This window comes from Schistocerca serialis, chromosome 1 (assembly GCF_023864345.2).
Source record: "Schistocerca serialis cubense isolate TAMUIC-IGC-003099 chromosome 1, iqSchSeri2.2, whole genome shotgun sequence".
NCBI lineage: Eukaryota > Metazoa > Arthropoda > Insecta > Orthoptera > Acrididae > Schistocerca > Schistocerca serialis.
The window spans coordinates 615,444,934-615,589,112 of NC_064638.1; the positions used below are offsets into that span (position 1 = coordinate 615,444,934).

Here is a 144,179-nt window from a genome sequence, read left to right on the forward strand (position 1 = left end):
TGGGAACGGACCACAGGAATAGCATTAGGTTAACCCACCACCGCCAGGCACAGCTATATTAGAGGAAGAGACGCCCCTTTCAGGGCACGGTAGGAGACGAGGTTTTTGTGAAGAACTGTGCCAGTCGGTAAAGGGGTGGTCGCAAGCTCTTGAAGTTCACTCCTCGTTTCATAGTTCCATACTCTGTCATCAACATTCTGGGTTTAGTTAACTTGCTGGTCAGGCATCTGGCCACTGGTAAGGTCCTCAGGGTGCACCATTTACGTAAGTCCATTAATTAAACTTCCACTCCATCTTCTGTAGGCTGGAAAGGGGTTCATTGGTTTAAGGGGGAGAGGTTGAACCGTGGCCACTAAGGTCTTTACTCGAGGCTGTTGATAGGCGACGAGGCGTATTGTGGCATGGCGAGTTGGGGTGCGGTAACGGAGCGAGGAGGGCGGTATGAGAGGTCCGCTCGGCGATTAAGAAGAGCAGGTGCACAAGCGCGTTGGGCATGGAGTCCGGCGAGTTTTAACTGGGGGCATATTTGTGGGCCAATTTCAATCCGTGACTGACTTCGGGTGTCATCTTTGTGCGTATCCAGGCCAGCCAGCTCTTTGACGCGGCACAACTGTGAGAGAGTTAAGGCCAGTTTCACTGTGCTGAATTCTGGGCCCCCTTGGGAGAAGGCAAGCTACTGCTTCGATTCATTAACTTCAGTTACGTTTTGCATTTTGAGGTCTTAACTGTTAATCCCTATAGGTCTGTTGCCATCATTGCGGTTTCTTAGCTGATCTGTTTAACCACCAGTTGGTTCCTTGAATAATTGTGGCTGTTGTTTGCTTTTCCTGGCCTTGGTTGTTCGTTAACCGGATATCTTAAACTGTGTGACTGATGGTGTATCCTTAAGTGCAGCGATATCGTGTTTCTTCTATGTAGTGGACTGGACGCCCCCCCCCCCCCCCCAACCGTCGTCATGTCGTACCTGGCTCTTTGGCTGCTTGCGTTCTAGCCTACCTCGCTGCCAAACATCGTCGAGCACCAGATAAGTACCTTTCTCTTGTAATGCAGCCGGGTACCGGTTTCGAGATACCTTGGGGCTTTACAGACGTTATCGCTCTGTTAATTATATTTACCTAGGAGGTGCCGGCGTCTCAAACCTTCCAAATGCAAAGGCTATGTAATTGTGCTTGGAAGCCTAGTTTCCTTTCGGACTTTTTGCCGTCGTTTTAGAGACAGTATCTTGCACTGACGCGGGTATACCGTTCGGCTAGTTGTTGTTGCTTTCACGTAATTAACCTTGCTGCGTTAATATTTCCTTTGCCGGTCTGTTCCCAACGAAAATGATTTGGAAAGCTGGTCCTCTCGTTATAACCTTCCTTGGTCTTCCAATATGGTGTAGTCTTGTGCTCCTTGCGTATAAGCCTTCTGGTGCACCCCTTGTGAGGAGGCAACTCAAACTCTGGCTACTTAACTGAAGCTGTTACCACTGGAGGCCTGCCTGTTCTCTATTTGGTAATCTTACTTAACTAAAGCTGCTATTACTGAAGGCCTCATACCTGCTTTCTATTTGGTACTTTTAGTAACTGAATCTGTTGTTAAAGAAGGCCTGCTTGTTTTATATTTGGTAATTTTGTTTTAACTGAGTCTGTTATTAATGAAGGCCTGCCTGTTTTCTGTTTGGTAATTTTACTTGACTGAAGCCATTATTAAAGAAGACCTGCTTATTTTCTATTCGGTAATCTTGCTTAAATGAAGCTATTATTATTGAAGGCCTGCCTGCTCCCTTTTAATTAAATTAAGACCTACTTCAAGTTGTGGGTTAGTTGAACCTCATATTAACCAAGACCTACCCGTTTTTATTGCCCTATTATTGTGATCAGTTATCTTACTCAATCTTTGCTAAAAGTAATTGAAACTGTGATTGAGAAAGGCCTTTTTGTTTCAGAAGTATTTATGTCAATAAGGTAATAACAGGAAATGAAGCACTATGGTACATGGGCCCTAACCTCTCGCCTTACATCCTTTTATCCACAATTATACGTTTCTCTGTAATTGGTTGATTAGTAAATAAGACATATTGGTTTCAGGTTGTTGTGAATAGTCCATAAAAGCAGTATTTAGATTGCCTTCACTTTTTATTCTGTCAATCTTTTATCAACTAGGAATATATGTATGTTTCGTTTTTAAGGGAATTCGATATATCAAGGTGCTTTCTCGTGATCGTGGCCATTTTTTCGAGCTTTCATGGCAAAATCGTAGTTTGAAATGCGGCCGCTGCAAGGCAAGCAGTTTTCATAAATCCCGCAACCTTGAACTATTTATTAAGTCACAGACGCTTGGTATAGCTTTAAGTACATCGAGCAGGAGTGATTTAGACTCTTATCTAGTGTACGTGATATGGGCGCATCTGACCAAGGTCTTTCAGCACAAAGGTGAGACGGCAGCAAGCTGTTAGCAATGGGGCTATAGCCACGTAATTAGAAATCACGAGTGTATTGGAATTATGTAAATACGCATCTTTTCCGAGTTGGATTTTGTATTCGGAGATGCCGCAAAAAAAAAAAAAAAAAAAAAAAAAAAGGATGCCTTTGTTCTCCTTCTTGATGTCAGAACAAGGGGTGATCAGTATCTGTTTCTGGCCTAACCATCCATAAATTGAAGCGACTTACAGATTCTCACTAACAAGGTCATTTCTAAATGTTTGTAAATTTATTTAGGTGTTTCTTGTGCCATTGGTGTTCTGATGGGATGTTGAACGATCTAATCCCATGTTCGTATTTATCCATGACTTAACTTTGTATACCTTTCGTGCTTATGCGTTATGCTGTAGTTATACATTTTATCTTCATGAATTAGTTATCCTACGGCTTTTGCTTTGTTCACCAAGTGTAACCTACCCCAGTGTGTCAATACAGGGTTATTACAAATGACTGAAGCGATTTCACAGCTCTACAATAACTTTATTATTTGAGATATTTTCACAATGCTTTGCACACACATAGAAAAACTCAAAAAGTTTTTTTTAGGCATTCACAAATGTTCGATATGTGCCCCTTTCGTGATTCGGCAGACATCAATCCGATAATCAAGTTCCTCCCACTCTCTGCGCAGCATGTCCCCATCAATGAGTTCGAAAGCATCGTTGATGCGAGCTCGCAGTTCTGGCACGTTTCTTGGTAGAGGAGTTTTAAACACTGAATCTTTCACATAACCCCACAGAAAGAAATCGCATGGGATTAAGTCGGGAGAGCGTGGAGGCCATGACATGAATTGCTGATCATGATCTCCACCACGACTGATCCATCGGTTTTCCAATCTCCTGTTTAAGAAATGCCGAACATCATGATGGAAGTGCGGTGGAGCACCATCCTGTTGAAAGATGAAGTCGGCGCTGTCGGTCTCCAGTTGTGGCATGAGCCAATTTTCCAGCATGTCAAGATACACGTGTCCTGTAACGTTTTTTTCGCAGAAGAAAAAGGAGCCGTAAACTTTAAACCGTGAGATTGCACAAAACACGTTAACTTTTGGTGAATTGCGAATTTGCTGCACGAATGCGTGAGGATTCTCTACCGCCCAGATTCGCACATTGTGTCTGTTCACTTCACCATTAAGGAAAAATGTTGCTTCATCACTGAAAACAAGTTTCGCACTGAACGCATCCTCTTCCATGAGCTGTTGCAACCGCGCCGAAAATTCAAAGCGTTTGACTTTGTCATTGGGTGTCAGGGCTTGTAGCAATTGTAAACAGTAAGGCTTCTGCTTTAGCCTTTTCCGTTTAGCTCCCTGCTTGCTTTATTCGTCGACTTCCGCGGGCTACGCGTGAAACTTGCCCGCACGCGTTCAACCGTTTCTTCGCTCACTGCAGGCCGACCCGTTGATTTCCCCTTACAGAGGCATCCAGAAGCTTTAAACTGCGCATACCATCGCCGAATGGAGTTAGCAGTTGGTAGATCTTTGTGGAACTTCGTCCTGAAGTGTCGTTGCACTGTTATGACTGACTGATGTGAGTGCATTTCAAGCACGACATACGCTTTCTCGGCTCCTGTCGCCATTTTGTCTCACTGCGCTCTCGAGCGCTCTGGCGGCAGAAACCTGAAGTGCGGCTTCAGCCGAACAAAACTTTATGAGTTTTTCTACGTATCTGTAGTATGTCGTGGCCATATGTCAATGAATGGAGCTACAGTGAATTTATGAAATCGCTTCAATCATCTGTAATAGCCCTGTACTTAAGACCTGCATAATACAAAACGTTTTACATTCAGTTGTATTGCTATTTGCCCAAGAGTGGCGATATATATGGCACTTCCGTAAGAACTTTTGAGCAATTCAGAAAGAAGATTACAGTCTAACGCACCGTCAATGGCGCGGAATGAGACACTGATCCTGAAAAGACGGGGAAGTAAATTGTCCGTACAATTTTCATCGCGGTATTTGCCTGCAGTGATTTAGGGAAATCGCAGAAAATTTAAATCTGGGTGGTTCGACGACAATGCGAACCGTCGTCCTCCCGCATGCGAGTGCAGTGTGCTAACCGCCGTTCCATCTCCCTTGGTTTTCAGCAACTCAGATACGCCTCAAATGCTGACGGCATGTACGGCGGTAGGGACGGTGTCATCGTAAATTATTGCTCTCACCACACTAGCTCTCTGTTTTCAGGATGTCCGGTAGTACAGCCCACAAATAAGCACACTAGTACTCCACAAGTTGAGCCCTTATGGCCCATTTTTAACAATCAGTGTTGTAATTCAAAACTCAGTTCGTTACTTCCGGCGCAGTTGTGTTCTTTCGGAGTAACCCCGCCCTCGTCTCCTTCTTCTTGCGCTTTGCGTAGTTTCTGCCATCACCGAAAAATAGCTTTTGTAACCAGGCTGCTAGGTTAATGAATCATATTCAGTGTCTGTGGGTATATTGCAGGACGGAAGCCAGGTTCATAATCTTAAGCCTTTTTTACACCACGACACTATGTTGCACGCACATGCAATTGCGCAAACGGCCACTGGGCATGTGCGGCGTGCGTTTGCGCAACTCGATGGCGCAACTAAACTCTGGCTACGCAGACAAACTAAAAGTATCTAACCAAAATTGTATCCTTCTTTGTGAAAGCATCATTGATAAGATTGTTCTAAATTCATTATTCAGCAAACCTGCATCTGGCTGCGTCTGTGAACTTGTTTCTTGCACTCCTCCATTTTTCCAGAAATGCAACATGTATTTGACTCAGCAATCAAGTTTAAGAGAATAATGCCGTTTGTGCAATGGAATTAAGATGGTACTGGTAAATTAACTTTTGGCCCTGATGTTTACTTGGTTCTTTCATTGGTGGGTAACTTTACTTTACTACTGAATTTCATATTCAATACAGACAAAGGATGTGGATTATGATTCAGGCTGTTAGATTTAAACACAATGTTGATCTGAATATATATATATATATATATATATATATATATATATATATATATATATATATACATAAATATATATATGTATTTATATATATTGCTAAAATTTTAAGTCATTCACCAAACCTACAATTCCCAACATTTTTGTAGCACGAATAACTCTTACAAAAAATTTTACCACGCTTACTGTGTCAAACCTTGGACATACAAATCCCAATTCTGAACATTATCTAACGAAACCAATTTGAAACCGTTGTATATCTTATCTCACTTAGGTGCTTAAGTTTGGTCAGGGGCAGCAAGCGCGACCTACCTTAAAGGTGTCACCACACGTCTGCTTCCTCCAGGCAACTAGCTGCGACTCCCCGGTGTTTTACTACGCGCGCCCGGTTCTCTTAACCGTCAAAGAACCTCCTACTCAAAGATATTATACTCGTTCCACCTTGCGGTTGGCAACTACCGACTTTATTTTCTGGAGCTACCCTGATCAGGCCTTAGCACATACCTTTCAAAACTAGTTACACATTTTAGGCTTGTTCCAACTTTGCCGACACTTGTTGCATTAGCTTTGTGTCATGTTAATACGAATGTTAATGTTAATGAACCTATATGTTGACAGAACGTAAACAAACTGAACTATGAAGTAGGAAACAGAGAATATGGTTCACTTTTTCGATACCTATGATTTTCTTAGGTGTTTGTGAGATTTCAATAATGCTGATTACAAAAACAACCAGTGACGTGTTATAGCATTTGAGATGGTCATACACAGTCTGAATATACACTGAGGTAAAAGAAGTCAGTGGACAGCGATACCCACATATATAGACTGCAGTAGTATTATGTACACAAGGCATAAAAATGTAGTTCATTATCAGGTGATTTGCATGAAAAGGTGATATGGGAATTGACAGACTTTAAGGTGGAATGATAGTTGTAGCTAGACGCATAGGACACTCCATTTCGCAAATCGTCAGGGAATTCAGTATCCGAGATCTAGAATGTCAAGAGTTTTCCGAGAATGCGAAATTTCAGTCATTATCTGTCACCACGGACAAGCAGTTTCCGACGACGTTCACTTAACGACCGAGAGCAACAGCATTTCGCAGAGTTGTCAGTGCGAACAGACAAGCAACATTGTTTGAAATAACCCCAGAAATTAATGTGGGGTTTAAGATAAACGTATCCCTTAGGACAGTGCGGCGAAATTCGGCATTAATGGATTACGACAGCAGATGACCGACGCGAGTGGCTTTGCTTACAGCCTGCAGCACCCTCTCTTAAGGTCGTGACCATATTGACTGGACCTGTGATTACTGGAAAACCGTGGCCTCGTCACATGAGTCACGGTTTCTGATGGTAGGTCTCTAGCGTGACCCGACGAAGCCGTGGATTCAAGGCACTGTGCAAACTGGTGGGGGCTCAATAATTGTGTGGGCTGTGCTTACGTGGAACGGACTTGGTCGTCCGGTCCAACTGAACCGATCATTTACTGGAAATGCATGTGTTTGGCTATCTGCAGCCATTCATGGGTTTCATAAACCCAAAAAACAATGGCATTTTCACGGGTGACAAAGCACCATGCGACTGGGTCACAATTATTGGCGATTGGCTTGAAGAACATTCTGGACAATCCGAGCGAATGATTTGACTATTCAGATCGCCCGACATGAGACATAATTATAGGTCAGTTCGTGCACCGGAACTATTCGCAACTACAGAGGCAGCATGACTCAGTACTCCTACAGGGGACTTTCAGCGACTTGCGGAGTCCATGGCATGTCAAATTGCTGCAGTATTCCTTGCAAAAGGAGGTCCGACACGACATAAGAAGGTGTCTCGTAACTTTTGTCGCCTCGTTGTAGATGGGTTGACAATATCTGCACTGAAGGGCAACATTCGTTAAACTAGTACACTTTCCAATGAATTAAGAAAAATACTAGTAAGCAAAACACCTTGCTATGGAACAGCCAACACTTACAAGTCTAAAAATCCCAAGGTTCGAGTTGCCCGCTTCTTTCTTCAAGAAACACTGCTGACAAGAGGAAAAGATACAAAACTCCTGAAATTTGAATTCCTTAATCATTATTCATTTATTTAAAACGTCACAGCGACGGTTCCCATTCACAAATTGTAGTACATATCATTAAATTTTGAAATGTTGACACGGTACAGTTCCATATTCAAGAAAGTACACTAATTTTCAAAAAGTAAAGGACATCTTAAACGACTACATAAGATGGCAAGAACTATGCCCCTTACATGAAGTCACTAAAGATCACCTAACTCATGTTGAGCGAACAGTAGGGCTGAACAAAAATGACTGACAAGCCACAATGCATCTTGAAGAGGGTACAGTATGGATGTATTGGAATAATTAATGTAGGATGATGGTTTTAAAGTAATTCACACAACATGAAAACTCTGTGGAAATGCGTCGATTTACTGGAGGCTAGTTTACCCCAGGGAAGTATTCGAGTTGACCACAGCGCGTGGCTGGGGAGTGGTGAAGGGAAGCAACAATAGGCAGCTTAGGGTGGCTCAAAGCCTTGAGATAGTGGTAACAGGGCGCGTTCCAGCTGCCTTAAGATGAGTGACAGTGAGGGGGGGGGGGGGGTTGATCCCATGCTGGTGTACCAGGAAGCAGACGGAGAACTTGTACGCCTGTTGATAAATGTCCATCATCCCATTTTCAGTGAAACATGCGAGTAAGCCACGCAAAGCTACAGTGAAACGGTCAACAGAGGCCAAAATATGCGTGTTTGTGAGTATAGCAACTTGACGCTGAATTCACAGTCCATAGAGTCTGAAGTAAATCAGGTGAAGACCGACAGAATGAAACACGCCGACCTCCAATGGGAACATAGGACCAAGGAATTTGAAGTACTCTCCTGGGAGGCAGAATTCCGGAAAAATTGGTGTTTTGTGCAGGCGCTAACCTTGATGGGTGGCCTGGGAGGAGCTAAATAGCAGAAGTTGAGAGGAAGAGAAATTTTGTGGGAATTTGTTCACTTCCCAGAGCAGGCATTGGTTGGTTCTGGGAAGTGACGCATAATTACTGTGACTTGCGCTGCAATTGGCATAAGTGATTTTGCTGGAGGGGAAACCGAGGCGAAGCGCGGAGTGGGAGAAGTCTCCATAGTGGTCTTCCATTTCCAGCTTGCTTAGAGTGCGGACGTGGCGTTCTTTACTCAGCTTGCCTGAGAGAGAGTGAGCATCTCTACAGTTTAGGACAGCAAACGGAACGATTGATCTTGGAGTTTTCGTTCAGCTATGAACTGAGCAAGATAGCTAGAAGTGAATAGACGAGCGCAGCCTTGCAGCACTACAAGGTCAGCCGACGTCCACATAACAACGCCGCGCCGCCACGCTGAATTTGGTGATATTGCGCCCGCTCCGGCCACTGATTAATTTGTTGGATCACGTCGGCAAAGTTTCCACGAGGGTTTTATGGGCCTTGTATTGTAGAATTCTTCTCGCACTTCGCATTATGCCTGGGTCAGTCTATAAGAATTACTTTTGATTTATCACGCTTTACTCCACGTAAACGCAATTTATTACCACTGGCTGTTAGGAGAGTCATGTAATGTGCTGATTGAAGGTCGTTAGTTAAAATAAATCTGTGCTAATCGACTGCATCTGTTTTCAATCAAGTATTTGAAATCCCAAGTCACTTTCTTAAGTAATTTTATGTTCAACATTTGCATCTGGTGTTCAATAGCTGAATATAACATCAATGTGCACCCCTTTTTAATTAAAAGGGATCAATTCTGAATCAATTAATGTCAACACTACCACCCCAGTTCAATCAGGAGTCACAGGGCCTTATTACTCTGCGTTACCCGACATTGCGGCACTTTTGCACTCTATGTTGATCTGTTAGTCGATTATGGGTTCAACACACACCAAAACCAGATAAGTGACGGGTGCGGTGTTACAACAAAAACTGGACTTTCATATTCACAGGACCTGTACATTAGTACGTCGTGCTGAAATTATTAGCGTGTCAGTCACCTCGGGTTCGCATGTGTCCTGTTGCCTAGTAGGCACATGATCTGCCATGGGTCCTATTTACTTGTTCCACGCATGATAGCATCGACGCGTAAAAGGCGTGAATGGCGTCCTATGATATAGCAGATCATACTGCATTCATCTGGTTCCAAAGTTCATCTGTCATGGTTTTCTTTGGGTCACAGCGCTAGAGCCGTCATTTCACAATGCTGTTGTTGCTGTTGTCTTCAGTCCTGAGACTGGTTTGATGCAGCTCTCCATGCTACTCTATCCTGTGCAAGCGTCTTCATCCCCCAGTACTTACTGCAACCTACATCCTTCTGAATCTGTTTAGTGTATTCATCTCTTGGTCTCCCTCTACGATTTTTACCCTCCACGCTGCCCTCCAATGCTAAATTTGTGATCCCTTGATGCCTCAGAACATGTCCTACCAACTTGTCCCTCCTTCTTGTCAAGTTGTGCCACAAACTCCTCCCCAATTCTATTCCATACCTCCTCAATAGTTATGTGATCTACCCATCTAATCTTCAGCATTCTTCTGTAGCACCACATTTCGAAAGCTTCTATTCTCTTCTTGTCCAAACTATTTGTTGTCCATGTTTCACTTCCATACATGGCTACACTCCATACAAATACTTTCAGAAACGTCTTCCTGACGCTTAAATCTATACCCGATGTTAAAAAATTTCTCTTCTTCAGAAACGCTTTCCTTGCCATTGCCAGTCTACATTTTATATCCTCTCTACTTCGACCATCATCAGTTATTTTGCTCCCCAAATAGCAAAACTGGTTTATTACTTTAAGTGTCTCATTTCATAATCGAATTCCCTCAGCATCACCCGACTTAATTCGACTACATTCCATTATCCTCGTTTTGCTTTTCTTGATGTTCATCTTATATCCTCCTTTCAAGACACTGTCCATTCCGTTCAACTGCTCTTCCAAGTCCTTTGCAGTCTCCGACAGTATTACAATGTCATCGGCGAATCTCAACGTTTTTATTTCTTCTCCATGGACTTTAATACCTACTCCGAATTTTTCTTTTGTTTCCTTTACTGATTGCTCAGTATACAGATTGAATAACATCGGGGACAGGCTACAACCCTGTCTCACTCCCTTCCCAACTGCTGCTTCCCTTTCATGCCCCTCGACTCTTATAACTGCCATCTGGTTTCTGTACAAATTGTAAATAGTCTTTCGCTCCCTGTATTTTACCCCTGCCACCTTCAGAATTTGAAAGAGAGTATTCCAGTCAACATTGTCAAAAGCTTTCTCTACGTCTGCAAATGCTAGAAATGTAGGTTTGCCTTTTGTTAATCTATTTTCTAAGATAAGTCGTAGGGTCAGTATTGCCTCACGTATACCCACATTTCTACGGAATCCAAACTGATCTTCGCCGAGGTCGGCTTCCACCAGCTTTCCATTCGTGTGTAAAGAATTCGCGTTAGTATCTTGCAGCTGTGACTTATTAAAGTGATAGTTCGGTAATTTTCACATCTGTCAGCACCTGCTTTCTTTGGGATTGGAATTATTATATTCTTCTTGAAATCCCACACATATTCGATGGGCAGCAAGTCTGGTGATCTGACGGGCCAGGGCAAAAGGCTGAGATCCTGTGATACCATGAAGGCATGTGTTCGTGCACCAACTTGCAGTCGTGCATTGTTTTGCTGAAAAATGGCAGCTGGTGTGTTGTGCAGAAAGACTATGGCTACGGATCGCAGGATGTCAATTACGTAGATCACACTTTTCTTTGGACACCCACGAACTGTGATTCGTGATTGTACCCAACAGCACCCCATACCATAAAGACTTGGCCCAGAATGCCTTGTACGAATGCAGCCACCATTTTCAAGCAAACAGAATCTGGATTCGTCCTAAAACACTATTTGATGCCATTCCAGTGCTCAATGACAACTTTTCGTACACCGTTATCGTCTAACAAGTTTCTGTATATTCGTCAAAGGAAGGCGGAGAAGCAGCGACGGACTGACACCCCTGATAGTGTATGATGTGTCACACTGTTCCACTGTTGCGCCAAAGCTGACGAGGATACAGGTCTGTCGTGCAATGCCATTTTGTAAAGGGTGTCGATTTTTCGGGAGGGCGGTCTGGGTGGTACGACCTGCTTCTTCTTCTCGTGTTCTACGGCCTTCCGTGAACGATTCTGAACACAACCGTTGCACTACCGAAACATTTCCTCCCACACGAGCAGCAATTTCCCGGACGGATGCATCACATTCTATTCCAATAATGCGCCCCCTTTCAAACTCACTGATTCGACGGTATGGTTCGAGCATTCGTCTGTGAGGCATCCTGCATGCCTGCTCAAATCACACTGATCCACTACATTTGCTTTATAGCGACAACGAGAGCCGCAGGCACATTTTACCGGTAGGTGGTGTCAGGCCCGGATCAAGGGATAGGGAAAACCAGTGTATCGTCCCAGAGGAGCAATTTCAAGGGCACCAAATTCATATTCTTGAACAAAATCTCCTTGTTTCATGAGCCCCTAGCGTCCAGCACACGTTGCATATCGATTCTTCGTGTGATTTTGAAACGCATCCCTGGTTGTTTTTAAACGTTTTTGAATACATTCTAAGTTTATATATGAACGAATCGTTTCTTTTTGAATGTGTACATGGTGTACGAGGGCAGTTCAATAAGTAATGTAACACATTTTTTTTCTGAAACTGGGGTTGTTTTATTCAGCATTGAAATACACCAGGTTATTCCCCAATCTTTTAGCTACACAACACTATTTTTCAACGTAATCTCCATTCAATGCTACGGCCTTACGCCACCTTGAAATGAGGGCCTGTATGTCTGCACGGTACCATTCCACTGGTCGATGTCGGAGCCAACGTCGTACTGCATCAATAACTTCTTCATCATCCGCGTAGTGCCTCCCACGGATTGCGTCCTTCATTGGGCCAAACATATGGAAATTCGACGGTGCGAGATCGGGGCTGTAGGGTGCATGAGGAAGAACAGTCCACTGAAGTTTTGTGAGCTCCCCTCGGGTGCGAAGACTTGTGTGAGGTCTTGCGTTGTCACGAAGAAGGAGAAGTTCGTTCAGATTTTTGTGCCTACGAACACGCTGAAGTGGTTTCTTCAATTTCTGAAGAGTAGCACGATACACTTCAGAGTTGATCGTTTGACCATGGGGAAGGACATCGAACAGAATAACCCCTTCAGCGTCTCAGAAGACTGTAACCATGACTTTACCGGATGAGGGTATGGCTTTAAACTTTTTCTCGGTAGGGGAGTGGGTGTGGCGCCACTCCATTGATTGCCGTTTTGTTTCAGGTTCGAAGTGATGAACCCATGTTTCATCGCCTGTAACAATCTTTGACAAGAAATTGTCACCCTCAGCCACATGACGAGCAAGCAATTCCGCACAGATGGTTCTCCTTTGCTCTTTATGGTGTTCGGTTAGACAACGAGGGACCCAGCGGGAACAAACCTTTGAATATCCCAACTGGTGAACAATTGTGACAGCACTACCAACAGAGATGTCAAGTTGAGCACTGAGTTGTTTGATGGTGATCCGTCGATCATCTCGAACGAGTGTGTTCGCACGCTCCGCCATTTCAGGAGTCACAGCTGTGCACGGCCGGCCCGCACGCGGGAGATCAGACAGTCTTGCTTGACCTTGCGGCGATGATGACACACGCTTTGCCCAACGACTCACCGTGCTTTTGTCCACTGCCAGATCACCGTAGACATTCTGCAAGCGCCTATGAATATCTGAGATGCCCTGGTTTTCCGCCAAAAGAAACTCGATCACTGCCCGTTGTTTGCAACGCACATCCGTTACAGACGCCATTTTAACAGCTCCGTACAGCGCTGCCACCCGTCGGAAGTCAATGAAACTATGTGAGACGAAGCGGGAATGTTTGAAAATATTCCACAAGAAATTTCCGGTTTTTTCAACCAAAATTGGCCGAGAAAAGAAATGTGTTGCATTACTTATTGAACTGCCCTCGTACATAACGTCTCTTCCAGGGAAATCCCCATCGCGTCTAGAAATAAATACTTTCCCTCAGACAAAAGAGGACGGGGCTATCCGAGCTGGGCCAAATAAACCTGAAGGGGTGAATGCCAATCGCTGTTTGTTTATGTAGTTGGCTGGGTGTGCGAATGATATGCGATGCTATAATTACTAGCGAAATCCATAGACTCAGTCTACCAGAGTGGAAATAAACGACTAACAGGAATACCAGGTAAGAAAGAGCACATAGCTTCTCGTTGTATCAAAGAAAATGATATCTGGTAGAAAATTTTTGCCAGATCACCTCACTACTAAAGGCCAGTTGTATTGTCCCCTGTTAACTGCTGATTAATTCTAATCTCGGAATAGTGCGGAAAACGCGTTGTACGAACACGTAGTAACGCCTAACCGGAGAATATAAGCGAGAAAACGAAACCGGTGATTCTGGCAGGCTTAGTCAAGTTAACTGGAGAATAAGGCTTGGCAATAGCATGAGCAGTTGCAGAATTAGTGATGACAAGATCGTTTGTAAGGAAATATTGTAGATCCGGGGCTAGGTGGCGTTGTGCAGCGATATGGATGTTGACATTGAACCCGCTGGCCAACATTGTTCATATGCTAATCGTTTCTGCTGAACATACTAATGTACACGTCCTGTGAATATTAACGTCCTTTTCTAGTCGTTCAAGATGTTCTGCTTTTTTTTTGTACACTAGTATATATTACAAAGAATTATTTCCTTAACGCAGCATGCTTCGATGATTACTGATGTCGGATTGCAGCTTTGCATTCACATATCTGTGTACTGCGATCTGTTAGCTGTGATTGTGCGTATTTCTGGGGATCTGTTTTCTCTGTGAATTTTAAATGTAGCTCTGACAATTTCATTAACTAGGCGTGTAAGTCGGTCTACTGTTAATGCCTTTTCATAGAGGCGTAAACTGGAAACCAGAATTACAAACTCATTTTTCACAACATAGCGAGCTGTATTCTTTCTGCGAAACACAGTGGACCGAGCTTTTCGTTTTTCGCGACATACCGAGCTATATTCTTTCTGTGAAACACAGTAGACAGAGCTTTAAAAAAGGGCTTAATTAAATATGGCGTTAGCGCAAATGCGTCATCATCAGTTAAAACTGCATATTATAGCAGGCTGAGAGTTCTGGACTATACTGGTCGCAGTGTAATTAGTAATTTTAATTCTGGCGACAATGATTCACGCATTACAGTCTGTTCCTTCCTTATTGCATTATTAACTCTTTTTAGATTTGGAAGAAACATGAACTGCTCTGGTGACATTCTAAGATGAATATAATAACTTCTAGTTTCACCCACTGCAAGTACTTTCAGCAAGGTAGCTAAGCAACCGAACTAACGTCTGTTCTTTCTCCAGTCGCGAACACAAATGCGTTTCTTATTTCTTTCGTTATGCAATGCTCTCAGGCAAACTAGCATTAAGGTGGCCACAGCTCGTACAGCTGCAGAAACTTTCATTTCAGAAACGACTCCAGCAACGACGAAGCTGAAATGTATAGTGGTGTCCCCATTTCTAAGGTCGTATATGAAGCCTGAAGCGGTAGGGAGTTCGTTGGGAAATGGTAAGGTACTGTGACAACAAAATGATGTATGCTTGAACAGCAGTTTTTTCGGAAAAACTAAACCCTTTGGAAGGAGGAAAATACAATTACCTACAATCCATGGAATACATGAGGGTAAACCGACAATTTAAAAAAAAAAAGAAGGAAAACAATACAAAGTTCGACCCACGTTGCCAGGCCAAAATAAAATTATTAAAACAATTCCAAGTTTTAAGCAGTTTCAACATAATTATTAATTGCCACACGGCGTTGCTCGTAATTGACAATTACAGATCAAGAACTGATCAGGCACTTGACTATACTTCACAATGCACAAATCACTGAGAGCTCAATGATAAATGTCTACCACAGCAAAGCCATACTAAGTTAAATTATTAAATAGCTCTATAAAAGTTATTAACAGACTATCACAGGTCAAATACCAGCAAGTGATCAAGCAAATCACTATACTCAACAAGTGCTCACACGGTTTAAGGCCCAATGATGAAAGTCTTCTACGGTAAGCTAGTTCACGTAAAATAATGTTATGTAGAAATTTTGTTCAGGATCACAATACGTCGGCCATAAACATCAGTTTAGGACAACACTGACCTGTCTTAAGTGTACACAATTCCACTTCAAGGAACTTCTACAGCATTTAAGACAGATGCAATATAACTGAATTAACGGCCGGTGGCAGTGCTAACAGACTTTACAATCGGTGAAGGTGTTTCAGAATTTACATGAAAAATTGGTTAAAATACAAGACATCCATTAGTAATTATTTGGAAGGTTGCTAAACTTACGTCTGAACGTGCCTCCATGTACCGGCATGTTATCAGCCTTATAAAAACAGTGTGTTTTATTGCGCAGTGGTCGACCAAAACATCAAGTTAGATTTACACTAAAATCGACCTCTACATAATGTTGCTTAGAATTACGTAAGCGGGCTTTAGAGAGAGTCAGTTGCAATAAGTCATATACAACTGAAATATAAAACGCTGAAGCAAGGCAAACGCTTAATTACAGAGGTTTTAGGAAAGCAAACAGCGGCAATAGCCGACAAAATGTCAGTCGGAATCAACTAAGCCAGATGGGCCGAGACAACAGACGAACATACCACAAGATAACTATTACACTGGCGGCTAGTTCGGACAACAGCTAATGATAAGTAATGTGGATTTACTAGATTCAGTTGCCCAGCTGTCTTAACAAAACAGATACTTTGTAACAATTGTTTGACGAATTTACAAAATGATGTGGTGAACGCCACAAAACCAGCCAAAGCATACAGTGAGATCCCTTTCAGCGTTTCACTCTGGATGCGAAGTATAAGCATCAAATAATGGCTAAGTGTGGGATCCTGCTCATTTATGTAATATATCGTGACTAGGAAGCTGTTCTCGGATAGCTAGACAACATAAAAGCAAATTGTATTAATGGAGTTTATTACAGTAATTGAAATGACAATACTTAACTTTCGTATGTACAATATGGTATCGGAAGCAGTTGGCGACATGCAGATAATAATGCCCTGCGTTACATGAAATTTCCATGCAAGCAGTTAATGTAAGACACAAGTCTCAACTAAACAGTTAGGATGACGGCTCGTCTTATAGTGCGTATTCTAGTGCGGCCGAGGCTGGCAGGAATGGCGCTTATATTCTCTTCGGATGGAGGCCGTCGTCTCATAGCCTTCTCTGCGGCTACGTTCCATTACGACGTGCCCTCCATTGACATTACGCTGGAACACTAAGCTATCCTGTAACACGCATATATAAGCAAATTTAAACAGTTTTCTAATAATACGTAAAAACCGAGTAACTGAACTAGTTTGGCAAGCACTGAAAGGGTTAAACACTGTTCTAAGGAAATACAAAACACTAATGAACAAAACAAGTTTGGCAAGTACTGAAAGGTGAAACAGTATCATAATAAAATACGTACACATGTGAAGATAATAAGGCCAGTAAGCAATGAATACAAGTAGGTTACGGTTAACGTTAACAGTAAGTGCATTAAACGCTGCTCTAGTAAAATACAAGATACACCAGTTAAAGAGGCTACCAATCACTGAGTAAATAATACGCCGCACGTAACTTACAGAAAGACTTGACAAAGAGCACGGGGTTGTCTACACAAACTACCCAGATATGCTACACAACAACGCGGCGTGTACCAAATCGAAGTAGAGTCCAAGTCCACCGCAAATTGCGAATGTATGTCCGGAAAATTGCCTAAACATAGCCCGGTAGAAAAATACAATCGACCGCCTTCGGCTCATAACAGAAAATTGAAGGCACGGCCACAAATACCAGTTAAACACAAAACGAACAAGGATATCAGTCGCTCATACATCAGTCAATAACAAGAGTATTTACCGTTACAAAACGCCTTACAGTACAGTCCACAAGATGGCCAAGCCACTGTCCCCGAGCAGGATTGCTTCCCCTAACGGCCGGCCGGGGTGGCCGAGCGGTTCTAGGCGCTACAGTTTGGAACCGCGCGACCGCTCCGGTCGCAGGTTCGAATCCTGCCTCGGGCATGGACGTGTGTGATGTCCTTAGGTTAGTTAGGTTTCAGTAGTTCTAAGTTCTAGGGGACTGATGACCTCAGAAGTTAAGTCCCATAGTGCTCAGAGCCATTTGAACGATTTTTTTCTTTTTTTCTTTTTTTTCCTAACGATAGAGTAGAATTCAGTTAAATTCAAACCGGATTGATGGTGCCAGTAACCTCCACAGGCCAGGCCACCACCTTTCAGGTATGTTCGGCCCAACACAACGCTCGCACGTCGTTGGTTAACCCGGACCTCCAACTGTCCTCTCTGATGCCAGCACCATTACTTGCTAGACACGCCCCTATATTCCCATCCACCGCTGCTTGTGTGGTCTCTTGCGAGCAGGTGTCCTCGGTAAACCAGCAATGGGCCAGAGACAAACACGCAGTAGATACAGGCTGTCAGACACGCTTTCCACAAAACTTTTTGCGTGCAACTTGTTCCTCACAACGATTGGCGCAACCTGTCGTAGCGTAAACTAGACTCAAGTCCAATTGCAGAGGGAGTCCAATTGCAGGGCTACAGGCTCTTATCTTTCTCTTTAGGACTGGCACCAACGTTACATGGGTAGTTGTGGTGTGACGAGCAGGTTACTGCAGGTATGACAATTGCCACTGCAGCTCACGAAAGGGTTTTATCTTACAAAGCTGAGGATCAATATATTTGCATACTATCTCATTAGATTCCAGAGACACTGTAAACGAGTACAGTACTTCAGCCACAGATTAATCAGAGCACAGCGATTACATGGCATCTTCTTATACTTTACCATTACTCGCCGTCTCGTGCCTCTTGCAGTTCCGCTTATGATTTTCTACAACATGTGATCAAAAATATCCAGACACATACCTGAAATGGACTTACAACTTCGTGGCGCCCTCCATTGGTAACGCTGAAAATAATTATGGTGTTGCCCACTCTTAGCATTGATGATAGCTCCACTCTGGCAGGCATACGTTCAATCAGGTGCTGGAAGGTTTCTTGGGGAATGGCAGCCCATTCTTCACGGAGTGCTGCACGGAGGAAAGGTATCGATGTCGGTCGGTGAGGCCTGGCACAAAGTCGGCATTCCACAACATTCCAAAGGTGTTGTATAGGATTCAGGTCAGCACTGTGCAGGCCAGTCCATTACAGGGATGTTATTGTCGTGTAACCACTCCGTCACAGCCCGTGCATTATGAACAGGTGCTCGATCGTGTTGAAAGATGCAATCACCATCCTCGAATTGCTCTTCAACACTGGGAAGCAAGAAGGTGCTTAAAATATCAATGTAGGCCTGTACTGTGATAGTGCCAAGCAAAACAGTAAGGGGTGAAAGCCCGCTCCATGAAAAGACGAACACACCATAACGTCACCGTCTCCGAATTTTGCTGTAGGCACTATGCACTGTGGCAGATGACTTTCACCTGGCATTCGCCACACCGTCACCCTACCATCGGATTGCCACATTGTGTACCGTGATTCGTCACTCCAGACAACGTTTTTCCACTGTTCAATCGTCCAATGTTTACGCTCCTTACACGAAGCAAGGCGTCGTTTGGCATTTACCCGCGTGATGTGTGGCTTATGAGCAGTCGCTCGACCATTTTCTCACCTCCCGCGTAACTGTCGCAGTACTTGCAGTAGATCCTGATGTAGTTTGGAATTCCTGTGTAATGATCTGGATAGATGTCTGCCTGTTACACATTTCGACGCTCTTCAAATGTCAGCGGTCTCTGTCAGTCAACAGACGAGATCGGTCTGTACACTTTTGTGATGTACGTGTACCTTCGTTTTTCCACTACACTATCAAATCGGAAACAGTGGACCTAGCGATGCCTAGGAGTGTGGAAATTTCGCGTACAGACGTACGACACAAGTGACACCCAATCCCCTGACCTCGTTCGATGTCCATGACTTCTGCTGAGCGCCCATTTCTGCTCTCTCGCGAAGTCTAATGACTAGTGAGGTCAATGTTACGGAGTACCTGGCAGTAGGTGGCAGCACAATGAACCTACTATAAAAAACGTAGACAGGACGCCGTGGTCCAGAGATAGCGTCTTTGATTCATAAACAAATTGTTTTAGGTCCCGGGTTCACATCGCGACGTTGCTTATATTTTGATTAATAATCAGCGTTGGCTGCCGAAGAGTTCTGGCATAATAAGTCACTCTCATTCTGCCAAGAGCCTTGTCAAAAAGAGCGGAGGAGAGGACAAAAGTTCAGGGCACCTTCTTGTCCCAGGTGTGGGAAACTGCCCCTAAAGGCGGAAGAATCAGCAATGACCAGCGGCATGAGGAGGCAGAAGCCAATGAAAACCCTTGCAGTAAATACACGTAACTTGTATCCACAGGACATATGGTCTGTAACTGATCTCTCCATTGATAAACGATTCCGGAGTAGTCCTCCATACGGACCTCCAGGAGGGGACTGACAAGGGGGAGGTTATTGTGTATTATGAGAAAAAGATTCAATTATCAACGAAGGGGTAATGTTCTACGAGTCGGGGCGTGGAATGTCAGAAGCTCGAGTATGGTAGGGAAACTAGAAAACCTGAAAAGCGCAATGCAAAGGCTCAATCTAGGTCTAATACGGACCAGTGGAGTGAAGTAGAAAATCAAGGATTTCTGGTCAGGTGAGTATAGGGTATATCAACAGCAGCAGAAAATGATATAACGGGAGTAGGATCGTTATGAATAGGAAGGTAGGGCAGAGGGTGTGTTACTGTGAACAGTTCAGTGACATGGTCGTTCTTATCAGAATCGACATTAAACCAAAACCGACAATGGTAGTTTAGGTATGCATGCCGACGTCGCAAGCTGAAGATGAAGAGATAGAGTGTATGAGGATGTTGAAAGAATAATAACGTAAAGGGGAATGAAAATCTAATAATCGTGAGGGACTGGAATGCAGTCGTAGGGGAAGGAGTAGAAGAAAAGTTTACAGGAGAATATGTGCTTGGGGCAAGGAATGAGAGAGGAGAAATACTAATTGAGTTCAGTAACAAGTTTCAGCTGATAATAGCGGATAATTTGTTCAAGTATCACAAGAGGAGGGGGTATACTTGGAAAAAAAAGCCGGGTTATTAGAGATGATTTCATTTAGATTACATCGTGCTCAGAGAGAGATTCCGAAATCAGATACTGGATTGTAAGGCGTACCCAGGAGCAGATATAGACTCAGATCACAATAGGATAATGCTAAAGAATATGGTGCAATTTAAGACATTAGTCAGGAAGAATCAATACAAAGAAGTGGGATACGGAAGTACAAAGGAATGACATACGGTTGAAGTTCTCTACGGCTATAGATACAGCAATAAGAAACAGCTGAGTAGGCAGTAAATTTGAAGAGGAATTGACATTTCTAAAAAGGGCCATCACAGAAGTTGGGAAGGAAAACATTGGTATCTGCGAAGAAACCATGGGAAACAAGAAATAATTGAACTGATCGATGAAATGAGGAAGTACAAAAATGTTCCGAAAAACTCAGGTCTACAGAAATACAAGTCGCTGAGGAATGAAAAAAAAGGGAAGTGCAGGGAAACTAAGACGAAATTTCTGCAGGAAAAATGTGAAGACATCGAGAAAGAAATGACTATCGGAAGGACTGTCTTAGCATACAGAAAGTCAAAACAACATTGGGTGACATTAAAAGCAAGAGTGATAACAATAAGAGTGGAACGGGAATTCCACTGTTAAATGCAGATGAGAGCGCGGATGGATGTAAAGAATACATTGAAAGCATCTACGAGAGGCTGATCTGATAGAAGGAGAAACAGGAGTCGATTTAGAAACGGTAGGGGATCCAGTAATTTTTTCAGAATTTGAAAGAGCTTTGGAGGAATTAAGAACAAATAAGGAAGAAGGGATCGATATCATCCCATCAGAATTTCTAAAATCATTGGGGGAAGAGGGAGAAAACGACTGTTCATGTTGGTGTATAGAATGTATGAGTCTGGTGACGTACGATCTGACTTTCGGAAAAGTATCATCCACCCAGTTCCGAAGACGGCAACAGCTGACAAATGCGAGAATTATCGCACAATCAGATTAACAGCTCATGGATCCAAGTTGCTTACAAGTATAATATTCAGAAGAATGGAAAACAAAATTGAGGATATGCTAGATGACGATCAGTTTCGCTTTAGGAAAGGTAAAGGCACGAGAGAGGCAATTCTGACGTTGCGGTTAATAATGGAAGCAAGACTAAAGAAAAATCAAGATACGTTCGTAGGATTTGTCGACCCGGAAAAAGAGTTCGACAATGTAAAATAGTGTAAGACGTTCGAAATTCTGAAAAATGTTGGGGTAAGCTCTAGGGAGAGACAGGTAATATACAATATTTACAATAGCCGAGAGGGAATAATAAGAATGCATGACCAAGAACGAAGTGCTCATATTAAAAAGGGTATTAGAAAAGGATGTAGCATTTCGCCCCTACTGTTAAATCTGTACGTCGAGGAAGGAAAAATGGAAATAAAAGAAAAGTTTCAGGATGGGAATTAAAATACAAGGTGAAAGTATATCAATGATACGATTCGCTGAAGACATCACTATCTTGAGTGAAAGTGAAGAAGAATTACTTGATCTGCTGAACCGAATGAACAGTCTAATGAGTACAGAGTATAGTTTGAGAGTATATCGAAGGAAGACGAAGGTAATGAGAAGTAGTATAAATGAGGAGTATTAGAAATGAGAACAGGGAGAAACTTAACATCAGGATTGATGGTTACGAAGTAGATGAAGTTAAGTAATCCTGCTACCTAGGTATTAAAATAAGCAATGGAGGACATCAGGAGCAGACTAGCTATGGCAAAAAAGGCATTCCTGATCAAGAGAAGTCTACTAATATCAAATATGGGCCTTAATTTGAGGAAGAAATTTCTGAAAATATACGTCTGTAACACAGCATTGTATGGTAGTGAAACATGGACTGTGGGAAAACCGGAACGGAAGAGAATCGAAGCGTTTGAGATTTGGTAGTACTGACGAATGTTGAAAATTAGGTGGACCAATAAGGTAAGATATGAGAAGGTAAGGTATGAGAAGGTTCTACGTAGAATCGGAGAGGAAAGGAATATGTGGACATTTGTTAAGACATGAGAGATTGACGTCCATGGTACTAGAGGGAGCTATAGAGAGCGAAAGGTGTAGAGGAAGACAGAGATTGGAATATATCCAGCAAATAATTGAGGACGTAGGTTGCAAGTGCTCCTCTGAGATGACGTAGTTAGCACAGGAGAGGAATTCGTCGCGGGCCGCATCAAACCAGTCAGAAGACTGGGAAAAAGAAATATGTCTCTGAATAAAGAAAGGAGATCAGATTCGGTTCCAGTTACCAATATGTGTCTGTGAATGACTAGCGAGATTCTAGTTTCCCATCGTAACGGTGACTCGGGTTACGACTCACACGCCTATAAGGAGACCGCAAATCCTACCAGTGCTAGGAGAAGAACACAATATCGCATTACCGCTAGGAGGTTCACATAGGGCGCTGCAACCCGCACTGTGCCAGGGTGCTCTAAAGGATGTGGCCAGCACTGACCGTGCAGCTTAAATTCGAAACTTCTAGCAACCTGTGGCATCACCTGACAGATGGAGTACATCTGCCGTAACATGTGAACAAGGATTGTTACTGGACTGCTCCTTTGAAAGAAGTGGTTAACAGTTATAACGATATGGCTTTGGATTCGTGCACTTTCTGTTTGAACTATCTTGTTCTCTTTTGGTTATTAGTTCACACTGCCTCTGCACAGAGTGGTTACAAACTATTTCACTTCTTAACTGTTTGTGTTTCATTTTGACAATGAAACTTCAGAGACGTTCTTCATAGAGAATGTAGCCTATTCTTTTGACAATTTTGTTTCACCTACAATTTTTGCGACGTCGTCTTTGCTATACTTTGCGTGTCACTGCTTTATGCAGCTTCCGATAATCGCAGTAAGCTGTTTGAGCAACTTCTTCGTGTGGCCACTGTGCATCATAATTATGAGGTCAGTGTGGCTGTCAGCCAATTGGAAGCTTTCACAGCTTAGAAGCCACGAGGTGTTCGTTGTTCGATCGTGTTTCCGCCATTACGCTAGTAATTTTTTCCGAGCTCGGTTCTATTCGTGCTAGAAGGTAATCTGGCTTCGACTGGATGGTTCGAGCTGCATCGGAGGTTCTGCAGCGAGACGAAAGCGGGTGAGATCATTTCAAGAACTTCCCGTTGTGCAGAAACGTTTGGATCTGTAGATTATAATCGAGGGTAAACGATTGTTTGAATGACAGATACATTACGTAAAACAGACTTCTTAAAATTTTCGCACCTCAGCAAATAACACCTGTGTGTTCTATAGAACAACTGCCTTTCATCATCAATATCTGGTAAGATAAACTATTATGCCGACACATGACAATTGTTAAAACAACTAAGAGCTTAAGATTATTAAAATGGATTAAAAATCAACTGAACTCAGTAAACAGTTACTCACAATAGAATCAGGTATACTGGATGAACTGAAATTATATTACAAATAACAGTCCCAATCTTTAAGTAATGTATCCGTACAGCTGATAATTCTACTATCGTTGCTTTTTTAAACGCAAAACTACATCATAAACGTAGGTAATGGTACCACAATGAAGGTTTTTAACCATCAGTATCTTGCACCAGCGGTGAGCACTGCCTACTTCATCTGGCAGCCAGATCAAAATTTTAAATCATTACTATTAACCAAAATTATTAGAAATGATTTTTTCTCTTCGGAATATTCCTTTAGTTTCCAGGTGCCCTTCGTTATATGCTAATACTCTTCTGATCGGTTTCCGAGTTCTTCATACGGTATACAGATATCACATAGCACACCTGAAACAACGTAGTATAGAAAAAGCACTGCAATATTTCGCTAACGTGTGCGCCAAGGGCACGCTCACCATTAATCACCAGAAACAGTAAATACGTTATAAATGTTTTTATGCTCTATCGGCAATGGCTACCACTGAAAAAAAAATCAGGGAAAAAGTTCTACAATAATGAAGGTGAGCCTAACGGCACATGGACAGAAAAGCAGTGCTGCGACACGAATACGTACAGGCGTGGATTTGGGATACCGTTGTAAATCTCGCGCATCTATGGCTCGAAGGCAGCAGTTATGGCACTGATAGGAACATCGGACGGCAGGAGAGGACGATGTTGATATTTTGCAAACGATTCTGCGTGGCAGGTTTACGGAACCCCGATACGAAAGCACGCCCCGGTGGGTACTGTATACAAATGTGAAATAATCAGGGCAACAAAGGGCACCTACAGGGTGTTTCAAAAATGACCGGTATATTTGAAACGGCAATAAAAATTAAACGAGCAGCAATAGAAATACACCGGTTGTTGCAATATGCTTGGGAAAACAGTACATTTTCAGGCAGACAAACTTTCGAAATTACAGTAGTTACAATTTTCAACAACAGATGGCGCTGCTGTGTGGGAAACTCTATAGTACGATATTTTCCACATATCCACCATGCGTAGCAATAATATGGCGTAGTCTCTGAATGAAATTACCCGAAACCTTTGCAACGTGTCTGGCGGAATGGCTTCACATGCAGATGAGATGTACTGCTTCAGCTGTTCAATTGTTTCTGGATTCTGGCGTTACACCTGGTCTTTCAAGTGTCCCCACAGAAAGAAGTCACAGGGGTTCATGTCTGGCGAATAGGGAGGCCAATCCACGCCGCCTCCTGTATGTTTCGGATAGCCCAAAGCAATCACACGATCATCGAAATATTCATTCAGGAAATTAAAAGCGTCGGCCGTGCGATGTGGCCGGGCACCATCTTGCATAAACCACGAGGTGTTCGCAGTGTCGTCTAAGGCAGTTTGTACCGCCACAAATTCACGAAGAATGTCCAGATAGCGTGATGCAGTAATCGTTTCGGATCTGAAAAATGGGCCAATGATTCCTTTGGAAGAAATGGCGGCCCAGACCAGTACTTTTTGAGGATGCAGGGACGATGGGACTGCAACGTGGGGCTTTTGGTTCCCAATATGCGCCAGTTCTGTTTATTGACGAAGCCGTCCAGGTAAAAATAAACTTCGTCAGTAAACCAAATGCTGCCCACATGCATATCGCCGTCATCAATCCTGTGCACTATATCGTTAGCGAATGTCTCTCGTGCAGCAATGGTAGTGGCGCTGAGGGGTTGCCGCGTTTGAATTTTGTATGGATAGAGGTGTAAACTCTGGCGCATGAGACGATACGTGGACGTTGGCGTCATTTGGACCGCAGCTGCAACACGGCGAACGGAAACCCGAGACCGCTGTTGGATCACCTGCTGCACTAGCTGCGCGTTGCCCTCTGTGGTTGCCGTACGCGGTCGCCCTACCTTTCCAGCACGTTCATCCGTCACGTTCCCAGTCCGTTGAAATTTTTCAAACAGATCCTTTATTGTATCGCTTTTCGGTCCTTTGGTTACATTAAACCTCCGTTGAAAACTTCGTCTTGTTGCAACAACACTGTGATCTAGGCGGTGGAATTCCAACACCAGAAAAATCCTCTGTTCTAAGGAATAAATCATGTTGTCTACAGCACACTTGCTATTTGTGAACAGCACACGCTTACAGCAGAAAGACGACGTACAGAATGGCGCACCCACAGACTGCGTTGTCTTCTATATCTTTCACATCACTTGCAGCGCCATGTGTTGTTGAAAATTGTAACTACTGTAATTTCGAAAGTTTGTCCGCCTGAAAATGTACTGTTGTCCCAAGCATATTGCAACAAACGGTGTATTTCTATCGCTGCTCGTTTAGTTATTATTGCCGTTTCAAATATACCTGTCATTTTTGAAACACCCTGAATGTACTGTGAAGAATCGATACGTTCACTTACAACAGCGCTTGCTGACTTGTGGTAAAGTGGCCCAAGAGGGCTGAGGAAACCTGGAGTAATTATCAAAAAGCACTCCACCTGTCACTTCCTCTGGAAGAGGCGTACGGAAGAGACGTATAAGTAAGCGATCCCGGAGGCTCAAACTGACACTCGTGTCGCCATTTTGTCCACATCTAGAACCGGCGAGAACGACGATTGCTTAGATTGCAGGACAAACACGACGACCGTCTGGCGAAGGATCACTAAAGCTACCTCCAATCTCCACTGCACGGACGTGTCTTTGCTGTGGCGTGGCGCGTCGCACCCCGGAACTACACCAGCGCAAGGAGGGAGAGGGCTGCTAGCGTCAGCTCTTTGGGCGGCATCGTCCGGCGGACCCCACCGGCCGCGAACTCGCAGTCCTCGGGGTGGAGAGCTGTCTGCGGGAACTGATCGAGCTGTCCTGGACAGAAAGCGGGAGCTGCTGAGGCTCGCTACAACGATGGCAGTCGGCTGTTGTCCTTCGGCGCTCTACATGCGGCTCACGAATTGCACTTGAGGGAGCAGTCAGCCGTGTTCCGGCCACGGGCACAGTTAACGCACACTGGTAACTTAGCCATGGGGCGAGTTGAATCGCTACATCCGCAAAGATGGGTGACCGGACGCCGAAACTGCAGATTCCAGTATTCGCGATGAGCTCATCCACGCGCTGCGCCATCTCTGAGTTCAGCGCAAGATGGGCTGTGTATCCTCGTTGTAATTTAGTCAATGACACTTTCAACTCAATAACGACAAGGCAATAATTACCAATCAAACACAAACTGTGGCTTGAAATTTCCAACAGATTTTATTTAACAATTGCATAACAACAGCAAGCTGTTGTTACCCCAGAATAACATACATATTTGTACATGAAGATAGTAACTGTTCTCCAAAGATCAGATACCGTTGATGACCGTGCAGCTTTTTTAGAATAAATGATGATTAATTGAAACCCTCAGCTGCCGACAGATGTTGCTGCTATACCTCAATAGGGACAGCTGAAAATATGTGCCCCGACCGGGACTCGTACCGGGACCTCCTGTTTATGTGGCAGACGTTCTATCTATCTGAGCCACCGAGGGCACAGATGAATAGCGCCACTGCAGGGACTTATCCCTTGCACGGTTCCCGTGAGACCCACATTCCCGACTATCCACAATCTACATACGTAATGTTCCTAATAGATATTTGCACGTCCACTCGTTACTCGCGCACACTAAGGGCAGCTGAGGGTTTCAATTAATTATCATTTATTCTAGAGAAGCTGCACGGTCATCAATGGTATACGTTCTTTCGAGAACAGTTACTATCTTCAAATATAGTTAAATGGCTACCCGGCCATTGACCCTCGTCTGTGCGAATGCACACAGGTTGCGGGAATCGTCACCTTAGTGTGCGCGGGTAATGAGTGGATGGGCAAATATCTATTAGGAACATTACGTATGTAGATTGTGGACAGTTGGGAATGTGGGTCTCACGGGAGGCGTGCAAGGGATAAGTTCCTGCAGTGGCGCTATTCATCTGTACCCTCGGTGGCTCAGATAGATAGAACGTCTGCCACATAAGCAGGAGGACCCGGGTACGAGTCCCGGTCGGGGCACACACTTTCAGCTGTCACCGTCGAGGTATATCAACAACACCTGTTGGCAGCTGAGGGTTTCAATTAATTATCATTCATACGTAATTGCCCTAGACTTTGAAATATTAGTAAAGAGACAAAAGCCGGCCGGAGTGGCCGAGCGGTTAAAGGCGCTACAGTCTGGAACCGCACGACCGCTACGGTCGCAGGTTAGAATCCTGCCTCGGGCATGGATGTGTGTGATGTCCTTAGGTTAGTTAGGTTTAAGTAGTTCTAAGTTCTAGGGGACTTATGACCACAGCAGTTGAGTCCCGTAGTGCTCAGAGCCATTTGAACCATTTGAAAGAGACAAAATATCTACGGGCGTCAAAGCCCAGCCCGAACGAGAAATAATTTTGAAACCCTCTTTACATAAATCTTAAGAACCATATGAACAATAAATCGTTTTCTGTGAAAATCTTCCACAATAGCAGGACGTCTTTTAAGATATAACAGCAGAAACATCTCACAATTTCTCTTCTGAATACGATATTAAATGCCCAGTACAATGAGAGGCATCTTTCACGTATTACAATATTTCAGTGATAAGTAATGGCACAGAAGAGGTGCTCGGATATTACAACTCAGAACGAGCTCGAGTGAAAGTTGAAAGGAACGGTGAAGAATGAAAGACGATCGCCGCGGCGTTATCAGGAGCAAATAATAAAATACTCAACTTAAATTCGCCTAAGAACTGGAATCTACTGATAAACACAGCGACTGCGCTGTCGGTTCCAATTCAAACTGACCGCCGACAAGGCGTCGTCCCCCAGTTAAACGAGCAGCCACAATGGACGACGCGCACAGCTGATTATACCACTGAAACCAAAACATAAAACCACACAGTAACTGGGCAGTATCCAGAGTAACATAATCCTTAAATCATTAGAATAATTTCGAAACAGGAATACGTCTACAATTGACCCATAAGCCCTTCACATTCAGAACTAACCACTTTAAATATCTCCACTACTTTGTCATCAGTAATATGTGCAGACAGGCTTATTACTTCCAGAGCAGGAAGTAATAATATACTCAAATATATAAGAGATTGGTCATAGTGCTAAATCACGCTCTCAAAACGTAACTGAAAACCTAACCGTAGAGCCGATCAATTATATTATATACATTCCATAAACACGCACTCAATAATTACAATACGACAGGACTCTAGCACATAACAAATTTTTCATCATTAAGCCCCTGCTTGTTTACCTCTGAACACACTACCTAATACCAGCAGACAGCCAGAAAACCGAACTTATTGTTATTTTGGTGTGTACAGACAAGCATTTAGATATTCGCTCCTTGCCCATATCACAAGTGCGTCCAAACCAGGCAAACGTCATTCACACAGGTCAATAAGCTGTCCACCAGTAGGTCAATACGAAACAAATAACATGGGCGTCCAAACACTGGGAGAGCTGGTAACTGCAAACAGCACGAAATTCAATATACATATATGCAGCACCTGCAGAACCTGAATAATTCCCACCGTCTGATTCTGCAGCGTATCCGGTTGCAGGATGATACATTCCAAAGCCACTTTCACGTGTTCACATCGCTTAGCAGCACAGACGAGGCGATCGCCCTCTCATTAGACGCAGTACACACTCCCGACTGCACACACATCTCCGTCCGCAGCTCCACTGCCCACGTGACACAAAGAGGCAGAGTATGCCCAAAGAGCGACCGCCGACAAACCAGACTGCACACCGGAGCGCCAACCAGCCGATCTAAACCATTCCTCTGCCCACTGCGTCGTGCACTTAAACAATCGAAAAGTGACCAAAGAGTAACACCGCGGCCAGACGATACAGAGTCGACCGCAGAGGTCTTCAATAAAAACAGAGAAACGACTGGCGCCAAAGGTACCACCTATCACACACGCTTGCCTGTGTTTCTCTGCACGCTTCGTTGTGAGTCGTCCTTCTATCCCAAACCATACCTCTCGGTAGTTCTGACGTTTTACGACTCCTGAGCTCGGGGGGTTGCTACAATTTGATGTCAAGATGTGCGTCGGAAAGAGTCCATCGTGAGACATTTGGTTCTGGCGAGTGGTGAGTGAGGCGCTGACAAATGACGTAGGTACCAGCTCGACACAATGTGGTGCGGTGAGTCTATTTTATTTCTGTTACTTAAAATGCGAAAATTACAAGTTAAGCTTTTGCTTGATTTTTATTGACATTAGATGAAACAACAAGTTTACTGTCAGCAGTCATCACAAAATGACACAACCTGTACATCCATCTGTATATTTTAAAGCATTAACCAATGTATTACCCGAACATTTAGGCAGTTATTACATGTAACACATATAATCTTAAGAACCCTGCTTTGGAAAGTTTGCACTCGTCCAGTCACTCCTTCGATTCTCTCGCTCTACATACAGCCCTTTATTTCTGTCCGTGAATCCAGAGCAAAATTGTTAATTGTGTATAATTTTACCACTGTAGTGAACATAATTATCGTACCTAAGAGTTGCATCATATTACCTTGTTGTATAAACGAGTATGAAGTTTAAACTACATTAACTTGACAGAATCGGATTTATATACCAACTGAAACATTTCTTCCAATGCATTTATTCAACACCTCAAAAGAAATATCACCAGAATCCTTTAAAATTTATTCTGCAATATTACTGATACGATGAATATTCATTCTTTGAACTCTGTGATAATGTTTCTCTTCTGCTATGTGATTCATTCACCTAATAGTTTCCCGGCGCTACATTTGTTTCCAAAATACGACATTACAGATGTGATGTGTTACGGCGGTGAAAGGAACCTGTGATCACTGAAGATAGTGCCACAAGTTCCTCCAAAAATCACACACACATACATGTCATACTAACAAATGTAAATTCACGTAACGGTGGAGAGTTAAACCTTTGTAACGCGTCGTGGAGATAGATAATCAGCGACTGGTAACATTAAATTTGTTCTCTCGTTCTCTGACTTAGTTGTGTGAGCTATGCTACAAGATGCTTAGAGGTACTTCTGTGAAACAACAGGAATCCATGGACGTATCTTTGTTTAGAGGTAACATTGGATGTTATAACTTAGTGGCAGCGAGATGACCATTTTGCAATTTGTCTAGGCGCGAGTTGCCGTGAACCAGAGCTGTAGCAGCTTTTTGTTCTGTATGTAGGAGTACTGGTCATCGGTCTAGTAGCTGGAGATAGGCGACGATTCACCGTAGGAATTAATTTTTGTTTGCATTTCTTTGAGCAGAGTTGAATAGACGTCGGTGTTTTGTCTTGTTTTAAGAAAACAGATTGCACAAAGGTGGAGGTAGAGTACGCAAAATGGTGAAATATTTACTATCGCCGCACATGCAGTTTCTGCCGTAACACTGCAATTGCAAGCGTTAACAGTGGAGTTTGAGAGCATGAAGGACAGAAATTTCGAACTTAATCGTGAGTTAGTTGCTCGTAAAGACAGCCATGATCAGTCGCAATCGGAGTCTCGGAAAGTATGTCTGGATTGAAGGTACCTTCTGTTCTATATGGCCTGGCGAACGTCGCACTGATTAATCCCTTCTCGGACAAGGCAACGGAGGACGTGACAGTTTTTGTTAAGGATGTAGGGGCGTTGCGGTAGCACATAGGTGGTCAGACGAAATAGCCCTGTTTTCTATCGTGAGTCATAGATCTTCTGACTGGCTTGATGCAGCTCTCCACAAATAACTATCCTCTGCCAACCTCTTCAACTCAGAGGAGCACTTGCAACCTACGTCCTCAATTGTATGCCGGATGTACTCGAATCTCTGTCTTCCTCTTCAGTTTTTGCCCTCTACTACTCCCTCTAGCACCATGGAAGTCATTCCCTGATATATTCACAAATGTCCTGTCATCTTGTCCCTTCTCCTTGTCAGTGTTTTCGACATATTCCTTTCCTCTCCGAATCTGCGTAGAACCCCTCATTCCTTACCTTATCGGTCCACCTGATTTTCAACATTCGCCTGTAGCATCACAACTCAAATGCTTCGATTCTTTTCTTCCGGTTTTCCAGCAGTCCATGTTTAACTAATGTACAATACTGTGCTCCAAACGTACATTCTTGGAATTTTCTCCCTCACATTAAGGCCTACATTTAATATTAGTAGCCAGTATCTACAATGACGTCATCTAGTAAGACAGTGCACGGTGCCTTCCGTCTACAGTCAAAAATACGTTGTCTGCGCTGACCGTGCCTCCCCCTTCGAGATGCGCACTTGTTCCTTACTTGCTGTCACTGTACCGAGTCACTCATATCCTTCTATCGCTACGCTGGCACATATAAAGCCTCACTTTAGTCAGAGAGGTCACCGTATCTGTAGTGCCGAGTACGGCACACCGTGAGGAATGCTACCCGACTGATTAGGTTATTTAGGGACTGCATTCTAAATTTCTGTACTATTTATTCGTGATTACTCCACGCTTAGGCTGGGCGAAATATCCAAGCACCTATCGAAATGGAACCTCACTGGTTCCTCAATTTTGGTTAAATGAAAGCTGATTGTAGGAGTGAATGTTATCTTTTCTGTACGTGGTACTATAGGTTCAAAGTTATCATCCTTCCCTGAATTATTAAACAGTCGTTACCTTGTTTCAGTTTGTGTACTGAGAACATACTCTTACCTTTACGATTTGTGAAATACACTTTTGTGTACTCGGAGGTCCCACTTTGACTAGTAAATTAACTGTATTTTTTGGGAATTATATATATATATATATATATATATATATATATATATATATATATATATATATTTCAATGAGATTCATTTCTGAATTATTTTCGTCTAAACTAAGTCACACTTTTTTTTACTGTATGTGATGCAGTGGCACACTGTCACGCCGTCACATTGCTGTTACTCATTGATGGCAACTGCCACGCGTGAATATTGTTATGCATCTGAGGCAGCCCACTGAATTATAAAATTGCCATTTCAAAATATTGGCAGTAAAGAATTTCTCTTTGCATGAAATTAGGTTCCAGTTGCAGAAAGGAAAATTCGACGCCTGCCGTTACGGACGAGCTCCGCTGACAATTCGCTTGGTGGAACACAGACTAGCGAGGGGCTTATTAACTCTTAACCGGTATATGTATTCAGAATTTGTACGGTGGTTTTAATATTTCAGTTACTTTGCGCGCCTGGACTCGGTGATTACATTTTTCAAGGAACGGCCTCATCTGTACTGCTGGACGCTAAAAGTTTCGTGATGAAGCATTTATCATCTTATACTTGAACAAACCTACGCAATACTTGAATAAACCTATGCAAAATCTATTTCCTTTCCAAAGAAGGTATGTAAGCATGTGTGTATATGTGTTATTCTGTTGAACCCGAGAACCAATCGCATTTCCAAGTTGTTTTGTGGGAAATAAAATTTGAAACCTGCTGCATATCTTAAAATTTAAGCGCTTTACTTTTACTGCTCATACAAGTAGATCAGTTTTCTAATAGAGGCACATCTTATAATTTGTTCCCAGTGCTGCATGTGTACACCGGTTTCCTGCCACCCTACGTCTCTTGTGGGAAATATTTCTCCCTGATTGGCCAGATACCTCAGAATTCTCTGATGTACTTTAATTCTTAAAAAATTTTAATTCTTTTTTCCATGGGCTTTCTTGGAAATATCCTCTGATTTCCCATGGTGCCATTATCCAAAACGTCTAACGAAGCTAAGTTGGTACTGATTAGACTATTCTAACTCTGTCTAAACGCATCGTCGCTCTATACCCGTTCTGGAGTTAAATTGGTTAGGGACCTGCTAGTGTATCCTGTACCACAATTTATTGTAACAGTAGGATGCATTCCTCTTGAGCATAGAGATTAAAACTTTTACTTACCCATACCCAGTGAAAGATGGGAGGGGGGGGGGGGCGTGGGCAAGCGGCCTTTCTCACCAATAACTCTTTATTTTATTTTATGTTTGATGAACGTGAGTGTAGAACATACTAGAGAGAAGGCAGAACGGAGCAGCGCTAACATTATTATTATTATTATTATTCTTTATGTATCAAAATTACTGACTACCTGTAGGATCTGCCATACAAGACGTAACCAAGTAAAATCATACAACAGATAGGGAACCAACGCCGCTTGCTGGGTCAAGAATGGATCTGAGGGCTCAATCCTAACCATCAGAAAAACTGGAGGTGAAGTAGAAAATAAAAAATGAACATAGCACCTATGCTACTTAGATGTGGGCCAGATGTGTGTCACATATATACTCCTAAAAATACCTAACCTTAGATATCTTTCTAAATATATGCCACACTCAGAGCCTGTTATGTTTAAGAAATATTGACTGGGTTTCATAGAAGTGCTGCACTTAACATTTAAATATTTGTTGCCATAAAATAACCTACTTACAAAATATGAGTTAACAAGCGTATATTAGGTACCATATTGTATATTCAAAAAAGTTAAAACACAGTTTTGCTCAAAGAGATTAAAACAAGGATAACATGAAGAACATAGATACATACTTAAAACTTACATTAAGTAGTGGAGTCTAGTAAGAGAAGTCCCAATATCCAAACATCTGTGATTACAGTGGAAAACGGATCCAATTTGCAATTACAAAACCTACTGATCTAAAAACGCAATTTTATAGTTTTGTTCTTTTTTCAGTTTTTTTAGAACTGGAGGTTTCATTAGTCAATCATGAAGTTCACTTTAATATTATTTATGTAAAATTTAGAGATTGCTTTATATTTATCATGAGTCTTGTAATTTCTTTTAATATAAACCACTCTCAAGCCTTTGGGACTGATCGTCTCTTGTGTGCACCTTTATTGAACGTAGGCCTTTATGTACACATAAATGCATGTCTGTTATTACTAGAAATTATCATGCACATTTTTATAAATTCTAGGCTTTTATAATTATTTTTCATTATCTTAAATGCATTGCTCTCTATTAGTGATGCCTCCCCTTTCTAAAATATCCAAAAGAATGACAATGCGAATATAAAGTTAATTTAGGTCAACTTGTAGATTCTTCTGTAATACTGTAATATGGCCTCTAAGGTATCAAACCAGTTTTGATGTCGTCTATTCCTTGTAAAGGTTTTATAATTACAGATAGGTTGGATAATTTCTTGTAATCATGGAGACGTTTTGATAACAGGGCTTCTCTTATTGGCCCCCCTACCGAATCCATGTTTTCACTCATTGAGCCGTAAGGGTAAGGGTAAGGGTCAGCTTTCCGGCGTTGTGCGCAGGGCGTGCACTGGCGCCACCTAACGGGCCGATGGGGAGCGAGAGGAAAAGCCGAGGAAGAGGGAGTGATTTTGCTTTTGGACGCCGAGCAGTAACAGTGTTTTGGGAACTGAGGTCCGGTACGGTGTCAGCCAGCAAGTAGGGCACGTCTAAAAGGGGCAAATATCGCGGGCGTGGAAAGAGACGTAACTTGGAAGCCGTTGGTGTTTTATTTCCGATTGCTTCATGTCTCCTGGCATTGGGATCTGCAGCGACTGGTATCGTCAAACAAGCAAGAGGGTAAGGGCTTTGCTTGTCCGATAAATTGTGGTCGGAATCCACTACTGCGATGTGTGCCGTTGACTGTGTTTTCTCGGGCCTTCAATGTGTTGGGTTTAATTAGTTTAATATGTAATGTTTTAAGGTGTATGTGGTGTGATCATTAACATTTATGAGGGGCTGGAGTGCTGAGATATTCCGTTGTAGACCCCTACTGTCAATGTTTAACCGCCATTCAAAGCAGTTTGCTGGCCTTTGTTTAAGTACCGCCTGGTTACTGTGTTTATATCACACCACGGAGTTAAGAAGGCCAGTAGCTATTGGTATACATATAGATAAAATATTTACCTGGATATATTTATCTCTGAATTGTAGTAACATTACTGTTACATTTCTTTTTGAACTAATAGTGTGTCTGAGAGACACGTGTATAATATTGAAATCAGTAGTTTCCTAAATTCTTACCAGTTATTGAGAGGCTAGTTGTTATTGTGTGTTTAATAGCCTGAAACTGATTCTATTGATGGAGGTACTAGAATTTCTTCGATGACAGTAGATCGGTATTGTAATTAATTTGACTGATGATGTGTTGTAATGAGTTATTGTGTTTCCAGTTATTTAAGGCAGTTGTCAGTCTGTTGTAGATACCCACTAGTCCTGGGATATTCTCGTGCTCATTCGTGACCATTGCTGCTCCCGTCGGGGGGTCCATGTCGAGCCTGTATTGGAAACAGCTGAGCGGGCGAGCGTCCGAGTTGTTGAATCTAACGAGCTTGTTTGCTCACATGAAATTTTATATTTTATATGCTAAATTATGTGGTGCCTACCATTTAAGAAACCTGTTGTGTGCCTTGGTATCTGATTGACGTCTGAACTCTGAATTATTTTGGTAATAACAATCACCGTCGTAATGAAAGAGTACGTTACAAAAATGTTAGTAAATTTTTCATCAGCTTCATTACAATTTAGAGTATATAAAATTTAACTCATTTCAGTAAATTGTAATAGGCCATAAGTGCCGCGTTTCTATGAATGTATGAGACTGAAGTTACTTATTTCCACCTGAAAGGTATTTTTTAAAGATGTGTGGTAGTTTCAAACATGTGATGGTTTTATTTGTCAAGTTCTCTTGTTTAAAGGTACCAAATAAAATGTTCGGTGCAACTAGCGATGTTGATTGCCTGATGTGTTACTTTGGTCCAGTCCTACCACCCTACAGCCTATTGTGCTGAGTTTGTGTCGCTGCATAAAGGGTGGAATTACATGTTGTCTCAACACTTCATTCATGCTACCCTTCTTTTATGTCTTTGAGGAAAACTGTTTTCACTTTTTAGATTATACAATATGGTTTCTAATATAGGTCTGTTAAGTAATTTTTCGGAAATAGAATATTTCCTGGTAACAAATATAGAAATGTCAAATGCAACATTTTCATGAATTTTTGTCAATATTATTTTTCGATTTATTTCTTAAATGTAACAGATCCTGCTTCCGCTATGTTGTTTCGATAGATGTCTAAAGTTATGTATTGTCAGGTGTGTGTATGAGACACACATCTGGTCCACATGTGACTCAGTAGGATAGGTAATTTTTTATCTTCTACTTCATATCCAGTTTTTCTGATGGTTGGGCATGAGCCTTCAGATCCATTTACAACCCAGCACAGCGCATTGGCACTTTATCCCTTGAATGGTTTTATTTCCTTACATCTTGGATGGCAGATACTAGAGGTGGTCTGTAATTTTGATATATAAGTAACAATAATAATAATAATAAACCCCGTGGAGGCCCGGGAAAAGAATAGGCCTCCAGTATGTTCTGCCAGTCGTAAAAGGCGACGAAAAGAACAAACCACTAATAGGGCTAACCCCCCTTTTAGTGTGCTTAGTTAGTTCAGGACAGAACTAATGAAGCCTCAGACAAGCACTGTCATGGTCGGGGATGACGCTTGAACCCTATGCCCGTCCACAATGTTAACGGCACTGCTAGCCACACGGAAAATGATTTAAATGCAAATGAGGTGTTTTGCAGGATCCTGTAACCACTCTAGAAGGAAAACAAAGACAGAGGATGAGATGGTCAGATGAAGTTAACTGACACCTCATGTTCTGTTATTACCAAGCAACAAACTTAGAAACCAACAGAAATGGATACAGATCACAAGTATACGCAACATTTATTACCAGATACCCAGAATTAAAATTTTTAACAGAACAACGACTAGATGATCAGATCCGTGTAGTAATCAAAAATAACAGGATACCCCAGTCAGAATTAGAAAACATCAAACAACAAGTACAACAAATACTGGAACAAAATATTGTACAATCAGAACAAGAAGAGAATACAGTAATGGACTCAAACATCCCAGAACAAACAAACAAAGAACAACAAGCATCAATTAAACAATCAGAGAAAAACGAAATCTTAAGACAGCCACCAGAGCAAGCACAAACAGAACACAAAGTGACACACATGTTAGATATAGAAGAAAAATTTCAGCTGACACATATAGAATACAAAGACACAAATACAGACATTAGACCATTCTTGCATAGACCACCAAATAACTCACAAGTCGAAAGAACAATAACAACAATCAACACATTCATACACAACAAAATAAATGAAAATACAACTATGCAAGAGTTACAACTACTGGTTTATATAGGAGCACTCACTACACTAAATATACACACTAGGCAGAGATCAGATCCAACCAACACACAGAAGAAACCCACAAAACCAGCATGGTTCAAACGGTTCAAATGGCTCTCAGGTCATCAGTCCCCTAGAACTTAGAACTACTTAAACCTAACTAACCTAAGGACACCACGCACATCCATGCCCGAGGCACGATTCGAACCTGCGACCGTAGCGGTCGCGCGGTTCCAGACTGTAGTGCCTAGAACCGCTTGGCCACGCCGGCCGGCAAAACCAGCATGGCAACACTGGCTACATATCAGAATAGAAAAACTGAGAAAAGACATCGGACAGCTAACACAATTTATAAGAAATGAAATATCAGACAAAAAACGAGAAAGAGTATGTAAAATCTCACAACAAGAAGCGATAAAGCAATTAGATGAAAAGAAGCAGAAATTACAAGCATTGGCAAAACGACTTAGAAGATACCAAAAAAAGGGGAAATAGAAGGAAACAAAACCAAACACTCAACACAAACCAAAAGAAATTTTACCAGACAATAGATAACACACACATTAAAATAGACAATCCACCAAACATAACAGACATGAACACTTCTGGAGCAACATATGGTCAAACCTGGTACAACATAACAGACATGCACGGTGGATACAAGTAGAAACAGGCACATACAAGATGATACCACAAATGCGTGAAGTGATAATTTTGCAACATGAAGTCACCCAAGCAATTAATTCTATGTACAATTGGAAAGCCCCTGGAAAAGATAAAATAGCAAATTTCTGGCTAAAGAAGTTCTCCTCAACACATTGACATCTAACTAAATTATATAACAGTTACATTGCAGACCCATACACAGTCCTTGAGACACTTACACAAGGAATAACTTATCTGAAACTTAAAGATCAAGCAGACACAGCAAACCCAGCAAAATATCGCCCCATAACATGCCTACCAACAATATACAAAACATTAACTTTAGTTATTACACAGAAATTAATGAACACAGAACAAAATTATAAATGAAGAACAAAAAGGCTGTTCCAAAGGAGCATGATGATGTAAAGAGCAACTGATAGTAGATGCAGAGGTAACTTAGCTCGCTACACTACGCACACATTGATTATCAAAAAGCTTTTGATAGTGTACCCCACTCATGGTTACTACAAATATTGGAAATATACAGAGTAGATCCTAAATTGATACAGTTCCTCAGCACAGTAATGAAACATTGGAAAACAACACTTAATATCCACACAAATTCAAATAATATCACATCACTGCCAATACAGATTAAGAATGGAATATATCAGGGAGACTCATTAAGTCCTTCCAGGTTCTGTCTTGCTCTGAACCACTATCCAACATGCTAAATAATACAAATTATGGATATAATATTACTGGAACATACCCACACAAAATCACACATTTGCTATTCATGGATGATCTAAAACTACTGGCAGCAACAAATAAACAACTCAACCCATTACTAAAGATAACAGAAGTATTCAGCAATTATATAAATATGGCTTTTGAAACAGACAAATGTAAGAAAAATAGCATAGTCAAGGGAAAACGCACTAAACAAGAAGATTACATATTGGATAACCACAGCGACTGCATAGTAGCGATGGAAAAAACAGATGCCTATAAATATCTAGGATACAGACAAAAAATAGAAATAGATAATACAAATATTAAAGAAGAACTAAAAGAAAAATACAGACAAAGACTAAAAAAGAAATACTGAAAACGGAATTGACAGCAAGAAACAAGACAAAAGCTATAAATACTTAAGTTATACCAATACTGACCTACTGATTTGGAGTAGTGAAATGGAGTAACACAGATCTAGAAGCACTCAATACACTTACACGATCACAATGTCACAAATATAGAATACATCACATACATTCAGCAACAGAAAGATTCACATTAAGCAGAAAGGAAGGAGGAAGCGAGTTTATCGACATAAAAAACCTACATTATGGACAGGTAAACAATTTAAGAAAATTCTTTATAGAACGAATAGAAACTAGCAAAATACACAAAGCCGTCACTCATATAAATACATCGGCTACACCATTGCAATTTCATAACCACTTCTAAAGCCCTTTAGATCACATAACATCAACACATACGAAGAAAGTAAATTGGAAAAACATGGCAAGCACCCGTATCATCTAACACGGCCACACATCGATCAAGACGCATCCAACACATGGCTAAGAAAAGGCAACATATACAGTGAGATGGAAGGATTCATGATTGCAATACAGGATCAAACAATTAACACCAGATATGACAGCAAGCATATTATTAAAGATCTCAATACCACAACAGATAAATGCAGACTTTGCAAATAACAAATAGAAACAGTAGATCACATCACAAGCGGATGTACAATACTAGTAAATACAGAATGCACCAGAAGACATGACAATGTAGCAAAAATAATACATCAACAACTTGCCATACAACATAAACCAATAAAACAACACGTTCCCACATACAAGTATGCACCACAAAATGTACTGGAGAATGATTAATACAAATTATACTGGAACTTTTGTGGCGGCGTTCGTAGCGACAAGCAATTTGCTGTAGAAACGGCTTACGAAGTCACCGCCACACTTTTAATAGCGGGCCGACCGGTCCGCTGGAACAGTGAACAGAAAGATGAAAACCCAAACACTGATTAAATAAAAGTCGGTACTTATCTTTATTAACGAAGATACAGCAACACAGTAGTGAACTCGGTGTCTACAGAAATCTGTCTAGTTCGAGTCGGGGCGGCGAGGTCAGCGTCGGCTGACGACAAACAACAACTCTGCTGCGATGAACACACAACTGACTAGCAAGTACACAATTCGGTGGCGAGTATCCAACTGAGCGGCGAATACAGAATTGTCCTAGCGCTCGCGACTCCAGCGCTTAAGAAACCAGAAGCCAGCGGTGGCGCGCGCAGACTTGCGGGGATTTCCTGTCTCGCTGGCGCTGCTTATGCAGACGGCGTCCGGACTTTGATGCTGCCAACCTTTTGGCAGCGGGCTCAGGTGGCATTACTGGCTAGGATATAACACTCCTCCCCCCCAAATCGCCGCACCGTCGTTGAATAATGACGTGGCGAGCGTCGACGGCGGGGGAGGGGTCTCGCCGCAGGCGTAGCAGAAGAGACCGGGGCGGAGACTGTTGTCGGTGGCAGTCCCCGGTCCGCACCCCAGCATTGGCTGCGCGGAGCCTCGGGAAACACCGACTGAAAACCGAGGTCAGGGTGCACGCCTGTGACCACGGGCGCAGCTTCTGGTACTGGACGCGACGGGGCGTCGGGACCCACGAAGAGAGGCAGCGTCTCCTGACGCTGCGTCGACGGCTGCTGAGTGTGCGCCGGACAAGGTGCTGCGGTGTCAGACTCCTTGGGGGTGCCCAAGGAAAGCGGCTGCAGGACAGGCTGCACAGCCACCGCTTGGGAAGACGGCCCGGCTGAGGGGTCGACGTCCATCAGCTCCGAAGGCGGTGGCGACTGAAGAGGGACCGCAGGCGCCGGAGCGACCACCTGGGGCGCTCCCGGATGAAGCTGCGCGGGAGGCATCAACGGGACGGGCTGTCGGCGTGGTAGTGGCGACGGCTGCTGCTGCTGCCCTGGGGGCGGCAGCGAAGTCGGAAGGCGCGGCTGGAACCCGCCGCGGACCAAATCTGTGGACAAAGAACGAGCGGCAGAATCCGGGCGGCCAGCGCGGCGCAACTGGTTCTGATGCCTCCTGTGCACCCCAGTAGCACCTTGAACAGTATAAAAAACCGCGACCCTGGACACTTATCACGGTACCACGTTCCCAACGACGGCGACCGTGATAAACTCTGAAAAAAACGGTGTCGTTGCGCTGAAAACGCGTGCGATGCTCAGAAGCGGCGGGTCGATCCGGGGGGTGCAACAACCGTAGTACGGTGCGATGACGACGGCCGTGGAGAAGCTCCGCAGGCGAAGGGCCGTCGCGTGGCGTGGTCCGGTACGACGACAGGAACGTGATGAGGGCCTGCTGACGAGAGTGCGTAGCACGAAGGCGGTCCATATGATCCTTGAATGTGCGTACAAAACGTTCCGCTGCACCATTCGATTGAGGGTGGAACGGCGGAGTAAGAACATGGCGGATGCCATTGGCAGAACAAAAACTTTCAAATTCAGCAGAGTAAATTGTGGACCATTGTCAGACACTAAAACTTCTGGAAGACCCTCAATACAAAAAATTGAAGTCAACGCCTGTATAGTTTGTGCAGACGTTGTAGACTGCATGGGCACAACAAACGGAAAATTGCTAAATGCATCTATCACGATGAGCCAACGAGAATTCCAATATGTACCAGCGAAATCAATATGTACCCGCTGCCAGGGACCGGCAGGGCGTGCCCACTCAAAATAGCGTTGAGGCGGAGCAGATTGGTGTTCGGCACACGTCGAACAATCTGTAGACATCTGCGTAATCTGCTTATCAATGCCGATCCATGTACAATGACGGCGGGCAAGCTGCTTGGTGCGGACCACTCCCCAATGACCTTGATGCAACAAGTCGAGGACCTTGGATTGGAGCACTTGGGGAACCACTACACGAAGCTCGTCATTCTCGGTGCGTAACAGCAAAACTCCGTGCGAAACAGACAACAGATGACGTTGCGGATAATAGCGACGAACCACAGGATCCGATATGTCCTTTGCCTTGGACGGCCAACCACGTTGAACAAAACGTAATAGTAAACTCAGATGAGGATCCGTAGCTGTCTCACGTGCCACCTGACGATAATCAATCGGAAAATCCCGGAGGGATTGATGCTCATCGGCGTCAATCTGATGGCAAGAGTCGTCAGAGGAATCGAAGACATCATCCGCAGCAATCGGCAATCTAGAAAGCGCGTCAGCGTTTGCATGCTGAGCTGTAGGGCGATACAGTATCTCATACTGGTATTGTGATAAAAAAAGAGCCCAACGTTGTAGTCTCTGAGCTGTCCGCTGAGGAACTGGTTTAGACGGATGAACCAGTGACGTCAGGGGCTTGTGATCAGTTACTAAATAGAATGGTCTACCATAGAGGTAGTGATGGAATTTTGTGACACCGAACACAATAGCCAACGCTTCCTTGTCCAATTGGCTATAATTACACTGAGCTTTGTTTAGCAATTTAGATGCGAACGCAATTGGACGTTCGGTGTTACCGACTCGGTGAGACAACACAGCACCGAGGCCGAAAGAAGAGGCATCACAAGCTAACACCAGAGGCTTGTTAGGGTCGTAATGGACCAGACAACGATCATTCAATAAAGCCTCTTTAAGCTGCTGAAAGGCTGATTGGCAATCAGCTGACCACACAAACGGAACATTCTTACGGCGGAGACGATGCAACGGTGCAGCAATCTGTGATGCATTAGGTATAAACCTAATATAATATGTCAATTGGCCAAGAACTGCTTGCAATTCATGCAGATTGCGAGGGGCGGGAAAATCACGAATAGCTGCTAAATGTGACTGGGAGGGATGAATGCCTTGAGCATTAATAACATGTCCCAGATACTCCAGCTCCGTAAGGAAAAATGAACATTTATCGATGTTGCAACGTAGGCCTGCCTGAGACAACACTTTAAACAAACACTCCAAATTACGGAAATGTTCAGCAGGCGTCCGACCGGACACAACAATATCATCTAAATAGTTGCAACACGATGGCACATTAGCCAGAAGTTGTGACAAAAAACGCTGAAAAACAGCTGGAGCTGACGCACAACCAAAAGGCAAACGCAGAAAACGGAACATCCCCAACGACGTGTTTATGACAAAATACTGTTGTGATTGCTCGTCGAGGGGCAATTGCAAATATGCTTCACGGAGATCAATTTTGGAAAAGAAACGAGCTTCCCCTAACTTATCCATCAGCTCGTCCGGTCTAGGCAAAGGAAAAGAATCAATGACAGTCTAAGGATTAACTGTCGACTTAAAATCAGCACACAAACGTAACTTGCCAGACGGTTTCTTTATAATAACTAAGGGAGAAGCCCAATGGCTCGCTGAAACGGGTTGAATAACACCGTTGTTTTGCCAACGACGAAGTTCATCTTCTACAGGTGCCCGGAGGGCGTGAGGCACTGGACGAGCACGAAAAAATCGAGGCTGAGCATTATCTTTTAACGTAATATGAGCGGCAAAGTTCACAGCACAACCTAGTTCGTCTTTAAATATGTCACTGTATTGTTTACACAAATCGGTTATGCTGTCTTGAGGAACAACAACAGAATTAATTTGCAACACATTGTCTTGGATAGACAGGCCAAACAAGTCAAAACAGTCTAATCCGAAAATGTTTACACTGTCTGTAGCGCGGAGCACTGTGAATGAAACTGTTTTTGTATTGCCACGGAATGTGGCTGGCACGCTACAAACACCTAACACAGGAATTTGTTCTCCACTATAAGTAGCCAAAGAATGTTTTGCCGCTGAAAGTTTAGGGCGGCCGATAGCCGCATACGTAGCACTATTTATGAGAGTCACAGACGCACCAGTGTCTAATTGAAAATTAAAGGTCTTATCCTGGATGCGTAGCTTCACAAATAGTTTATTACACTGTCTCTGGATCGGTGCAGTGGAGGCGGAAGACACAAAATCAGCGCGTTTAGCGCGTGTTCGCTGCTTACGACAACTCATGGGTTGGGCGGGTGGAACAACAACTCCCGCTTCACTTGCAGTCTGTACATTACGTTTTACAGCGTTTGAATTACGCTTGGGTCGCATAGCAGAGGGCTGGGTGGGTGGTTTATTGCGAACAAGTTTATTACCCACACGAACCGTGGAAGAGTCTTTAAACGCGACCTGCTGGGCGGGCTGGCTTTGAAGAACATGAATATCCATGGGCTGGGCAGCACTAGAATTGTTCTTGCGTTTACGCAAACAAACAGTCTGGATGTGTCCTTTCCTTTGACAAAAGTGACAAACCGCGTTTCTTAACGGGCAACGTTCACGAGGATGAGCAAGAACACACTTAGGGCAAGACTTAACTCCACCATTTTGCACACGCGGCTGACGAATGTGTTTAACATGACGCGGCCGGCTAGTGTTTACAGTCTGACTCTGCCGGTGGGGCCGCGGGCGTGACATAACTTGCTTTGCACAGGCAATTTGAGAAATACATGGCTGATCTAACTCACACTCAGCATAGTCAAAAGTACCTTGGGCTTCAGTGATGTTCATCACAGTCTCTAATGACGGGTCAGGCAACTTTAAGATAGCAGCACGAATACGAGAATCTGCAATGTTTTGAGTAATAGCGTCTCGTAACATGACATCACTGTAGGAAGCTCCACACACACAATTAAATCGGCACTGACGGGTGAGGCCCCGTAAATCTGTTAACCACTGTTTATTAGATTGATGTGGCAGTTTCTTTAATCTGAAGAACTTGAATCTGGCTGCTGCCACATGAACTCGCGACTCGAAATACTCAACAAGCTTGTTAACAACAACGTCATAGTCTAAAGCTTCTGGCTCGGATTCCGGGAACAACTTACAAAGTAGTCGATAGACTTCCACGCCTGCAGTGGAAATTAAATAAAGCTGCCGCTCAGTACCCGTGTTTTTGTAGACTGTCATGTGCGCCTGCAACTGCGCGAAATATTCTCGCCATTCTTCTCTTGATGCATCAAAAGCACGGAAAGGTGGTGCTGCCTGTGCTTGTTCCTTTTGTGTTGGAGGATTAGCCGCTTGTTTGGCGATTGCTTCCACCAGACTTTGTATTTGCTGACTCTGTAACAAGATCAACTGTTGTAATTCGGCAGACATAGTGAACACAAATTAAACCAGCCCTCAAAATTGTATCGAAATAATGAGTATAACCAGAAACAAGTTGAACCAGCCCTGCACACGAGTTCGGAAGCCCTCGTCGCCAGTTTTGTGGCGGCGTTCGTAGCGACAAGCAATTTGCTGTAGAAACGGCTTACGAAGTAACCGCCACACTTTTAATAGCGGGCCGACCGGTCCGCTGTAACAGTGAACAGAAAGATGAAAACCCAAACACTGATTAAATAAAAGTCGGTACTTATCTTTATTAACGAAGATACAGCAACACAGTAGTGAACTCGTTGTCTACAGAAATCTGTCTAGTTCGAGTCGGAGCGGCTAGGTCAGCGTCGGCTGACGACAAACAATAACTCTGCTGCGATGAACACACAACTGACTAGCAAGTACACAATTCGGTGGCGAGTATCCAACTGAGCGGCGAATACAGAACTGTCCTAGTGCTCGCGACTCCAGCGCTTAAGAAACCAGAAGCCAGCGGTGGCGCGCGCAGACTTGCGGGGATTTCCTGTCTCACTGGCGCTGCTTATGCGGACGGCGTCCGGACTTTGATGCTGCCAACCTTTCGGCAGCGGGCTCGGGTGGCATTACTGGCTAGGATATAACAGGAACAGAACGATTATAACAGATAAACAAGACCACATAACAAACCTGACATCATACTCACCAATAAAAAGGAGAAATTAACGCTACTAATCGAAATATCCATACCCAATACAACAAATATACGGAAGACAACAGGAGAAAAAATTGAAAAATACATCCAACTGGCTGAGGAAGTCAACGACATGTGGCATCAAGATGAAGTTGACATTATACCAATTATACTATCACCTACAGGAGTCATATCACACAATATCCACCAGTACATCAACGCTATACAGCTACATCCAAACGTATATATACAACCACAGAAATCTGTAATTGTTGATACATGTTCAATTACCCGAAAGTTCCTAAATGCAATGTAACATATACTGTACAGTTAAAAGGAAGTCACGCTTGATCAAGGTCTGCATCACTTTCCATTTTTCACCAGACATAACGTCTGAGAAAGGAAAGAAATAATAATAATGTTAGCACTGCTCCCTTCTGCTCTCTAGGTTCTATACCGACATTGACCAAATAATAAAATAAAATAACATAAAATAAAAAGTTACTGTTTAGAAAGGTCACCCCCCACTTCTCTCATCGGGTATCACGAAGTAAAAGTGAGATAAACTTTTAATCTTTATGTTCAACACCGAATGCATGCTGTTGTTATAATACACTTTGGTATAGGAAACTGCATGAGGCTTGTGTTTTTGTTACACACTATACATGATATTTTACGACAGATAATTTTGTGAGCTAATGTTTACTTGCTAGTGTATGCTATTTTTGTTTTTATCTGTTAACATGTTGAGTAGTTCCGATATATTTTAGATTACACAGGTCGCCAGTATAGCATCTCCATCTACATCTACATTGATACTCCGCAAGCCACCCAACGGTGTGTGGCGGAGGGCACTTTACGTGCCACTGACATTACCACCCTTTCCTGTTCCAGTCGCGTATGGTTCGCGGGAAGAACGACTGTCTGAAAGCCTCCGTGCGCGCTCTAATCTCTCTAATTTTACATTCGTGATCTCCTCGGGAGGTATAAGTTGGGGGAAGCAATATATTCGATACCTCATCCAGAAACGCACCCTCTCGAAACCTGGCGAGCAAGCTACACAGCGATGCAGAGCGCCTCTCTTGCAGAGTCTGCCACTTGAGTTTATTAAACATCTCCGTAACGCTATCACGGTTACCAAATAACCCTGTGACGAAACGCGCCGCTCTTCTTTGGATCTTCTCTATCTCCTCCGTCAGACCGATTTGGTACGGATCCCACACTGATGAGCAATACTCAAGTATAGGTCGAACGAGTGTTTTGTAAGCCACCTCCTTTGTTGATGGACTACATTTTCTAAGCACTCTCCCTGCCGCCGTTGGATAAGCAGCTGCAGCAGCAAGTCGTATACTCCTAGCTCACTCATTTGTTACATAGTTTAATTCTTAATTTCTTTGCGTGTTTTTGGTACTTGCATTGTGTAATTCATAAATTTCGGGCGTATTATAGTATTTGAGAGTTGTAGCATCGCGTTTTAGTACCTGAATAGTGTAAATTCGCGTAGTCGTTTGTCTACTGTTTTGTTTTGAACGGCCAGTGTCGGTTGGTCGCAGTCAGTGTGCTCCCTGCCGCCGTTGGATAAGCAGCTGCAGCAGCAAGTCGTATACTCCTAGCTCACTCATTTGTTACATAGTTTAATTCTTAATTTCTTTGCGTGTTTTTGGTACTTGCATTGTGTAATTCATAAATTTCGGGCGTATTATAGTATTTGAGAGTTGTAGCATCGCGTTTTAGTACCTGAATAGTGTAAATTCGCGTAGTCGTTTGTCTACTGTTTTGTTTTGAACGGCCAGTGTCGGTTGGTCGCAGTCAGTGTGCTCCCTGCCGCCGTTGGATAAGCAGCTGCAGCAGCAAGTCGTATACTCCTAGCTCACTCATTTGTTACATAGTTTAATTCTTAATTTCTTTGCGTGTTTTTGGTACTTGCATTGTGTAATTCATAAATTTCGGGCGTATTATAGTATTTGAGAGTTGTAGCATCGCGTTTTAGTACCTGAATAGTGTAAATTCGCGTAGTCGTTTGTCTACTGTTTTGTTTTGAACGGACAGTGTCGGTTGGTCGCAGTCAGTGTGCTCCCTGCCGCCGTTGGATAAGCAGCTGAGCAGCAAGTCGTATACTCCTAGCTCACTCATTTGTTACATAGTTTAACTCTTAATTTCTTTGCGTGTTTTTGGTTCTTGCATTGTTTAATTCATAAATTTCGGGCGTATTATAGTATTTGAGAGTGTAGCATCGTGTTTTAGTACCTGAATAGTGTAATTTCGCTTAGTCTCCTTCCGCCGCCGAGCAGTGTCAGCAGTGCGCAAGTAGCAGCATTACTGCATTTACTAGGCAATCTTGTATTTTAATAACCGTTTAAATTTTGTCGATTTGTTTGCGCTCTCTGTAGATTAGTTCAGACGTTCTTAGCAAAACAGTTTTTAGCATGGATAGGGACTGCAACTGCTGTGTTCGGATGCAGGCTGAGTTGGCATCCCTTCGCTCCCAGCTTCAGGCAGTGTTGGCTTCGGTCACACAGCTTGAGGCTGTTGCCAATGGGCATCACTGTGGGGGTCGGGATGGGGGTTTGTCGGGGACGGCCAGCTCGTCCCACGCATCCCCTGATCGGACTACGACTGTGGTTGCCCGGGATACTGTCCGCATTGAGGCTGATCCCTCACCTGTGGTAGAGTGGGAGGTCGTTTCAAGGTGTGGCAGGGGGCGAAAGACATTCCGGAGGGCTGAACGGAAAGCCTCTCCAGTTTGTCTGACGAACCGGTTTCAGGCTCTGTCTCAGGCTGATACTGATCTTCGGCCTGACATGGCTGCTTGTCCTGTTCCAGAGGTTGCCCCTCAGTCTGCAAGATCCGGGCAGTCGCAGAGGGTGGGCTTACTGGTAGTTGGGAGCTCCAACGTCAGGCGCGTAATGGGGCCCCTTAGGGAAATGGCAGCAAGAGAGGGGAAGAAATCCAATGTGCACTCCGTGTGCATACCGGGGGGAGTCATTCCAGATGTGGAAAGGGTCCTTCCGGATGCCATGAAGGGTACAGGGTGCACCCATCTGCAGGTGGTCGCTCATGTCGGCACCAATGATGTGTGTCGCTATGGATCGGAGGAAATCCTCTCTGGCTTCTGGCGGCTATCTGATTTGGTGAAGACTGCCAGTCTCGCTAGTGGGATGAAAGCAGAGCTCACCATCTGCAGCATCGTCGACAGGACTGACTGCGGACCTTTGGTACAGAGCCGAGTGGAGGGTCTGAATCAGAGGCTGAGACGGTTCTGCGACCGTGTGGGCTGCAGATTCCTCGACTTGCGCCATAGGGTGGTGGGGTTTCGGGTTCCGTTGGATAGGTCAGGAGTCCACTACACGCAACAAGCGGCTACACGGGTAGCAGGGGTTGTGTGGCGTGGGCTGGGCGGTTTTTTAGGTTAGATGGCCTTGGGCAAGTACAGAAAGGGCAACAGCCTCAACGGGTGCGGGGCAAAGTCAGGACATGCGGGGACCAAGCAGCAATCGGTATTGTAATTGTCAACTGTCGAAGCTGCGTTGGTAAAGTACCGGAACTTCAAGCGCTGATAGAAAGCACCGAAGCTGAATTCGTTATAGGTACAGAAAGCTGGCTTAAGCCAGAGATAAATTCTGCCGAAATTTTTACAAAGGTACACACGGTGTTTAGAAAGGATAGATTGCATGCAACCGGTGGTGGAGTGTTCATCGCTGTTAGTAGTAGTTTATCCTGTAGTGAAGTAGAAGTGGATAGTTCCTGTGAATTATTATGGGTGGAGGTTACACTAAACAACCGAACTAGGTTAATAATTGGCTCCTTTTACCGACCTCCCGACTCAGCAGCATTAGTGGCAGAACAACTGAGAGAAAATTTGGAATACATTTCACATAAATTTTCTCAGCATGTTATAGTCTTAGGTGGAGATTTCAATTTACCAGATATAGACTGGGACACTCAGATGTTTAGGACGGGTGGTAGGGACAGAGCATCGAGTGACATTATACTGAGTGCACTATCCGAAAATTACCTCGAGCAATTAAACAGAGAACCGACTCGTGGAGATAACATCTTGGACCTACTGATAACAAACAGACCCGAACTTTTCGAATCTGTATGTACAGAACAGGGAATCAGTGATCATAAGGCCGTTGCAGCATCCCTGAATATGGAAGTTAATAGGAATATAAAAAAAGGGAGGAAGGTTTATCTGTTTAGCAAGAGTAATAGAAGGCAGATTTCAGACTACCTAACAGATCAAAACGAAAATTTCTGTTCCGACACTGACAATGTTGAGTGTTTATGGAGAAAGTTCAAGGCAATCGTAAAATGCGTTTTAGACAGGTACGTGCCGAGTAAAACTGTGAGGGACGGGAAAAACCCACCGTGGTACAACAACAAAGTTAGGAAACTACTGCGAAAGCAAAGAGAGCTTCACTGCAAGTTTAAACGCAGCCAAAACCTCTCAGACAAACTGAAGCTAAACGATGTCAAAGTTAGCGTAAGGAGGGCTATGCGTGAAGCGTTCATTGAATTCGAAAGTAAAATTCTATGTACCGACTTGACAGAAAATCCTAGGAAGTTCTGGTCTTACGTTAAATCAGTAAGTGGCTCGAAACAGCATATCCAGACACTACGGGATGATGATGGCATTGAAACAGAGGATGACACGCGTAAAGCTGAAATACTAAACACCTTTTTCCAAAGCTGTTTCACAGAGGAAGACCGCACTGCAGTTCCTTCTCTAAATCCTCGCACAAACGAAAAAATGGCTGACATCGAAATAAGTGTCCAAGGAATAGAAAAGCAACTGGAATCACTCAACAGAGGAAAGTCCACTGGACCTGACGGGATACCAATTCGATTCTACACAGAGTACGCGAAAGAACTTGCCCCCCTTCTAACAGCCGTGTACCGCAAGTCTCTAGAGGAACGGAGGGTTCCAAATGATTGGAAAAGAGCACAGATAGTCCCAGTCTTCAAGAAGGGTCGTCGAGCAGATGCGCTAAACTATAGAGCTATATCTCTTACGTCGATCTCTTGTAGAATTTTAGAACATGTTTTTTGCTCGCGTATCATGTCATTTCTGGAAACCCAGAATCTACTATGTAGGAATCAACATGGATTCCGGAAACAGCGATCGTGTGAGACCCAACTCGCCTTATTTGTTCATGAGACCCAGAAAATGTTAGATACAGGCTCCCAGGTAGATGCTATTTTTCTTGACTTCCGGAAGGCGTTCGATACAGTTCCGCACTGTCGCCTGATAAACAAAGTAAGAGCCTACGGAATATCAGACCAGCTGTGTGGCTGGATTGAAGAGTTTTTAGCAAACAGAACACAGCATGTTGTTATCAATGGAGAGACGTCTACAGACGTTAAAGTAACCTCTGGCGTCCCACAGGGGAGTGTTATGGGACCATTGCTTTTCACAATATATATAAATGACTTAGTAGATAGTGTCGGAAGTTCCATGCGGCTTTTCGCGGATGATGCTGTAGTATACAGAGAAGTTGCTGCTTTAGAAAATTGTAGCGAAATACAGGAAGATCTGCAGCGGATAGGCACTTGGTGCAGGGAGTGGCAACTGACCCTTAACATAGACAAATGTAATGTATTGCGAATACATAGAAAGAAGGATCCTTTATTGTATGATTATATGATAGCGGAACAAACACTGGTAGCAGTTACTTCTGTAAAATATCTGGGACTATGCGTACGGAACGATTTGAAGTGGAATGATCATATAAAACTAATTGTTGGTAAGGCGGGTACCAGGTTGAGATTCATTGGGAGAGTGCTTAGAAAATGTAGTCCATCAACAAAGGAGGTGGCTTACAAAACACTCGTTCGACCTATACTTGAGTATTGCTCATCAGTGTGGGATCCGTACCTGGTCGGGTTGACGGAGGAGATAGAGAAGATCCAAAGAAGAGCGGCGCGTTTCGTCACTGGGTTATTTGGTAACCGTGATAGCGTTACGGAGATGTTTAATAAACTCAAGTGGCAGACTCTGCAAGAGAGGCGCTCTGCATCGCGGTGTAGCTTGCTCGCCAGGTTTCGAGAGGGTGCGTTTCTGGATGAGGTATCGAATATATTGCTTCCCCCTACTTATACTTCCCGAGGAGATCACGAATGTAAAATTAGAGAGATTAGAGCGCGCACGGAGGCTTTCAGACAGTCGTTCTTCCCGCGAACCATACGCGACTGGAACAGGAAAGGGAGGTAATGACAGTGGCACGTAAAGTGCCCTCCGCCACACACCGTTGGGTGGCTTGCGGAGTATCAATGTAGATGTAGATAGAACCTGGTACCCGCCTTACCAACAATTAATTTTATATGATCATTCCACTTCAAATCGTTCCGCACGCATACTCCCAGATATTTTACAGAAGTAACTGCTACCAGTGTTTGTCCCGCTATCATATAATCATACAATAAAGGATCCTTCTTTCTATGTATTCGCAACACATTACATTTGTCTATGTTAAGGGTCAGTTGCCACTCCCTGCACCAAGTGCCTATCCGCTGCAGATCTTCCAGCATTTCGCTACAATTTTCTAATGCTGCAACTTCTCTGTATACTACAGCATCATCCGCGAAAATCCGCATGGAACTTCCGACACTATCTACTAAGTCATTTATATATATTGTGAAAAGCAATGGTCCCATAACACTCCCCTGTGGCACGCCAGAGGTTACTTTAACGCCTGTAGACGTCTCTCCATTGATAACAACATGCTGTGTTCTGTTTGATAAAAACTCTTCAATCCAGCCACACAGCTGGTCTGATATTCCGTAGGCTCTTACTTTGTTTATCAGGCGACAGTGCGGAACTGTATCGAACGCCTTCCGGAAGTCAAGAAAAATAGCATCTACCTGGGAGCCTGTATCTAATATTTCCTGGGTCTCATGAACAAATAAGGCGAGTTGGGTCTGACACGATCGCTGTTTCCGGAATCCATGTTGATTCCAACATAGTAGATTCTGGGTTTCCAGAAATGACATGATACGCGAGCAAAAAACATGTTCTAAAATTCTACAAGAGATCGACGTAAGAGATATAGGTCTATAGTTTAGCGCATCTGCTCGACGACCCTTCTTGAAGACTGGGACTATCTGTGCTATTTTCCAATCATTTGGAACCCTCCGTTTCTCTAGAGACTTGCGGTACACGGCTGTTAGCAGGGGGGCAAGTTCTTTCGCGTACTCTGTGTAGAATCGAATTGGTATCCCGTCAGGTCCAGTGGACTTTCCTCTATTGAGTGATTCCAGTTGCTTTTCTATTCCTTGGACACTTATTTCGATGTCAGCCATTTTTTCGTTTGTGCGAGGATTTAGAGAAGGAACTGCAGTGCGGTCTTCCTCTGTGAAACAGCTTTGGAAAAAGGTGTTTAGTATTTCAGCTTTACGCGTGTCATCCTCTGTTTCAATGCCATCACCATCCCGTAGTGTCTGGATATGCTGTTTCGAGCCACTTACTGATTTAACGTAAGACCAGAACTTCCTAGGATTTTCTGTCAAGTCGGTACATAGAATTTTACTTTCGAATTCAATGAACGCTTCACGCATAGCCCTCCTTACGCTAACTTTGACATCGTTTAGCTTCTGTTTGTCTGAGAGGTTTTGGCTGCGTTTAAACTTGGAGTGGAGCTCTCTTTGCTTTCGCAGTAGTTTCCTAACTTTGTTGTTGTACCACGGTGGGTTTTTCCCGTCCCTCACAGTTTTACTCGGCACGTACCTGTCTAAAACGCATTTTACGATTGCCTTGAACTTTTTCCATAAACACTCAACATTGTCAGTGTCGGAACAGAAATTTTCGTTTTGATCTGTTAGGTAGTCTGAAATCGGCCTTCTATTACTCTTGCTAGACAGATAAACCTTCCTCCCTATTTTTTATATTCCTATTAACTTCCATATTCAGGAATGCTGCAACGGCCTTATGATCACTGATTCCCTGTTCTGTACATAAAGAGTCTTAAAGTTCGGGTCTGTTTGTTATCAGTAGGTCCAAGATGTTATCTCCACGAGTCGGTTCTCTGTTTAATTGCTCGAGGTAATTTTCGGATAGTGCACTCAGTATAATGTCACTCGATGCTATGTCCCTACCACCCGTCCGAAACATCTGAGTGTCCCAGTCTATATCTGGTAAATTGAAATCTCCACCTAAGACTATAACACGCTGAGAAAATTTATGTGAAATGTATTCCAAATTTTCTCTCAGTTGTTCTGCAACCAACGCAGCTTCGACAGTTGACAATTACAATACCGATTGCTGCTTGGTCCCCGCATGTCCTGACTTTGCCCCGCACCCGTTGAGGCTGTTGCCCTTTCTGTACTTTCCCAAGGCCATCTAACCTAAAAAAACGCCCAGCCCACGGCTCACAACCCCTGCTACCCGTGTAGCCACATGTTGCGTGTAGTGGACTCCTGACCTATCCAGCGGAACCCGAAACCCCACCACCCTACGGCGCAAGTCGAGGAATCTGCAGCCCACACGGTCGCAGAACCGTCTCAGCCTCTGATTCAGACCCTCCACTCGGCTCTGTACCAAAGGTCCGCAGTCAGTCCTGTCGACGATGCTGCAGATGGTGAGCTCTGCTTTCATCCCGCTAGCGAGACTGGCAGTCTTCACCAAATCAGATAGCCGCCGGAAACCAGAGAGGATTTCCTCCGATCCATAGCGACACACATCATTGGTGCCGACATGAGCGACCACCTGCAGATGGGTGCACCCTGTACCCTTCATGGCATCCGGAAGGACCCTTTCCACATCTGGAATGACTCCCCCCGGTATGCAAACGGAGTGCACATTGGTTTTCTTCCCCTCTCTTGCTGCCATTTCCCTAAGGGGCCCCATTACACGCCTGACGTTGGAACTCCCAACTACCAGTAAGCCCACCCTCTGCGACTGCCCGGATCTTGCAGACTGAGGGGCAACCTCTGGAACAGGACAAGCAGCCATGTCAGGTCGAAGATCAGTATCAGCCTGAGACAGAGCCTGAAACTGGTTCGTCAGACGAACTGGAGAGGCTTTCCGTTCAGCCCTCCGGAATGTCTTTCGCCCCCTGCCACACCTTGAAACGACCTCCCACTCTACCACAGGTGAGGGATCAGCCTCAATGCGGGCAGTATCCCGGGCAACCACAGTCGTAGTCCGATCAGGGGATGCGTGGGACGAGCTGGCCGTCCCAGACAAACCCCCATCCGGACCCCCACAGTGATGCCCATTGGCATTGCTAGAATGTACTATTGTTTTTATACCTGACATGGCCTTGTCTACGTCTCTATCCTTCACTGTTTGGACGATTTACATCTGTTACTAGCTGTCGATGTGGACTTGGGCTTGCTTTTTTATGGAAACCGATGTACACAATTACTTATGTGAAAATATTTTACGTATTATGGTGGACTCAAAGGAGAAAAGTCCTTTTGTTCAAATTAATATATAACATTCATGCCGTTTATGCCAGCAAGTGATGTACTATTTAATCTTGTATTACTCTGTAAACTGTGTAACCACTAATTATTTGATATATTCGCTAAGCTTACAAATGTTCACTGACCAAAACTAGTATCGAATTGTGCAAAATGAAGGATAGCTGAAGTTTCAACCACGAATTTTACGAACGTATGGAGGTAGCCTAATCGTGTGTCACATTGTTCACTTAATGTCACAGTACAGAATGTCTTTCATTCCTTTAAAAGCACACATTGGTCGCTTTGGATCGTTATATATGACGTAGAACAAATATCGTGAGATGACCACTGATGCAAGTCATGTCAATGAAGTGGTTTGTTGCTACTAGTCGGTTGTTTGGAATCTGCGTATTGAGATGTATACTTCTGGAGACTTGAAAGAATTGCAGAATTGACCTACGCCGAAGAGCCAAAGAAATTGTTGCACCTGCGTAATAAGATGGGTGGGGCCCCGACAGCACTCATTAGTGCCACAAAACGACGTGGCGAGGACTCGACTACAGTCTGAAGTAGTGTTGGAGGGAAATGGCACCATGAATCCAGCTGGGCTGTCCATGTATCCGTACGAGGGGTTGGAGATCTCTTCTAAACAGCACGTTACAAGGTATCCCAGTTATGCACAATAATGTTCATGTCTGGGGAGTTTGGTGGCCAGCGGAAATGTTTAATGTCAGAAGAGTGTTTCTGAAGCCACTCTGTGAGGGGTGCCGCATTGTCCTGCTGGAATTTCCAAAATCCGCCAGAATGCAGAATTGGCATGAATGGATTCAGCTGATCAGACGTACTGCTTACGTGCGAATCACCAGTCAGAGTCGTATTTAGACGTATGAGGGGTCCCATATCACTCCAACTGCACAGGTCTCACATCATTACAGAGCTTGCACTAACTTCAAAAGTCACCTGCTGACATGCAGGTTCCATCGATACATCAGGTTGTCTAGATAACCGCAGACATCCGTCTGCTCCATATAATTTGTAACTAGACTCGTCCGGCCAGGAAACATGTTTGTAGTTATCAACACTGCAATGTCGGTGTTGACGGGCCCAGGCGAGGCGTAAAGCTTTCTGTCGTGCAGTCATGAAGGGTACACAAGCAGGCCTCTGGTTCCGAAAGCCCATATAGATGATGTTTCGTTGAATGGTTCGCACGCTGACACTTGTTGAGGTCTAAGCATTGAAATATGCAGCAATTTGCGGAAGGGTTGCACTTCTGTCACGCTGAACGATTCTCTTCAGTCGTCGTTGGTCCCTTTCTTTCTGGATTTCTTTCCGGCCGCAGCGATGTCACACATTTGATATTTTACCGGATTCCTGGTATTCACGGTACACTCGTGAAATGGTCGCACGTGAAAATCTCCAATTCAACGCTACCTCGGAGATGCTGTGTCCCATCGCTCGCGCTTTCAAACTCTCTTAAAACCGATCTAACAACTTCACCAGACGGTTGTCTCATATAGGCGTTGCCGATCGCAGCGACGTATTCTGCCTGTGCATGTCTCTGTATTTGAATACGCGTGCCTATACCTCTTTCTTTGACGCTTCACTATATTGCTCAGAAAAATGCAACAGCTTAATTTCTCTGATAGTGCAATGAGATGGTTTGAAAGCTACTTAAAAGACAGACAGCAATGTGTTGTCTGCGTAAATGAAAAATCTTCCTGGAAACATGTTTCCTCGGGAGTGCCACAAGGATCAGTCTTAGGACCACTTTTGTTTTCTTTATATGTCAACGATATTTCGTCGGTTCTGTCCTCCTGTAAATATCATTTCTATGCCGACGACCTCCAGCTCTACCTAAGCGTCAGACCTGAAGATGTAAACACTGCAATCGCTCAGATGAATGATGATCTGTCTTCAGTAGTGAGATGGGCGAAAAACCTGGGGCTTAAACTAAATGCAAAAAAGACGCAAGTAATCTTAATAGCCCATCAGAAATTAATAAGTTCAGATTTTCGCGAACGGCTACCTCCTATTCTGCTCGACGGTACTCCAATACCATATCAGAAAACAGTGAAGAACTTGGGTGTAACTTTGGATGAGCATCTCAACTGGGCGGAGAATACAGTCGCAGTGTGCCGAAAGACGTCTGCTTGTCTCTATGCTCTCAAAAAGTTTCGGAACATATTTCCACAGGACTTGAAACGCCAGCTCGTGCAAGCACTCGTTCTACCGAACCTCCACTATTGTGATGTGATTCAACAAGGCATGAGTAGTGAAAACAAAAGACGGCTAGAGCTAACCATGAATGCCTGTGTGCGTTACACCTGCAACATTCGCCGATATGATCATGTTAGTGCTTCATACTCCGAGCTAGGGTGGCTGCGGCCGGACAAATTGCGTGACTACCACACTCTATGTCTACTCCACCGACTCCTCATCGCGCAAGCACCCCAGTACCTTGCTTCAGAGATTAAAAACCTGTCATGTCATCATAATCGAAACACGAGGTCACTCTTATTTGGTATCCTAACTGTGCCCACTCACAAAACAAAAACTTTTGCAAACTCCTTCTCAGTTGCCGCTGTCCGCCTATGGAACAAACTGCCCCTTACCTTGCGCAAAATTCGATCTCCTGCTGCTTTTAAGAGGAAGTTGAAGCATTTCCTACTATCATCCTCACAAAGTTCTCCACAAAATTAATGTACAAGGACAATCCCCTCATCTGTCAAATAGCAAAGCTAGCGTCTCCTATCTTGCTCCTGAGATGCCTTCCTCTTCATCTTTCTCTATTAGCCACGCAATCTTCTTTTCCTTTATATTTCCTTAATTATGTTTCATCATGTCTCTATTCTTCTCCTCCCTTCACCATGAGTCTCCCTCATACTCCGTGCTGCCGGCACTCCTATCTAAAATCTGTCTCTTCAATAATGTCTAATTATAACAGTACTTGTGACCTAAGAATATAAACTCTATATGTATGTATTTTTCCAGGTGTACCTTTCAAATTGTTTATTTCACTTTTTGTACTAGATGTAGTTTAACATGCCTACTAAAACATATGAATGTAAAATAAGTAGAATGCCTGGTTAGATGTAAGAGAGGGCCTGATGGCCCTAATCTTGCCAGGTTAAACAAATCAATAAATAAAATAAATAAATAAAAAATATCACATTTGGACGTACTCATTAGCACACCATGAAGTTACTCCATTTGTTAATGATGGAATGGTGTGCCCCACTCATCTAGGTAACATGCAGAAAGAACAACGGACTCAAGAAAATCTACATCTACAGCTATGTGGATAGTCTGCAACTAACACGTAAGTGCCTGGCGCAGAGTCATCGGACCACCTTTACAATGATTCTCTACTATTCCTGTATCGAACAGCGCTTGGAAAACGAACACCTGTATCTTTCCGTGGGAGCTCTGATATCCCTTATTTTATTATGATGGGGTTTTCTCCTTACGTAGATGGACGCCAATAAAATATTTTCGTATTCGGAGGAGAAAGTTGGTGATAGAAATTTTGTGAGAAGATTGCGCCGCAACGAAATATGCGTTTGTTTCAATGATGTTCACCCCAAGTCCTGTATAATGTTAGTGACACTCTCTTCCCTATTTCGCGATAATGCAAAACGTGCTGGTCTTTTTTGAACTTCCTCGATGTTCTCTGTCAATCCCATTTGGTAAGGATCCCACACCGTGCAGCAGCACTCAAAAAGAGGACGGACAAGCGCAGTGTAGGTAGTCTCTTTAGTAGATGTTACATTTACCAAGTGCCCTCCTAATAAAACGAAGTCTTGCGTTTGCCTTCCTCATAAAATTTTGTATGTGTTCTTTCCAATTTGAGTTGTTCGTAATTCAAAATCCTAGGCATTTAGTTGAATTTACTGCGTTTAAATATGACTGATTTATCGTGTAACCGAAGTTCAACGGATTCCTTTCAGCAGTCATGTGGATGACTTCACACTTTGCGTCATTTAGGATCGATTGCCACCTTTCGCACAATTCAGATATCGTCTCTAAATCGTCTCCTTTATAAATCGTTTTGCAATTTGTTTTGATCTTCTGATGAATTAAGTAGACGATAAACGACAGCATCATTTGCAAACAACTTATGAGAGCTGCTCAGATTGTCTCCCAAATCGTTTATATTGATAGAGAATAGCAGAGAGCCAAAAATAATTTCCGTTTTACTTGTTGACTTTCCGTCAATTACTACGAGATTTGACCCCTCTGATAGGAAATCTCGAATCCACTCACCTGAGACTATATTTCCCGTGCACTCAATTTCACTACAAACCACTTGTGTGATACAGTGTCGAAAGCCTTCTGGAAATCTATAAATACGGAATCAATTTAAAATCCCTTGTCAACTGCATTCAACACTTGGTGTGTGCAAAGCGCTAGCTGTGTTTCACAAGAACGATGTTTCCTAAATCTGTGTTTGCTGTGTGTCAACAGAGCGTTCTCTTCTAGTTACTTCATAATGTTCGAACACAAAATACGTTCCAAAATCCTGTTTCATATCAACATTATTTATATGGGCCTGTAATTTAATGGATTATTCCTACTACCTTTCTTGAGTATTGGTGTGACCTGTGCAACTTTCCGGTTTTTGGGTACGGATATTTCGTCGAGGGAGCGGCTGTATATGATGGTTAAGTATGGAGCTATTGCATCAGCATATTCGAAAGAAACCTAATTGGTACACAGTCGGAACCGAAACACTTGCTTTTATTAAGTAATTTAAGTTACTTCACGACTCCGGGTATATTCTACTTTACTCATTTCGACAGCTGTTCTTGATTCGATTTCTGGAATATTTACTTCGTCTTCTTTGGTGAAGGAATTTCGGAAGGCTATGTTTAGTAACTCTGCTTTCGAAACAATGTCTTCGGTAGTATTACCATTGCTATCGCGCAGAGAAGGCATTGATTGTATATTGCCGCTAGCATACTTTACATACCATCAGAATCTCTTTGAATTTTCTGCCAGTTTTCGAGACAAAATTTCGCTGTCGAAACTAAGCATGTCACATTGATGTACGGGTTAAATTTTTTACCTCTGTAAAATATCGCCAATCTTGGAGATTTTGGGTTCGTTTTATTTTGGTATTCTTCTTTCTCTGTTTCTGCAACAGTGCTCTGAACCGTTTTGAGTACAAAGGTGGATCAGCTACGTCGTCTATCAATTGCTGTCGATACTATTTCTTTGAATTCAAGCCACGTCTCGTCTCACTTACATTGTTAATCTGGAAGGAAGGCATTTTGTCTCTCAGGAAGGCGTCACGTGAATTTATATCTGATTTTTTGAATAAGTATATTTGATGTTTATTTTTGGAAGATAGGTGGGTTACGATATTCAGTTTCGCTTTTATAACCTGTGTGCACTAATTGCTGTGTACGTTTTCAAGCCAGTTATTAGCTCAGGATTATCTGTTGCTAAAACGTCAAATGTCCTTTCACTGCCGTTTGTTATTCGATAGGGCTCATGAATTAACTGCTCGAAAGAATTTTCAGAGGATGCGTTTAGCGCAGTTCCGGATGATGTTTTATGCGGACCTCCAGATTTAAAAATTTATTTTCACCAACATACCGAGGGTAAATTAAAGTCACCACCAACTATAATTGTATGAGTCGGATAGTTGTTTGAAATTAAACTGAAGTTATTTCTGAAACCTTCAGCAATTGTATCATCTGATTTGGGAGGTCGATGAAAGAACCTAATTATTATTTCATTTCGGTTGTCAAGAATGACCTCTACCACACTAACTAACAGGCACTATCTACTTCAATTTCACTACCAGATAAACTGCTTATAAAAGCAAGAAACACGCCACCGTCAGCTGTGTTTAGCCTATCCTTCCGGAACATCTTAGGAACTTCGCAAAAATTTCTGCTGAATTACTCTCTTGCTTTAGCCAGCTTTCACTGCTTACAACGATTTGAGCATCAGTGCTTTCCATTAATGACTGGAGCTCTGGTATTTTCCCAACACAGCTACGACAAATTACAATTTTTATGCCGATGGTTCCTGCATCTACGTTCTTTCTGTGTTTGGCCTGTACCCCTTAAGACTGAAGCCCTTTTCGCGTTTTCCCAGGACCCTCTAACCTAACCGATATGGACTGGATACGAGTGTCGCGCCTCGTCGAGGGTAATAATGCTGTCGGCGAATGACGTTCATCTCAAACAGATTCCGAGCGAAGATTTCCGAAAGGAACTGGGATTGCTCTTACGATTCCAATACGTGCTTCTTACATTTTGATGCGTCATTATAAAGCTAATATTGTCCCAAAGCGGAATACCGTTGGTCTAGTAGGTAAGCTCAGACGGCTCCTGTGTAGCTTCTCACAATCAAGCGTCCGGTTTCAAGGATCGTAGATGACACAACAACTTTCCCGCTTAAAGCAATCGATGCGCAGTTTGATCTTAGTGGCTTCCTTCATGACAGAATCCCAAAATGTTGATGCTGAGAGAAAAGTCTTGCCCTTTGCTTGTTCTCGGTTGCCATTTTAGGTGTTTTACTTGGGCGCAATTCAGCGACCACGCTGTGTACCGCACGCAGATGCATACTGTTATATCTGAATAACCAGAGCCAGAGACCAGTTCAACATACACTGATTTGGCAGTGAAAGGCAAAATTGCAGAATTTTGTTTCTGCTGAACGTTAACATCAGAGAGTTTCTATATAGAGAGAAGTATGGTCTCACGAAAAACTCGCAGAAGAAGTGAGTCTTCTGGATCAGGGAACTAAGTCAAACGTGAAATAAATCCGCGCATCGGATTGACGAATCTTGACTTCGAATAGTAGACTGACATTGTACGGGTTTTTTTAGGCATTCACAAATGTTCAATATGTGCCCCTTTAGTAATTCGGCAGACATCAAGCCGATAATCAAGTTCCTCCCACACTCGGCGCAGCATGTCCCCATCAATGAGTTCGAAAGCATCGTTGATGCGAGCTCGCAGTTCTGGCACGTTTCTTGGTAGAGGAGGTTTAAACACTGAATCTTTCACATAACCCCACAGAAAGAAATCGCATGGGGCTAAGTCGGGAGAGCGTGGAGGCCATGACATGAATTGCTGATCATGATCTCCACCACGACCGATCTATCGGTTTTCCAATCTCCTGTTTAAGAAATGCCGAACATCATGATGGAAGTGCGGTGGAGCACCATCCTGTTGAAAGATGAAGTCGGCGCTGTCGGTCTCCAGTTGTGGCATGAGCCAATTTTCCAGCATGTCCAGATACACGTGTCCAGTAACGTTTTTTTCGCAGAAGAAAAAGGAGCCGTAAACTTTAAACCGTGAGATAGCACAAAACACGTTAACTTTTGGTGAATTGCGAATTTGCTGCACGAATGCGTGAGGATTCTCTACCGCCCAGATTCGCACATTGTGTCTGTTCACTTCACCATTAAGAAAAAATGATGCTTCATCACTGAAAACAAGTTTCGCACTGAACGCATCCTCTTCCATGAGCTGTTGCAACCGCGCCGAAAATTCAAAGCGTTTGACTTTGTCATCGGGTGTCAGGGCCTGTAGCAATTGTAAACGGTAAGTCTTCTGCTTTAGCCTTTTCCGTAAGATTTTCGAAACCGTCGGCTGTGGTACGTTTAGCTCCCTGCTTGCTTTATTCGTCGACTTGCGCGAGCTGCGCGTGAAACTTGCCCGCACGCGTTCAACCGTTTCTTCGCTCACTGCAGGCCGACCCGTTGATTTCCCCTTACAGAGGCATCCAGAAGCTTGAAACTGCGCATACCATCGCCGAATGGAGTTAGCATTTGGTGGATCTTTGTTGAACTTCGTCCTGAAGTGTCGTTGCACTGTTATGACTGACTGATGTGAGTGCATTTCAAGCACGACATACGCTTTCTCGGCCCCTGTCGCCATTTTGTCTCACTGCGCTCTCGAGCGCTCTGGCGGCAGAAACCTGAAGTGCGGCTTCAGCCGAACAAAACTTTATGAGTTTTTCTACGTATCTGTAGTGTGTCGTGACCATATGTCAATGAATGGAGCTACAGTGAATTTATGAAATCGCTTCAATCATTTGTAATAGCCCTGTAGTCGTCTGCCAGGTTTTGGAGTGTGTGTAGAGGATTTCCAACCTTCGGAAAAGAAAGGTTGAGGGATTTGATGCATGGGCAATCTGGGGGTGGACCCTCTCATGTAGAAGTATATAGAAAGGAAAAAGGAATGAGCTTTTAGGGCACACTTTTCTGTATGGTGAAATCATATCCTGTGCCTGCTTTATTTAGTATGTGCCGTGCGATTCTATGAAGCGACGAGATGTGATACAATTGTACAGGGTGGTGCAGTTGGAAGTATCGCATCTATCCTTTGAATGCGAATGCGATATTTCGACATCTTATACGAACAGCTACAACAGTGGACAGCTTTAAGTAATAATCGATTGTTAGCATTCTTCTGTCGGCGAAATGACTTCCTCGATACAATAAAAGAAATGGAAATTTTGAAAGCGTTTATGAAAAATGGTTCGATTAAGGAAGCTTGCTAAATTTTCGGGGTCAAGTATCGGAATAAAGGACTACCAGCAAAGAGAGCAATACAGAATTTGTATAAAACCTGGCACAACTTCGGATCATTGGAAAATCTAAAACGACTAAGAATTCCTTCAATTCGCACACCAAAAGTTATTGTAGAGATCCGCCGAAGAACCATTAAGAGCTGGAAGAACTCTACACGTAATCTAGGTCAACAGGTGCATGTAAGTAGGAGGAGGTATCAGCGCATATTGAAACGTCCTAATTTGAAGACATATTGTGTGACGGTTATGCAGCATGACAGTCAGAAGTGTGTACATTACTGGACGTGGCTTTTGAAGAACATCAAGTATAGTTTGTTAGACGCTTTCCATTATATCATGAGTAATGAAGCGAGGTTTCGTCTTTCCTGTGATCTGAATTCACAGAACACGAGGTACTGTGAACGGAGAACGTTAACATTCTTGCGAAAACAGTCTGTTGGCATCCACATACATAGGGAGAAATGTTCATCACGATAAAATAAGAGAAATCAGGGCTCGCACAGAAAAATTTAACTGCTCGTTTTTCCCGCGTACCGTTCGAGAGTGGAACGGTAGAAAGACAGCATGAAGGTGTTTCATTGAACCCTCTGCCCGGCACTTTATTGTGAATAGCAGAGTAATCACGCAGATGTAGACGTAGATGTATGTCAGAAACTACTCCTTGATGAAAAAATCGGCGCTTGGTGCGGTGTAACAGGCGCCTACATCATTGGACCGATATTTTGCATATATAAGGCAATACTGCTGCTTCCAGCAAGATGAGATTTCCCTGGAACGAGTCCATGATGTCTTCTCTGAGGAACGAATTGTCAGCAAAAATTTGTGGTCACCGCGTTCATCGGATCCAACAACATATTATTTTTTGCCTGCTGGGACTATGGAAAAATACATACACAATACAGGAACAGAAAGACAATATCAGCCGTGAAGTTGCCGCCATTGATATCCGAAATTTACGCCTTGTGTATTTGAATATGCTTAGACGTGCACAGCTGTGTATTGATGTTCCAACATCTTACATAAACATATTTTTCGCTATATTTTCCGTTATAAATAAATAGTAAGCTCAATTCATATTGTGTGACTGTCTCCACTGTTTCTGAAGATATTTCCAGTCTTGTTTTTGCAATGTTTAGCCGGAGTCGGCCCAAACAAATATTGCTCATAAACCGTTTCATGTGGCGCCCTGTGTCGACAGGAAGCGTCGGTTTGTTTCCTTCATAAATAAATGATTTAAAAATCGCAATTTTAGCCGCTCAGTCGATAGACCGGTCCCACATTATCCTACTACAATATCCGCTTTATGGATACGCACTAACATGGTCAGTACCACATGAAGAAGAACCACTAATCCTGCACCGACTGAGCAGCGCTGGTGGTATCAGTGAGCGCGAGCTATAGCGGTGCTATCTCTGGCATTTTAATGTTCCTGTTAATCCGTATCAATAAAAGGAATATCGCTCTAGACTAATTTGCGACCGCTTTGTCGATTGACCACACAAAATTCCTCTTTAAAAATAATTTTATTACAATTTGAACAAGGCCGTTTCTTAGCATCCTTATAGAATTCTTAAACAAGGAATTTTACAGACAACCGTTACGAATACGTGACAAGGCAGGGACGTATTTTATTTCAATTTAGGATAGTAGCTCTAAATTTCGACCATTGCCTTTTCATAATGTAATTTTACGGGTCTTCAATAATTTCATCCTGGTGAAGACACACTTAGTAGGTGTCGAAACCTAGATCAATTCCACAGATATTATTTACAACCATTTGGATGTAAAATTCCTTTGTTTAATCATTTTATTTGTAACTGAAACAAACCGAAACTATTCGTCGACACTGGGCGTCGCATGCGAGACCTGATAAGCAGTATTTGTTTGCACTGGCAAAATGCAATTGTAAAGGTTCGCCGAAACATAAGAGAAAATGAAACTGAAGACTCTTAGGGGAGACATCTTTTATATGTACAGGGCGTTCCAAAAAAGAACATCCAGAAACTTGGGGAACACATTCTTTACACCAAAACAAGGAAAAAATGTCTAATAAACAAGGACTTGAAACCACATACTTTAAGAGATGTTAGCACTTCTTCATCGTCAGTACAATGAAACATATCTTTTCTACTGCAAACTCTTTGCTTTTATATTTTGGGAGGAGGTTGTATGCATCAAAATAAGAAAAATGACTAGTAATCAAGAGTTATCAAATGCATACCTTAACAGCTACGAGCACTTCTTGAGTTATTGAAATGTGTTTCATACTAGCGACAATGAACAAGTGCTCAGAGCTCTTAAAGTATGCATTGTTGACACCAATGTTTACGAAACATATTTTTCCTGTTCCGGAGAATATTACTTCCTAGCAAAATATGGAAAACAAAAATCTTGCAGTAGAAGAGATCTGTTTCACAGTATCGAAGATGAACGAGCTCTCATATCCCTTAAGGTATGCATTTTAGAGCCCATACGAGCTATAGATTCTTTTACTTCTTTCTGTATAAGGAACTTGTCGGTACAGTTCGTCAGTATTTCCTGGGACACCCTCTACATGAACTAGCTAACAAACCCGGCATTTCCCAGGTATTCATTTTACCAATTTTCTATTAGAAACGGGACCTTATATGTAATTCTGCGGTGTGAGATGATCCTCGACAGTTGTTCTATGCTGCCTGCAGTTGCTTCGCATGTCTAAAATGCGATTTGGTAGACAACGCTTCTTCGTAGCTCTACAGAAGGCTCTTATTTTCCACACAGCGATTGTTGCCTGACATTAAAGGATGTATGTACAAAGTGTGGCTGAAATCGGTCCGGAGACTTAGGAGTTGTGGAACATGCATACATGCATGCATGGATGCATGCATGTATGCATACATACTGTTACGTCCTAAGTGAACCCTTCAATCAGTCATTTTCCGGTCATCTTCTTCAGTAGGTTTTCTTTCCTCATTGCCTAGTGTCTTTTAATTTGATCCGATCTTTTTTGTCGTTCCTCACCTGTAAGTACTCTCACTGATTCCCTTTATCCATTCTGCTTGATGCGTAATATTCCATAGTTTATCTATATTTTCTCTTGGTAATCCGGTTTCTTGTGTCCTCATAATGCGATCAAACAATGAGATCCTTTTTTCCCGTATGGGCTCCAGTTCACTGTAGTCCAACTCACTTGGCACTACCAGTCGTTGTCTATCTTTTTCATATTTCTTATTGAATCAGGTTCTAATTCTTCTTCTCTCTGCTTGTGGATTTTGTCGATTCTGTTTTTTTGATTGGCTTTGAAAAGAGTTTCACTTCCATATGTCACCTCAGGCTGAACCACCTTCTTCTAAAGTTTTACTTTAGTTTTGCTTGATAGACATTTTTATTGTATGTACACCAAGTTATTTTTGAGTTTTTGTCATTTTCTTAGTTCCTTGTGCCATGAAGTTTCTCTCCCAAGCTGTATGTTATTATTACTACAATGTATAAAATTGTTTCTCTATTCTTACTGTGCTGTCATTTTATGTGGCTTTTTACAAGCGGTTCTGCTACCATTATCTCAGTCTTTTCGAATGATATCTGGAGTCCTGTTTTTGTATGATTTTTGTAGGATCTATTACTTTATTTCAGGCTTCTTTAGTATTATTAAGTAGTCTACGAAGGTTATGACTTGTATTTGTCTTTCTTTGTGGTAATCCATTATCAATTTCGAATTGATTTTCTGTTCTGTGCAGCTTCTGCATGGTCTAAATCCTCCTTGGCATTTTCCTCGTTCCATTACAAGTTGATCTTCTCAAAAGTGAAATCACTGTGGATTTGACATTCCCCTTTTTTGTGTTATGGACGGATATTACCTGTAGTTCAATGCTCTGGTAGTTGTTCTTTGTTACAGATTTTCACTATACATTGATGTAATGATACCATCACTGTTTCTGTAAATGTTTGATCTACTCCACTTACTTTATAGTTTTTGATCTCTCTCAAATCTTTGTAGACTTCGTCGATTACGGGTGAGTTTATATTTCTTGTCGATGTTTTAATAGGGTGTATCTGTGTTTGTCTGTAATAATTCAGGCGGATCTTCGCAAATTAGCAATTTTTTAAATATTTCTGCTAAAATTTATTTGGTTTTTCCACTGCTGTGAGCTATCTTCTTATTTTTATGCTTCATCATTAATTTTGGAGGGTTATGTCTTTGTAGTTATCAGTTAGGTATTTTGCAGTAATCTTTTTATTTTCTTTTCTCGCCATTTGTTTCTGTCATTAGAAGTATTCTTTCTGATAGTGGCGTTTAACCCTTCGTATTATTCTGTGCGTTATCTTTCATTGTTCTGTTGGTCCCAAATGTGTTTCTTTGCTTTTATGACTGGTGCTTTAACGAGGCTTGGTATCTATCTGCCATGGCTTTATCACACTCGTCGTTCTCCAATGCTGTTCTCCCCTTGAATATATGGGGGCTACATGTTCAGCTGCATGTTTTCAACTGGGGGAAATATTTCCTGAAATCACCTGTTATTTTTATGTTCCTTGTAGGCCCTTCTTATTCCTTGTTACGAATCACCTTATGAGGATCGTAGGTTCTCCTTTTTTTTGAGTGGTTGTTTTTGGCGTACAAGATGAATTTTCATTATTTTTCATATAATGATCTAATCAAGCATCTGTCCCTCTTAAGACATTGTAGATTTCCTTGTGGCATTTTTTATCAGTACGAAGATGATCCAGCTGCCATTTTCCTTTTTTCCGGTCTGAATGTTTCCAGATTTTGAGCTTATCTGGTCTCGTCTTGAAGTATGTTGATATCGACATCATGTCTTGGCATCTACAGAATTTCACCAGTTTCATGCCATTTCTGGTCGTTCTTCTTTGTGCTGGTCGTTTCCATATTACGTCTCTTACGATTCTATATCACTTCCCCCTTCCTGACTGGGTATTAAAATCTCCAGTTAAGATTCTGATGTCATTCTTATTTATTTTTCTTGTCGTCTGATTAAAGTCCAACACAGCAGGCAAAGAAATGCTAAGAAGGGCATCCGTTGTTCACTGTACCGACTGCTTTTGACCGCCGCTGAGGGTACTCTCTGTGGTAATGAAGAGGATGCAGGACACCACGGTGGGCGATGGTGGAAAAAGCCTGTACAGAGGCGGCGGAGCCTGTGTGGCTCGCGGGACCGCAGTAGCCGCTACGTGATTGCATTAATAAACATCACGCCCCTTGTTGGGGAATGCCCAACGACGGCACCGCAATTTTATTAGGGGCCGCACGGCCGGCGGCAGCGGCCTCCGTTACTGTCCACCTCAGGGCGTTTGCAATATTTAGAGGCCAGCGCCAGGCAAAAAATGCTTCACTCGGCGGACGATCCCGAACATAGAGTCCCAAACAATAGCGGCTGTGAGTCGACGCACTTTTCCCGTAGCTGGCAGTTTTCCAAACGTGTGTACGAGTCGGAGATCTGTCGATTTATTTGTGGGTAGCATCAAGCTACCGAGCAGGTCTTAGAATTTACTCTGTATCCACATTACCAGATAGACTTTTACTTGCACAAGGCTTTCCCATTTTTCTAATTGTAACATATCGTTCCAAAATTAAATGATAATGTCGTGCCCATCTAGCGCTGGAACTGAAAACCTCTCTCCCACTGCCAATAGGCATCTTTTTCATTATTTCATCACTCTTCCTACTGTTTTCGTAAGGTTCGCCGGAACTTTCTCTACTGTGGCACCCCCTCTCCGTCTAGCATTTTCCTCTGTTATTTATTTCTTCCCCTGCTGTATTTAATTTACACAGCTCGTCTAACACCATGGGCGTTTTCTGTGATCGTTCACTGTATGTTGTATCACTCTCGCTCCTCCTCTAGTCAATATTTTCCACATTTTCTTCTCCATGCAAATTCTTCGGAAAACATCCTCATTTTCTTAAGTCCATCAAATTTCCAATATCTTTTCGTAGCATTACCTCTCAGACGTTTTTATTATCTGCTGTCCCGATTTTCCTACAGTCCATGATAGGTACGTCACAGTACTGTTCGCCTCCAACGATAAAATCAAAAATCCAGAGTAGGAACTTAATGGAGCAAAACTGAAAGTAAACTTGAAAACCAGTTACAGAAAGAATAAAATAAAGTGTAGTCATCACATAAAAATAGCAAAAGTGAGCAATGAAATAGTAGCATTGGTTGAAAGGTATTCGTATTTAGGTTAGTTGAAGGCACTGGATGGACAGAAAAATAAATAAAGATTGGAAAAGGCATGCTATGCCTTTTGAAAACTAAACTGGCTATTAAAATGCCGTCTGAAAAAGAAATCCTGCAACCAGTGCCTGATTTGAGACTTGACGTATGGTAGTTGGTTGGTTCAAATGGCTCTGAGCACTATGGGACTTTACTTTTGAGGTCATCAGTCCCCTAGAACTTAGAACTACTTAAACCTAACTAACGTAAGGACATCACACACATCCAAGCCCGAGGCAGGATTTGAACCTGCGACCGTAGCGGCCGCGCGGTTCCAGACTGTCGCACCTATAACCGCTCGGCCGCGTATGGTATTGATACATGGTTTCCAAGTGGGAAAAAAATAAAAAATGAGGATCGCTCATATGGACGTAGCAATTAAGAGATGAAATAGGTAACAAACTGATCATGATAAAATGAAATGGGGGATATTTAGTCAGGCTGATGAATAGTAGATGGAGCAAAGACGTTCTTACGGCAGTCCAAGAGAAATTAAAACCCCGAAACGACAACTAATGGGTTATGGGTGAAAGATCCTATAAAACATTGCACGAAAAAAAGGATGCATGTACCTCCAAACCGCAAAACGTGGAAAACTCTACAGCAGGTCATTATCGACCAGTGATCGCCTGCTCCCTACCATACGGATGTTAGACAAATCATTTAAAGTCGAAATTATATAAACAGTACATAAAATTAATTGAGAAATTTCAGATAGGTAACAAGTTCCTGTTACACAGTGTGTAGCCGTATTGCTTGAAGTAGCGCCTGTAAAGCAGACAGTAACGTAACTATTTTGTTGTTTACAGGTACATACCTGCAATCCTGGTACACACTGAAATCCCGCGCCACAATACAGTTCCATGTCGATAGAGGAGTATAACACAAATGGAGCAGCCTTTGTTAAGAGTATCGTGCGGGAATCCATCATAAAATCAAGTAGCCAAACCGCTGCAACAATCAAACTAAGTTGGTGGAAACGTCCAAGAACAATGCACCATCATGAGCCACAGTGGTTAGGTGAGGCAGACGCATACAATGTGATCAGGCAAATCTGAGCTACTAAGAACGAATGACTGGCCACCTCTAAATGGTAAACTAAGAATCGCAACAAGCGTGAAGGCCCTGGTGCTCACATACCGACGGAACTGAAAAACGGAAATCAGTCGTGGAATAGTTTTCAACACCTTTCACGACCTTATGATCGTGACGTTGCACATGCTGGGTTCCGCGACTGCACACGTCCATTCAAAAATCCCGCCGGAACGAGGCACCACCTGAAATGTTAACTGCTGTCTCAGGAAAATGCAGATAGCTTAGCCATCTAACAACCACGGAGAACTGCTACATTTATCATTCTCATCCCGAGATAAAATGGGAAGGCAGGCAGTGGTAACATTCAGATTCACCGTCATCGAAAAGGATAAAGACGTATGCATCACCGGGCAAATGGTCGCTTTTTTCTTAAGGCAGCCCTAGTGTATTGTTAACTCAGCATTCTCGTAGGGAGAAAACCATACTGCCGAAATCTCTTTACGTATTTAAAGGATACTGTCTTGGCAAAGTGTCCTGGGAAGCTGTCCAAGGTGGTGTTTTACTCCGCGGTATTGCCCAGAAAATTTTGCGCAGGACGTGCCCGTACATAAAATTAATTGAGAAATTTCAGATAGGTCGCAGGTTAGACTCCTGCCTCGGGCATGGATGTGTGTGATGTCCTTAGGTTAGTTAGGTTTAAGTAGTTCTAAGTTCTAGGGGACTGATGACCTCAGAATTTATGTCCCATAGTGCTCAGAGCCATTTGAACCAATATTTTTTTAATTTTATTTATTTATTTATTTATTTTTTTGTTTTGTGGCGAGAGTGTCCAGAACGACGGTATGATTCTAAAGGAAAAACGTGTCCTGTACAGCCAAAATCCAGAATTCTACAGCCAATGTCTGCGTCATAGTTGAGAAAACTGTGACGCATTGCAGGGTGAATAGATAGAGAACGACTAACACCAAGTTTGATCGTTGCAGCTTCATTTCTTCATGCTGATGATTATGATTTTATTATTGTTCTCCACACGCAATTTAAAATTGTTTTTTGAGTGAAGGAGAATATAAAACTACGTCTTTCACGGATTAAAATTCGAAGCTAAGAGGCCATGGCCGATGAATAAAATGGTATCTAAAACTGAAGCTGTCAATTTACCTCTGAAGATGTCTCTCTCAGATGGGGACAAAACGTCAGTCAATAATTTTACGCGTCGACCATGCCGTCCCTGACTGTAATTTGTAGGTAAAGGTGGAGTATATTTTGTACTCTGATATTTCGACAGACTATAGAAGTCGTTCCTTCATAGACGAAGCTACTTTCTTTGCTGCCAGTTTTAATGGTTTGGCAGACATTTCCGATTATCGTGTGATTATTTTGGTGAGTGAGCAGAGGCTTTCTCTTGCATGCCGCTGCATCTCCAGGGCAGCGCCGTCCGTCTGTCAGCCCTCGCAGCACTTCACGTGTGGCCACCGAGGTTTGCCGCGCCTGTCAGAACCGGAGACCGATGCCGCCCGCGTCCCCTGCTGCGTGTGACGTGGCGCAGCACGCACGGCCACGCGTGCCGTGCTCGCCGTTCCGTAAGCGCCTGTGTGCCGGTGACCGCAAGGCAGCTTCGCGTGTGGCCTATCCGCCAGGCTAACACCCGCTACTCTGGTTCTGGGATGCACATCGGCAATTGTTCCCCTACTTTGAAGGGATACCACTGTGTAAGTTAGAAAGCTGTTAACGTAGTGTAAATCCTATTGCGGCCTTACAGCAATAGAACGTTTCTCTACGTGGTTAATCTAATTCTTCCCTAAATTCGTCCACCTGGGAGAGAACCAGTTCTTTCTGTAATATTTTCTGGATTCTGTAACACTTTTGTTTATTTTTATCGTATCCTTTGACAATATTATACAGGGCGATTCTGATGAAATCACGCACTACATGACAAGAAAAATAAACATTCAGAAGGGGAGGAAGAAACGAAACGAAACACCACAGGTTGAGATAGTACGAGGCATGTTTTTTAAGTAAGTACCGTTTTGAAATATAAAAAAGACGTGCCAAGATATCTCAATATTATTATTTTTAAATGACAGCCTGTACCTTAATCTACGCACTGACGCCATTAGAGTCTGACTCTTCCTTGTTTACATTGTATACTGTATGTTTAAGATGCCTCCGATAATCGTGAGTCCCGCCGACTGTGAAGTACTGGCTGTTATAAGATTCCTTAGTGCTAAAGGCCTAAAAGCGATCGATAGTCATCGTGAGATCTGTGCAGTTTACGGGGAAAACATTATGAGTGATGGAATGGTAAGAAAGTGGGTGAGAGCATTTAAACATGGCCGCACAAATGTGCATGATGACCAACGGAGTGGGCGTCCTTCGGTCGTTAATGAAAGTTTGGTGCTGGAAATGGACAATAAGGTGAGAGAAAACAGACGCTTTACGATTTCCTCCATGCGGGATGACTTTCCTAATGTTTCTCTTAGTGTTTTGTATGGCATTTGTGGCCGAGCAGTTGAATTACCGAAAATTGTGCGCACGCTGGGTACCGAAAATGTTGACGGATGTGCACAAAACCAAACGTTTAGACAGTGCATTGACTTTCCTTGAGCGGTACCACAACGACGGTGATGATTTCTTAAGCCAAATCGTTACGAGCGATGAAACATGGGTGTCCTACGTCACACCAGAATCAAAGAAACAGTCCATGGAAGTTGAGAAAGGGCATCGTTTTGCTGTAAGACAATGCCCGTCCGCATGTGGCGAATCAGACCAAAGATCTCATCACATCGTTTCGATGGGAAACTCTAGATCATCCGCCGTATAGTCCCGATCTTGCACTCAGTAACTACCCTCTGTTCCTGCACCTGAAGAAACACCTGGGCGGTCAGAATCTTCAAGACGATGAGGAAGTCTAAATAGTCGTGATGCAGTGGTTAACAAGACAGGCGGCAGATTTATATGAGGAGGGTATTCAAAAAACTGGTACAACGTTCCGACAAGTGCCTCAATATTGACGGAAATTATGTAGAAGGCTGGATTAAGGTATAGGCTTTCATGTAAAAATAAAATTATTGAGATATCTTTGCACGTCTTTTTTTAATTTCAAAACGGTCTAAAAATCACGACTCGTATATATTGTCATTGCAGCGATTAGAGGATTTATTCAAATTTACTTAAGGCTTGGCGGTATGAGCTCATTTACCTCTTTAAGTTCCAGTCCGTTAGCGTGGATGCATGCAATTATTCTGAGGGGAGCGGTATCATAAACCCGCCGCATTCTCTGACTCAAGTTTGGCTGCAACAGTTGTAACTGGTCCTTGGTATTCTGGACACTGACGATGGGACGGAGTTGACCTCCGAGCTGGTTGCAGTTCCGAGCTGGTTGCAGACATGTTCTGTCGCGGGGGGAGACATATCTTGCTGGCCAGCATCACGCAAACAGGCCACGGAGACCCACGTCTGGACCAGCACCATCCTGTTGAAATATGGCACCACGATGCTGTCGCAGTGTGGTAATACACTTGGAAGCAGGATGCCTGAGAAGTCCCATTGTGTTGTCACCGTTCACTCAATCAGTATCACTCATGACCGGCTCCCCACACCATGAAGTCAAGAGTGAGACCGCTGTGCCCGTCCAAAGCATTGGATGAATGGGACCTCTCTCCAGGTCGCCGGCAAACTCGTCGACGACGGTAATCCAGAACAGTACAGATGTGCAATTGATCGCTGAACACAATGCAACGCCTTCCTTCAGCGGTCCATAATTTATGGTCACGGCACCATTCCAAAGCCTGCCGTATATCATGTGGTATTAACAGCAACATATCCTTCGGACGGTAATTTCCTAGTCCGGTTGATGCAGATCTTCGACCAATGTTTCTGGATAACGCAGAGAGGTTCAAGGAGTACAGTACTGGTCTTTGGATGCCAGGAGCACCCGTGAAGAGTTTATATTGTGCTTGGTGCACATTACGCGTTTTTTCTCTTGTGCTCCCTGCCGCCGTTGGATAAGCAGCTGCAGCAGTAAGTCGTATACTCCTAGCTCACTCTTTGTTACATAGTTTAATTCTTAACTTCTTTGCGTGTTTTTGGTACTTGCATTGTGTAATTCATAAATTTCGGGCGTATTATAGTATTTGAGAGTTGTAGCATCGCGTTTTAGTACCTGAATAGTGTAAATTCGCGTAGACGTCTGTCTTCTGTTTTTGTTTTGAACGGCCAGTGTCGGTTGGTCACAGTCAGTGTGCTCCCTGCCGCCGTTGGATAAGCAGCTGCAGCAGCAAGTCGTATACTCCTAGCTCACTCATTTGTTACATAGTTTAATTCTTAATTTCTTTGCGTGTTTTTGGTACTTGCATTGTTTAATTCATAAATTTCTGGCGTATTATAGTATTTGAGAGTTGTAGCATCGCGTTTTAGTACCTGAATAGTGTAAAATCGCGTAGTCTCCTTCCGCCGGCGAGCAGTGTGTGAGCAGTGCGCAAGTAGCAGCATTACTGCATTTACTAGGCAATCTTGTATTTTAATAACCGTTTAAATTTTGTATCGATTTGTTTGCGCACTCTGTAGATTAGTTCAGACGTTCTTTGCACAACAGTTTTTAGCATGGATAGGGACTGCAACTGCTACGTTCGGATGCAGGCTGAGTTGGCATCCCTTCGCTCCCAGCTTCAGGCAGTGTTGGCTTCGGTCACACAGCTTGAGGCTGTTGCCAATGGGCTTCACTGTGGGGCTCCGGATGGGGGTTTGTCTGGGACGGCCAGCTCGTCCCACGCATCCCCCGATCGGACTACGACTGTGGTTGCCCGGGATACTGCCCGCATTGAGGCTGATCCCTCACCTGTGGTAGAGTGGGAGGTCGTTTCAAGGTGTGGTAGGGGTCGAAAGACATTCCGGAGGGCTGAACGGAAGGCCTCTACAGTTTGTCTGACGAACCGGTTTCAGGCTCTGTCTCAGGCTGATACTGATCTTCGGCCTGACATGGCTGCCCGTCCTGTTCCAGAGGTTGCCCCTCAGTCTGCAAGATCCGGGCGGTCGCAGAGGGTGGGCTTACTGGTAGTTGGGAGCTCCAACGTCACGCGCGTAATGGGGCCCCTTAGGGATATGGCAGCAAGAGAGGGGAAGAAAACCAATGTGCAATCCGTGTGCATACCGGGGGGAGTCATTCCAGATGTGGAAAGGGTCCTTCCGGATGCCATGAAGGGTACAGGGTGCACCCATCTGCAGGTGGTCGCTCATGTCGGCACCAATAACGTGTGTCGCTATGGATCGGAGGAAATCCTCTCTGGCTTCCAGCGGCGATCTGATTTGGTGAAGACTGCCAGTTCCCGCTAGCAGGATGAAAGCAGAGCTCACCATCTGCAGCATCGTCGACAGGGCTGATTGCGGACCTTTGGTACAGAGCCGAGTGGAGGGTCTGAATCAGAGGCTGAGACGGTTCTGCGACCATGTGGGCTGCAGATTCCTCGACTTGCGCTGTAGGGTGGTGGGGTTTTGGGTTCCGCTGGATAGGTCAGGAGTCCACTACACGCAACAAGCAGCTACACGAGTAGCAGAGGTTGTTTGGCGTGGGCTGGGCGGTTTTTTAAGTTAGATGGCCTTGGGCAAGTACAAAAAGGGCAACAGTCTCAACGGGTGCAGGGCAAAGTCAGGACATGCGGGGACCAAGCAGCAATCGGTATTGTAATTGTCAACTGTCGAAGCTGCGTTGGTAAAGTACCGGAACTTCAAGCGCTGATAGAAAGCACCGAAGCTGAAATCGTTATAGGTACAGAAAGCTGGCTTAAGCCAGAGATAAATTCTGCCGAAATTTTTACAAAGGTACAGGCGGTGTGTAGAAAGGATAGATTGCATGCAACCGGTGGTGCAGTGTTCGTCGCTGTTAGTAGTAGTTTATCCTGTAGTGAAGTAGAAGTGGATAGTTCCTGTGAATTATTATGGGTGGAGGTTACACTCAACAACCGAGCTAGGTTAATAATTGGCTCCTTTTACCGACATCCCGACTCAGCAGCATTAGTGGCAGAACAACTGAGAGAAAATTTGGAATACATTTCACATAAATTTTCTCGGCATGTTATAGTCTTAGGTGGAGATTTCAATTTACCAGATATAGACTGGGACACTCAGATGTTTAGGATGGGTGGTAGGGACAGAGCATGAGTGACATTATACTGAGTGCATTATCTGAAAATTACCTGGAGCAATTAAACAGAGAACCGACTCGTGGAGATAACATCTTGGACCTACTGATAACAAACAGACCCGAACTTTTCGACTCTGTATGTACAGAACAGGGAATCATTGACCATAAGGCCGTTGCAGCATCCCTGAATATGGAAGTTAATAGGAATATAAAAAAAGGGAGGAAGGTTTATCTGTTTAGCAAGAGTAATAGAAGGCAGATTTCAGACTACCTAACAGATCAAAACGAAAATTTCTGTTCCGACACTGACAATGTTGAGTGTTTATGGAAAAAGTTCAAGGCAATTGTAAAATGCGTTTTAGACAGGTACGTGCCGAGTAAAACTGTGAGGGACGGGAAAAACCCACCGTGGTACAACAACAAAGTTAGGAAACTACCGCGAAAGCAAAGAGAGCTTCACTCCAAGTTTAAACGCAGCCAAAACCTCTCATACAAACAGAAGCTAAACGATGTCAAAGTTAGCGTAAGGAGGGCTATGCGTGAAGCGTTCAGTGAATTCGAAAGTAAAATTCTATGTACCGACTTGACAGAAAATCCTCGGAAGTTCTGGTCTTACGTTAAATCAGTAAGTGGCTCGAAACAGCATATCCAGACACTCCGGGATGTTGATGGCATTGAAACAGAGGATGACACGCGTAAAGCTGAAATACTAAACACCTTTTTCCAAAGCTGTTTCACAGAGGAAGACCGCACTGCAGTTCCTTCTCTAAATCCTCGCACAAACGAAAAAATGGCTGACATCGAAATAAGTGTCCAAGGAATAGAAAAGCAACTGGAATCACTCAACAGCGGAAAGTCCACTGGACCTGATGGGATACCAATTCGATTCTACACAGAGTACGCGAAAGAACTTGCCCCCTTCTAACAGCCGTGTACCGCAAGTCTCTAGGGGAACGGAAGGTTCCAAATGATTGGAAAAGAGCACAGGTAGTCCCAGTCTTCAAGAAGGGTCGTCGAGCAGATGCGCACACCTATAGTCCTATATCTCTACGTCGATCTGTTGTAGAATTTTAGAATATGTTTTTTGCTCGAGTATCATGTCGTTTTTGGAAACCCAGAATCTACTATGTAGGAATCAACATGGATTCCGGAAACAGCGATCGTGTGAGACCCAACTCGCCTTATTTGTTCATGAGACCCAGAAAATATTAGATACAGGGTCCCAGGTAGATGCTATTTTTCTTGACTTCCGGAAGGCGTTCGATACAGTTCCGCACTGTCGCCTGATAAAGAAAGTAAGAGCCTACGGAATATCAGACCAGCTGTGTGGCTGGATTGAAGAGTTTTTAGCAAACAGAACACAGCATGTTGTTATCAATGGAGAGACGTCTACAGACATTAAAGTAACCTCTGGCGTGCCACAGGGACCATTGCTTTTCACAATATATATAAATGACCTAGTAGATTGTGTCGGAAGTTCCATGCGGCTTTTCGCGGATGATGCTGTAGTATACAGAGAAGTTGCAGCATTAGAAAATTGTAGCGAAATGCAGGAAGATCTGCAGCGGATAGGCACTTGGTGCAGGGAGTGGCAACTGACCCTTAACATAGACAAATGTAATGTATTGCGAATACATAGAAAGAAGGATCCTTTATTGTATGATTATATGATAGCGGAACAAACACTGGTAGCAGTTACTTCTGTAAAATATCTGGGAGTATGCGTGCGGAACGATTTGAAGTGGAATGACCATATAAAATTAATTGTTGGTAAAGCGGGTTCCAGGTTGACATTCATTGGGAGAGTCCTTATAAACTGTAGTACATCAACAAAGGAGGTGGCTTACAAAACACTCGTTCGACCTGTACTTGAGTATTGCTCATCAGTGTGGGATCCGTACCAGATCTGGTTGACGCAGGAGATAGAGAAGATCCAAAGAAGAGCGGCGCGTTTCGTCACAGGGTTATTTGGTAACCGTGATAGCGTTACGGAGATGTTTAACAAACTCAAGTGGCAGATTCTGCAAGAGAGGCGCTCTGCATCGCGGTGTAGCTAGCTGTCCAGGTTTCGAGAGGGTGCGTTTCTGGATGAGGTATCGAATATATTGCTTCCCCCTACTTATACCTCCCGAGGAGATCACGAATGTAAAATTAGAGAGATTAGAGCGCGCACGGAGGCTTTCTTCCCGCGAACCATACGCGACTGGAATAGGAAAGGGAGGTAATGACAGTGGCACGTAAAGTGCCCTCCGCCACACACAGTTGGGTGGCTTGCGGAGTATAAATGTAGATGTAGATGTAGATTGTCAGACACGCTTCCTATGCATCATTGGGCCACTGAATACCTGAATGCCCCATAATTCTGAATACTGCAAGATTCTACCAGTGCGCCAAACGTAAGACCAACTATGACGCCCCATTCCAACGTAGGTACGGAAAACGGAGTGTCACACGAGTAATCTACACCAAGTACTAGACGCTGTTCACGTCCCTTAAACCAAGCCTGCTAAGAACACTAAATACAAACAAAACTAGTGCACTACGAGAGCTATCCGTCTGCCACAGAAATCTGTAGCTCTAATCATTTAAACAACTGCCAATGGTGCGTACATGTACGTGAAACTGACATGCGAGCAACGCTGCTACATTATTAATCTCAAATATTTCAGGAGTTGTTTACCATGTCACAATTCCGTCTGTACGCAAACAATTCGAAAAAGAGCTGTCCCTGACCACAATTAGTATTAATTAGATTTATGTAAATTCAACTTCATTTTATCGAACGGAACTGATATTTCCTTAGGCACAATCACTAAAGCAATTCATAATGAATAACCCGTTTCGACAAGGTAGTTGTCGTCATAACACTGAAAGCACATGTCGTAATCAATGACGTAACGTTCCCGTTACGTTATCAAAGTAAGTCCCAGTCAGGCACATTCTGACAGGAAGTTCCAAGTAGCGCACACTCCAAAGCAGAGTAAAAACTCTTTCTCGAAACTAGCCTGCGGGTCCTCCATTTCTTCACAATATCGTTTCTTCTGGGAGCGCTAGTCACGCATGGTACATATATAAGAGAACTTCCCTTTGGAAAGTGGGACACAGAACTGGCTGAAGTAAGGCTCAGAGGGCCGATTATGAGCAATGTCTGGATATCTCACTTGGTAAGAGCGTTGTATACAAGTGGCCACATTTTTTAATCCTAGTCTGGCATACAATTTTAATCCGCCAGTAAGTTTCAGAACAGCGCAGTGAAAACTTATTCTGGATGCATAATGATAGTAGTGTCACCATAATTGCATCTGTAGCTGTTTCTAATGCTGTTACTGTAGATCTCAAAGGAACGAATTTAATCACGTTACTCTAAAAAATCCGAAAATAAGTTGCGCGGAAATTACAATAATCATTCTGCCAACGGTCTCATCAAAGAGGGCAGAGAAGCAGACAGAGGTTCAGCGCAATCTCTTGTCCTTGGGATAGAAAATTATCCCTAAACGAGGAAGAATGTATTTGGAACGCGATACGTATTTCGTCCTATGTTGGATTTCCCCCTTTTATTTTCAAATAAGGAACTAAGTCACACCGAATAACGAGGAAATACACTCTTACACCAGCGAGATATAGCTGAAGAATGGCAATAGAGGTAAACTAGCTGTCTGCTCACTGTAGTTCAGGTTTATCAAGTGCAGGTTGATTTTTTTTTTTAAAAAAAGAAAGAGAGAGAGAGACAGAGAGAATTCAAACGAAGAGAATGGAGAATGTAGTATGAAAACTACGAATTAGTTAAGTTGCAACGCAGAAAGGTATCCTGACAGGTGGTGTCTACCATTTCAGCGAATGCGCAAAACATTTTCTGTGGAAAGACTCTGGCATGCTAGACAGAGGGTAAGGGGCGAGTTTGCAACTAATGGAGGGACCGAAATAGATATTTTGACAGCTGTTGCTCATAACCCATGTGTTTGCTGCTGAGAAAATGTGAGTGCCTCTGAAGTACATCAGTCCACCGTTCACATTTTGAGTGAAAACAGATTACACTCTTATCATTGCTAGGGAACGACAGAATTAGAAGAATGCAATTTATTGTGAAAAAACACCAAGTTTCATCGACACGTCCTCTTTAATCTCTCACATCTTAATGCTTCTTAGGAATGTAAAGCTTCTTGTGGATACTACACCACACTAGAGTAGGGGAAAAAAGTGGGCATCGCGACACATTGTGGGTTGCTTACATCAGGGGCAAGTTTACATGCAAGGTGGAACCAAATGTTCTCTTTTGATTGACAGGTCCTTAACCTTCTGTTCTGCTAAATGGATTAACATCCCCTATGGATAATCAGTCCATTTGATTGACAGGCCCTTAACTTATTGTCTGGTTAAGTTGTTCTCCATGTCACCTCTCCCCCTCTTTCTGTCCCTCCTCCACCCCTATGGGAACTGACCCCGCTGATACATGAACCAATTTGATATAGATTTGATTGACTAATTAATTAAATCTATCGATTAATTCATCTTCTGGGAAAATCCCTAGCCCTTCCCTCCTTTCCCCTCCACCCTCATGGAAATCTGATGTCTGGGATTAGTGTCTCTGATTATCAATCAGAACATCTTTTGTCCTGGGTTCCAAACCAGCTATTATAATTACTAATTTTTTACCCATGGTCTAGGGGTATGAATCCCGCAGCTACTTAAATTTTTATTAATAATCAGCATTGCCGGCTGGGGGTTCCAGCATAAGAAGTCACTCTCGTCCTACCAACGGCCTTGTCAAAGAGGACAGAGGAGCGGACAGAGGTTCAGGGCACTCTCTTGCACTAGGGGTGGGAAACTTCCTCTAAAGATGGAAGAATCAGCAATGATCAACGGCATGAAGATCCAAAAGTCAATAGAAACCACAGAACATGTGGCCTGTAATTGAAGAAGTGTCTTGATGATCTCTCCTTTGGCAAAAGATTTCAGAATAGTCCCCGATTCGGATCTCCGGGAGGGGACAGCCCAGGGGGAGGTTACCATGAGGAAAAGATTGAATAATGAACGGAAGGATAACATTCTACGAGTCGGGACGTCGAATGTCAGAAGCTTAAACGTGGTAGAAAAATTATAAAATCTGTAAAGGGAAATGCAAAGGGTCCATCTAAATATAGTAGGGGTCAGTGAAATGAAGTGGAAAGAAGACAAGGATTTCTGGTCAGATGAGTATCGGGTAATATCAACAGCAGCAGAATATGGTATAACAGGTGTAGAATTCGTTATATAGGAAGGTAGGGCAGAGAGTGTCTTACTATGCACAGTTCAATGACAGAGTTGTTCTTATCAGAATCGAAAGCAAACCAACATCGACAACGATTGTTCAAGTACACATGCCGATGTCGCAAGCATGAGATGAAGAGATAGAAAAGTGTATGAGGATATTGAAAGGGTAATACAGTGAATAAAGGGGATGAAAATCTAATAGTTATGGGTGTTTGGAATACAGTGGTAGGGGAAGGAGTAGAAGAAAATATTGAAGGAGAATATGGGCTTGCGATAGGGAATGGGAGAGGAGAAAGACGAATTGAGTTCTGTAAGAAGGTTCAGCTAGTAATAGCGAATACCCTGTTCAAGAATCACAAGAGGGGGATGTATACTTGGAAAAGGCCGGGTGATACGGGAAGATTTCAGTTACATTACATCATGGTCGAATAGAGACTCTGAAATCAGATACTGGATTGTAAGGCGTACCCAGGAGCAGATATAGACTCACATCACAAATAGTAGTGATGAAGAGTAGGCTGAAGTTTAAGACAATACTCAGGAGGAATAAATACTCAAAGAAGTGGGATACGGGAGTACAACGGAATGACGAGATACGTTCGAAATTCTCTAAGGCTATAGATACAGCAATAAGAAACAGCTCAGTAAGCAGTAAAGTTGAAGAGGAATGGACATCTCTAAAAAGGGCCATCACACAAGTTGGGAAGGACAACATAGGTACAAAGAAGGTAATTGCGAAGAAACCATGGGTAACAGAAGAAACACTTCAGTTGACTGATGAAAGGAGGAAGCACAAAACTGCTCCAGAATACTCAGGAGTACAGAAATACAAGTCGCTGAGGAATGAAATAAATAGGAAGTGCAGGGAAGTTAAGACGAAATGGATGCAGGAAAAATGTAAAGACATCGAAAAGAAATGATTGTCGGAAGGACAGACTTCGTATACAGGAAAATCAGAACCACCTTAGGTGACATTAAAAGCAAGGGTGGTAACATTAAGACTGTAACGGAAACTCCACTGTTAAATGCAGAGGAGAGAGCAGATAGTTGGAAGGAATACATAGAAAGCCTCTATGAGAGGGAAGATTTCTCTGGTGTGATAGAAGAAGATACAGGAGTCGATGTAGAAGAAATTAGGGATCTGGTATTAGAATCAGAATTTAAAAGAGCTTTGGAGAGCTTAAGGTCAAATAAGGCAGAGGAATGGATAACATTCCATCAGAATTTCTAAAATCATTGGGAGAAATGGCAACAAAACGACTATTCACGATGGTGCGTGGAATGTATGAGTCTGGCGACATACCATCAGACTTTCGGAAAAGCATTATCCACACAATTCCAAAGACGGCAAGAGCAGAAATGTGCGAGAATTATCACACAATCAGCTTAACAGCTGAAGCATCCAAGTTTCTTACAAGAATACTATACAGGAGAATGGAAAAGGAAAATGAGGATGCGCTAGATGACGATCATTTTGGCTTTAAAAAAAGTAAAGGCCCGAGAGAGGCAATTATGACTTTGCGCGTAATAATGGAAGCAAGACTAAAGATAATCCAAGTCACGTTAATAGGATTTGGCGACCTAGAAGAAGCGTTCCACAATGTAAAGTGGTCCAAGATGTTCGAAATTCTGAAAAGAGTAGGGGTAAGCTATAGGAATTCTGCTGCCTAGGCAGTAAAATAACCAATGACGGGCGGAGCAAGGAAGTCATGAGAAGCAGACTAGCTATGGGATAAAAGGCATTCCTTGTCAGGAGAATTCTACTAACATATACAATATGTACAACAACTAAGAGGGAACAATAAGAGTGGACGATCAAGAACGAAGTGCTCGTATTAAGAAGGGTGTAAGACAAGGCTGTAGCCTTTCGCCCCTACTCTTCAATCTGTACATCGAGGAAGCAATGATGGAAATAAAAGAAATTTTCAGGGTTGGAATTAAAATTCAAGGTGAAAGGATATCAATGATACGATTCGCTGATGACATTGCTATCCCGAATGAAAGTAAAGAAGAATTACATGATCTGCTGAACGGAATGAACCGTCTACTGAGTATATAGTTTGGACTGATAGTAAATCGAAGAAAGACGAAGTTAATGAGAATTAGTAGATATGAGAACAGCGAGAGACTTATCATCAGGATTGATGGTCTCGAAGTAGGAGAAGTTAAGGAATTCTGCTGCCTAGGCAGTAAAATAACCAATGACGGGCGGAGCAAGGAAGTCATGAGAAGCAGACTAGCTATGGGATAAAAGGCATTCCTTGTCAAGAGAATTCTACTAACATCAAATTTCGGCCTTAATTTGAGGAAGAAATTTCTGAGAATGTGCGTCTGGAGTACAGCATTGTGTGGTGGCGAAACAAGGACTGTAGGAAAACCGGAATAGAAGAGAATCGAAGCATTTCAGATGTGGTGCTACAGACGAATGTTGAAAATTAGGTAAACTGATAAGGTAAGGAATGAGGAGGTTCTACGCAGAATCAGACGAGAAAGGAATATGTGGAAAACACTGATAAGGAGAAGGGACAGGATGATAGGACATTTGTTAAGACTTGAGGGAATGACTTCTTTGGTACTAGAGGGAGCTGTAGAGGGCAATAACTGTAGAGAAGACAGAGATTGACATACGTGCTGCAAATAAAGGAGAATGTAGGTTGCAAGTGCTACTCTGAGATGAAAAGGTTATCACAGGAGAGAAATTTGTTGCGGGCCGCATCAAACCAGTCAGACGACTGATAACAAAAGAAAAAAAATCAATATTGGCAGACCTCCAATATAAGAATTCACTCTCATTCTGCCAACAGCCTTGTCAAAGTGGGTGGAGGAGTGGACAGAGGTTCAGGGCACTGTCTTGTCCTTGGAATGGGCAATGTCCTCTAAAGGCGGAAGAATCACCAATGATAAACTGCATAAGGATGCAGAAGGCAATCGAAACCATGCATTAAAGACACATAACGTTCATCCACAGGACATGTGTCTGTAACTGGAAAAGTGTCACAATGATCTCTCCACTGGCAAAAAATTCAGGAATAGCCCCCATCCGGATCTCTGGTAGAGAACTGCCAATGGGGTGGTGGCTGTGAGAAAAAGCAAGAATAACCAACGAAATTATAACGTTGTACTAATCAGGGGTTGAAATTGGGAAGGAAGCTAGGAAACCTGAAAAGGAGAATTCAAAGATTTAATCTTGTTATAGTAGGTGTCATTGAAGTGAAATGGAAAGAAGGCAAGGATTTCTAGTCGGATTATAGAGCAGTATCAGCAGCAGTAGAAAACTGTATAATGAGAAGTTAGGTCAGAGAGTGTGTAACTCTAAACAGTTCAAGGATAAGTTTGTGCTTATTAGAATCGACAGCAGGCCAACATCGACAATGGTAGTTCAGGTATACTTACCGACGTAACAAGCTAAATATGAAGAGATAAAAGAACTATGTGAGGATATTAAAAGAGTAATACAGTATGTAAAGGGAGATGAAAACCTAATAGTTCAGTGGGAGTGGAGTGCAGTTGTAGGGGAAGGAGTAGAAGACATAGTTACGCGATAATATGGACTTGGCAAAAGAAACTGGGAAGGAGAAAGACTGATTGAGTTCTGTAATAAATTTCAGCGTAATAGTGAATACTTTGTTCAAGAATCACTTGAGAAGGATTTATACTTGCAAGAGACTACATAATACGGGAAGATTTCAGTTATATTACATCATGGTCACGCAGATGTTCCAAAATCAGAGACTGAATTGTAAGGTGCAGGTATAGACTAAGATCACTATGTAGTGATGATGAGTAGGCTGAAGTTTAAGAGATTATTCAGGACGAATCAATACACGTAGAAGTGGGATACAGAAATACAAACGAATGACGAGATACGCTTGAAGTTATCTAAGGCTGTGGATACAGCAACAAAGAATAGCTCAGTAGCCAGCACAGTTGAAGAGGAATGGACATCTTTAAAAAGAGCAGTCACAGAAGCTGTAAAGAAAAATGTAGGATCAAAGAAGGTAACTGCAAAGAAGCCATGAGAAAGAGAAGAAATGCTTCAGTTGAGTGATCAGAGAAGGAAGTCAAAAATGTTCAGGGGAATTAAGGTATACGGAAATACAAATAGCTGGTTAATTGGATAAATAGAAAGTGCATGTAAACTAAGACGAAATGGCTGCATGTAAAATCTGGAGATATCGGAAAAGAAATGAATGTCGGAAGGACTGACACAGCATATTGGAAAGTGAAAACAACCGTCGGTGAAATTAAAAGCAAGGGTGATAACATTAAGAATGCAACGGGGATTCCACTGTTAAATGCAGAGGAACGAGTGGATGGGTGGAAAGAGTACATTGAAACCCTCTATGAGGGGGAAAATTTATCTGTTGTGATAGAAGAGGAATCAAAAATCAATTTATAAGAGATAGGGTATCCAGATTAGAACCAGAATTTAAGAGAGCCTTGGAGGACTTAAGTTCAAGTAAGGCAGAAGGAATAGATGATATTCCATCAGAATTTCTAAAAATATTGGGGGAAGTAGCAACAACACGACTATTCACGTTGGTGTGTAGAATTTATGAGTTTTCGCGACATCTGACTTTCGGAAAAATAGCGTCCACAAAGTTCCGAACAGTGCAAGAGCTAACAAGTCCGATAATTATCACCATCAGCCTAACAACTCGTGCAAGTTGCTGACAAGAACGATGTGCAGAAGAATGGAAAAGAATATTGAGAATGGATTAGATTATGACCAGTTAGGATTTAGAAAGGATAAAGACACAAGAGACGCAATTCTGATGTTGCAATTGATTATGGAAGCAAGACTAAAGAAAAATAAAGATACGTTCGTATAATCTGTCGACAAGGTAAAATGGTGCAAGAATTTTGGAATTCCGAGAAAAATAGAGGCAAGCTATAGCGAGAGATGCGTAATATACAATATGTACATGAACCAAGAGGGACTAAAATGAGGGGACGATGAAGAAGGTTCAGAGGTGTTTGGATTAAATAGGGTTTGAACAGTATAAAGAGTAAAACAAAAAATAGAAAAGTAATGAAAAGTAGCAGAAATGAGAACAGCCAGAAATTAAGGAATTCTATTGCCTCGGCAACAAAATAAGCAGTGACGGACGGAGTAAGGAGGACATCAAAAGCAGGCTAGAACAGGCAAGGAGGGCATTCCTGGCCAAGAGAGGTCTACTAGTATCAAACATTGAGGAAGACGTTTCTGAGAATGTACGTTTCGAGCAAAGCATTAAATATGGTGCTGAAACATGGACTATGGGAAAACCGGACCGCTAAGGAATCGAAGCATTTGAGATGTGGTGCAACATACGAATCTTGAAATTTGGTTGACTGATAAGATAAGGAATGAGGAGGTTGTGCGCCAGTCCACCTAATTTTCAACATTCGTCTGTAGCACCACATCTCAAATGCTTCGATTCTCTTCTATTCTGGTTTTCCTACAGTCCATGTTTCACTACCATACAATGCTGTGGAAAAGAGTAACGAAGAAAAGGGACAGGAAGGTAGGACATCTAATAAGACATGAGTGAATGACTGCCATGGTACTAGAGGGAGCTGTAGAGGGCAAAAACTGTAGAGGAAGACAGAGACAAGAATACATCCAGCAAGTAATTGAGGACGTAGGTTGCAAATGAGACTCTGGGATGAGGAGGTTGGCATAGGAGAGGAATTCGTGGCGGGCCGCATCAAACCATTCAGAAGACTGATGACTCAAATAAAAAAAAAGAAGCCATATGCAGATTAACATGCCGCCCCCTTGTAGATAACGGACAGCTCCAGGAATAAGGAGACGATTGAGATGATTCAACAACTACTGTATTTGTTGTTTTAGAAGCTTTAATTATTTTCAATTTATTTAATATGTGATGTAATCTCCCGGTGGCAGCCCATGAGGTCATTTGCCCACCCACTGATCACCGTGACGCAGGTTAACCGTAGTTCAGACTGGAAGATAGCCTTCTGAAGCAGAAACGAGTTAAACCTGATTCTTTATAGATATGATCTCTCACGTGTAAAACAGCTTCACAACTTTCATTACTTTACAAATATGTTTCAAATATTTGACTAAGTTTGTATACCAGAAAAACTTTAGGAAGGATTTAAAACTATAAAGGAAGTGTATCGGAAGTCGCCAAGTGCTGACATTATATAACACTGGATGAATTTAGTCTGGGTAATTTGCGCTTCATTTAAAGAGAAAGCCAGATTTTCACGCATCTCAATGTTCGTGACGTCATACCTCGATAACTGTCTGTCGTACATTCATAATTTTGTAGGTGCACTCCGTTTAAAGTTACTCTCTGCGAAGTGTATTACGAATGGAGTTGGTAGTAAAGACGTAACAAACTGAAACGACGTTCTCTATGTTATTTTAAGTAAACGCGAGTTATTCATGCATCTAAATGTTTATGATGTAATATCTCTTAAATTATGTGTCCTACTATGATTTAATTTTATAGTGGTGTGTGTGGATGTTGCGAATACAGTCGGTAGTGCATGAACAGAGAAAATGTAGTAAGCGATGGACTTTTTTCCCTCCTTCATTATGTGGGAGTTGTCAATGAGGAAACTTTTCGTAATGGTTTAAGAGCGTAGTTTGTTGGAAGTCACTAAGTGTTCCCGTTCTCAGGTATTGGGTGAATAAATTCTGGGTATTTGGGTGCTCTCATTTATGCAGCCTCAAGATAAACTCACCCTTTCTAACTTTAATACTTGCCTTACTACGCTAAATTTGAAACATATGTTTATACTTCTTAATGAATAGTTTACGCTGGTATTTCAATTTTTTTAAATTTGGGCAATAATTACGAGAATATTGAAAATCGAGATTTTTCCCTTGGAAAGCGTGAGATAAGCAACCTGCAACTCCTATCAGGTTTCGGAACAGCAGTTTAGTAAGATAACCGTAAATAAATTCTGTAGTTATACCAGCAAGGGAACGGTACGAACTTCGTGTGATCTATTTGATTCATATGGGCGGGGTGTGTAGGGCACGATTAGGCCTTTAACACATGTAAAAAGCAAGAATCAACTATCAACCGAGAAGCAACCCTCACCCGGTTTCGATAAAATCGAGTTTAAAAATTGTTAGGCTTGCTCATATGCTTTGCATGGTTGTTGGAATTCAAGGATTCCGTAGCCGAGCGTGTGAGAATTTAGTTTCATGAGCGCAAAGTTTCTGAAGAGAATCTCGCTGCAGATGCTTCTTATTTTTTTCATTCATTCGCAATTCTTACAACAGACTTATTATCACTCTGCGGATTATCAGTGACTAATGAATCATTTATTATCTTCATTATGTCTGCACTAACAATTTGGTGTAGTTTTGCATTACAACCTGTAAGTATGCTTTACCTCATCGTGAGTCTGTTTTCCAGTATCCGTTCAGGTATCACAAAGTGTTTCTCCCCTAGCATGAAAAAGTGTTACAAAATATTTCTTCCCCAATTCCAATATGTTCTTGTGTTATTATTGTAAAAGGGTTCGAGGTAATGAGATTGTTTTGGAGAAAGCTCGGTTCCCTATACACGAGAGCCGCTTTTAATAGCACTTTCGAAATTTCGCCACAAAGCGTTTCGGCTTCACGATCAGTTTCACTGTTGCTCTTAAAATACCAGGCTCAGCATTATATTTACTTAAAAAACATACATGTTGGGCTAACATACGAACGATCCAATTCTTCGGGTTTAACTACCCTATTTCTTCCTCCATCCACCGGAAATTTCTGGTGAGCGAAAACTAAGTGCAAGACTACCGGTAAAATGATTTCATACGGTGAATCGTACGGTATCTGGAAGTATACCGGGAAAATGGGCTCATCATGCGTCGAAATGTACCTGCACGAATACCGGGAAAGTGGGGGCAAGGTGCGCTGCTACGAAACCTACTGCAATACTGTTGTAGTTGGAAACTACTTCCTAAATTTTAGAGAAATGTCCAATTTTTCAGGTCAAATATTATGAAAATAATAAATAATTCGACAAATATTGATAATTTTTACTCATAATAGATCTTTTGTTAGAATTACGTGGGAAAGGTATAAACATACCTGCAGCGAGATTCAACCAAAGGCCTTGCGCTTATGAAACTAAGCGTTTATTTACTCGGCTGCGAAATCTTTGAACAATAACGACCGTAAAAAGTGTACGAATCTAAGCACGCCTAACCCTTTCAAACTCCAACTTATCCCTATTTATACACATGGAAGTCCTAGACCTGCCCTATACAGCCTGCAAATACGAATCAGAAAATCAGCTACAGGTGTTTTAACATGATCAGCTGGAGCTTCTTCGTATACAGGAAGAGGAAAGGAATGTTTCCTTCCTAAGCTCAGGTCTGATTCATTGCACTAATCCAATAAACACGGGCCTCTAAAGTGGACGCCATCAGAGCTATCAGAACTTGTTCAGTAGAAGAGATGGGAGATGTGTTTCACAGTAGTGAAGATGAGGAAGTGCTCTGGTGCTTCGCAGGCCATCGGGGCTCAATCCGTAGCGAGACTCTTTACTGAAGACTCCACTCAATGACCTGCCCTGTACAACCTGTAAATATGAATCAGATCGACAGCGGGAAGTTAGTACGATCCACTTGTAAGATAAATAGAGTTAAGTTCAAAGTTAGGAGCTTGTGAGGCTCAATAAATACTAAATTGGGCAGTTCACATAAAATATGACCAGGAAACCTTGCAGTCTATGTCTTATATTCAGGGTCTGATTAACAAGTACACAGACGGACCGGTAAGGTTAGGGCATGCAAACGAACACCCCCGTGCGCTGGTAGGAAAACAAACCTACGCGGTGCCTGCACAATTTCGTAAACAGCATAGCGGCACTGCAACTTCAAACAAGCTAAGCATTAGCAGCAGCTACGGTTCCATAGCGTCCCTAAACTAGCCGTAGTCGATCAAATGAAAAAAGTTGCGGAGAAACAGTGGTTTTGACAGAAGGGGTAACACCTCAAGGAGCCCAAAATCAGTGGAAGGAGAGACAGTGGAAACCCCTTGAGATAGTCGCTCTTTGGCTAACTTAACTAACTATGTCAACGAGATAAATAAAAACCTAAACTGTGAATACAGTTGAATACAAAATGGAAGAATGTTGGATAGCAAGTAACATAACGACATCATTGAGATCAATAAAAACAAACATCGTGGAGTCAGTGGGATAAAAATGTTAGAAGTGCAGGATCAGATTATAGAGACACTGAATATCCGTATATGCTGAGTTAAATTAATGGAAAAGTATGGAATATGTAAGTCGGTAGCTTGATAGCGACTGTAGTGAAGAGATTGATAGGAAAATGGGAGGAATAGGACAGAGATTTATATTAACTATTAATAGACAAATTTTGTGGAACGCAGGTTTGGCCAGAAACGTAAGGACAAATTTGCGATGATAAGTCAGTTTGTAAAACAAAAGAGCGTTCTTGTCTGACATCTAAGATAGTGTAAAGTGTATTGCTGTAAGACAAGCTAATGCGGTGTTAAGTTTCCAGTGGTTCAAGTTTCCGCTACAACATCTGTCTCTAGAATGCACGAACAATAATTTTGTCGGAGCGGTAAGTAACAAAACAAAAATTAAATTAGCAAAGGAACAGAACACGTAAATAAGTCATGAGGAAACCTAACAATTCAGGAAGTCTGACACGATCGTGTGCAATTTCTTAATATCGATTGGGATCAGGCTACACAGCCGCATAAGTGAATGGTTCCCAATATGCGGGGAGTAGTAAGACTTCAAAGCATTATACGTTTGTAACGTCACTTCAGGTGGTCATTACCATGTTCATGACGCCACAAATCATGAAGTCCTGTTGGCGGGAAATCCGAAAATGTGAGATGGCGCTGTGTGGAAAATGAAAAAGGCCAATATACGGAGACAGTTTCTGTGAGAGCTTTAGGGAACGATAGACAAATACAGGGGAAAGAAAGAAATAGAAATACAGTAGAAGAAGAATGGGTAGGTTTGAGGGGCGAAATAGTGAAGGCAGCAAAGGATCAAGTAGGTAAAAAGACGAGGGCTAGTAGAAATCCTTGGGTAACAGAAGATATATTGAATTTAATTGATGAAAGGAGAAAATATGAAAATGCAGTATACGAAGCAGGCGAAAAGCAATACAAACGTCTCAAAAACGAGACCGACAGGAAGCGCAAAATATCTAACCAATAATGGCTAGTGGACAAATGTGAAGATAAAGAGGCGTATTTTACTAGGGGTAAGATAGATAGAGGCTACAGGAAAGTTAAAGAGACTTTGCGGAAAAGAGAACCACCTGTATGAATATCAAGAGCTGACATGGAATACCAGTCCCAAACAAAGAAGGGAAAGCAGAAAGGTGGAAGGAGAATATACAGGGTCTATGCAAGGGCGAAGTACTTGACGAAAATATTATGGAAACAGAATAGGAAGTAGTTGAAGATGAGATGGGAGATATGATACTGAGTGAAGAATTTGACAGGGAACTGAAAGACCTAAATCGAGGAAAGGCCCCAGCAGTAGACAACAATCTGTTAGAACTACTGATAACCTTTGAAGAGCTAGCCATGACAAAACTCTACCACCTGGTGAGCAAGATGTATGAGACAGGCCAAATACCCTCATACTTCAAGAAGACTGTAATAATTCCAATCCCAAAGAACGCAGGTGTCGACAGGTGTGGGAATTATCGAACTATCAGTTTAATAAGTAATGGCTGCAACATACTAACACGAATTTTTTATAGACGAATGGGAAAACTTGTAGATCCTGACCTCGGGGAGATCAGTTTGGATTCCGTAGAAATGTTGGAACACGCGAGGCTATACTGGCCTTACGACTTATCTTAGAAGATAAATTAAGGAAAGGTAAACCTACGTCTCTAGCATTTGTAGAGTTAAAGAAAGCTTTTCACAGTGTTCACTGGGATACTCTATTTCAAATTCTGGAGGTGGGAGGGGTGAAATACAGGGAGTGAAAAGCTATTTACAATTTGTACAGAGACCAGACTGCAGTCGAGGAGCATGAAAGGGAAGCAGTGGTTCAGAAGGGAGTAAGACCCCCTATCTCCTATGTTATTCAATCTGTACATTGAGCAAACAGTAAAGGAAACAATAAAAAAATTTGGAATAGTATTTAAAATCTATGGAGAAGAACAAAAAATTTTGAGGTTTTCTGGTGACATTGTGATTCTTTCAGAGACAGCAAAGGACCTGGATGAGCAGTTGAACGGAATGGGCAGTGTCTTGAAAGGAGGATAGAAGTTGAACATTAACAAAAGAAAACGAGAATAATGGAATGTAGTCGAACTAAATCCGGTGATGATGAGGGAATTAGATAAAATGTGAATGTCGTATGACTAGGGCCTCCAGTCGGGTAGACGGTTCGCCAGCTGAAAGTCTTTCGATTTTATGCCACTTCGGTGACTTGCGCGTAGATGGGGGATGAAATGATAATGATTAGGACAACACCTAGCCCCTGAGTGGAGAAAATCTCCGCCCCCGCGGGAATCGAACCCGGGCCCTTAGAACCGACATTCTGTCACGCTGACCACGCAGCTACCTGGGGTGGATGTGGAATTAGATTAGGAAATCGGACTCTTAGGGTAGTAGATGACTTTTTCTATTTGGGGAGTAAAATAACTGACGATGGTCGATGTATAGAGAATATAAAATGCAGACTGGCTATGGCAGGGAAAGCGTTTCTGAAGAAGAGAAATTTGTTAATGTCGAGTATAGATTTATGGGTCAGAAAGTCTTTTCTGAAAGTATTTGTGCGGAGTGTAGCCATGTATGGAAGTGAAACGTAAACGATAAATAGTTTAGACAGGAAGAGAGTAGAAGGTTTCGAAATGTGGTGCTACAGAAGAATGCTGAAGATTAGATGGTTGGGTCACTTAACTAATGAAGAGTTACTAAGTAGAATTGGGTAGAAGAGGACTTTGTGGCACAACCTGACTAAAGGAAGGGATCGGTTGGCAGGACACGTTCTGAGACATCAAGGCATCACCAATTTAGTATTGAATGGAAGCGTGGAAGGGAAAAATCGTAGAGGGACCAAGAGAAGAAAACACTCAGCAAATGTGGATGGATGTGAGTTGCAGTAGTTGCTCGGAGATGAAGTGATTTGCACTGGCTATGGTAGCATTGAGAACTGCATCAGACCAGTCTCTGGATTGAGGAATACAACAACAACAACAACATCAACAATGGAGGGATAAAAACATACAAGATGGCGATGGAAGAATATTTTATAAATGCAAGCACTGGCAACACCTCTTTAAATTTTTTTGATGACACCTTTTCAAAATTTTTTTGGACATTAATAGCCCTTACAGCGTTTAAAAAAGCCTAATATTGCTGCTGGAAACATTGCTTGGATTCATTAAAAATGTAAAAGCCGACCTCTGTGCTCAGAATTGAAAATGGCCGTGGTAGTGTTTTCTTCCTTATTGGATTGAAACAGCCATCCACAACACTTAAAAATGCAAGATATTATTGACTGGAAACTTTTTAGCATCCATTATATATAAAACTATCAACCACACCACATAAAAATTAAAGATGGTGATGTTTGGGAAATTAAAAATATATTTCTTGCCAACCACTAAAATGCAACAGTCAGTCACCGTGCATCTGTACTGGGCGTAAAAACGAAAGAAAAATGGTTCTGGTAGGAATTTTTTTTTAAAAAAACCATATTAACATCTATTAAAAGTGAAGCACCCAGTCACGGCGCGGTTCACTTTTTTACCTGAACGGAAAAAGCCTGTCAATATGTAGCCGGCCATGTTCAAAAGTATCAAATTATGCCAAGTATTGCATCATAAAAAGTACATAAGTTTCTCCACAGTTGGTGCCTTGTTCAGGAAAAGGTATGATCGAACTAAGCATTATCAAAATAAAACGAGCACACACACATAACACACACACACACACACACACATATATATATATATATATATATATATATATATATATATATATATATATATATATATAAGACAACATGTGTATGGCGCAGTTATTAGATCGATTACTGCTACTACAATGGCGGGTTACCAAGATTTAAGTACGCCTGAACGTGGTGTTGTAGTCGGCGTACGAGCGATGGGAAACAGCTTATCCGAGGTAGCGTTGAAGTGGGGATTTTCCCATACTACCATTTCACGAGTGTACTGTGAAACATCAAATCTCCGACGTCGCTGCGGCCGGTAAAAGATTCTGGAAGATCGCGACCAACGACGACTGAAGAGAATCGTTCAACGTGACCGAAGTGCAGCTCTTCCGCAAATTGCTGCAGATCTCAGTTCTGGGCCAACAAGTGCCAGCGAGCACGCCATTCAACGAAACATTAGCGATAGGCGTTTTCGGAACCGAAGACCCCACTCGAATTCTCTTGATGACTGCACGACACAAAGCTTTACGCCTCGCCTGGGCCCGTCAGCACCGACACTGGTCTGTTGAAGACTGGAAACATGTTGCCTGGTCGGACGAGTCTCGTTTCATATTGTGTCGAGTGGATGGGCGTGTACGGGTATGGAGATAACCTCAGAAAGCACGGACACTGCACGTCAGCAGGATACTACTGAAACTGGTGGAGGCTCTGTAATGGTGTGGGGCGTGTGCAGTTGGAGTAATGTGGGACAAATGATACGTCTAGATACGACTCTGACAGATGACACGTACGTAAGTATCCTGTATGATCACCTGCATGCATTCATGTCCACTGTGCACTTCGAGGGACTCAGGAAATTCCAGTAGGACAATGTGACACACCACCCGTCCTGAATGGCTACAGAGTGGCTTCAGGAACACTCTTGTAAGTTTAAACACTTCCGCTGTCCACCAAACTCCCCAGACAAGTACGTTACTGAGCATGTCTGAGTGCCTTGCAACGTGCTGTTCAGAAGAGTTCTCCACCCCCTCGTACTCTTACGGATTTATGGACAGCCCTGCAGGATTCATGGTGTCATTCCCTCCACCACAACTTCAGACATTAGTAGACTGCACGCCATGTCGTGTTGCGAAACTTCTGTGTGCTCGGATGAGCCGCGGTGGTGGGGGGGCTACACGACATTAGGCAGGTGTACCAGCTTCTTTCGCTCTTCAGTTGAAAATACAGCTTCAGCTACAAATTCCGCCTTCCTCCGTGTTTCATACATCTAAAAAATTGGGGTCTGCAACTGAGAATATTATAATATCAAATTAACATCCCTGTTAAGGAACGGTACGACATCATATAAATACTGTTCTTTTGTATATTAACTCACAGACTTTGGAAACGGGTTTGATCGGAAAATGAAGTACATCCTCTTCTATCGTCTCTTCAAATAAACTGTTGCGGCAGGTATTTTAACATGATCCGCTAGAGCTTCTTCCTGTACAGGCGGAGGACAGTATGCTCCTAAGCTCATGTCTGATTCATTTCCACTAATCCAATAAACACGAGCTTCGGAAGTGCACACAGTCAGAGCTGTTTGCATTTGTTCAGCAGAGGAAACGTGTTTCACAGACGCAAAGATTAGGAAGTGCTCAAGTGCTTCACTGGTCATCGGAGCCCAGTTCGCAGCGAGGCTCTTCACAGAAGACAATTCTACTCCAGTCAGTGAGGTTCCATGCCGAAGACGTGTCTGGAGATACCCCGGACAGATATGGGTACCAACCTGACCCTGTCAGCCGCCGTACGGCCCGACAGAAGGAAGTGGTAGAGGAGACGACGTATTGGTAGAATTGAAGCTGTGAGGACGTGTCGTGAGTCGTGCTTGGGTAGCTCAGTTGGCAGAGCACTTGCCGCGAAAAGGAGAAGGTCCCGAGTTCGAGTCTAGGCCCGGCACACAGTTTTAATCTGCCAGGAAGTTTCAAGAAGTGGTAGTCCGGCGTGGTAGTTCTTAGCGTAGTAGGACTCCTTTGGTTGTCATCCACAACAGCCTAAAAGCACAGCGTCACGTCGGCGACATTCGATAACTCGTTTGGTGCCATTGATAGTAAGCTATCCTGACCTTACATTTCAGCAAGATGATGCCCGCCCGTACACGACGAGATTTTCTACTGCTTGTCTTCGATCTTTCCAAACCCCGCCTTGGTCAGCAAGATCTTTCGGATCTCTCCCCAATTGAGAATGTTTGCAGCGTATTGGGCAGATCCCTCCAACCTGCTCTGGACTTTGACGATGTAACTCAGCACTTGGACAAAATTTGGTTCAGCTGCCATTCTTTTTATTTCCTGTACGATTATGCAATTTCGGCCCTAGGCCATTTTGAAGTATTTTATGAATGAATTTTTAGTAGCAGATTATGTCATATACGTCGTTGTTCCTATGATATTATTTTATGCTTGTAAAAATATCCTATAAGACAATTGTACACGAACTAAAAAGAATGGCAGCTGAAGGCTTCAACACATCTTTACAAAAAAAAAAAAAAAAAATCGACAGAGAGACTTCGCAATACGATAACATGCAGTGAAATAGCCAAATCACTACCTTTTATTATCCTGTCACATAAAAAATAGCGGGATTTGAGCTGTGACACTTGCCACAAACAACGAACTTATCTTGCGTTTTACTCTTCAAGGGCTTAAATCTTATTTATTCCAGATATCGAACGCAAACTGTTTGGTTCCCTATGCAATGCTGACTGATGTTGCAGGCTGAGCTGATTTATGCGAAATAAGTTACTTTTTTTTACGTTCAGGGTCAACAGCATTTCGCTACTGCTCCTTACCCACATACACATAATAACTGCAGATCATCAGGGAAGTTTTTCCTATTTATCTGTTTATTTGCAGCACAATCACAAGATGTTCTTCGTAAGTAATCGATCGCAACTGAGGTATGCCTTTCTCACATCTGTTTCTGGGGTTGGTTTCAGAGCGAAATCTACAACCGCAGAGTAGACAGAAATGAGAACCTTCTCGCTCGTATTTTACATGTGTGTGCTCAGATGAAGGACGATACGAATGAACTCAGAACAGCAACACAGCAGCTGTCTACAAGGGCTACAAAATGTATTTCAGTTGATGGTAAATTTTTTGAAAATCTTTTGTGAGGACGCGTACGCAGTTAAATTAAACACTGAATCACAATCGTTCATTTACTATCACCAGTATTTGTTCTGTTCCCCACTGTTTCCATGCGTTTCCTCGGAAACTGTTAAAAACAGGACAGACGTGCGTATGGCGCTTTTTGTTGAGAATCACTAATTCTGTCACCCCTAAAAGCGTATATCTTTTGTTCTAACTCACCCTGGATGTTACGTACGTGGATATTGTGCCTTTTGGAGCTGAAAATCTTTTACACAGAAACAAACCATTGGACATGTATACTGAGCTCTCTATACTGAAAAGATTACAGAAAACTCTACAGTGAGGGCGTATACACTACCTACAGTTGTACGGAAATAGCTTTAAGCTTCGTATAAATTAGACATTTATAGCACCAGTCATTATAAAACATTTTTACTTCCATGTAAAATCCCAAACAAGATTCAGAACTATTAATAGTTTTAGCGTAGACGTCATTTGAGGGTAGCCAGCATCTTTCTAATTGTATTCAAAAAATATTCAGGAATCAGATACGTAGAAGACAATCATGATGAGATACGAATGCATCAGCAACGAGTAACTGCGTCTGACACGCTGCACTCGTTTACAGAGGCTCTTGATCCGTCCGAGGAAGTTGGCTACAAGCATCATTTAAGGCGAACACGAGGCTGCTGCTTCTTTACCAGTCTAATCCTATATGTGTTAGTAGAAAGTAGGTAAGCAGTGTATCTGTAGAAGCTAGTCGACTACCCAGTTAGATGAAGTACTCATACATGCTATTCCACTGACGCCACAATAAAAACTACCGGCAATTTGACTTCAAGAAGTGTAACTGTTAGTGCATGTTGACTAAATACCACGGGCAGTGGCGTTTCCAATAACCATGAACCCGTAACGACATCAAACTGGGCATAATTTTGAAAATTATCCGAGTATTTATCCAAAAAGTTTTGTAATTGCTCACACACACACACACACACACACACACACACACACACACACACACACACACACAGCGTAAGGTGAAGTCTGCATTGACGATTCCATAGTCGAGGCCCATAGGACAAAGATGTATACATGGGCTCTAAAATGCATTCCTCTAGAGCTGTGAAAAGTTATTCGTCCTCGATACTGTGAAACAAATCTCATCTACCGCAGTATCTTTGCATTCCACAATTTGGGAGGATGTTGCATGTACCCAAATAAGAAAAAACTGTCTAAGTAAACATGGTCTCTAAACTGCATACCTTATGAGCTATGAGCACTTATTCAATAGAAGAATTGTCACAGTAGCGAAGACGAAGAAGCGCTCATAGCTCTTACGGTATGCACCTTAAAGCCCATATTTGATGGACATTTTTCTTATTTCAGTCAATGCTACCACATATGGAAATATGGAGAGCAAAGATCTTGCCTTAAAAGAGACTTGTATGGCGATATCGAGGATAAGTAAGTACTCACACTTCATGCACTTTAGAACCCGGGTTTACTAGATCTATTTGCTTCGAATGATCGTTCCTATCATATCACATAATACAACTCTGCCATTTTGGCCATGAATACCGAATCATTAATGTAAAATTCGTCCCATGGGACATGACTTTTGAATCTTCGTGTATGTATGTAGGTGGAAGATGAACTGTAAAAGATATATAAAAGAAAAAAGACGCTTTTTCTCTTTGCTAGATTACGATTAAAATAAAATGTGATAAAACAAGGACATCGCACGCATCTCCGTCTGGGATGACCAAAATACAGGACATTTTGATAATCCCAGAGGACGGCGAAATATTCAAATTAAATTACAGTCACCAGTACAATGGGACAACACTTTTTATAAGAGATTGATTACTTAGATGATTATTACCTGTGCAATGGAGGTGTAACTTACCTATATTCACAGTGGGCAGAGGTTCTCTGAACATGTTCTTATCTCAAAAAAAGTAATCATGGACATTTAGTTTGAAATATTCTGGATAAATAAGTAACTAGTGGCATTTAGCCCTCCCTTCGCTAATAATGCAAACACGTTACCACACACCGACATTTACTTACAGTGCTTTCGTGACAAACCTTTACCCAGAGCGACAAGCATTATTCGTCTACTTCATTGACAGATAAACGTGAGACTATGAAAGGATGTTGGCGCTAAGTTGGAGTATGGCACACAAAGCAATCTAAGATCATTCGTAAAATTGGTGTTGCGTAAATTTAAAATAAATATAAAAGTACAAAAAGGTAAATTTCTAAGTACACAGTAAAAAAAATGAAAAACTGAATTGATTTTAACTGCAAGAAGTATACGCTGAAATTTTCGGCGCCCACTCCCCGGTTTTATTTTTGATAGATAACTAACAACGGAACATACTTTTAATAAGATTATCTACGTATCTGCTAGTGTAGCTGGAAACCATTGTTCCTAATTGAAGTCACTGCAGCCCATCCTAAAGTAGCTACATCGAAAGGCTGAGGAAATGTTAGTGCTTAATGAGCACAGAACTGTCAAATGAAATTTTGTTTCTAGTTAAAGATGTGCAGCCGGCCGGTGTGGCCGAGCGGTTCTAGGCACTACAGTATGGAATCGCGAGACCGTTACGGTCGCAGGTTCGAATCCTGCCTCGGAAATGGATGTGTGTGATGTCCTTACGTTAGTTAGGTTTAAGTAGTTCTAAGTTCTAGGGGACTGATGACCTCATATATTAAGTCCCATAGTGCTCAGAGCCATTGTTTGAAAGATGTGCAACAAATACCAATTACGTCTGTCAGCTTCTTTCATTAGCAGAGCTGCAGCGACAATATCTACAATAAAGACTATGAACTCTGCCAGTAATTTCCAAATGAAAGCCTTTATTCAGTTCCTATTATTTAACGCTTACTTGTCCGTCCTACAGAGACTTGGTTGTCTGCCAGAAAATCTAAGCAAGGATCTTTGACGGCATTACGCACTTGGTCACTCAGCGCTTGCTCAAAACGGCAGTCTCTTATTGTAATTTAACTTTTATATTAATATATTTTGGACATGAGTAGTCTGGGGGTTGGCAATCATTACTTTTCTTATAATTATTTCTAGCGATATGCTTTCAGTTTCACAGATACTGAGTTTCACTGCGCTGCTATATATCAGTTTTCTGTAGCGTCTATGGAGGTTTATGGGCAGGAATATTTCATACGACATAGGTCCTCCAGCATTAACGTCAGAGATCAGAACTTAAAGGACCTCTGAAAGATCTGCGATGATATGAGGAGGAAGGCGGGGATAACGTTGCTTTGGGGTTTTTGAAATCAAGGAAGGGTGGGGGGGATGGCAGTCAAACGACTATTCAAGTTCGTGTATAAAGAGGAAAATCGTCATTCACAAGATCTAGGATATAGAAAAGCTAGACAAGTGCGACAACTATCGTACAGTGAGCTCTACAACCCATGTATGAAAGCTGCTATCAACGGTAATGTCCAGACCAGTGGCAAAGAAGGTTTGAGGAGTTATTAGATAACAATCAGTTTGGCTTTAGGAAAGGGAAACGAAGAGGCAGTTCGCTTTTTCACGGAATCAACAAAATTCATTACTCATTCATAGGATATGTCGACCTTGAAAAGGCGCTCTATAATGTAAAATTGTGCAACATTGTCGAAATTTATATTCAATAGGAGTAAGCGTAGGGAAAGAAGAGTAATACACTATATGCAAAAAAACTAAGAGGGAACAATGAGAATGGAACACGAAGTATGACATGGATGGTATGACAGGGATACAGTCTTTCGCACGTAGTGTTCAATCTCTACATCGAAGAAGCAATGACAAAAATAAAAGAAAGGTTCGGGAGTAGGATTAAAATTCCGGATGAAATGATATCAGTGATCACTTTCGCTAATGATATTGGTGTCCTCACTGAAAATGAAGTTATAAGACCTGTTGAATGAATTGAACGATCTCGTGAAAACAGAATGTGGATTGAGAGTAAACGGAAGAAATGCGAAAGTAATGAGATGTAGCAGAAATCAAAATTTATGATTAAGTAGCAGTTTGATGAAGGAGATCTTCTGCCATGAAGCAACATCAGACAAGATGCGCAAAGGAGACTAGCTAAGAGGAAGAGGGTAGTCCTGGCCTTACGAAATTTACTAGTATCAAATATTGGCTTCAGTGTGAGGAACAAAAATATGTGGTTGTACGTTAGGAACACAGCACTGAGTCGAAATGAAACACGGACTACGGGAAAATCTGAACAGAAGACAATCAATCCATTCGGAATGTTATGCAGTTGGATGGGTTGAAAAATTAGTCGGAATGATAAACAATAAGGAGAGTCTCCAGAGGAACGTATGGAAAACACTGAGAAGAAGAAGGGACATGGCCATAGGACATGTGTTAAGATTTGAGGAAATAACTTTGATGGTACTAGACTGAGCTGAAGGCCATAAAATCTATAGGAATACATGCAACAAATAATTGAGGAAGTAGAGAGCATCTGCAAAGCAAAGATGTAGAGAACGGTGTAGGAGAGGCATTCGTGTCAGGCTGAATCAAACTAGTCACAAGGTCGGTGATCCAATAAAAAATGTATGTATCAAATGTTACTTTTTATAGCCCTACACAATCGTGTAAGGCAAGTCCTAGTCAGGTGTTACTAGGAGATACTAAACGAAGCCCGGGAATGGTTTCTAATACACATTTATTATCGGAAAAAATCGCAATTTGTGTGGATTTCACCCTGAAGTATTAAATTGTCCTATAAAGTTCAGATATTAATAAGAGAGAAATTTTTAAGAAGTTTAGCATTTCTGTGTCATCTCTGAACCAAAATCATGTACCTAAAATAACAAAAAAACTACATAGCTTATCTTGTTGGCCCTGTTCTTGGGTAACTACTTGCGTAATTACGTACGCACTTCAAAAAGAGTTTTGCATCATCCCAGTTCCCAGAACTTCTGAAGATAGACGTTGACTGTGGATATTGTATCACACATGCAGCCTCTTTGACTGTTCAGAGATGTCCCTAAACCCGCCCAAAGATGTAAATAACCATGCTTGGGCGGCACCAAATAAACTGAGGGGGTCCGACAGCCGATCAGTTGCAGTCATTCCACCAGGAAGGAGGTACACGGCTCATGTTGTCTGTAGCTGAACTATGCCATGTGGTTCGATCGCGTCCGCATTGTCACTTTGTGCCAAGAACGGCTCTCAACGTGGAGGAGATACAGAGAGAGACCGCCTCTCTCAGGCCGCCCAAGAGCTACCACTGCAGTGGATGACCGCTACCTACGGATTATGGCGCGGAAACCCAGTTGGCAAACACCATGTTGAATAATGTTTCTAGTGCAGTCACAGGACGTCGTGTTACGACTCTAACTGTGCATAATAGGCTGCACGATGCGCTACTTCACTTCCTGCATCCATGGCGAGGTCAATCTTTGGAACCACGACACCATGCAGTGCTGTACAGATGGGCCCAACAACATGCCGAATGAACCGCTCAGGATTAGCATCACATTCTCTTCACCTATGAGTGTCGCATATGCTTTCAATCACGCAATTGACGGAGACGTGTTTGGAGGCAACCCGGTCAGGCTGAATGCCTTACACACACTGTCCAGCGAATGCAGAAGGGTGGAGGTTCCCTGCTGTTTTGGGGCGGTATTATGTGGGGTCGACATACGCAGCTGGTGATCGCTCGACTAGAGAAACCAGCATGTTCTCCAGACATGAACCCTATCAAACATGCCTGGGATAGATTTAAGAGGGCTGTTTATGGACGGCGTGACCCACCAACCACTCTGAGGGATCTACGGCGAATCGCCGTTGAGGAGTGGGGCAATCTGGACCAACAGTATCTTCATGAACTTGTTGATAGTATGCCACGACGAATACAGGCATGCATCAACGCAAAAGGACGTTCTACCGGTGTGTACAGCAAGATGGACCACCATCTCTTAAAACGTCGCTTATGGTGGTACAACGTGTAATGTGTGGTTTTCATGAACAATAAAAAGGGCGGAAATGATGTTTATGTTGATCTCTATTCCAAATTTCTGTACAGGTTCCGGAACTCTCGTAACCGAGGTGATGCAGAATTTTGATGTGTGTAGTTGTTGCTGGTCGGGGATGATAACAGGAGAGTAGAGTTGCTCTAAAATCGATCACACTGCCTTGGGCGTAACCATAGGTTTCATGCTTCAGTATTACGCACCCTCGGTAAGGTGCCGTCTGCGTCGCCCCACGATTAATCGTCGTGTCGACCGTGCCGCTATGCGACCTACTTTGAAGGTCTTTCTCTCTGCCTTTCACAGTAGCACGCGCGAAAAGCTTACGTTTCTCAGTTAATTTCTGCGACGGCGCGCAGGGGCATTATTTTTGCGGAGAATTTTCGAGTGCTCGTCGGAGCGGAGCGGGGCGGAGACTGAGCGCACAAAGAGCATTTAGCGGCTGCTGCTGCTGCTAATGCTGGTGGCAGGAAGGCGCTCCAGAGGAAGGCGTTTGTCACGGCTCTTAGTGCGAGTGGGGGCAGGAGGGGGCAGAGGTGTGCCGCCGGGGCGAGCCGTTGGGGCGCAAATGCGACTGAGACGAAGCAGGCCGCGACTGCGTAAGAACCTGCCACTCGGACAACGCCACGAAAATTCCTCTAGAGCGATGACGGCGGACTCGGCGTCATTTGTAATCACAAGGCTCTGAACAAGGTAGTACAGCTTACACTTCCTAAAACTTCCTGATGGAGTGGACTAAGAAGCTGAAATTACGAATCTGGAAAAGCACCAACGAACCTAATGCACGAAAAGTGAAATCGATTAATCTCAGACACTTTACATAATGTAGCTGATTTACGTGTCGTACGCAACAGAAAGTTAAGGACTGTAACATAAAATTTAAGTGGACTGGGGTTCAGGCTGTGGGCTGTGCAGGTGTGGGACAGTTTAACAATTATGTCCATCAACAGAATATAAATACCCTTTCACTGAAACAAAATTTTTCTTTAGCTTGTAAACATCCTCATATATTGTTTCACACTCTCAATACAATAATGTCTTCCGTTAATGGTGGTGGTGGTGGTTAGTGTTAACGTCCCGTCGACAACGAGGTCATTAGAGACGGAGCGCAAGCTCAGGTTAGGGAAGGATTGGGAAGGAAATCGGCCGTGCCCGTTCAAAGGAACCATCCCGGCATTTGCCTGAAACGATTTAGGGAAATCACGGAAAACCTAAATCAGGATGGCCGGAGACGGGATTGAATCGTCGTCCTCCCGAATGCGAGTCCCGTGTGCTAACCACTGCGCCACCTCGCTCGGTGTCTTCCGTTAAATATGAGAACAAAATCCAATGTCTTCCCTAATAAACATAACAAGGAAACAACATTATCAAATTACAGTCCTTAGCCCTCGGCCATAACCAGAAATAATATCTAAGACAAACTGAGCAGTAAGTATATACATATACAGGGTGGTCCACTGACGCTTATTTCGTGAGATATTTGGCCCGGTCACGATCAATGAACCACCCTTTATATATATATATAATTTGTGACCATTGACGTGAAGTAAGATTCGCGACCATGTCACAGTTTGTGAAGACGGAACAATTTATAGAGTCCTTTAGGGTCGTAACATAACACTACAGATTTGTGAACTACTATTACTAATACTGCCGTTAGATATATGCCAAAGCAACTTAAACACAACTCTTGATCAACAATATTTCAGTCGCCAAATATAGGACGAGAAGTTTGTTTGAAACGAGTTGCGCCGTTAAGATCATCGCATTGTGTGTGGTTTATGCCCCTCCACCATCTCAGGCCTCCACTGCTGTGTACTTAAGCAAGACACGTTTACGCTATACTCCTTCTGTCAGTTCACTTTTACGGCAAAATATGGCAAGCCTTTAGCACTTCATCTCTGTAAGTTCCATATGGAACGTTAATATACTACAGTAGTGAAAGTTTATGGGTAAGAGAGAGTGTGCCTGTTGGTACAAAGGTATTGTGGGGAAGCAAGTACTGCCTTCCTTACCTCGCTCACCGCTCTGTAATCGGACTGCCCCACGGAATGGTTTTGAATGCGGAAACGGGCGCTCCCTCGTCTCGTCTATACCCAGTGCTCTGCAAGGCACCTTTCCCATTGTGCAGTCGTATAAAGTAACTGTTTGTACATTAACCTTCAATAGCTATGTAGCTGATAATCTGTCAAAATTTTCAAAAAGATAAATTAATAATTTTGGAATTACCGCATATGTATCAATTTTTTAAAGATATTAGGAAAGAAAGGTGAATAGCATACAGCATGCTTCCTAATTTTCCTGCATTTAAAACACTAAGTAATTATGGTTAAAATGGCTCTAAGTACTATGGGACTTAACATCTGAGACCATCAGTCCCCCTAGACTAAGAACTAATTAAACCTAACTAACCTAAGGACACACATCCACCCCCGAGGCAGGATTCGAACCTGCAACCGTAATTTTAGTAAAAACAAATCCAATGGAAAAGCGTCCATGTAGATTATCGATCTCTTTACTTTAAATTACATATTCCATACAATAAGATGTTGTAGAATCTACAAATTAATTGCTCTGTGCAGTTTTGGCTATTGTAACATAAATACTTTTATAATTAGAGGGGACAGGCTTTATTGTCAGGTCTTTGAAAAATTGTTGTGATATTTACATTATATTTCACACTGGTAAAGATCCCCTATCCACCGAAATTGTTCTTGACAGTGTAAAATCTCAAATGGGAAGGCAGCGATCAGTTTCAATGGCTATCATTACTTGTGGCAGATTTCGGCATTTGTTTTCCATGACTGCGGCCGCGACCTTGAACCGAATCCGACCCTATTGGGCCGTTAGCGAAGGAGTCCTTAAGTTGACGCTGTCTCCACATTTCTGTGCGCTTTGCTGCAGTGAGGAAGGTTTTGTTGAGCTCTCCGTTGTGAGCGCTACAGGTCTGTGAATTTCGAAAAACGTAAGCGTCGGTGCTGTCAGCTGATACAGTCTCCACAAGCCTTCACGCTCTGCTGGAAATCTGAAAAACATACGTTCTGAACAGTATCGGATATCGATTTCCTAACAGTGCAGTTCCAGTTGAGGAAACCACTCAGAATTTCTGTTGACTGTTCTTCATAATGCTCTCAGTATGAAATTCTGTATGGCAAGAGGATTGTTTTACATGTGATGAAATAGAATTTAAGGTAAGCATTATTTTGAACCTTGCCGATGGCAACTTATCATGAAGCTTTTAAAATTTATTTAAACTCTGGCACTAGCGAGATGTGAAAGACAGTTTACAGGCAGGAATTGTTACACTTGAATTTGTTTTTATGTTAAGACATATCACTCGACTTACTGTCCCTTACTTAAAAGCAAAACACACACACACACACACACACACACACACACACACTGTGCATACACCAGTCGAAAAGTGTAAACACGCACACAGATGGAATGGCAGATGTTTCCACGACAGCAAAAACAAAACAAAAGACGAACCAGCAACATCAAAACGAAGCACACGAGGTATAAATTGGCCTGCACAGTTTGAGAACGAAAATACGTTTAGTGTCAGTGATGCACAGTGTACGAAATTGGACACCTATATGTACAACGACATCAGAAATAATGTAGGAAACAAAAATTATGAGTAATAAATGTAATTTAATTTTGTCTATTGAAAACAAAAGAATTGTTTACGATATTGGTAAATACCACACTGTCACGTTGACTACTGAAGACGCTTTGAAATAAAACTAAAGCAACAGTAGCCCTCGTCCACAAAATAGAAGTCTTTTGACATAGGCATCGGCTACTATGAGTGCCTTCATAAGAAGTAAAAGACTCAATCTGGCATGTCACGTATAAAATAAATATCAAGCGATACAGTTTTACTTCTGATGAAGGCAATCATAGCAGTGCCGAAACATAGGTCAAAATACTTCTTTTTTGCGACCAAGGACTAATATTGCTTTAATTTTACTCTGTAAACGGTCGCTGACCACGCAGCCATGTTCAAAGCTTTGAATTAAAGTGAAATCATTATCATCTAAATACGACGTCTGTTTCGGTATGAAACCTATATGTTATGTAGCTTTAAATCAATTGCTGTGTGTGTCTAATGAATTTTTCCTTCGTTAAAAGGACGTACATAGCCGAGGTGACAGAGAAGTTGTAGTTTTAGGCAAGACTCCTAACAGGAGCGTACGGTAGGCAAACATCTGGGGACACTGTTTTTTACCAGTACTTTTAAGATGTCCTTACCAGTTGTACGGCCACTGAATCGAGATAGTAGCTGGGCAGTAAAGAATAAAGTTGAAGACAGAAAGACGGTTCACCACTATATTGGAAAACTGGGCAAACTATATTTCGTTTTTCGGTTTCTGCGAGGTACCATCCTTTCATGCATCCCAGCAGTAGGACACTCTGTTATCTGTTGCAGCGTCAGTGACATTTTTTATGAATTTGTCGGAAAAGGGAATCACCTCCCTTCTCTACGTGGAAAGTGATGGTTCCGTTCCCTTGCTCTACCCCGAACAATCCAAAACGTTTCCATATTCCTAAGAGTTTATGGTCTGTTTCCGTTGGCAATGATCCTGCGTATGACTGTAACCAAGTTATTGTTATGCTTCACTGCAGGGTACTGAGGTCGAGAGGAATGGCTGAGCTGCAACTTGCAAGTGAGACTTTCCCAAAAGCCGCCTCCATGCGCGGCTGTCATCTGCCTGCAGCCCGGTGTTCAGTGTAAGGTGGTCACGCGTCTCAGATTTCCTGTTCACCCGAAGACGTACTTATTATCGCCCAAAACATTTCGTGATTGAAATTTAAACATGGTTCAAATGGCTCTAAGCACTATGGGACTTAACATCTGAGGTCATCAGGCCCCTAGACTTAGAACTACTTAAACCTAAGGACATCACACATATCCATTCCCGAGGCAGGATTCGAACCTGCGACCGTAGCAGCAGCGCAGTTCCGGACTGAAGCGCATAGAACCACTCGGCCACAGCGGCCGACCTTGATTGAAACTATAAATCTTTTACATCTGAAGAGGTTTAATATCTGCTTCTACGATACTCATTTGTGGATGTCACGTCAACCAAATTTTGTGCATTTAAGGACAGCTTATGACGTATTGGCTCACTCATGAAGCGTTGCCTTATGGAAAGTAAGACAGCAGTAGCGATGCCGTCATGTCATGATAACATGGTGCACTTGAGCGAAGCACAGACCTTCTCGTTACAAACGGACAGGTTTGTTGTTGGTGGCTGCTTTTTTGACAACGCAGGAATGAAGACAAACTCTTCATAAAATGCCCAGCAATATACAATATACAATATACAATATACTTTTCAGCCAGCGCTGAGAACAACAATAGTCTTACAACGGGATGAGAGTTCATGAGTTACACGCCAGCCATCGCAAAATCGCAGACTGGGAGCGTGGTTATGCAGCGTCGATAAGTCACTTAGCGGGATAAAAAATTGAACCCGTCATTGACAAAGACGATACGATGGAAACTTCACTGCCCTAGACGACAGATAGTGAGAGACTGGAACAAAGTGCCAAGCAAGAGAAGCCATTGGCGAGTCAATTAGACAGCCTGGCAGACGAGTAATGAAGGGACAATGATGACACAGAGAGCAGGCAGTGCAGAGTCATAGGAATCAGAGGAACAGAGTCAAATCTTTGCTCGCATACCGATGTTTATCACAACTATGTGACGTTCCCATTTCCCTCTCAATGCTGCATGGATTTCCTTGCGATTCACTGGTTGGAACTTTAGCAGTTGAACGCCCTTGCTTGCCTGATGTCAGCCACGTCGAGGAAACTGCTACAGGCAACAACTGCCAGAGGTGAAAAAACAGGTAGGCCACCTTTCCGATAAAGGGTCCTATAGACGAGGCATTAAGTCAGCCAGGACGGAAAAAGGAATGAGTTAAACCAGCCATTCACGGCATCTCTGTAGAACGTGAAAGTTGAAAGCTGTCTTTTGTCAACAAGTCATTTCACTAACAATGAGATACCACAAGACGCATTGTGCCGACGGCCCATCTGCTGCACACATCTTCATGCAAGCTAGATCTGTTGACTAATTTATTCGTCTTGGTCTTGCATCGGTGGAAGCCCACTCTTAGGCTGTTGTGCTCCATCCAGTGGCGCAGTCCTAGCAAGGAAACTATTGCGGGATTTAAGGCGGGTTCTTGCTGCATGATGACCATACAGAGGCCTTCGGCCGCCATTCTCCTACTTTGTTCTCTCATTGTCTGCGGCAGTTCAAATGGTTCAAATGGCTCTAAAGGCTAAGGGACCTAACATCTGAGGTCATCAGACCTCTAGACTTAGAACTACTTAAACCTAACTAACCCAAGGATATCACACATATCCATGAGCGAGGCAGCATTCGAGCCTACGACCGTAGCAGCGTGCCGGTTCCGGACTGAAGCGCCTAGAACCGCTCCGGCACAGCGGCCGTCTCTGCGGCAGTGGCTCTCTGGATATTAGGTGGAGCTATTCCAACAATCGGATACAATTTCTGCACTGTTGTTGGCTTCAAGCATCCTGAGGTGATCCTTGCAGTGCCGTTGACAGCAATATCGACTTGCTTAGCATGGGCTGAAGCATTCCACACAGTAGCAGCATACTCAGTGGCTTATACCCAAAACGCAAGTGCGGAAGTCCTTGGTAGGTGTGGGTTGGTTCCCCAGCTGCTACCAATCAGCTTCTTAAGTGTCCCACTGCAAGCAATGACTTTCTGTGTCACTTTTAGGAATTGCTGCCTGTACATTAGAGCCCTGTCCACTGTGACACCTAGGTAGACTTGTGTTGGGCAATGTTTCAGTTGCTCTCCTCGCAATGTGATGTCCAGGTTTTGCTGCGCTTCCCTATTTCGTAAGTGGAAGGCGCTCACTTTTTAGTGGGTTTGGGCTTCAGGTGGTTGGCACCATCGTACTTGGAGACTTCATCCATTGCTAGAGACAGTTTCTACTTCTTTAAAGGTTGGCCCCGGAATAGCTACTGCTGTGTCTTCGGCATAGATGAAGAGCCTAGTAATTGCTGGTATTGGCTGATCATTTGTGTAGATATTGTACAGTGCTGGAGCAAATACACTGCCTTGGGGGGAGTCCGTTCTTCTGCGTTCGTCGTCTACTCCTCTTACCCTCTAATGAAACTTGTAATCTTCTGTTCTGAAGGAAGGGGCTAATAAGGGATGTTAGTTGGTACTCCTTAGCAAGGTCACACACTTTCTTCAATAGTTTCCTGTGATTCACAGTGTCGTCTGCAGCTGTCAGGTCAACAAAAGCGATTGCAGTAATCTCACCAAGCTCAAAACCATCCTCGATGTGCTGGGTTAGATTCAAGATCTGACTACAGCATGATTTGCCAGCGGAAAGCCATGCTTGTTGTCGGGTAAACTTCACTCCGAGGGTGGCACTGATTCGGTTAAGTACCAGCTTTTCTAATGTCTTGAAATTGTGGCATAAAAGGGAGATAGGTCGAATTTTTTTTGTATCGTTTGGTTCCTTCCCAGTCTTAAGTATTGCAATGACTCGAGACTTCCGCCACATTTTGGGGATGTGTTGCTTGGCGACACATGTGTTCAGTAAGCTTAGTAGCCACTCCATCGTTTTACAGCCGACGTTCTTTATCTGTTCATTACAACAAATGTAAATATTTCTATGTTGTAATTCCTTTAATCTCTCGTTTCCACTCAGACCATATCGGCAAAATTTGAAATTATCACATTTTAGTGCCCAGCTTTGGGCTGCCTTACCTGTCATTTCATCAACAACCTTTGAATTAATAATATTTTTACGCCAAGTGTAGGGTGACATGTATATTAATTTCCACGATTGTATGTTATACCAAAACCACACAAAAATTTTTGCGCCATCCGTGAGGCGGACTGTATAATAATTTTCATGATTTTATGAATTACAGTTTTGGCACCCAGCGAGTGGATTCGATTTGATTAATTCCTCCGGTTACTGTTAGTGTGTAGACGTTGAAAATATTCGATACGACAATCTCATAGCTAAACAAAAAGTGCAAATGTTTTGTGTATAATATTAGGCACACTTATAGTTTGTTTGTATGTCTTGAATGGGTTGTGAACGAAGAGTAAGATGCTGTTCATGTATATAGTGTCTTTTACCTCAGCGTCCGCCGTATCTTGGTGGTAAGTTCCTATGGGTCCGAACAGCTGACGTCGTCGGTCCCTAGCCATACACACTACTTAATCTAACTTAAACTAACTTACGCTAAGAGCAACACACACACACACACACACACACACACACACACACACACACACATCCATGCCAGAGGGAGGACTCGAACCTCAGATGCGGGAAGCCACGCGAACCGTGGAAAGGCGTCTCAGACCGCATGGCTACCGGGCGCGGCTGTCGTATCTTGAATGTTGTTTTACAGTGAGTAATTTGTCGCAGAGTTAGTGTTCTATGTTTCCTTCGTTGTATATACGGCCACAATAGTTGACATCGGCAGTGTTTTGTTAGTGTCACTTCGTTCTGTAGAGCAATTTTGGTTTGTAGTAACGATTTCTGTGCAGCTGACGTCTAGAACATTGATAGACATGGAATCCGACACTTCAGTCGAGGAACGTTCGGGAGTGTACACTGTCAGAGTAAGTTCGATCGCGTGATAGAGGTATCAGCGAAAATAACAGAATCTTTCTGTGTTATCAGTTTCGTGCCTGGTATGATACAGTCAGACAAGAAATCTTATCGTGTGCCAACCTCTTCATCTCATAGTAGTATTTGCACTTTACGTCTTAAATTATTTGTTGGAGTACTCAAATCACTGTCTTCCCCAACAGGATTTACACTCTGCAGATCCTTATAGATCCGTGGAAGCTATTCCCTGATGTCTTAAGATATCTCTTATCATCCTCTTTCTTCTTGCTGTCGATCTTTTCCGCGTGTTGCTTTCCTCGTCGATTCTGTGGAGAGCTCCACGTTACTTATCTTACTTGTCCATCTAATTTTTAGCATCCATCTATAATAACACGTATCAAACGCTTCGCTTCTATTTTTCCAGTTTCCCCCACATTTCAAACGTTTCGCTTCCATTCTTCTCAGTTTCTCCCACGGTCGGTTATGCTCAACCATACTATTGTGTGCTCCAGACGTACGTTTTCAAAAATTTCATTCTCAGTCGGAAGCCAATGTTTGACATTAGTGTACTTCTATTTGCTATTGATGCCGTCGTTGTCTATGGTAATCTGCCTTTTATAATGTCCCTGTTTCCACCGCCATACCTTACTTTACCTATAAGACAGCAGAGTATCTTCATTTCACTCACATTGTGGTTTCAATAGTGACCGTAATTTCGTCATCACTCCTCATTACTATGTAGGATATTCTTGGTTTTCTTTCCGGGTCAATTCGGGGTAAAATCTCGAGCTTTCGACGATGGCCTGCATCGTCATCGTCAGAAACAACTGACCACTGCTGCTGTGGTGGCCTTATATAGCCCGTAGACGGCTTCTGATAGGTCAGATTGTGATTGGTCAGCGATGACGTATTGCTGTCACACATGGTCTCATTGTCTGCGCTGGTGTCGCCACCGATTCAGTGGGAACGTAAACACTGCGAGGAATGTCTCTGTTGCTACTCTCCATCGAGCGCTCGCTTCCATGCACCACTCAGATAGTATCCGCTGTCACGGTTAAAGTTCTTCTCCCTCATTCTTATTTCAACAGCCTTCTTAATAACAGAATCCCAGGATGGGAGGCATGGGACAAAATTTTTGTTTCATCAAACAATATTTCATGTTTCTTGGTGAGGCTGTGTTCCGCAATTGCCGATTTCACTAGTTCCCTATTTTTAATATGCAGTTGGTGTTTTGTACAGCGGTCGGGAACGGTACTAATGGTCTGACATATATAATTTCTTTCACACTCACAGGGGATATTATCAATTCTAGGGACCCTTACCCGGAGACTGCCCCTAACAGGGTGCACCATCTTAATTTTCTTAGGAGGGAAAAAAATCGCTCTTATACCCATTCTACATATGACTCTTCCTATTTTACTGGATATATCGCTACAAAAAGGAAGAACCACAATCGATGGTTCATCCTATGAGTGTGCAGCATTTTTACTTTTCGTTTTCTTGGAGAACGCTGCCTTTATATTGTGTGCACCATAATCATTCTTTCGGAACACGTACTTCAGATGGTTAATTTCGGATTTCAAGTGGTTCTCGTCAGAAACAGTTTTTGCTCTATATACCAACGCTTTCAAAACGGCTCTCTTCTGAACAGGATGAAGGAAACTCTGTGCATTAAGATATATATCGGTATGCGTCGGCTTGCGGTACACAGTGGCCGAGACGCCCGTCCACCTGTCGTCGTACTAAAACGTTTAAGAAAGGCAACTTTCCTTCCTTCTCCATCTCGACAGCGAACCAGATATTTGGATGTATGCTGTTCATGTGTTCCATGAATCGTTCGATAGCTTCTACGCCGTGTGGCGAGACCATAAACGTATCGTCAGCATAACGATAAAATAAGGATAGATGGAGGGGAGCCGAATTTAACGCACGTTCCTCAATATTCTCCATAAAAATGTAAGCCAGTGATGGAGTCAACGGAGAGCATATCGACATATCGTCTGTCATTTCATAAAATTTTCTACCATACAAGAAGAAGGCGGACGTCATTACATGAAGGAACATCTTTATATGATCCGCCAGCATTTTCAAAGTGTCCTCCACAGGAACTTTTGTGAACAGTGATACCACATCCAGGCTGACTGAAACGTCATTTGTACCAGCTCTAAGCTGTTTGACTATCTCAATGAACGTCTGGGATTTTTTATGTGATGTTTACAGCAGTCGACTATAGGAGTCATCGACGTTGTTAGGTACTTGGCCAGCTTTTAATTAGGAGAATCAATTGCACTGATAACGGGTCTCAAGGGAACATAATCCTTGTGGAGCTTCGGTAGTCCGTACAACCTGGGAGGACTAGGAGCTCGGACTCTGAGATTTTTCGTAACAGCATCTAGCAGACGGGAATTCTCCAGTAGCTCCGTAATTTTTCTGTTGTACGGAAAGGTTGGGTCCCGTTTAAGACGCCCAATAACGATGACATTTTGCTATAATATTCAGTAGTATTAAGAACGACGGTGGCATTTCCTTTGTCAGATGGTAATACGACAAGATCTTCATCTCGCCGAAGTAAAAGAAGCCCCTCTCTCTTCTCTCTAAAGATATTAGATTCGAAAGGCTTACCGAGACCATGAAGCGACTGGTAATGAATTCTCACTTCGTCGGCGTCGTCCTGTTGAAGATCCAGTAAAATAGGAATATTCCTGGGCAGAAGGGGTAAAGACCGATTTTTGCCCTCCTAAGCAAATGAAGGAGATGTTGCGCCCTGTTAAGGACAGTGTCGGCATCAGGGTGCCTGGAATTTATAATATCCCTCTGAGTGTGTAAGGAATATTATAGGTCAGACCATTCTTACCGTTGTCCACTGCTGTGCAAAACACCAACGGCATATTAAAAGTAGAGAACTAGAGAAATGGACAGTTGCGGAGCACAGCCTCACTAATAAACATACAATACTATTTGATGAAACAAAAATTTTGTCCTATGCCTCCACATACTGGAGGCATGGGACATTCTATTATTAAGTAGGGTGTTGAAATAAGAATGAGGGAGAAGAACTTTAACCGTGTGCGGATATTATCAGAGCGGTGCATGGAAACAACCTCTCGATGAACAGAAGTGGCCGAGACATTTCTTGCAGTGTTTAATTTCCCACGAAAGCGGTGGCACCAACAGCGCAGACATCGACACCATCTGCGACAGCAGTACGTAATCGCCGACCAATCCAAGCCGATCAATCAGAAGCCGACCACGGGCTATATAAGGCCACCACAACACCAGTGAAAACAGTTAGTTGCTCCTGACGATGACGATCGGTTCTATCGTCGAAAGCTATAGATTTTATACCGAACTGACACGGCAATAAATCCGAGAATGTTTTACATATCAATGCCGTCGTGAAAGACTTCGTTCTCACTCCTCATTACTATCCTTTTCTTCGGTTCACTGTCAGTCCACATGCTGTACTTAGTAGAATGTTCTGCTAAGTATGCACCTGTGTCTTACACCATTTTCAATCCGAGCACTTCGTTCCTTCTTTGTTCTGGTATTTTTTTTTTTTTTTTTACCGTTATCGAAGGAAAATTACGCCGGTTAGTTGGAGGAAAGTGTACAGCAGACCATTCTGAAAGAAGAATTATTCTTAACCTAATCTAAATACTGATGCTGATTTGGAAATGGGTGGAATATACTGCAAACGCTCACGAACCACACAGGGGGGGAAAAAGAGTATGTGACACGTGGTAAGTTCTTATGGGACAAACTGCTAAGGTCATCGGTCCCTAGGATTACACACTACTTACGCTAAGAACAACACACACACCCATGGCCGAGGGAGGACTCGAACCTCCGACGGGGGGAGACGAAACAGTTATTGAGGCAAAAAAATTAGACTCAAACTGGTTATTAGCAAATACACAAAATTGTCAATAAATAGTTAATCAGTTTTCACAGTTTTACGACATTCGGTGAATGCCTGGAATGGAAAGGGACCCTGCTTGGTAACGATGTCTGATAACAAAGACAGGTGCCCCACGAGTTTCAATTATTGCAGGTTATTATTCAAGGTGGTCATACTTTGTGAAAGAACTCTACATTCCTATATCTGTCAGCTAACAGTCCTACGATGTTGTAGCTGTGCGGACCAAGAAGAATGTAGTCGATGACAATGTGAGCTGGCGCTGTTTCTGCTTCTGGTTGAGAACCCCGAGCCATGGATAATTATGGGACAGGCAATATTTAGAATTCCAGCTTCCTCCGCCTGTCCACTACTCCCGCGCTCTCAATACTAGCGGGTTAACGAATCAGGCGCGTCTACGCTGGCGCGAGCACAGCTGCACGCCGCCTCTGCGGGAGCGCCAAACACTTCCGCACTCTATCAGACCCAAGTTTCTCGGATTCCTCTCTGCTCAAAACGCAATAGAGACTCTCCATACGCAAAGGTAAACAACGGCACAACTACAGCCATTTCGTCGTTGCTGTCGATACATTTATAGAAAGTTCCCTTGGCTATTAACCAGCAATTTACAATGTTTTCATTATAATTACAATCAATTAAGTATAGGCAAAATAAATACACTGTTACATCGATTACGTATGAAATATAGTTTTCGCAATGAAGCTTACAGATTCAGAATCAGAGGTATGGTACTTGTTATCAATGCATATTAAACGGCGAAAATTTTTGGATGGTGCAGAAGGTATTTTATCTGCGTTTTCGGTGTTACAATTCTTCTAACTGATTTGATGCGACTCGCCACGACTTCCTCTACTATGCCAAGCTTTTCGTTCCAGAATAGTAGTTACAACCCACTTCTTCAGTTATTTGATGGATGTGATACAATCTCTGTCTTCCTATATAGCTCCTCTTCATTCCCTATCTCATGAGACCGCCGTCAATTTTCAATATTCCTCTGTAGCACCAAATCTTATCTGTACCAATTTTCCCTCAGTCTCTCTATCACACAATATTGTGCTACAAACTTAATTCTTGGAAACTTCTTCTTGAAATGAAGACCTATGATTGATACTAGTAGACTTCTCTTGACCAGGAATGCCTCATTCACCAATGACAGTCTGCTTTTTACGTCCTCCCTGTGCCGTCCGTCATGGATCAACTCCTTAACTTCACATACTTCTGGATGTTAAGTTTCTTGCTGTTTTCTTTTTTGCTGCTTCTCGTGACTTTAGTCTTTCTTCAGTTTACTCTCAATTTGTATCCTGTACTCATTAGGCAATTCACTCGTTTCAACACATCAAATAATTCTTCTTCGCATTCACTGAGGATAGCAATGTGATCAGAGAATCGTAAAATTGACATTCTTTCACCCCAAATTATAATCCCAGTTTTATATCTTTCCTTTATTTCCCACATTGCTTCTTTAATGTACAGGTTGAACGGTAGGGTCTTAAGTCTACACCCGTACCTTACACACATTTTAATCCGGGCACTTCCTTCTTGGTCTTCTAGTCTTATTTATCGTATTGGTTGTTTAACAAATTGAGTATTACCCGTTTTCTCCAACAGCTTATCCCTATTTTTATCAGAATTTCGAACACCTGACAACATTTTCAATGTCGAACGATTTTTCCAGGTCGACAAATCCTATGAACGTGTCTTCAGTTTAATTTTCCTCCAATTATCAACCACAATGTCATAAATACGACTCCGATCGTTTCCTAACAGATCCTTTATTTTCATTTCTTTCTCTGATTATTTTTCTTGTCAGTAATTTCGATATATGAGCTGTTATAAACTGATTGTCTGATAATTCTCGCACTTATCGGCTCTTGCTACCTTCGCGATTGTGTGGATGGTTTTATCAGAAAGTCTAATGCATGTCGCCAGTCTCATACATTCAACACACCAACGTGAATAGTCGTTTTCATGACACTTCACCCAATTATTTTAGAAATTCCGGTGGAATGCTATCCGTCCCTTCTGCCTTATCTGATCTTAAGTCATCGAAAGTTCTTTTAAATTCTGATTCAATGTTACCCTCTTGTTTTTTGTGTATGCTGGGTCAGTCCTCCCGACGGCCATGTCTTCTTCGATTCTTCAATACTTTAAAGGCATCCATTTAACCTCCGCTACCCACTTATCTCGTTCCCAAGTGACTTGTATATCTGTATTCCGGAATTTCCCTGAACGGTTTGTAGTTTCTCCTTTCGCGGATCACCTGAAGTACTTCTGTGATCCATGGTTTCTTCGCAGTTACCTTCCTTGTATCTACGTCTTTTTCCAACTTCTGTAATTGCCCTCTTTAGTTATGTTCATTCCCCCTCCTATTCTTTATCGCAGTATCTATAGCCTTAGAGCAGTATCTATGGCCTTAAGGCGTATCTCTTCATTCCTTAGTTACCCACTTCTTAACGCAGAAATTCATCGTGATTGGTCTTTTGAACTGCAGCCTATTCTCTTCATTAGTCAATCGTAATCTCAGTCTATATCTGATCCTGGGTGCACCTTACAATCCAATATCTGATTTAGGAATCTCTAACTGCAATCTTTCCGTACTTCCCGGCCTTTCCCAAGTGTACTTCCTCCTCCTGTGACTCACAAACAGAGTGAAATTTCTTGCTTAATTAAAGTGATCTTTATTCTCCCTCATTCTTAGTACGAAGCCTATATTCTCGTAGTTCTTCCCCTACAACCACATTCCAATCCCCCCCCCCCCCCCGATTATTAGATTTTCCTTTACGTTTACATACTGAATTATCCTTCAATATCTCAAATTCTTTCTCTGTTCTTTTTTTTTTTTTTTTTTTTTTTTTTTTTTTTTGTTTTTTCACTTTCAGTTTACTAGGTCGCCATATGTACCTGAACTATTGTTGTTGGTGTTGGTTTATTCTAACAGACCCATGATTGAACTGTTCGCAGAAACTCATTCTTTGCCCTACCTACTGTTTTATAACGAATCCAACTCTTGTTATACCATTTTCGGCTGCTGTTGAAATTATCCTTTCCACAACTGCCAGCACTCCTTGTCATCCATTTCACTTCACTAATCCCTTTCATATGACGATTGAGCCTTTGCAGTTCCATTTTCAGATTTCCTAGCCTCCGTAGGAGGTTCATACTTCCTACGTCCCACGCCCCAATTGGTAGAACGTAATTATTTCGTTGGTTATTCGATCTTGTTCTCACGGTCACCTTCCCTTTCACAGTTCCTTCTCAGAGATCCGAATGGGGAACTAGTCCGGAATTTTTCGACAATGAAGAGGCATCGTGACACTTTTTTCAATTGTAGACCACATGCATTGGTGACCGAAGACTTCTGGCATAAAAGTCACTTTCATTCTGCCAACGGCTCTATCAAAGAGGGCGAAGGAGCGGACAGAGTTTCAAGGCACTCTATTGCCCTTGGGGTGGGAAAATGCCCCTAAATGTGAAAGAACCAGCAATGATCCACTGGATGAGTGTGCAGAAGGCAACGGGAACCACTGCTTTAAAGACGCATAACATGTTTGGACAGTCATTTAACCTGTAATTAAAAAGTGTCATGAGTATCTTCCCGTTGGTAAAAGATTCCGAAATGGTCTTCCATCTGGGTCTCCAGAAGGGGACTGCAAGGGGGAAGTGACAAGGAGAAATATATCGAATAATAAGCGAAAGGATAGCGTTCTACGATTCGGGTCGTGAATTGCTACAAGCTTGAATTCGGTAGGCAATCTAGAAAATATGAAAAGGTAAATGCAAAGGCTCAGTCTTGATAGAGTGGGAGTCAGTGAAGTGATTTGGAAAGAAGACAAGGATTTCTGATCAGATAAGTATAGGGTAATATCAACAGCAGCAGAAAATGGTATAACGGGAGCAGGACACGTATTGAATAGTAAGGTAGAGCAGAGAGTGTGTTACTGTGAACAGTTCAGTGACAGGGTCGTTGTCATTAGAATCAACAGCAAACCAACACCGACAACCATAGTTCAGGTGTAGCCTACATGCCGATGTCCAAGCTGAAAATGAAGGGATACAGAAACTAAATGAGAATATGAAACGGGTAATGCAGTACATAAGGTGAGATGAAAAACTAGTAGTCATGGACGACTGAAATGCGGTTGTAGGGAAGGAATAGAAGAAAGGGATACGGGGACAATATGGGCTTGAGAGAGGAGAAAGACTGAGTTTTGTAATAAATTTCAGCTGTTAATAGTGAATGCTCTGTTCAAGAATAATAAGAGGGGAAGGTATACTTGGAAAAGGCCGGGAGATACTGACCATGACTACATCATGGTCTGACAGAGATTCCTAAGTTAGATGGTGGCTTACAAGGCTTCCCCAGGAGCAGATATACTAAGATCACAATGTAGTAAAGATGAAGAGTAGGGTGAATTTTAAGAGCTTAATCAGGAAGAGTCAGTACGTAATGAAGTGGTGTACGTAAGTTCTATGAAAGGAAGAGATACGCTCGAAGTTCACTAAAGCAGTAGATACTCTAATAAGATACAATAACCTCAGCAGGCAGTACAGTTGAAGAGAAATAAGCATTCCTCAAAAAGACAATCGCAGAATTTGGAAAGAAAGACATAGGTACAAAGAAGGTAACGGCGAAGAAACCATGGGGCGCAGAGGAAATACTCGAGCTGAAAGATGACATAACGAAGCACAAGAAAGTTCAGGGACACTTATGAATACAGGAATGAAATTAACAGGAAGTGCATGGAAGCTAAGAGGAAATTACTGCATTGAAAATTTGAAGAAAACGAAAAGGGGGGAAAGGAAAATTTTACAATGGCATGCCATATTGCACGGCTGTAACCCTCGCCATGGGACACCTAGCAAACACAGCCAGTGCGTAGGCCACCAGGAGAAGCAGCTCTTGTCCCGGCATTTACCGACGACGCTTGGGAAAGCCTTTCTGTAGGAACACGGCTGGAGACCACAGATAAACGTCCGGAGAAACTCAGCTCAAAACATTGGAGACTCACAGTGACCACCTGTGTTAAAACTCCCATGGAAGAAAAAGCTGTTTATCTCAGTATACTTAGCAAAAGTTAAACTCTGCCCTATGAAAGAACCGACGCCTGTGATATGCTACAAAAACTCTAGTGGGGGAGATATAACAAGTACGAATGCCCTGATTGGCCAGAAGGAATGCGCATGGCTACCAGCTTTAATATAGGCAAATTGGAGACAGAGTAACTGGCTCCTTCTCTTGCATAAAATCGTGGAGTGTTGGAGCCAGGCGACTCCTGCTGCACTGAGACGATTGTGAGAGTCATTAGGTGAACACTTGTTCACTAGCTCGTCTTATTAGGAGTTAAACTGCAAGGTCTTTTAGTACATAGAACCGTAATGAGTACTGACAGTTAATGCTTGCCAAATAGCGTGTACCATGCCAATTAACGTAGTTAGGGAATAAATAGGAGCCTCGGCTTCATCAAAGACATTGTAAAGGTATCAGACTGGTGTTTAACAGTTAGGAGAGATTTAGAATAGTTTCTCCGATTCACTCACAGCTCGCGCTGACAGCCGCCAATGCCATCGACAATGCAAGGTAATCACACGCGCCCGCGCTAAACTAGCAAGTGATAGTCAATTGACACTCAGAACTGCGGTCATCTACATCTTTCACAATTTTCATACATTTAACGATGACCTGCAGTTAAACATATTCACGACTGTCGGGCTTCATTGAAGCAGACATGCGAGATGTCTGAGTTAACGGAAAAGGTTAATCAGCCACTGTAGAGTGATGAAATGTTTTAATTCCGTAATCTTTCTGATTGCTCTTTACTGACCCCATTCAATTTTGGGTATTTTCATTCTGCATCTTAGCGTAATTGATATTTTGGCCCCAATTGCATTTAATGTCTTTGCATTTCTATCGAACCCCCCCCCCCCCCCCCCCCGACATGGTCATCAACCATCTTACAATCAAAGAACCTTATATTATGTAGGAATTGCGCTTCACAGTTGTGGACACCCAGTATTAATATTTTACCGTCCTGTACGTAATTTTGCAAACATTGCTATGTCATGAAGTCATACTTAGAGTAGAAATTAACCTTAATATCGAAAATTTAAGGTTTTCTTATTTGCTAACATACAGTAGTGACACCTGAACCTGTACACTAATTTCTCTTAGCGGTAACGTTTCCTTTACAGAGAGTGTAGTGGAACCAACATTGAGATCATTGTCTGATTACATCACTGTCCGTACTGCTGCACTCTTCTGAACTCTGCATGGGTGAGATGGTATCTTCCTACTTTTCAGGCCATAGGTTCAACACCGGTTTCCTAAAACACTCACAGATGATTCATGCGCATCTTTACTTGGAAGATAGGTCAGAAGCAGGGTCACACGTTTTAGACCTTCTTTTGTGAATCAATTTGAGACTGAATTTTCTCATGACGCTAATTCACTCTGATGTTTGCGATTCTGTGCCCCAGTTCCAGAGTTTTATCGACAGAACCAGTTACCTCTGCTTATTGTGATCTCTTTGGGGGGTGAATTTGCATCAGTTGTGCTGTCAGGTGTTGAGACTGCCACCATCTGCACTCTGTAAAGCGCGACTTGCCTCTACATCTACATCTACATCTACATGACTACTCTGCAATTCACATTTAAGTGCTTGACAGAGAGTTCATCGAACCACAATCATACTATCTTCCTACCATTCCACTCCCGAACAGCGCGCGGGAAAAACGAACACCTAAACCTTTCTGTTCGAGCTCTGATTTCTCTTATTTTATTTTGATGATCATCCCTACCTATGTAGGTTGGGCTCAACAAAATATTTTCGCATTCGGAAGAGAAAGTTGGCGACTGAAATTTCGTAAATAGATCTCGCCGCGACGAAAAACGTCTTTGCTTTAATGACTTCCATCCCAACTCGCGTATCATATCTGCCACACTCTCTCCCCTATTACGTGATAATACAAAACGAGCTGCCCTTTTTTGCACCCTTTCGATATCCTCCGTCAGTCCCACCTGGTAAGGATCCCACACCGCGCAGCAGTATTGTAACACAGGACGAAAGAGTGTAGTGTAAGCTGTCTCTTTAGTGGACTTGTTGCATCATCTAAGTGTCCTGCCAATGAAACGCAACCTTTGGCTCGTCTTCCCCACAATATTATCTATGTGGTCTTTCCAACTGAAGTTGTTCGTAATTTTAACACCCAGGTACTTAGTTGGATTGACAGCCTTGAGAATTGTACTATTTATCGAGTAATCGAATTCTAACGGATTTCTTTTGGAACTCATGTGGATCACCTCACACTTTTCGTTATTTACCGTCAACTGCCACCCGCCACACCATACAGCTATCATTTCTAAATCGCTTTGCAACTGATACTGGTCTTCGGATGACCTTACTAGACGGTAAATTACAGCATCATCTGCGAACAACCTAAGAGAACTGCTCAGATTGTCACCCAGGTCATTTATATACATCAGGAACAGCAGAGGTCCCAGGACGCTTCCCTGGGGAACACCTGATATCACTTCAGTTTTACTCGATGATTTGCCGTCTATTACTACGAACTGCGACCTTCCTGACAGAAAATCACGAATCCAGTCGCACAACTGAGACGATACCCCATAGGCCCGCAGCTTGATTAGAAGTCGCTTGTGAGGAACGGTGTCAAAAGCCTTCTGGAAATCTAGAAATACGGAATCAACTTGAGATACCCTGTCGATAGCGGCCATTACTTCGCGCGAATAAAGAGCTAGCTGCGTTGCACAAGAACGATGTTTTCTGAAACCATGCTGATTACGTATCAATAGATCGTTCCCTTCGAGGTGATTCATAATGTTTGAATACAGTGTATGCTCCAAAACCCTACTGCAAACTGATGTCAATGATATAGGTCTGTAGTTCGGTGGATTACTCCTAATACCCTTCTTAAACACTGGTGCGACCTGCGCAATTTTCCAATCTGTAGGTACAGATCTATCGGTGAGCGAGCGGTTGTATATGATTGCTAAGTAGGGAGCTATTGTATCAGCGTAATCTGAAAGGAACCTAATCGGTATACAATCTGGACCTGAAGACTTGCCCGTATCAAGCGATTTGAGTTGCTTCGCAACCCCTAAGGTATCTACTTCTAAGAAACCCAAGCTAGCAGCTGTTCGTGTTTCAAATTCTGGAATATTCCATTCGTCTTCCCTGGTGAAGGAATTTCGGAAAACTGCGTTCAATAACTCCGCTTTAGCGGCACAGTCGTCGGTAATAGCACCATCGGCACTGCGCAGCGAAGGTATTGACTGCATCTTGCCGCTTGTGTACTTTACATACGACCAGAATTTCTTCGGATTTTCTACCAAATTTCGAGACAATGTTTCGTTGTGGAACCTATTAAAGGCATCTCGCACTGAAGTCCGTGCCAAATTTCGCGCGTCTGTAAATTTTAACCAATCTTCGGGATTTCGCGTTCTTCTGAACTTCGCATGCTTTTTCCGTTCCCTCTGCAACAGCGTTCGGACCTGTTTTGTGTACCATGGGTGATCAGTTCCATCTCTTACCAATTTATGAGGTATGAATCTCTCAATTGCTGTTGCTACTATATCTTTGAATTTGAGCCACATCTCGTCTACATTTGCACAGTCAGATCGGAAGGAATGGAGATTGTCTCTTAGGAAGGCTTCTAGTGACACTTTATCCGCTTTTTGAAATAAAATTATTTTGCGTTTGTTTCTGGTGGATTTGGAAGAAACGGTATTCAGCCTAGCTACAACGACCTTGTGATCTCTAATCCCTGTATCAGTCAAGATGCTCTCTATCAGCTCTGGATTGTTTGTGGCTAAGAGGTCAAGTGTGTTTTTGCAACCATTTACAATTCGCGTGGGTTCGTGGACTAACTGCTCGAAATAGTTTTCGGAGAAAGCATTTAGGACAATCTCAGAAGATGTTTTCTGCCTACCACCGGTTTTGAACAAGTATTTTTGCCAACATATCGAGGGAAGTTTGAAGTCCCCACCAACTATAACCGTATGAGTGGGGTATTTATTTGTTACGAGACTCAAATTTTCTCTGAACTGTTCAGCAACTATATCATCGGAGTCTGGGGGTCGGTAGAAGGAGCCAATTATTAACTTAGTTCGGCTGTTAAGTATAACCTCCACCCATACCAATTCGCACGGAGTATCTACTTCGACTTCACTACAAGATAAACCACTACTGACAGACACAAACACTCCACCACCAATTCTGCCTAATCTATCTTTCCTGAACACCGTCTGAGACTTCGTAAAAATTTCTGCAGAACTTATTTCAGGCTTTAGCCAGCTTTCTGTACCTATAACGATTTCAGCTTCTGTGCTTTCTATTAGCGCTTGAAGCTCAGGGACTTTCCCAGCACAACTACAACTAATTACAACTACAATCCCGACTGTTCCTTGATCCAAGCACGTTCTGTATTTGCCATCCACCCTTTGAGATTGCAGCCCACCTCGTACTTTCCCGAGGCCTTCTTACCTAAAAAAACCACCCAGTCCACGCCACACAGCCTCCGCTACCCGTGTAGCCGCCAGCTGAGTGTAGTGAACTCCTGACCTATTCAGCGGAACCCGAAACCCCACCACCCTATGGCGCAAGTCAAGGAATCTGCAGCCAACACGGTCGCAAAACCGTCTGAGCCTCTGATTCAGACCCTCCACCCGGCTCTGCACCAAAGGTCCGCAGTCGGTTCTGTCAACGATGCTGCAGATGGTGAGCTCTGCCTTCATCTCGTAAGCAAGACCGGCAGCCTTCACCAAATCAGATAGCCGCTGGAATCCAGAGAGAATTTCCTCAGATCCAAAGCGTCACACGTCATTAGTGCCGACATGTGCCACCACCTGCAGCTGGCTGCACCCTGTGCTCTTCATGGCATCCGGAACGACCCTTTCCACATCAGGAATGACTCCTCCCGGAATGCACACGGAGTGCACACTGGATTTCTTCCCCTCCTTAGCCGCCATATACCTAAGGGGCCCCATTACGCGCCTAACATTGGAGCTCCCAACTATCAATAAGCCCACCCTCTGTGATTGCCCGAACCTAGAAGGCTGAGAATCATCCTCTGAAACAGGGCAGGCAGCTGCATCTGGCTCAGCCAGAGACAGTGCCTGAAACCTGTTTGTCAGACGCACCGGGGAGGCTTTCTGATCAGCCTCTGGGGACGTCTTTCGCTGCCTGCCACGCCTTGGAACGACCTCCCAATCAACCACAGGCGAGGGCTCAGCCCCACTGCGGGCAGCAACCGGGGCTACCACAGCGGCAGACCGATCTGGGGACAGACGGGACGAGGTTGACATCCCCGTGATACCCAAGTCCGGCTCCCCACAGTGGTGCCCATTGGCAACAGCCTCAAGCTGCGCGACCGAAGTCAGCGCCGCTTGCAGCTGTGAGCGAAGGGATGCCAACTCAGCCCTCATCCGAACACAGCAATCACAGTCCCTGTCCATTCTAATCGATGTTCAACAACAGTTACTGAAACACGAGTCCGTGCCTAGATAACGCAAGGGAAACATGCAAAGAATGTGTTAACTAACCTGTACAAATGCCTAACGACTGCGCTACAATCGGCCTGAATTTACGATTACAGTAACTAAAACTCGAAATTACACCTCCTATACGAAACTCACACGCAATTTAAATAAGAATCTACGAAGTAAACACTAAAACGCGATGCTACAACTCTCAAATACTACAATACGCCCGAAATTTGTGAATTAAACAATGCAAGTACCCAAAAACACGCAAAGAAATTAAGAATTAAACTATGTAACAAATATGTAAGCTAGGGGTATACGACTTGCTGCTGCAGCTGCTTATGCAATGGCGGCATTAAAGACAAGTGTTGCTTTGTCTTCACATCTCCCTCCAGCAAAGCCTACTTACCCTTCTTTAAACGTAAAATATTATCCTTTCACTGGTTGATGGATGTTTTCCTCGTGGTTACCTCCATCTTCGGAATTCCCTTCTGCAGATTTGATTAGGGAAGAATTGTTAATGGACATTTATGACACTTTATCAGTTACACATTACATGTCTTTAATATTGTAGTTTTCATTGCCTTCTATATCCCCATGCCACTGATCTTTTGTGATTCCTCCCCTCTTTAGGTGCAGTTTCCTACTCAGGAGGAAGAGGTTACCCTGAAACTCTGTCCTCCCTTTTTCACTCTTTGACAAGGCTGTTAGCAGAACGAAGGTGACCTCTGTACTGGGAGTATTCGAACGCTGTCGCAAAAGGTTTTTTGTCACAACTACCTAAGAACCCACACCCACACTTTGGTTCGGTATTGATTTACTTTAGTCTTCTATTAGACAATGCCCTTCTCCTTCCTCTGTCTACCTTCCCCATCCACCTCTCTCATTCATCTTTTCCTCCACCTATCACTGTCCTGCTCCTTTACCTTACTCTCTCTCACCATCCCCTCTCTGTCTGTCCATCTCCTCTGTCTGTCCATCTCCTCATATCACTGTCCATTTCTCCGTTATAATCCCAACACCAACAGGATGTTGGTGCTTTGGACGCCCACAATATTCCTTTACAGAGAGTACATAATATGCATACAAATTTTGGTTGACATTGATCCAAGGTCCTAGGAGGAGACGAAGTACATAAGCGTATGTGATAAATACTCTTATGAAAAGAATCGATACACCACGAAGGAAAGCTCCGAATGGGACGGAAATTGGCGGATTTGATTTACATGTACCGAAAAAGAAATAATTACAGTTTCAGAAAAATTGGGTAATTTGATCAAGAGCAAGTTAATAACAAATTGGTCGACCTCTGGCCGTCATGCAAGCAGTTATTCTGCTTGATATTGATTGACATAGTTATTGAATGTCCTCCTGAGGGATATCGTGCAACATTCTGTCCAGTTAGCGCATAAGATTGTCAAAATTATGGGCCGTTTGGTGGGCTCTGTCAATAATACTTCAAATGTTCTCAACTTGGCAGAGATCCAGTAACCTTTCTGCTAAAGGTAGGGCTTGGCAAGCACGCAGCCCAGCAGTAGAAACTCTCGCTGTGTGTGGGCAGGCATTATCTTGCTAAAATGTAAGCCCAAGATTGCTTGACATATAGGGCAGCAAAACTGGATGTAGAGCATTGTCGGTGTATTGCTGTGCTGTGAGAGCGCTAGGGATGCCAACCAATGGCGTTCAGGCATGACATGAAATGGTACCCCAGAAAACCGCTCTTGGTTGTTGGGCCCTACGGCAGGCAACAGGTTTGTCAGTATACCACCGCTGCCTGAGGCATACCCAGACACTGTTCACTGGTATTGGAGGACCAGTTCTAAGCAGGACTCATCACTTAAGACAATTCTACTCCACGCAATGAGATTCCAGGTCCAAGATGAGTCTAGAAAAGCCCTGAACAGCGGATGGATGCCAATTTGACTGTCACCCGTCGTTTGGCCCAAGAATCAAGAGTGATAATCCGCGATGAAATTTCATTTGATAGCAGGACCCCTTTGATTGTCATGCACAGCACCCTCACAGAACAGTTGTTTGTCGAGAAAACATACATTTACTTATCTATTGTTTCACACCACACGACTCCAGAGAGGATATTTCATTTATCTGTGGTATTCAGCCATGTGTATTGATCTTAGGTCCCGTAACACAAAATTATTGGAGCGCTTCAGTATTCTCACGACCTGGTTGAAACATTGAAATTACGAGTATAAGACTTAAAACAGCTCGTAATTCTAAAAATATATATGAAAAATCGTTTCCGAACTTTTCGAGGTCATCCCTTTCCATTCACACTCTCACCACTGCGGTACTGGGGTATCTTACTACCATAGTGTTTTTATACAGGTAGTAAATCAAATACTGCATTCCGGACGAAAAGGAGCGCCTGGTCCCCGGCACGGATCCATCCGGTGGATTTGTATCGAGGTCCGGTGAACCGGTCACTCTGTGGATGGTTTTTAGGCGGTTTTCCATCTGCCTCGGGGAACGCGGGCTCGTTCCCCTTATTCCGCTTCAGTTACACTATGTCGGCGACTGCTGCGCAAACAAGTTCTCCACGTACGCGTACACCATTATTACCCTACCACACAAACACAGGGGCTACACTCGTCTCTCGTCTGGTGTGAGACGTTCCCTGGGGGGTCCACCGGGGGCCGAACCACACAATAACCCTGGGTTCGGTGTGGGGCGGCGAAGGGGTGAGGTGAACTGCGGCAGTCGTCGTGGGGTTGTGGACCACTGCTGCTGCGGTGGGGACGGAGCCTCTCCGTCGTTTCTAGGACCCCAGTTAACATACAATACAATACATACAAAATCAAATACTTAAAAAATTTGGTTACAGTTGTTCCATGTGTTCCAGAGTAATGCCACTGTTTCACCCACTTTTAATTCCTACTACTGTCGCGTATAGGTGGTTCCTAACCTCACAATGTTTCTTTCCAGATAGTAGTAAAGAGTAAACTCCCCATGCTTCAGAGAATCTGATCACCCTGTATGACACTGCTTGAAATTTATGTTTACTTTACAACCGTCATAATCTGTTAAATATTTTATGTCAAACATTTACAGGAGATAAAGTTTGGAAAAGGCTTGCAATTACGTTTAATGTTTGTAGGAATTCGCTAAATATTCTTACCATCAAGAAATTGATGGCTTTAACATGGGCACTTGCTCTCCGGTTTACAGGAGATAGTTTTTCCGGTAGCTCAATGTCTATGACTTCACATCTGCGGGACTCTGTATCGTGCAATGATAAAATTTGGCCGGTGCATTCAGTCGTATATGTCGATATTATCTGCGGAATATGGTGCGAGTAGAGGAAACCGATCCAGTAGAGTAGGAGGAGAAGTTGCACACACATACACTACCAGAAATAAAACTGCAACATCCTCGAGGGGAAGGTCATTTTGATTATAAGTGAGATGACAGGTACCTCATCATTGAATGGGTATGTGGTAACAAATGCTAACTAAATGAGTTCCACAGGTCTCAGTAAAAGTTGTCTAACCACTCACATCAATACACAGTGGACCCCGCACTGGCGGCATAGCAGGCATGTATTCTCGGATACAAACGATCCTAAAGGTACCGAATGGCATCCTTGATAAACTGTCCCAGACAGCATGCGTCTTTTTTGCAATTCGACAATGGTTCTTGCAGACCCAGGGGAACGAGAGAGTTCCCGCTTCATCTTGTCTCATACGTCTTTAAATGCCGAGAGATCTAGAGATGTTGCTGTTCAGGGCATTGTTGTACACCACGAAGAGCATGTTGCGTAGCAGAAATTATGTGAACGTGCATTATCCTGCTGAAAAGGTACATCACCTTCCTGTCCAAGAAATGGCTGCAGCACTGTGCAATGTAGCAAGCAATGGTTACTTTACCCTGCAGAAACTCCAAATATGTTTTCGAGTTACAACTGATAGCCTCCCACACCATGAAATCGGGTATGGGACCTGTGCGTCACTCTGGAATAGGCAGGTCACCAGGTGTACGCCACACTCGTTTGTGCCCATCACTCACACACAGTGATCACTTCCACATAAATGGGAAGTTGGCGGTTTTTACCTCCACAGTACTTCTTTCGGAATAGTAAGTAATATGGATATCGAGATTGACTGAAATAGATCAAGGGGCTCAGGAGGAGATGCTGAACACATGCCTATGTTACATACACTCTTAGAAGACACACCACAAAGTAAATATCCGAATTAGAGGGAAATCCGCAAATGTGTTGTACGTGTACAGACAAACCAACGATTACAATTTCAGAAAAATTGGATTATTTATTCAAGAGACAGTGCTTCGCAAAATGAACACAATAGAAAGCGATTCCACTCTCCAGTCAGCTCATTTACAACACAAGGCGAGTCATGATTTTCGTTGTCGTGGTGTCAGTGGTAGCCTGGCCAGATGGACTAATGATCTTAATACATGTGATCTTAGTCCTGCAGCAAGCAGAGGCTCCCCAATAGGCTCTGATGACGCGTCAGGTGCAACAAATGCCCTGATTTCTTCCCTGGAATATGTTCGGTTGGCAACCGCTGGTCGCACAATGTATAGATCTTGACATGCATCTATGCTAGTGACGTCCGTAACTTGGCCTATAGATGTGGGCTGTTCCGGAGAACTTGAAAGCAGCGACACCACCGATACGTTATGCTAAACATGTGCAGCAATCGGTCGATACGTGCATCCAGTTTCGCACAGGCGTACATTGCGACCCCTTACAATTAATTGGCTGAAGCCGTTCAGCAGAACTAGGTACTCGTCAGTGGACCACGGTAGGATATGCTTTAAATATGGTTCACCTCTAAACTCAACAGGTGCTGCCTGCAGAGTGAAAACTGAAGGTACACAGGTATGTCCACATAGCGCCATCTGATCACTAATGAGCACGACAAATGAATCACTAAGAACCCCTCAGTATGCACCTATTACATCATGGCGTCATTGAACACAGTCCTTCAAGGCACTGCATTTCTTTTTCCTGGCAGCATACATATATACCTTACATTTTTATAAGATCCAGAACTAGAGATTTAAGCAATTGCTCAGTTCGTAACCACGATCAGGACTGTTTATTAGTAGTCCAAGACGATACTCCTAGTACTGTTCAAGCAATATATGAAGGAACATTTTGTATTTCATCTTCATTCATAAATTTCATATCATAACTAATGGCAAGAGCTTAGCCAAAAATTTTAAATATTAATGTTGGTGAAAATATTGTACCCTCTCCATGTTGCCCATTAATCCATTTACATATATGCAGTGATCCGTAACCGCAGTATGATGTATAATGGAGGATACAGTGTATGGTGTACCAGTGATATAAACTTCAGTCCCTCCCTGTCGTTTACGGATTCTTTCGCGCATGTATTACGCTTCTTGCAGTATATTTGTCAGCTGACATTCCTATGCCGTTTTAGATAGTAGTTTAACGTTAAATGACAGCAGGCAGACCATATACATAGGCGAATGTTGTTACGGATTTCAGAGACTGATCACCGGCGCTATATCCAAACAATGACGCATTACTGTTATTAGCATTATTTTTCGATCTCGGCACTGGAAAGCGTTATGCTTAAATAGGCCTTCTTGATGGTATTACATTAGTTGTTTTACAGCCGTATATCGAGCAGCGCACCAAATCCTGTGCTAACATATGGAGTTCACATAATTTCAGGCGGCTGTGTAAATGAACGGCTAGGAATAAAGATCGCCGTAACGGATTCGACAACAATTTCCACAGCCTCCTCGTAAACGGATACGCTGGAACAGAGAGCGGGAGAGAGAGGGAGCACTCAATAGGCTAGGTTAATCAGTGATTTATAGCGGCGACGCTTAAGTTTAATTAAAACGGCGCCGCCAGATAAGATAGGCGCCGCACCGCACAGCGCAGCGACGCCCGGCCGCAGTCGATGGCGTCCCGACGCGTCGCGTGGCGCGGCTGGCGGTTATTTAGGGGCCGAGATAGCGACAGCGGGTCTTGCGGCCGGCGCCTCTGATGGATGGGCTCTTAAATTCGCCTGCGAAATCAATTAGTCTCGCCAACTTTTATCCCGCGGCTCTCGCGATTCCCGCCGGGGCAACGCATTAATACTCATTCCATTTTCCAGCGACACAGTCAGACACTTCACCGCGTCCTCCGAGGATACACGAAGGAGAAAAATGAGAGAGAGAACAGTATAGGTTCAGAATTTTAAAACTTCCGCGATATTTTGGGCAGAATTACTCTTCCGCTTGGAATCCCTCATCCGTTTGGTAATGGAATGAAAAATAGTCATCTGTCAGTTTAAAACTGTAAGTTGTTTCGTTGATTAAGTGATATGAATTACGGGCATGCATGTGAAAGCATGCGTACCTATTTGTTCCCAAACACCTCGTATAAATACCGGACTCTGTCATCATAAAAAGGTACGGTGAAGCGTGCGTTTTGGATACCCTCCAGGCTATGGACCATATATATACTCAAGAGAAGGATCGTTCTATAGTCACAGTCCTATAGTACAGGGACAAAGTATGAATGTTACTTACTTTCTTCTTCTTAGGAAAATGGAGCAAATCTGTTAGCTCTTTCTGCGTTTCATGTGGTCTACGCTGGGCTTGATGGGAGTTATGGAGACACAATTAGTTCACGGGCGGTTCCTCGGTTTTGTCGTCACCAGCGGACCAAAACGCAGGCAAGGATTCCAAGACATTTATGCACAAAAATAGCTGAAATTTTTGCAACATATTCCTAAGATTCTAATGACGAGCAATTGAAAATTTTGTTTATGTCTTTGCCCATTTCCTGGCCACAGAGGCTCGAAGTTACCCAACTTGAACACGCAAATTACATGCATAAAATCCGATACAGGGCGGAAACGCGGTTTATAAAGCAATGTAGCACGGATATATACGCCGTAAAGTGACTCCATTAATCTGAGAATGACATGTTGTAGTACTGAAGCACATGCATACATTTTTTGCACTTAAAATCTGGTATGAGGTGTAAAATTTGTTTTGCCTTATTTCAATTTCACGTAAGTAAGCTACCTAAATTTAACTGACCAATACATTTCTTTTCATGTGAGTTACACGTCCTGCTGCAGAAAGATAATGATGGGAACTTGCGGAAAAATGCTCCTATCGGAGTACAAAAAATGAAACTGCAAAGTGGGATACCAGCTGCCTCATTCTACATTCCTCACCGCCTTCCAGATTTTCGCAAAATATTTGGTTTGCCAATATATTCAACTTTTTTATGCTGAGAGAGAAGAAGACTGGCAGTAGCAAAGAGACGAAAAAGTAAAAAATAATGGAAGATACTATTCAATGGCTCTGATATAAAAGTGCCAGGGAGGACGAATAAAGAGAAAGCGAATGGAGAAGTGAGTGAGAGCCAGCAATGACAGAGTATAACGTAATGAAAGTCAGAAAATGGGGCAGCAGTAGGAAGCAATGAATGGGATATCAGTAGTGAGAAGAAGAAGATGGAGGCAGTAGTAGTAGATAATAAGGGAGGCGATGTGTCTATGACACAGGAGACAATGACAGAAAAGAGGTAACGGCAAAGAGCTGAACTCAATGAATGTCTGAGAAAGGGCACCTGGAAGTCGATTGTATGAGTGACTTGCACCGATAGACTGATGGGTCGGTATGGATTATAGCTATGAGGGTTTGGAGGGGGGGGGGGGGAGGGGTTGTGGTGAGTTGCATGTTAAAAAAGAAGGTATACGTTCGTGTGCCAAAATGTTTGGCAAAATCTTTGAAGGTGCTGACGAAGGTAGAATGAGGGAGCTGGTATCCTACTTTTCAGTCAGAGACTTTTAAACGAACGGGGACATATTCGCATTTTCTTGGGCTGCAACTGGAGCGTTTTTCGCTGGTTTTACAGTATGATTTAATTGTTCTATAGAGTGCCTCATTGCTTATATATTTGTGAGACAGTGAAATAGTTACACCTACAATCAAACATCACATCAGGTTTTAAACGCATGCTATTCCCGACTCTACTGTAGCAAGTAAACAAAATTAATAATAGCTCAATTCGTAAAAGCTCAAATATGGAAGCCGGAAATTTAGCTTAAGATTTACAATTTTCATTAATAAAGGCCCTGTAGATTTAAGATGGTCAAGCTCCAGCTATAGCACTATCAAATTAGTGTCTTTAAATCATAAACAAATTATTCCCCCGAATGTCTCAACCTACACAAGTTAAAGTTACACAACACAACTGCTGGTTTCAATTACGATTTCAATAAGCTCCATGGTTCGTATCAAAAATTAACGTCCGCTTAACGCATCTAACGGTTAATACCACAGTTTTAAGAACAAACACTATACTTTCAATGGCTTTCGAATGATGCGAGTGTAAAGAATAGTCAGTAAAAAATACCAACAACCCCCAGTAGATTACATCAACGATCGTTTACTGCCAATGGCGAGATCACCAAGGTGTGTGGTACATAACTCATGTTCTGCTTGGGTAGTCAACTAGACAATAAGCAACTCACACAATCTACTCTCCTCCAATTAAGAACCGATAGCACATCTTAACACAGAACTCTAACCCGCCGCTGGATGGCCGTTTGCACGAAGTGCAGATGTTGCGAGTTTAAATATCCAGAACAACCAGAACACTTTCTTCCAAACTGCTCCTCGGCTGCTAAACTCTGTTAAAAGCACGCCAATATTCGTAGTTAATTCAATATCTTATTTTTGTAGATCAGCTCCAGTCAAAATTAACTACTTGCTCTTATTGCTCGTAGCTCATTTAGCGATATACAGAAATTTTCTTGCCACGCGTGCAAGCTGTTGTTCTGGTCAGCCTTTGTTCAAACATATGAACGCCTGATGTATCTTCTCAGTTCAGTCTGATTTAGTTCAGAGGTGATCTTACGAGTATAGTAAAACTGAACAGATTTATGAAACTTCGCTGATTTCGATTTCAGTTCGTAATCTAGTTTCCAAGTGTCTTTGTTGTCTCAGCACGTGTTAAGTACGGATCTGAGAGCCTAAAGTTCGCAGTTCTTGTCTCATAGTAAAGTAGCCTGTCCAGTTTGCTTAGTTATTCTAAATTATACCACTCATTTCATGAACAATTTTTGTTTGTGACGACCACGTCGCTGACTATTGGTGGCTTTACCTGTTGTGAAACTTGTTGTACAGTTAACATCGTCTGGACTCCAGCTTTTGAGCTGAATATAGCATTCAGTATGCTAGGCCTTCCACGAAGAACACTCTGATTATAAAATTAAACAACATGATAACAAAGATACGTAGAAGGACGCTGAGAATTATACGTTTATTTTGAAAGCCTCAAAAGTTTTATATAAAAGTTTTGAAATAGTAGTTGCAAGAGCTGCTACCAGATGGCGCTGCAATCGCAGTACCTAGTGTTTGTAAATAGTACTCTGAAGCCCAGAGAGATCTGATCCGGGTTTGAAATATGAAAGGAGTATAGCGTACTGTAGAAAGATGCTGAAATCATTTACCCTTTCATTGAACAACGTACGTTTCACATATTACAATATTACAGGCTATACCACAGTATTACGGAAAGAAGGCGCTGTTATTCAGACACAATTTAATGTTCCAAGACAACCCGTTGCGAAGAACATTCCCAAGTTCTTTATCCTTGTCAGTGTTCTCGATATATTTAATGGAGAACTTCATCGCTCATTGTATTACAAGAACACCTAATTTTCAATATCCTTGTATAGCACCATATCTCAAACCCTTAAATTCCCTTCTTTTCCGATTTTCCAACAATATATGAACAGCTACCATACAACGCTGTGCTCCAAACATACCTACATCTTCACTAATTTCTTCCTTAATGTTATGTCTACGTTTCATAACAGCAGATTTCTTTTGGCAAGAAATGCCCTCTTTCTCTGTGCTAGTCTTCTTTCTATGTCCTCCTTCATTCATCCATCATGTACACTGCTGGCCATTAAAATTGTTGCACCAAGAACAAATGCAGATTATAAACGGGTGTTCATTGGACAAATATATTATACTAGAACTGATATGTGATTACATTTTCACGCAATTTGGGTGCATAGATGCTGAGAAATCAGTACCCAGAACAACCACCTCTGGCCGTAATAACGGCCTTGATATGCCTGGGAAATTGAATCAAACGGAGCTTGGATGACATGTACAGGTACAGCTGCCCATGCAGCTTCAACACGATACCACAGTTCATCAAGAGTAATGACTGGCGTATAGTGACGAGCCAGTTGCTCGGCCACCATTGACCAGACGTTTTCAATTGGTGAGAGATCTGGAGAATGTGCTGGCCAGGGCAGCAGTCGAATATTTTCTGTATCCAGAAAGGCCCGTACAGGACCTGCAACTTGCGGTTGTGCATTATCCTGCTGAAATGTAGGGTTTCGCAGGGATGGAATGAAGGGTAGCGACACGGGTCGTAATACATCTGAAATGTAACGTCCACTGTTCAAAGTGCCATCAATGCGAACAAAAGGTGACCGAGACTTGTTACCAATGACACCCCATACCATCACGCCGGGTCATACGCCAGTACGGCGATCACGAATACACGCTTCCAATGTGCGTTCACCGCAATGTCGCCAAACACGGATGCTACCATCATGATGCTGTAAACAGAACTTGTATTCATCCGAAAAAATGACATTTTTTCATTCGTGCACCCAGGTTCGTCGTTGAGTACACCATCGCTGGCGCTCCTGTCTGTGATGCAGCGTCAGGAGTAACCGCAGCCATGGTCTCCGAGCTGATAGTCCATGAAGCTGCAAAACGTCGTCGACCTGTTCGTGCGGATGGTTGTTGTCTTGCAAACGTCCCCATCTGTTGACTCAGGGATCGAGACGTGGCTGCACGATCCGTTACAGCCATGCGGTTAAGATGCTTGTTATCTCGACCGCTAGTGATACAAGGCCGTTGGGATCCAGCACGGCGTTCCGTATTACCCTCCTGAACCCACTGATTCCATATTCTGCTAACAGTCATTGGATCTTGACCAACGCGAGCAGCAATGTCGCGATACGATAAACCGAAATCGCAACAGGTTACAAACCGACCTTTATCAAAGTCGGAAACGTGATGGTACGCATTTTTCCTCCTTGCACGAGGCATCGCTAAAACGTTTTACCAGGCAACGCCGGTCAACTGCTGTTTGTGTATGAGAAATTGTTTGGAAACTTTCTTCATGTCAGGACGTTGTAGGTGTCGCCACCGGTGCCAACCTTGTGTGAATGCTCTGAAAAGCTAATCATTTGCATATCACAGCATCTTCTTGCTGTTGGTGAAGTTTCGCGTCTGTAGCACGTCATCTTCGTGGTGCTGCAATTTTAATGGCCAGTAGCGTGTTTTAAATAAATGATAGAGGAATTCTTCAACTTTGTTTACGTCGTGTACACCAGTTTTTGACGATACGTTTATTGCTAATCTCGTTTCTGCTACTCTACAGGGCTCTCGACTCTTTTCAATTGACTTGATCGTTCGATTCAACACATACTGCAATTCTCCTTAAATTTCAGTGGGGATAGCAATGTCATCTGCAAATTTTACTGAGAAGACATTGCTATTTCTAGTGCTACTTTTTACCCTCGTCTCACTTTAAACACATCTTTCATATTCAGATATCTCGTTGTGTAGAGTGTAACTGCACATTAATTTTATCATGTAATGATTTGGAAACAATTTACTGGGTATGGAACAGGGCCTAAATTTAATTTTATGATTATCTTTGTAATAAATCTTTGTATAATAATGTGCACGTAGTAGAGAAGTGGTATATGTGCAGTGAGAGCTTGAGCCTTATCGATAGTCAAAGAGCCGAACAGTGAAAGAAAGTGCGGCTGCGACATCGCACGTATGCAGTGAATAGAATTCCGTACCGCGCTGGTATCAAACGTTCGTTCCCAGTACGGCATGCACTTGATACTGCCGTGACATTGTGAAAAGAAAGTGTTGAACTACTGTGAATGATGCGGGACCCTTGGAGTGGAGTTGACTGAAATGCTGGACTAAATTTTCTGTTGTGGAGTGAGTTGCAAAAACTTATGTATTCCAAGATCTTTCATTTACAACTTAATATGCCTTCCCTCATGTTAACATATCGAGAGTCTCTATAAAAACAAATTAAGCAGTTTTCTAGATTGAGAGGTATTTGCCACATTGTGAATCCATGAATGCGACGCATGTGGCAAAACGAACGAACTGTTTACGAATTAAGGGTGGAAATGAATTTTTTACTTTTACACACATTAATAACTGCATTCTTTGTCTGAAATGTTACTGTAGCACTCTTATGAACTTTCGTCTAAATAGTCCCCGTTGCTTGCGGCTATTCCTTAAACGAAGACGGACGACGCAAGAATAATATTAACAATAAGTAGACCACGCACCTGACAAGAATAGTTGTTGACGACAATGCACGTCAACTGCCACGCACAGATAAGCTTTCTGTCAGTAAAGACTAATAAAGCAGTTTCGATAATTGTAACATAATTTCATTTTCCAAAAGTGTGTTTATTTTGAATTAACGCAGTTTTACAGCGAGAGGATTCAAAATTTCCTGTTGTAATTGTTTGACATAGTATTATTTCTCTGTCATTCCTATTGGTTAATTCCGTCTCTCTCTGTTTTCATTTTGGTAGCTACTGTATGTATCTTTTACGTATTTCTGGATGTTCTTTGACAAATTAGTGTGCTTAGATTTTGTTAGGTAATGTTACGTATTTAAATGAAATATCTGGTAAAACGCGTTATCTGTGGCGTCCTCCGTGATTTTACGGTTTCCAACCAATATGAATAAATCAGGGCTTATCTCATTAGTGTAACGTGTAAATTATGTGGGAACTTAATATTCGACGGATCTTCGATGACGCGAATGTGTGTAAACTCGTACTGCAGCATTTCTAAAACCATGAGTGAGCTTCCATGCTTCTGTAAGTTCCACTGGTCGATATTACAAATTATGGCTAATTTAAATTCTTTTGGGATTTTTCAAACTAAACTCTAATGTTATCTTTAAACTAACTTTGGTAGTAAAACGAGATCTTTCGAGACTACGATAACTGAAATGGCTACGAAGTCTTTCGCGACAGAATCCTTGGATAAAATGTAGTCGGAAAACTTATCCCTTCAAATTTGGGTAAAACAGAAGCTTTCGGTAACTGCCTGCATCACTGTCGTCACGGGCTATGACTGACTGTCGCGAAACTAACGAGGCTCTCAATTTTATACCCAGAGAACGGACCTGACAGGTGGGATTACGTCATCATGATATCACTGAGATGGCTTGTACTGAGGTGGCGCCCCCTGTGTCGAAAGATTATAATCACGCTCTCCATTCAGCGTTGCTCTCAACTTTCATTCATATCAGGCGGTAAACTACAGGAAGTTTTCTTCTCCTCTCTTTTTTCAACAAGTGGACGCTTCAGTGCACTGCTGAGTTCAAAATTGTTCAAATGTGTGAGAAATCTTATGGGACTTAACTGCGAAGGTCATCAGTCCCTAAGCTGACACACTACTTAACCTAAATTATCCTAAGGACAAACACACACAACCACGCCCGAGGGAGGACTCGAACCTCCGCCGGGACCAGCCGCACAGTCGCACTGCTAAGAGCATAGCTGGTGTCTCTAACCAATTTCCATCACCAGGTGGCTGCCTATGTCGCCTTCGCTGTCAGTCGTCCTTGCGGCCCAGTTTCGCCTTCGCCATCACCAGAGATCGCCAGCCCACGTCATCGCTGCCAGTCTTCGTCTCCATCACTGCATCACCACAGCTTCATGGCCTGCTTGTCACTGTTGTGGCTGCCTTCATTCTATCATGTATCCTTCATTCGCCCATGTATCCCAGAACTACGACGTCACAATTATCTACACGCACCTGTACTCCACTCCCACCTCCAGTCACTCCTTTATCCCCTTCTCAATGTCTCCTCCCGCTTTTCTCACCTATCCTGCCTGCCTTACTAATCGGATGAGTCCATCCAGATTCGTACTCACACTGTATCCCCAAGCTTAACTGATTCCTCATTTGCCGATGACGTCACTTCAGCATGCGCTGCAGCCCCATTGCCATCACATTTGCCGCCGCCGCCAACGCCACCACCGCCAATATCACCACTACTTCTGCCACGGGCACAGAACTGCTCCAGCCAGCGGGATCGTCAGCCTTTACCATTCCTCCACTGCCACCGTCGCCATTGCTACTGAGTGCAGAAGCAGAAACTCCTGCTACACCTACTCCAGCAACAACGAAACTTGCACCAACCTGATAAGTTGCATCTGTGGCTGCATCAACCACATCTTCTTCAGGTTCCACCCACAAGCTCCACTTAATAAAAATAAGAAGATCGGTACAAAATCCCATTTCATTCCACAGTCAGTACCGTCTGACACCTCGTCCTGAAACGACCCCGCAAACCACCTGGCACTAATCCCCCACCTGACGGCAAGAAATCCCACACCAACCAGAAACATTATTGCCTTTTTAGAACATTCCCATCTCATCCTCCTCATCCTATCACTTCCCGAAGTGAAATTCCTCAATCCTGAAACACTATCCCCTGAAATAAGAAAAGGTACCTTCCAAAACTTAACATATCGTAACTCGCACCCACCAAAGATTCCATTATCTTCCTATATTCGTGACTTCCAAACCCACCTACTGCAAAGACTGCCTTCTATTACCTTTGGTCCACATGACTGTTCCTAATCAGCCCACCCCAACTCAAACAATCCATCCCTCCCACCCTCCACCCTCACACTCTCACTAGTCTGATCAAGGGGGCTGACCTCGAAATCTTGCTGGCGTAAGATGAGTGGGACCTAAATTCCAGTCCCAACTTCCAGATCCGCAGAGCCCTCGGAAGTCACCACCATTCTGGTCCTACATTATTCATCTGCATCTTTTTTGAAGCTCCCACAACCACAGATCACCTACTGAGAACGGAGCTTTCATCTATCACTTTAAACACAAGGGGTAGAGCCTTCCGGATTCCAGACCCAAGCTTATCATTACAACAAAGGCCTCACAATAAACACTCCTATTTGCCAAAATTCTCCTATCTACCCCAACCGCATAGCCCGTCACCTGTACCAACTCCGTATTTCTTTGAATTATATATACGCCATTCGACTGTGCAAACTTCTTTCTTTCGTATTTATAACATGATTTTAGCTTTAATCCAGTGTGACGTACAATGATGTTGGGTATAATTAGACTTTCTTAAGTGAAGCTTTCGCTAAGTTCTATTCCCACTGCTGAAGGCATCATCCACTTCATCCCAACTGTCCTTCATTTAAAATGTCCACCCATTTGTGCGTCCACACATCCTTTATCAAGTCACCCAGGCAGCAGGCACCACTTTTTATTTTTTGAGTCATCAGTCTTCTGAATGAGTACCTGCACCCCTCCAAGAATTCCTCTTCTGCGCCAAACTTTTCATCTCAGATTAGCACTTGCAACCTACGTCCTTAATTATTTGCTCTATGTTCTGCATTTCCTTAAAATGCCACTGCTACATACTCCCAAAATCACTCCCACTTCCTATTTTCCCCAGTAGACACCCTCGCCAAATACTTTCCACTCACCCTTGCATAACCCCTTAAATATTCCAGGACTCAGCCCCACACCACAGCATACGTAGTTGCCTAGTTCCTTCCCGTCTCCGCGACCCTTTCCCAACTACATACAACAACTTTTTCCTTCTCCATAAGTTCGTCAACACTCTATCCTCATCCTTTGTTCACTATCCACTTTTCGAATCATCGTCTCTCAGCAGCTCGCCATACAATGTCAGCTCTACCTCATCAGCATCATCCCCTCATTTTTTAATGCTATCATCTTTGGTTCACGTTACTACAGTTAGTAATACTAATATTATTAAAACTGTGGGCTGAAGAGCGCTACATCGCT

At 42.9% G+C, this 144,179-nt stretch overlaps 1 protein-coding gene across 1 annotated transcript; it reads right to left on the minus strand.

Moving 5' to 3' along the window:
- Positions 1-28,697: 28,697 nt before the first annotated feature.
- On the minus strand, positions 28,698-101,175 carry LOC126419278 (uncharacterized). Its single transcript, XM_050086482.1, has 3 exons — positions 101,142-101,175; positions 41,463-41,848; positions 28,698-28,829 (listed from the first exon to the last, which is right to left on the minus strand). The coding sequence occupies exons 1-3, from the start codon at positions 101,173-101,175 to the stop codon at positions 28,698-28,700; spliced, it is 552 nt and encodes a 183-aa protein (XP_049942439.1).
- Between the last annotated feature and the right edge of the window lie 43,004 nt (positions 101,176-144,179).

What these genes read in the sequence shown, in the direction of transcription:
- LOC126419278 (XM_050086482.1), bottom strand. Translation starts at nt 101,175, where the DNA reads ATGTTCAGAGAACCTCTGCCCACTGTGAATATAG. An exon ending in TCTGCCCACTGTGAATATAG is followed by an intron (nt 41,849 to 101,141) that starts GTAAGTTACACC and finishes CTTTGTCCACAG; the next exon opens with ATTTGGTCCGCGGCGGGTTC. An exon ending in CCGACGCCCCGTCGCGTCCA is followed by an intron (nt 28,830 to 41,462) that starts GTACCAGAAGCT and finishes TTTTGGTTTCAG; the next exon opens with TGGTATAATCAGCTGTGCGC.